General features: G+C 39.8%; 5 protein-coding genes across 5 annotated transcripts; 3 read left to right on the top strand and 2 right to left on the bottom strand.

The window, feature by feature from the left end:
- Positions 1-18,131: 18,131 nt before the first annotated feature.
- LOC134648550 (plasmolipin-like) lies at positions 18,132-21,810 on the top strand. The gene is made up of 5 exons (XM_063503069.1): positions 18,132-18,184; positions 18,504-18,644; positions 19,419-19,589; positions 19,749-19,844; positions 21,670-21,810. Exons 2-5 carry the CDS (start codon positions 18,507-18,509, stop codon positions 21,808-21,810), a joined length of 546 nt encoding a protein of 181 aa, XP_063359139.1. The 5' UTR covers positions 18,132-18,184; positions 18,504-18,506.
- Positions 21,811-25,427: 3,617 nt separating this feature from the next.
- LOC134648549 (CKLF-like MARVEL transmembrane domain-containing protein 4) lies at positions 25,428-27,155 on the bottom strand. Its single transcript, XM_063503067.1, has 3 exons — positions 27,017-27,155; positions 25,826-26,083; positions 25,428-25,582 (listed from the first exon to the last, which is right to left on the bottom strand). Exons 1-3 carry the CDS (start codon positions 27,140-27,142, stop codon positions 25,496-25,498), a joined length of 471 nt encoding a protein of 156 aa, XP_063359137.1. The 5' UTR covers positions 27,143-27,155; the 3' UTR covers positions 25,428-25,495.
- Positions 27,156-32,564: 5,409 nt separating this feature from the next.
- Positions 32,565-49,225, top strand: LOC134648548 (mitochondrial uncoupling protein Bmcp). Its single transcript, XM_063503066.1, has 6 exons — positions 32,565-32,848; positions 33,296-33,443; positions 42,589-42,793; positions 46,527-46,784; positions 48,671-48,760; positions 49,099-49,225. The coding sequence occupies exons 1-6, from the start codon at positions 32,785-32,787 to the stop codon at positions 49,216-49,218; spliced, it is 885 nt and encodes a 294-aa protein (XP_063359136.1). The 5' UTR covers positions 32,565-32,784; the 3' UTR covers positions 49,219-49,225.
- A 6,634-nt stretch (positions 49,226-55,859) lies between these two features.
- LOC134648306 (uncharacterized) lies at positions 55,860-84,822 on the top strand. The gene is made up of 32 exons (XM_063502797.1): positions 55,860-56,005; positions 57,585-57,734; positions 60,580-60,668; positions 60,802-60,894; positions 61,071-61,128; positions 62,944-63,042; positions 63,736-63,901; positions 63,943-64,082; positions 64,384-64,622; positions 66,562-66,675; positions 66,869-66,946; positions 67,325-67,358; positions 71,690-71,794; positions 72,785-72,865; positions 75,388-75,513; positions 75,938-76,012; positions 76,387-76,473; positions 76,788-76,928; positions 78,889-78,960; positions 79,427-79,670; positions 79,827-79,918; positions 79,960-80,184; positions 80,226-80,450; positions 80,492-80,716; positions 80,758-80,982; positions 81,664-81,729; positions 81,815-81,919; positions 82,079-82,178; positions 83,174-83,292; positions 83,697-83,830; positions 84,209-84,346; positions 84,459-84,822. Exons 1-32 carry the CDS (start codon positions 55,868-55,870, stop codon positions 84,814-84,816), a joined length of 4,341 nt encoding a protein of 1,446 aa, XP_063358867.1. The 5' UTR covers positions 55,860-55,867; the 3' UTR covers positions 84,817-84,822.
- Positions 84,823-85,211: 389 nt separating this feature from the next.
- LOC134648305 (beclin 1-associated autophagy-related key regulator) lies at positions 85,212-103,037 on the bottom strand. Its single transcript, XM_063502796.1, has 10 exons — positions 102,801-103,037; positions 101,367-101,600; positions 100,771-100,959; positions 100,064-100,191; positions 99,866-99,940; positions 98,250-98,322; positions 93,435-93,611; positions 92,639-92,750; positions 90,223-90,323; positions 85,212-85,449 (listed from the first exon to the last, which is right to left on the bottom strand). The coding sequence occupies exons 1-10, from the start codon at positions 102,977-102,979 to the stop codon at positions 85,212-85,214; spliced, it is 1,506 nt and encodes a 501-aa protein (XP_063358866.1). The 5' UTR covers positions 102,980-103,037.
- Positions 103,038-124,711: the final 21,674 nt, after the last annotated feature.

Here is a 124,711-nt window from a genome sequence, read left to right as displayed (position 1 = left end):
TAACCTAACCTAACCTAACCTAACCTAACCTAACCTAACCTAACCTAACCTAACCTAACCTAACCTAACCTAACCTAACCTAACCTAACCTAACCTAACCTAACCTAACCTAACCTAACCTAACCTAACCTAACCTAACCTAACCTAACCTAACCTAACCTAACCTAACCTAACCTAACCTAACCTAACCTAACCTAACCTAACCTAACCTAACCTAACCTAACCTAACCTAACCTAACCTAACCTAACCTAACCTAACCTAACCTAACCTAACCTAACCTAACCTAACCTAACCTAACCTAACCTAACCTAACCTAACCTAACCTAACCTAACCTAACCTAACCTAACCTAACCTAACCTAACCTAACCTAACCTAACCTAACCTAACCTAACCTAACCTAACCTAACCTAACCTAACCTAACCTAACCTAACCTAACCTAACCTAACCTAACCTAACCTAACCTAACCTAACCTAACCTAACCTAACCTAACCTAACCTAACCTAACCTAACCTAACCTAACCTAACCTAACCTAACCTAACCTAACCTAACCTAACCTAACCTAACCTAACCTAACCTAACCTAACCTAACCTAACCTAACCTAACCTAACCTAACCTAACCTAACCTAACCTAACCTAACCTAACCTAACCTAACCTAACCTAACCTAACCTAACCTAACCTAACCTAACCTAACCTAACCTAACCTAACCTAACCTAACCTAACCTAACCTAACCTAACCTAACCTAACCTAACCTAACCTAACCTAACCTAACCTAACCTAACCTAACCTAACCTAACCTAACCTAACCTAACCTAACCTAACCTAACCTAACCTAACCTAACCTAACCTAACCTAACCTAACCTAACCTAACCTAACCTAACCTAACCTAACCTAACCTAACCTAACCTAACCTAACCTAACCTAACCTAACCTAACCTAACCTAACCTAACCTAACCTAACCTAACCTAACCTAACCTAACCTAACCTAACCTAACCTAACCTAACCTAACCTAACCTAACCTAACCTAACCTAACCTAACCTAACCTAACCTAACCTAACCTAACCTAACCTAACCTAACCTAACCTAACCTAACCTAACCTAACCTAACCTAACCTAACCTAACCTAACCTAACCTAACCTAACCTAACCTAACCTAACCTAACCTAACCTAACCTAACCTAACCTAACCTAACCTAACCTAACCTAACCTAACCTAACCTAACCTAACCTAACCTAACCTAACCTAACCTAACCTAACCTAACCTAACCTAACCTAACCTAACCTAACCTAACCTAACCTAACCTAACCTAACCTAACCTAACCTAACCTAACCTAACCTAACCTAACCTAACCTAACCTAACCTAACCTAACCTAACCTAACCTAACCTAACCTAACCTAACCTAACCTAACCTAACCTAACCTAACCTAACCTAACCTAACCTAACCTAACCTAACCTAACCTAACCTAACCTAACCTAACCTAACCTAACCTAACCTAACCTAACCTAACCTAACCTAACCTAACCTAACCTAACCTAACCTAACCTAACCTAACCTAACCTAACCTAACCTAACCTAACCTAACCTAACCTAACCTAACCTAACCTAACCTAACCTAACCTAACCTAACCTAACCTAACCTAACCTAACCTAACCTAACCTAACCTAACCTAACCTAACCTAACCTAACCTAACCTAACCTAACCTAACCTAACCTAACCTAACCTAACCTAACCTAACCTAACCTAACCTAACCTAACCTAACCTAACCTAACCTAACCTAACCTAACCTAACCTAACCTAACCTAACCTAACCTAACCTAACCTAACCTAACCTAACCTAACCTAACCTAACCTAACCTAACCTAACCTAACCTAACCTAACCTAACCTAACCTAACCTAACCTAACCTAACCTAACCTAACCTAACCTAACCTAACCTAACCTAACCTAACCTAACCTAACCTAACCTAACCTAACCTAACCTAACCTAACCTAACCTAACCTAACCTAACCTAACCTAACCTAACCTAACCTAACCTAACCTAACCTAACCTAACCTAACCTAACCTAACCTAACCTAACCTAACCTAACTCTAACCTAACCTAACCTAACCTAACCTAACCTAACCTAACCTAACCTAACCTAACCTAACCTAACCTAACCTAACCTAACCTAACCTAACCTAACCTAACCTAACCTAACCTAACCTAACCTAACCTAACCTAACCTAACCTAACCTAACCTAACCTAACCTAACCTAACCTAACCTAACCTAACCTAACCTAACCTAACCTAACCTAACCTAACCTAACCTAACCTAACCTAACCTAACCTAACCTAACCTAACCTAACCTAACCTAACCTAACCTAACCTAACCTAACCTAACCTAACCTAACCTAACCTAACCTAACCTAACCTAACCTAACCTAACCTAACCTAACCTAACCTAACCTAACCTAACCTAACCTAACCTAACCTAACCTAACCTAACCTAACCTAACCTAACCTAACCTAACCTAACCTAACCTAACCTAACCTAACCTAACCTAACCTAACCTAACCTAACCTAACCTAACCTAACCTAACCTAACCTAACCTAACCTAACCTAACCTAACCTAACCTAACCTAACCTAACCTAACCTAACCTAACCTAACCTAACCTAACCTAACCTAACCTAACCTAACCTAACCTAACCTAACCTAACCTAACCTAACCTAACCTAACCTAACCTAACCTAACCTAACCTAACCTAACCTAACCTAACCTAACCTAACCTAACCTAACCTAACCTAACCTAACCTAACCTAACCTAACCTAACCTAACCTAACCTAACCTAACCTAACCTAACCTAACCTAACCTAACCTAACCTAACCTAACCTAACCTAACCTAACCTAACCTAACCTAACCTAACCTAACCTAACCTAACCTAACCTAACCTAACCTAACCTAACCTAACCTAACCTAACCTAACCTAACCTAACCTAACCTAACCTAACCTAACCTAACCTAACCTAACCTAACCTAACCTAACCTAACCTAACCTAACCTAACCTAACCTAACCTAACCTAACCTAACCTAACCTAACCTAACCTAACCTAACCTAACCTAACCTAACCTAACCTAACCTAACCTAACCTAACCTAACCTAACCTAACCTAACCTAACCTAACCTAACCTAACCTAACCTAACCTAACCTAACCTAACCTAACCTAACCTAACCTAACCTAACCTAACCTAACCTAACCTAACCTAACCTAACCTAACCTAACCTAACCTAACCTAACCTAACCTAACCTAACCTAACCTAACCTAACCTAACCTAACCTAACCTAACCTAACCTAACCTAACCTAACCTAACCTAACCTAACCTAACCTAACCTAACCTAACCTAACCTAACCTAACCTAACCTAACCTAACCTAACCTAACCTAACCTAACCTAACCTAACCTAACCTAACCTAACCTAACCTAACCTAACCTAACCTAACCTAACCTAACCTAACCTAACCTAACCTAACCTAACCTAACCTAACCTAACCTAACCTAACCTAACCTAACCTAACCTAACCTAACCTAACCTAACCTAACCTAACCTAACCTAACCTAACCTAACCTAACCTAACCTAACCTAACCTAACCTAACCTAACCTAACCTAACCTAACCTAACCTAACCTAACCTAACCTAACCTAACCTAACCTAACCTAACCTAACCTAACCTAACCTAACCTAACCTAACCTAACCTAACCTAACCTAACCTAACCTAACCTAACCTAACCTAACCTAACCTAACCTAACCTAACCTAACCTAACCTAACCTAACCTAACCTAACCTAACCTAACCTAACCTAACCTAACCTAACCTAACCTAACCTAACCTAACCTAACCTAACCTAACCTAACCTAACCTAACCTAACCTAACCTAACCTAACCTAACCTAACCTAACCTAACCTAACCTAACCTAACCTAACCTAACCTAACCTAACCTAACCTAACCTAACCTAACCTAACCTAACCTAACCTAACCTAACCTAACCTAACCTAACCTAACCTAACCTAACCTAACCTAACCTAACCTAACCTAACCTAACCTAACCTAACCTAACCTAACCTAACCTAACCTAACCTAACCTAACCTAACCTAACCTAACCTAACCTAACCTAACCTAACCTAACCTAACCTAACCTAACCTAACCTAACCTAACCTAACCTAACCTAACCTAACCTAACCTAACCTAACCTAACCTAACCTAACCTAACCTAACCTAACCTAACCTAACCTAACCTAACCTAACCTAACCTAACCTAACCTAACCTAACCTAACCTAACCTAACCTAACCTAACCTAACCTAACCTAACCTAACCTAACCTAACCTAACCTAACCTAACCTAACCTAACCTAACCTAACCTAACCTAACCTAACCTAACCTAACCTAACCTAACCTAACCTAACCTAACCTAACCTAACCTAACCTAACCTAACCTAACCTAACCTAACCTAACCTAACCTAACCTAACCTAACCTAACCTAACCTAACCTAACCTAACCTAACCTAACCTAACCTAACCTAACCTAACCTAACCTAACCTAACCTAACCTAACCTAACCTAACCTAACCTAACCTAACCTAACCTAACCTAACCTAACCTAACCTAACCTAACCTAACCTAACCTAACCTAACCTAACCTAACCTAACCTAACCTAACCTAACCTAACCTAACCTAACCTAACCTAACCTAACCTAACCTAACCTAACCTAACCTAACCTAACCTAACCTAACCTAACCTAACCTAACCTAACCTAACCTAACCTAACCTAACCTAACCTAACCTAACCTAACCTAACCTAACCTAACCTAACCTAACCTAACCTAACCTAACCTAACCTAACCTAACCTAACCTAACCTAACCTAACCTAACCTAACCTAACCTAACCTAACCTAACCTAACCTAACCTAACCTAACCTAACCTAACCTAACCTAACCTAACCTAACCTAACCTAACCTAACCTAACCTAACCTAACCTAACCTAACCTAACCTAACCTAACCTAACCTAACCTAACCTAACCTAACCTAACCTAACCTAACCTAACCTAACCTAACCTAACCTAACCTAACCTAACCTAACCTAACCTAACCTAACCTAACCTAACCTAACCTAACCTAACCTAACCTAACCTAACCTAACCTAACCTAACCTAACCTAACCTAACCTAACCTAACCTAACCTAACCTAACCTAACCTAACCTAACCTAACCTAACCTAACCTAACCTAACCTAACCTAACCTAACCTAACCTAACCTAACCTAACCTAACCTAACCTAACCTAACCTAACCTAACCTAACCTAACCTAACCTAACCTAACCTAACCTAACCTAACCTAACCTAACCTAACCTAACCTAACCTAACCTAACCTAACCTAACCTAACCTAACCTAACCTAACCTAACCTAACCTAACCTAACCTAACCTAACCTAACCTAACCTAACCTAACCTAACCTAACCTAACCTAACCTAACCTAACCTAACCTAACCTAACCTAACCTAACCTAACCTAACCTAACCTAACCTAACCTAACCTAACCTAACCTAACCTAACCTAACCTAACCTAACCTAACCTAACCTAACCTAACCTAACCTAACCTAACCTAACCTAACCTAACCTAACCTAACCTAACCTAACCTAACCTAACCTAACCTAACCTAACCTAACCTAACCTAACCTAACCTAACCTAACCTAACCTAACCTAACCTAACCTAACCTAACCTAACCTAACCTAACCTAACCTAACCTAACCTAACCTAACCTAACCTAACCTAACCTAACCTAACCTAACCTAACCTAACCTAACCTAACCTAACCTAACCTAACCTAACCTAACCTAACCTAACCTAACCTAACCTAACCTAACCTAACCTAACCTAACCTAACCTAACCTAACCTAACCTAACCTAACCTAACCTAACCTAACCTAACCTAACCTAACCTAACCTAACCTAACCTAACCTAACCTAACCTAACCTAACCTAACCTAACCTAACCTAACCTAACCTAACCTAACCTAACCTAACCTAACCTAACCTAACCTAACCTAACCTAACCTAACCTAACCTAACCTAACCTAACCTAACCTAACCTAACCTAACCTAACCTAACCTAACCTAACCTAACCTAACCTAACCTAACCTAACCTAACCTAACCTAACCTAACCTAACCTAACCTAACCTAACCTAACCTAACCTAACCTAACCTAACCTAACCTAACCTAACCTAACCTAACCTAACCTAACCTAACCTAACCTAACCTAACCTAACCTAACCTAACCTAACCTAACCTAACCTAACCTAACCTAACCTAACCTAACCTAACCTAACCTAACCTAACCTAACCTAACCTAACCTAACCTAACCTAACCTAACCTAACCTAACCTAACCTAACCTAACCTAACCTAACCTAACCTAACCTAACCTAACCTAACCTAACCTAACCTAACCTAACCTAACCTAACCTAACCTAACCTAACCTAACCTAACCTAACCTAACCTAACCTAACCTAACCTAACCTAACCTAACCTAACCTAACCTAACCTAACCTAACCTAACCACACACCCGCGCCAGACGTGGTCCGGACCGGTCGAGCTGCGCCGCGCTCCGCCACTTTGCGCCGAATAAATGCGCCATCCGCGTGCGCCGGGGAAACATATAGTTTGAGTGCAGTGCGCGCCACGGTGCGAACTAGGTTGCGCCATTCGAGTGCGCCAGTGACAACTAGGTTGCGCCATTTGAGTGCGCCAGTGACAACTTTTTCTAAGTGTTTTGCGCCGCGGTGCTAACAAACTTGCGCCACTCGCGTGCGCCAGCGAAGAACATCCTGAGCGCTTTGCGCCGCGATACTAACAAATCTGCGCCACTCGAGCGCCACACTGTGCCATTGAGCGCCAAAGTGCGCCATCGTGCTCCAAGTAGCGCCGCTGCGCTCCGAGACGCGCCGTTGCGCCCAAACGCGCCGTTGTGCCGTGTAGCTCCAGGGAGCGCCATCGTGCTCCGAGTCGCTCCGTAGTGCGCCGAGACGCGCCATTGAGCCCAAACGCGCCGTTGTGCCAACGTGCTCCAATTTGCGCCGTTACGCGCCGAGACGCGCCGTTGCGCCAAACTGCAGCAGGGCGCCTTCACACTCCAGAGTGTGCCATCGCGCTCCAAAGTGCGCCATCGGTGGAGCAGAGCGACTACACGACCGACCAAGAATACACGACCGACCTTCACGGAGCCCCGGGCCGCTGCACAGTTCTCCGAAGAGCTACTATAGGTTAGTTTGTAATAAAGCATTAGATTTTTAAGACACTACGGACTGCTCATTTTTAGAACTAAGTTTAACGGCTCTATACATATAGAGAAAAATTGTAATAGCTAATTGACAGAGTCTGAGACTCTCAACACCATATTTAGATTAAGAGATTAGAGTCTGCGACTCTAAGTAAATACAAAAACAGACCTTTCGACCCAACTGGCGAAAACTAATTTTATTTTAATTGTTAATTGTTACCTTATTGTTTATTGTTTTGTTTATTTTGACTAAAAATACATAAAAACCCCCCCTTTACAGGGGTTCAGATAAAAACTATCCATGGCAATGTTTAGAACTCCTATAAAGGGCGCAGATACGGAGATGGAGCCCACAAAGCCGGAAAGGATAAACCCACGCCCATCAGTGAGGAGCAGCATTGGGGAATGGGAGCTGGGCCGGACCTTCCACCTGTCACCAAACCCACAGTCAGCGGAGCCCGCGAGGGCGGACGCGACATCGAAACCAGCTCCCGCGACCCTCCCGGCGCCTGCCATGGGTACAAATAGCACGCAAAAACATTCACAGGCTGGCCCCCCCAAGACCAAAACAGCCTTGTTCCCAAAAACCGCAGAAGCCAGACGACTGTTGGAAACAGCAAAGAGTCAAATGGATAAGTCCGGGAACATAAAAAGAGAAATAAAAGCCTCAGTAAATGAGGTTATAGAGAAACTATACAGGCTGGTGAAGGAAGTGGAACAGGAGAAGAAACGCTTGGAGAAACCGCAGCCCTGTTCTACTGAACAGACCTCCAAACAAAACACACCTCCGACCCCAAGCCCAAAACCTGACCAAGAACTAGACCAACAGATGTGCGCGCAGAATATAAAAGAAAATTCAAATCTGCTGATGGAAAACAACAAGATGATGAAAGACCTAAAGGAAGAGATGAAGAAACAAGGAGAAAAAATTGAAAAAATGTCTGCGATGGGAATAACCTACGCTAGCGAAGCAGAAGCTGTGAAGCAAAAAGAACATATAACAAAAATGGACGAGCTAAAAGAAGCACTAGAGCACCACAGAGAGAGCCTAAAGAGCAACACTTACGCGAGTGCAGTGGCGAGCCGCCCCGACCAAGTGACCCCTGGGCGGCCGACGCTGCACTCGGTAGTGATTTCCTCAGAAGACGACCTCGAAACAGGAGAAGAGGTGCTCGAGAAAGTGCGGAAGGCTATGGACGCAAAAGAAGGATGGATACAGGTAGAAAGAGTGAGGAAGGCAAAAGATAGGAAGATAGTAATGGGATGCAGGACTCAAGAGGAACGGAGAAAGATAAAGGAAAAGCTAGAAGCAGCAGGAGCGCACCTGGTCGTTGAGGAAGTGGAAAATAAAAACCCGCTAATTGTTTTGAGGGATGTGTTATTGATACACAGCGATGAAGACATCTTAAAGGCCCTCAAAAACCAAAACGGGGAGATTTTCCACGATCTCGATGACGAGGAAAGCAAGATGGCTGTAAAATATAGAAGGAGAGCGCGAAACCCCCATACCGGGCATATCGTTCTAAGCGTCTCCCCAAAGGTCTGGAGGAGAGCAACAGAGGGTAATAGAGTGCGAATAGATCTGCAGAGTGTCAGGGTAGAAGACCAGTCCCCCCTGGTGCAGTGCACCCGATGCCTAGGCTACGGGCATGGAAGACGCCTCTGCAAGGAGACAAATGACCTATGTAGCCACTGCGGAGACCCGCACCTCAAGATTGAATGCCCAAACTGGACGCTGAACGAACCACCATCCTGCCAGAACTGCAAAAAGGCGAAGATGGAACGCTGGGACCACAACGCCTTTAGCACAGACTGCCCGGTGAGAAAAAAGTGGGACGCCTTAGCACGGGCCTCAGTAGCGTACTGCTAATGTTAAACAAACGGCCCAAAGCCAAAAAACAACAAAATCAGTATTGGAAATCGACACCGCAAGAAGGGATGGGGAAGACTCATCAGCGAAGTGGACCACTACCAGCACAACCGATTTGATAAAACAAAAGTTTGGATTAAAAACTCAAGAAACACACAGAAAAGCTACACGCTGTATAATATGCCACAAAAACAGACAAATAGCAAGCTGGGGACAGTTTCATGGAAAACTGACCCAGACTTTGAAGCCAGGTTCACATATTTTCCCGTGGTGGCCCACCGAGCTCGCTGAGTTAGGTAAGAGCAATACAAAAGTCTGTAAAATTAAAATATATATTGCTAATGTAACATATAAATAGATAAACAAAGAATGCTTATTAAATATAATGGTTATATTTCCAAATAAGCATACAATGATAGAACTGTAATAGATAAGTATAAAAATAGGCTTAAGACAATTGTAACGCTTGAAAATAATAATCAGAATACTGCTGTAATGCCTCATTCGAATACAAACCTATGACAGAATGTAACATATAGGTATAAGAGTAAGAAAAATGGAAAATAAAAATATTGTTGTTGGCCTTCATTTCCCTTAAAGCACGTCAAATAGCTAGAGTAGCTAGCAAGGACTCCCACCTTGTAAATAATAGATGACGAAGGATGAAAGAAAGATAAAGTATGTAGCATGGAAGTGCGAGAAGCATGATGAGAGAGAACTGGAATGAAAGAGTAGATATACAAAGGCTCCGATCATGTTGGAGGTAGAAGTGGAAAAAAAAAAAAAAAAAAAAAAAAAAAAAAAAAAAAAACCTAACCTAACCTAACCTAACCTAACCTAACCTAACCTAACCTAACCTAACCTAACCTAACCTAACCTAACCTAACCTAACCTAACCTAACCTAACCTAACCTAACCTAACCTAACCTAACCTAACCTAACCTAACCTAACCTAACCTAACCTAACCTAACCTAACCTAACCTAACCTAACCTAACCTAACCTAACCTAACCTAACCTAACCTAACCTAACCTAACCTAACCTAACCTAACCTAACCTAACCTAACCTAACCTAACCTAACCTAACCTAACCTAACCTAACCTAACCTAACCTAACCTAACCTAACCTAACCTAACCTAACCTAACCTAACCTAACCTAACCTAACCTAACCTAACCTAACCTAACCTAACCTAACCTAACCTAACCTAACCTAACCTAACCTAACCTAACCTAACCTAACCTAACCTAACCTAACCTAACCTAACCTAACCTAACCTAACCTAACCTAACCTAACCTAACCTAACCTAACCTAACCTAACCTAACCTAACCTAACCTAACCTAACCTAACCTAACCTAACCTAACCTAACCTAACCTAACCTAACCTAACCTAACCTAACCTAACCTAACCTAACCTAACCTAACCTAACCTAACCTAACTCTGAACCTAACCTAACCTAACTCTGAACCTAACCTAACTCTGAACCAAACCTAACTCTGAACCAAACCTAACTCTGAACCAAACCTAACTCTGAACCAAACCTAACTCTGAACCAAACCTAACTCTGAACCAAACCTAACTCTGAACCAAACCTAACTCTGAACCAAACCTAACTCTGAACCAAACCTAACTCTGAACCAAACCTAACTCTGAACCAAACCTAACTCTGAACCAAACCTAACTCTGAACCAAACCTAACTCTGAACCAAACCTAACTCTGAACCAAACCTAACTCTGAACCAAACCTAACTCTGAACCAAACCTAACTCTGAACCAAACCTAACTCTGAACCAAACCTAACTCTGAACCAAACCTAACTCTGAACCAAACCTAACTCTGAACCAAACCTAACTCTGAACCAAACCTAACTCTGAACCAAACCTAACTCTGAACCAAACCTAACTCTGAACCAAACCTAACTCTGAACCAAACCTAACTCTGAACCAAACCTAACTCTGAACCAAACCTAACTCTGAACCAAACCTAACTCTGAACCAAACCTAACTCTGAACCAAACCTAACTCTGAACCAAACCTAACTCTGAACCAAACCTAACTCTGAACCAAACCTAACTCTGAACCAAACCTAACTCTGAACCAAACCTAACTCTGAACCAAACCTAACTCTGAACCAAACCTAACTCTGAACCAAACCTAACTCTGAACCAAACCTAACTCTGAACCAAACCTAACTCTGAACCAAACCTAACTCTGAACCAAACCTAACTCTGAACCAAACCTAACTCTGAACCAAACCTAACTCTGAACCAAACCTAACTCTGAACCAAACCTAACTCTGAACCAAACCTAACTCTGAACCAAACCTAACTCTGAACCAAACCTAACTCTGAACCAAACCTAACTCTGAACCAAACCTAACTCTGAACCAAACCTAACTCTGAACCAAACCTAACTCCGAACCTTACCTAACCAACCCATCGGTATAACGTGTAGGTGTTTCGTAGGAAAATCTTAACAGCGCGATCTATTTTGAACGTTTTTGTAGAGAAGTGCCATCTACCGGATTTTTTAACCGACGACAAAAAAAAAAAAAAAAAAATCGGAGGAGGTTCTCAAGTCGACGCGTATATTTTTTAATTTATTATTTATGTATGATCACGCATAACGTTTTACAGAGTAGTTCGATTTTATAATTATTTTTTTATTAGAAAGGGCATACCCCGAAGTTGGTCCCATATAAATTTGGAAAAAAAAACAACCTTAAGGGTAGGAAAATAGGGGATGAGTAACAATACCAGTCAAAAATAATCAGCTTTATGGCTATAAATCCCATTTTTGACTGGTGTTGTTATTACTTGGCTTGGCACCGACATCAAACATATCAGTTGGAAACGCATAGACTTCAAAAAGGATAATATTTTATTTCATCCTTTTTGAAGTCGGTATTTTTTTTTAATAGTTTTCTGGGGGCACGGCAGTGCCCCCGCCAAGTCGAGCAAAACAAAGAGGCACGGCCGTACCATCCTTTTCTCGAAGCGATTCAGGCCATTTTCGACGTCCTGTAATTTTGTGCTGGCTGAAGCTGGAACCCTGAATTTTCAGTGACATATAGGGCTAGGGAATGCAAATCGGTTATTTTCGGTTATTTTTTGTATGGAAATAATCGGTTATTAACCGAAATCGCGGCTATTTCCATACAAAAAATAACCGATTTGCATTCCCTATATAGGGCCTAACATACTTTAGATATATTCTCAAAAACATAAAATCAGAACTTGTAGTTTAAGAATTATTGTACGTCAAAGTTCCTTAGTTTCGACACTGACACACTCACTCACTCATGCCCTCATTCACCGATCATCATCCTCGATCTCATACTTCTAGCATACCCACAAGCTTCAAATTTTAAACATAAGTAGTATTCAGCTTATCAAGCCATAGAAAACCTAAAAATATTGCAATATCAGTCACGTTTTAAATATATAAGAACTGCATAAGTAAGTTTGTAATCCCATATAAATATATGCTATTACAAAGTTACTGTTGCAGTTCCTACAAATAGTAGGTAAAGTAAAGGTACACTACGATGTACGATGTGAGTAGAATGAAGATGTGTTTAGTTAAGATAAGATAAGATAAGATAAAAGATAGTTTATTCAAGTAGGCATAATTACAATGCGCTTATGAACGTCAAATAAAGCTAGGTAGACCGGCTCCAACCCTACACCTCTGCCCCGAGAAGATTTAAATCCCCCCTCAATTGGAGGAGGGTATCCCAATATGGGACCGGCAACAAACTCGGCGGGACACATCTTTTCAAAAATAATTACATCTTATAATTAACATGCATTACGAGAAAATAAGGGAAAAAATATAATTTAAATTACTATAGAATTCATGCAATTATACACATAAGGTGTAATAGAAATTTGATTTAGAAAATATACATATGTACATGGAATCATACAAAATCGTAGCTCTTTCAGAAAACATATCAAATTCTTACAAAAGGAAAAGAAAATAAAGTTATTAAAAGAAATGGGAAAACATATTATATAAATCTGATTGATTATTATTAATTACCAACATATAATATTTGATGTGCTTTCCTGCTTACCTGAGCTGTGTCACCTATAACTCTATACATAATACAATGTTTTTAATTGCTACTACTTTTTATTAGTTAGTTTCTGGTTTGGACCATGCATGTTTGTCTGTCAAGTAGTCCTCGACTCTGTAATAAGCTTTTAACATCAATGACTTTTTTAAGTAATTCTTAAGAGCTGGAAAGGGTAATCTTAAAGCATCCTCAGGTAACTTGTTATAAAAATGAATGCATTGCCCAACGAATGACTTTTGTACTTTACGGACACGAAACTTTCTGATAGCAAGCTTATTTCTATTTCTAGTGTTAAAGTTATGGACATCAGAATTCTTAGTGAAGGAGTCTAGATTCTTAATAACATAAATAATACTATCATATATGTATTGGGAAGCTACAGTTAAAATATTAATTTCTTTGAAAAGTTCTCTTAATGATTCACGCGCTCTTAAGTTATATATAGAACGAATGGCTCTCTTTTGTAAGACAAATATAGTCTGTATGTCAGCTGCTTTGCCCCAAACCAGAATACCATATGACATTACACTATGAAAATAACTATAATAAACAAGGCGAGCTGTTTCAACATTAGTCAGTTGTCTAATTCTCCTCACGGCGTAAGCGGCCGAACTTAATTTGTTAGCTAGTGTTCCGATATGAGGACTCCATTGTAGATTTTTGTCCAATGTTAAACCAAGAAACAAAGCTTTATCTACCATCTCTAAGCATTCATTATTCAAAAGTATTTTAGTATCGACTGGTTTAACATTCGGCAAAGAAAATCTAATACATTTGGTTTTCTTAGCATTAAGAAGCAAATTGTTCATAGTAAACCAGTTAAGTACATTAACGAGTGTGCTGTTAATTACACTATAATCGGTAGATTTCCGATCAATCAGTTATGATATGTGTATACATAGTATGGGTATAAGTACCCGAAAAGAAGGACTGCCTACAAAAAGAGATGAGATCCCATCAAAACATTACATGTAAAAAGGTGCAAGTCTCGCAACGCTTTTACTACAAAAAAGTTTTGAGATGTAATGTGAAACCAAGTCGGTTATTTTAATCAGTGCCAGGGGGTGTTAAAACCGTAGCAATAAGATATCTTTAATTTGTAATACATATAATGACTTGGCAATCGCACATAATGCTTTAGTCGTACCGTACTCGTAAATATGTGTAATGCTCAAACTGCAATTAGCGCTAGCGTTATGTTCAATTAGAATTATTTTTAATAGGTGTCATTCATTATTCAGCCGTGCGATGGCTAAACATTAAAAGATTAAAACAAACTTGATAAGTTTAGCCGTTTAGGGGTCATCCATTAATTACGTCACACGTTTAGGGGGTGGGAGGGGGTCAAGAAAATGTGACATGTTGTGACATGGGGGAGGGGGGAGTCATAAACATTGTAATGTCACTTTAACGTCATCAGTAATCGAAAATTAATTGATATTTTTTTATTCGCTGTACAGTTAAATAATGAGATTTTGGATGTAACTTTCGTTGTGTTATAAAATTAGTAATATTTATATATCAAAAATATTTTTTTATTAAAAAAAAAATGCCGAGTTAATATTGCCGATTTCGTTGAAAACAAAATTGCCTAAAATGTGACGTCACACCAGGGGGGGAGGGGTTTGCAAAATGTGACCAAGTGTGACAAGGAGGGGGGAAGGGGTAAAAAAACCTAGAAATTGGTGTGACGTAATTAATGGATGATCCCTTATGATATAAGTTATCGCTAAAAGTCTTAACTTCTTATTTTATTTAAAAGCCTGGCAACCCTTATTTGTGACCGGATTTTCGCAGGCAACCCTATGTCACTGTATTCGCAATAAAATTACCATCATTTTGATGTATAATTCAAGCGTCAGACAGATGAGTGCAATTATCGATAAAAACTCACCTGTTTAAACACGGCAACCACATAACATTTTTTTTATTTTTTTTTTACTGCTTTTTTGCTACTGTCACATGGACGTAAGGTGAAAAATGTATTCACTATTCATTATTTTTTATAATACAATAGTTCTTGGAGTAACGAAACGGCCAAGCCACATATTTTGACTAAGGTGTAGAGTTTGTGAAGTTTGGGCTTGTAGAGTTAGAAGCTTGGCTCTACAAGAGATCTGATAACTTTTTGTCAGTGCGAGCCTTATGGTTTCGTCTTGGCAACATTTTACATGAAAATGTTTTTGGTGGGATTTCACTTCTTTTTGTAAGTTGCTTCCATCCCCTAATTTAAAGGGTTGCGCGTGTGATTTAAGGTACTATTAAAAATCCTGAAATACGTACCTCGGGGCATCTTTTATACAATCTGCTTTTTACTGATTCCCCATACAAACTTCAACCCACCTTTTCCCCTAACGCCCTTTCCCACCCCCTTTTCACTCTTACGGGGTGATTTTGGGGTTGAAAACTATTCAATTCCATTCCCCATTACAAAAACTATCTACATACCAAATTTCAACTAAATCGGTTCAGCGGTTATTGATTTCCCATACAAAATTCCACCCCCCTTTACCCCCCGTAGGGGCAAAAAAATTCAATTTTTTGAATTATTTTGTTGTTTGTGTACTAATACTATAGTCCGTCAACCAAATCTTGTCAGTAGCAATGTAAAGCAAACTAAAGTAGGGCAACACTCAAAGAGCAGTATTGCGCTAAGAATAGCAGCAATGTACATCGAACCAAAAGATTTTTTTTTCCGCTGAGCGCGCCCTGCGTACGTTAATTCAAATTGTCACTCGCGGTTTATTGAAAAAATTTGAAACATGGACGGACAATTTAAAAGCGATGTTAAAACAATGTTAATCAAAATGATGAACAAATTTGAAGATATCAAAAACAACTGCCTATCGTAGTGCATAAGCACTACGATAGGCATATTACAACAAGTGGCATATTATATTGTAAATAACAAATATATGCACTATCTAATTATCTGCATTTTGATATGATTTTATTTTAGTAAACATAGAAGACATAGATAGGGAACAAAGAGAATTTATATTCTCTCTTATTTGTTATTTACAATATAATATGCCACTTGTTAATGTAAATTAGTGTACTCTTCTGGATGAATATGACATACCTGTGTAATTTTTTTGATTGGTATATATTGTACAATAGGATTACATATTAAAAATAAAACAACTGATATTTGGGTGTTTATTTAATTTAAAGGTAAATAAGGTCACTTTAGCTTACACTATAATTCAGGTAATTAATTGAAAAAATATAATGAAGTTACCAATGTTACCGGGTCACTTCAACCAAGCATAATACTCTGTAGTATTATTGCATCTTTGTAAATAGTCACAACTGATTGCTGAAAATATTAGACATGTGGGCCTATGGACGGTTTCCAGGACACAATTTATGGTCTTGTTGGATAGATTTAGGCATACGTTTTAATTTTATTTATGCCTTTTAACCCTAAAACAAAAAAACTGAACATAATCTTAAAAGTTCGAAAGAGTTCTTCCAGTATGTACTTGTCATAACCTCAATTTTTAGTAATGTTTACCATCAACGAGCATGATTGTACATTGTAGGCCCCTGAGCTTTGCTTATTCTTATTTAATGTATTGGTATTTAATGGTGACAGCAGAAATATCTCTTGAAACAGAAACGATTCAGAATGAAAACCAAATGAAAACAAATAAGGTGACGGCTGTCGTTCACGATCCACATTCCACAGATAAAACACAGATGACACGCATTTTGGAATTATTCGAACACAGTGTTGCTAACCCGCGATTTTTCAAATTTGCCGCCTTTTACTACTGACAAGATTTGGTTGACGGACTTTATCTTACATACCAAATTTCAGCTTCCTAGGACTTCAGGAAGTACCCTAGAGGTTTTGATGATCAACAGTGAGTGAGTCAGTGACGAATTTGGGGTTTTTTAGATATGAATAAAATCTTAAGTATAAGAGCTATGCAAGTGAAATTTTTTATGTTTAATAGGTCCACTATTGACATCATATCCCGAAAATTTTGTTTATCTGGTATAATCCAAACCCAAGTTATGAGGGTTCAAAAAAACGACGAAGCGCTTCGAGAAAAGGTAGGTAGTGCTCTTGCGCTTCGCTTTGCTCGTCTTGGCGGGGGCACTACCGTGCCCCCAGATACCATAGTGAATGACGTTTACTTACTGACTGCTGAAAAACATTGCCATATATAGTTTTTTAATTCGCTGTCAAATTATTGCGCTGCAGACTTTCTTTGGTCTTACTCTACTATCAGTAGAAGTGCTGTTTTGTTTTGTGTTACAGAATAAATAACGTTCCGTTTTACTCTATAGAAACTTGCGTAGAATGGAATTTTTACGTCACTTTGACGTTTAATTCAACAAGTGCGTTTTTTTTTCATAGGTATTTTTATTTATTCGGTGTCCTTTTCGCACTCACCGGCAGAGCCGTAACCCAAATGAAATAGCAATAGCATCAATGAAGTAGGGAATAGAATAGTTTATCACAAAGTTATTTAGAACTCACGCATTTGACGCATTCATCTCATTGTTTTATTGATAACAGTGTATAGTATGAATACTGTTCATTTTATCAGTATTTTCGCGATATTCGTAACGATCTAATCTTAAAAACAATAGTACAATTTGGTTTGTTGTGAAAAATGCGCTCACGCCGATCACAAACGATTAGTAAATATAGGTAACGTGAGTCATTGACGTGTGTAACATGTTTTCATAGTTTAGTAATGAGTGCCAAGGTGACGGGTGGTGGGTGAGGACGCGGCGCATCCGCAGTTGATCTCGGCCGCGGGAGCCTACATATTATTAATCTGTGGCGGGAGCTCGCAGGTACTTGTCGAGGAGCGCCACCGAGCAGTACTTGTCGGGATATCGGTGAGTGTCGCTGTTGGTGTCTTATCTGCTTGTTATTGCGAACAATAACATAACGGTGGGAGTGGTTCGGTTGCCTACGGTTCAAGAGAATTGCTCTGCAAATAGTAACAGGAAAACATTACTTAACTGCTGCGATTTACTAATTTCCAAGGTAGGAATTATGTAAATTTGTGGTTTTTAGTCATGAAATTGGTTACTATTGCAATTAATACTAATAGGTAATTACACTAATTACTGAGTCTAAACTGGGTAATACATGAGTCACCAACCATCCAGTTTCTCCCTGATATAAAATGCCCTTCTTTCTAATTGCGAGCAGACCATGGCATACCCGAGCGGGCCTCCGCCGGCGCCTCCGGCGCAGTCGCTGGGCTCCACCAACACTGTGTTCATCACTGAGACGCGCTTCGATCTCTCATACATTGTCACTCCGCCTGGTATCATCAAAGCTGTGCTTGTTGTAAGTTATTAATGCTATTATGGTCAATCTAAACTGATACTGATACGTAAGGTGTACAATCATCTACCGCGGGAAATTATAACAGCACAAAGTGCGTCACTTTTTAAATCAAAACTTAAAAAATGGCTTCTCGAGCAGACATTCTACGACCACAAGGAGCTATTTAATTAATTAATTATTTAAGGTACTTAAACATAATACTGTAGTTACACACTGTAACCTATGTATTTATTTGACATGTAATTTTATATTATCAATAAATTATTATGATTATTATGATTATGATTACTTGTACATACTGATCAAGAAAGTCACTGACGGTTGCTGATGAAAAAAAAAAATTAATCATTTCCTGTCAGTACACTAATGATAACATAAAGTTGTGAATATGACTGACCTTGACATTTGAATGTCAGACAACAATTAGATGAGAAGATAAAGTTGATTATAGCTTTTTGAGCTGGTAATTACAATGAATTTTCACAGCTGAATTTTAAATTACAAAGGCACACATTACAACACTATAAAGTAACAAGGGATTTTATATCATAAGTACTTCAGTTAGCTTAGCCCAGGAGTACTGTGATAGTAGGTATCTCGCCTGTGACCGCACTCTAGTTAATACAGTTAGAAAAAGACGGGTAGTCTATCTTGATGCGCTAGGCCTACTGTGTGTCTTCCAGTTATTTGATCCAAAATCTAACTTTTTTTTGTGCCTGTGGCACCACGTGGCTTAGCTAATGTCAGAATACACAATGTTGGTGTGTTGGTCAGGTGCTGAACCTGCTGTGCTTCATCTGCATCGAGGCGAGCGCGTTCCGGTCGAACGGGCGCGGCGTGTACTTCGTGTTCGTGTCGCTGGTGGGGCTCGCGCTCACCGGCGGCCTGCTGCTCATGTACCTCTACCACCTCGTCGAGAAGTACCACAACTTCAAGTGGCTCAAGGTACACATCCTACGGGTTTCCTTGGTCATTTGTGGCGTTTTCAACTAAAACACATTTTGGCTGTTGATAAGGTTAATTGTAAAAGGCCAATGAAGATGATTATTGTTTTTAGTCAGTAGTGTAATTAACAGCTGAATGTGTGATGTGTACCTACTGCAGGTGGAGATGGTGGGGAGTGCGGTGCTGACGTTCCTGAACCTGATCGCGGCCACGATGGCGGTGGCCTTCGGCAACCCCGCCTACTCCGCTGCAGGGGTGAGTCTACTCAACATTTAAACATTTGTGACAGTCCATATCGAAAGGGAGCTTAATTACGTCGCATGTATAGGTTATATTATGTATGCGTGGGCTTGGTTTCCGCAAACCGACGTCATAAACACCGTACTTCACCAAGAAGCGGATTTTTCAGTACTGCTACTTGACACTAGATGTCGCAACGAACGAAAAGTGTAATACTTAACAGCCTTACTTGCAGCCTGTGGATCAACTGCACAAAGAAAGCTTATAGTGCGCTGCGCGTCCTCTACAATAACGCGTTCAGAATGCTGATGGGGCTGCCGCGGTACTGCAGTGCCATGCCATGATGCGCAAACGCGTCGCGTCCCTGATGCGCCGTGTGCGCGGCAGCGTCAACTGCCTCTTGACCGCGGTGGCAGGGGCGCGTCCCTGATGCGCCGTGTGCGCGGCAGCGTCAACTGCCTCTTGACCGCGGTGGCAGGGGCGCGTCCCTGATGCGCCGTGTGCGCGGCAGCGTCAACTGTCTCTTGACCGCGGTGGCAGGGGCGCGTCCCTGATGCGCCGTGTGCGCGGCAGCGTCAACTGCCTCTTGACCGCGGTGGCAGGGGCGCGTCCCTGATGCGCCGTGTGCGCGGCAGCGTCAACTGTCTCTTGACCGCGGTGGCAGGGGCGCGTCCCTGATGCGCCGTGTGCGCGGCAGCGTCAACTGCCTCTTGACCGCGGTGGCAGGGGCGCGTCCCTGATGCGCCGTGTGCGCGGCAGCGTCAACTGCCTCTTGACCGCGGTGGCAGGGGCGCGTCCCTGATGCGCCGTGTGCGCGGCAGCGTCAACTGCCTCTTGACCGCGGTGGCAGGGGCGCGTCCCTGATGCGCCGTGTGCGCGGCAGCGTCAACTGCCTCTTGACCGCGGTGGCAGGGGCGCGTCCCTGATGCGCCGTGTGCGCGGCAGCGTCAACTGCCTCTTGACCGCGGTGGCAGGGGCGCGTCCCTGATGCGCCGTGTGCGCGGCAGCGTCAACTGCCTCTTGACCGCGGTGGCAGGGGCTCATGACAGCCCGATATTTGGCCACTGGGCGAAGTCTCATGCGCCACATGCGCACTATGACAAATGAGAATGTGGAGAAGAATAATAAATATTTGATAATTGAATTTATAATTTAATTTAATTTATAATTCTTATTTAATTTGTAAAAAATGTAAGTTTGGGATAATGTGCATGTTGATTTATTGTTTGTGTGTTTTGTAAATTTATTTGTGTTGTCTAGTTTTTGTAATATGGATACGCTGTCCGAAATAAACGCATTTTATTTTATTTTATTTATTTATTTAACAGTTTTCAGCCAAAATTATAATCAGATCAACCGGAACTCTATTTTCAACTCCTTCCGTTTGTAATATTAGTTGTAAATAGTTGAGCAATATATGTATGAGTACTTGAGTAGGTAGGTAAGTACCTACATAATAATTGAAGACGTGAGTTCACACTTCACATGTGCATTATAACAACTAGAGATGGTGTTAGGGCAGTGAAGAGGGTAATCTAGTCACGTACCGGCGGCATGCTGGTGTCGCGTCATCGCTACCTACTTCAACTATACTCACTAAATCATTGCGCAATTTGCGCTAACTATATGCATCGTTATCCGTTTTAGTATACTTACACGCCACCATATTAGGTACATACATTACTATTCGGCTACCGCTTTACCAAATCAAATACTGACGGCCGGGTACTCTTAGCTGACCATCGGGGATCTTATACCTCTCGGCAACTAGGTTTACGAAGTGTTCGTCAATATTCGAACCCGTAATATACTCATATAATGAGTCCGATTGTTGTTTCAGTTCTTCGGGTATCTGGCGATGGTGTTGTACGGTGTGGACGCGTTCCTGAAAGCCAAGGCGCTGAAGGCGGGCGAGCTGGCGCAGGGCTCGCGAGTCCACACCAAGCAAACGCACATCACCACGCCGCCCGCGCTGCCCTAAGGACCGCGGTGGACCGGAATTACATTCCACCGGCTTGACTATTCTTTAGCCGGTTGAGTACCTAGTTTCGCAGCGGCTCATGAAGAAAAACCATATTCGTACCGACTTCTCTGCAAATACTTTAGTCGCGTCATTATTGGTTGCGGGGGTCCATACCCCACATATCATCCAACCCGTTAGTGTCGCTGCCACTTGTCCCCCCCCCCCTTGCGGTTGCGACCAACACTCGATCACTGCATGCACATCATAGAAGTCGGATAGAACAGTGTTATAATTAAAACAAAACATCTTTTTGTATTTGTAAGATTATTGTCTAGTTGAGTTAGCTGTGTATTTGTTTAGCCGAGGTTTTCCTTAGGTTAATGGCCGGGACTGTATCGTCACTGAGATTACGAAGGTTTAAAAGAATGACGCGCGTTAAGCCGACCTTTTCACTTTTGAATGGTTTTTCTTTAGGAGCGGTAAGTTGAAATGTTTAGTGGAAGGTATAATATTTATATTAATTCTTAATCAGTTTTAATCATGTAAATGTGTACCTCAAATGTACTTATCTAATTTATGTTAGTGTTAAGCGATGATATTATTAATTTATTATTGTTTGTGATATTCGTTAATAAATCACTAATTACTTACTTGTAAATAACGTAAGTTAAGTTCAAATATTACTACCGTAACATATTTTCATAGGCATTTATTAACTATGAGATTTTAAGAATACAAACCCTCTAAGAATAAAAATTGTATTATACCAGATATCCATTTTTAAATAATGAATTGAAAGTAGTTTTTTTCTTTCTAAATTACAAACGATAATTCCGTTAATGGATCTTCAAAATATACTTACCTACACCTTTTCTTAAGGACCTTATAATTAGTTTGGTACTATATAGGGATCCATCCAACTACTTCTAATGGTCTTCTTAAGTATATGAATGTAAATCCGTCCGTACTTATCATCTTATTAGCTCATGTTTGTGTCAAATATAATGTTAACACTATTGCTACAATCTTAGTAGGCACATTGCACATATTTTACAATATTATTTTAAAGTACCTAATTGGGTACTTTCCTACTAGTCAAATCAGCTTCTTTTTTAGTACTGTCAAAACTATTTGCTAATATGGAATTTGTATGAAAACGTGTGTAGTGACGTCACAGTCAACTCACCTACTTTTTATACTTCCATCCAATTAATTAAATAGAAATTGTGTTTTAAAATAACTGCTATGTTATTCTAATAATTACCTGATGCTTTACTTCGTGCAGTGTGAAAAAAAATATTTTTAAGTAGAGGAAAGTACCCAATTATAACAAGTGTTTATGGGATTGTCTGTTAAAGAGTATGTGGTACTGTTTTGTAATGTTAAGGAATGTTTTACTAAAATATACGTCGTTTTATCACGCTCATATTTTAGCCAAATTTGCTACAGTTCTAAATCTGTTGTAATCTGTTGTACCGCAAAATCTATTTCTCAGCCGTTTTTGTATAAAGTTTTAAATAAGAATACGAGTTGATGAAAAAAATATGAAAATGACCAAATGTCTGAATCAATTTGTCGCATACCTACATTTAAAATAATTATTTGTTATTATAATGTTCACTGTGATGTTATTAAATATAAATAAAAAGCTTTAATCGTGTTAACACTTTTTATTTCAACAAGTGAGGTCCCGCTGATAACTCTATTTAAATACAAATACTCATTAAATACTGTAAACATTTAAATCTTACACAAAAATACTTTAAAAATACATACAAATTGTGTCTTTACCATTTCTCCGCTGATGTCACGATATGGTGACCAACCTGCAGTCTAGTGGTGTTACAACTTAAATATTACAATACAATGTATAGTTCCCGTGACCCGAGACTATATTGACGCATAAAATAGGTCTACATAGGTACCAGGATACATGATTGTGTATCATTAATATCATTATATTCATTATGTTCAGGCAGGCGTAATGCCAGTACCTATACAGCCCGTCTTATTTATAAACTAAACACTGATAAAATACATAAAGTGGTGTATTCCGAGCTGTCCCCGCCGGGCACAGATGGGAAATAGGCGCTGCATACAAATAATTCCCAGTTGTCCTCGCCTCATGTAAGGCGGCAGTCACGTAGCGGAGGGACTAATGGTAATACACCCACGAATTTACTATTTTGTATCGGAATACAGACACTAAAACCAATGTCTTTTAGAGAAAGTAGGTAGGTATTATTGGATCTGAAAAATATTTACTTACCTTTACCTAAGTACAAATAATAAAGAAGTTTTTTTTAATAATATAAGTTTTAAAATTATATTTCTCATGCCAACTGAAAATAGGCGGGCTTTTTATTACTTTGGTACACAAATCGGGTAAAATATTAACGAGAAGTAAGAAAATAGCTATAAGTAGAATATTTAACATGATAGAATAATTGCAAACTTTGAAGGTACCTAAGTTCGCCTTCAAAAATTTTAAATGGCTACAATAATGTTTGGGCTGTGTCTAAATAAATAGGCTTTGCCAAATTATCGAGTGGTCCAGGTTCCAGCGCTCTCTCACTCTCATTAACTCATTAACGAGTTTCTCTCAGTTGGATTTGACTCCACCTGCCATCTAACAACATGAACAATGCTCAAATTAACTAACTTTCATAACAACTTAAAGTAAGTATGTAAATGCCCCAGAAATGTCCAAGAAACATTAAGTTCTAAAAAGCACAATTTTAAATGTAACAACATCAAAGGCACATTTTCTCGAAGCGACGTCATTTATAAAAGTCTAAGTAGGTATACAAAACTACAGTACATGATTACAAGATATATAAATCACAATTATACATTGCTCCAAATAGTTTATAATAAGTATATACGATAAAGATATTGTGTTTTGTGTATATTTTAGCGTGATGTCAGATCATGGCGACGTATAATAAAAGAAAAGTTAATAATGCGAAATATACAACTGCTTAATTAAGAATTTAAACATGACAACACATTAAGAGATTTTAGAATATGGTATGTGCTTTGACTTTAAATATTGTATTGAATAACAATACCTATAAATTAATAAAACACATTTACCAAACACACTATTAAGCCCCTGAGCCGCCATAGTCACGTATCTATTATTATGACAGCGCCTTAAACTAACACAATCATTAATTCATTACAATAAATGCCAAACAATCAGTTATTAGAAATAATTTCTTCATTTAACTTGTAGGCTGTAGAAGGTCTTTGTAAAGTTTGTTACTAATTAAACGTTAAATGATGCATCTTTCTTGTCGATCATTGTAAATAATGTCTTCTCAAACACAGTCCCAACAGGTGGACATTATTTGCATTGATCATTCATAGAATAGAATACTTACATAATTAATTAAAAACTTAAATTAACCCTTAAAAAGTTAGAACTTATAATATTTGAAAAGTATGGCTGAAAGAAAATAAAAGGGTTGTGCTTAAAAATAAGTAAAATAACAAATAAGCCCCAAATTTGCATAACAATACCTGTTACGAAGTGATTTAGTTAATCTCTGCTTGCTGAAATGGTTCAAATATTTATACAACACTCAAAAAAATAAGTACATAGAAATAAAATAAGTTCCAAAATAAAGTGGTAAGCTTATCCTAGATAGTTGTGTGTGTGTGTGTGTGTGTGTGTGTGTGTGTGTGATGTAGTGTTCCCCTACTGCGGCGGCAGGCCGCGCTTCCACGCCTTGTACTTGAGGAAGCCGTCGAAGCCGTATGCGATGATCGCGCAGAACCCGAAGAACTGCAACAAACACGGTACGTACCCTCACTAAAATACCTACCCAAATGTAGGGAGTATAGTAAGTAACACATATTATACAAAGAATTATTCCATATAGGGCTTTGTCATTGTATTGTGTCAACTGGGTGAACCCTTTACCCCAGTAGGTACTCAAGATGTTGAAAAAGACCAATGAGGGTAGTTTTGACATTAATTTGAAAAAATAATAATCTGCAGTTAAAATCATTATAATGTGTGACTCACCCCTACGGCATACCCGCCTTCGCCGATGACCGTGGCAATAATGGCCAGGATAATGTAGATCAACACCACCACACAGCAGTAGAAGAACTCCAGCTTGAGCCACGGCCAGCGGTCGTGCTTCTCCACCACGTGGAAGGAGTACGACAGCAGCAGGAACGTGGTGATCACCATGCAGATCCAGTACAGCAGGTTGTAGGGGATCGATGAGATCCAGATGTTTGACACTTTGATGCAGATGAAACCAATCAGGTTACATAACTGAAAGGAAACAAAATTCATACTAAAAAAAAGTTTAACTCTTACAAACCCTTACCCTTAAGCTGGCAACGGCCGCAGCGTCAGAGTCGCTGCGTCAGTGTCGCAGCGGTAACTGACGCAGAATACACTTACGAGCGGCGCGACTCCGGCGACAGTCGCAGTTGTTATTCCATACGGTGCAGACATGTTGATATATGATGAACCGATCAATTATGAAAATATTATTATTAGAAGAGGGGGATGACGATCTTTTGCTTCGTTTCTTTTATACTTTTATAGTATGGAGCGAAGCCTACCCAACTCTATTTTCAAAAGTCAAAAAGATGAACCTTCTTGATAAATGAAAAATTCAAGAGCTTTTCTCAGTTATTTTATTAATGATACATTAAGAACTTGTTCCAAAAACATCTAGACACTACATGTGATAATAGCGACTGCGCGACAGTGCTTGCGCAGACATACCACAGCCGCTATCACCGAGCGATACTGACGCGGTGGCACTGTCGCTGCCACAGAGACACTGCGCTCGGATGTAAGTTCATACATTTCCATACTGCATAATACTATCGCTCTGTCGCCGCATCAGTATCGCTGTGTTAGTGACGCCAGAGCCGCATTGCTCGGAAGTCTACCTTTAAAAAAGGGAGCCTGAGGTCCACTCAATAAACTACTCCCAAGAATTCTTCTTTACAATGTTTTCATTTACTGAAAAGCAACTGGAAATCATCAAATGATAAATTTTTGTATGTATGCACAGAAGTTCCGAAAAAGTCACTTGTAAAAGCCGAGGTTTGAACCTGCAACCTATGGTTTGAAAGTTACATGCCTTCATTACAAACATAAAGATGTGTTACATAAAGTATGTGTCACAAATAAGTAACAATAACAATGATAACTATGATTATTATAGTTTACTTGATACACTGTACTGACCAGCTGGACTCCCTTGAGTATGCCGGGCAGGGAGGAGATGTACCCGCGGTCAAAGCGCAGCACCTTTTCCGGGGCCGGCGGGGTGGTTGGCTGGCTCTGTGGGTTATTTGCATACACATCGTACATTTTGTGTCACCTGGAACAGAAGTTTGCATACTGTTATAGGTGCAATTAATACATACTCACTTTGTGACACTCCTTACACTCACTTGCAACTCTAGGGGAGTTACGCGCTTTGCCGACCCTACAAGAATACAATGATTTCTCCTTGGTGCTATAATTGATTAATCATTATTTAATGTGTTTATTACTTTTCTTTTAAATATGTGATACTATACTACAGGCAAAAACTGGGGAATTAATTCTTTCATAGGACAAAAGTATGTAGTAAATGAGTGAGCCAATTAAGTGGAATTGATTAAGACCAGTTCGTCGCGTCTAAATATTTCACTTACACTTGCGGCACGCTTTGTGAACAACTAGCACGGTACGGGCACCCCCGGGATCAATTAATTAGCTTCACCAATTCATGAATTAATTAAGCAAATATAATAATAAAGTGTACCACGCTTAACTAAACACCATCTGGCCAACCCACGATGCCTACGAGAGTTTTATGCCAATTCGTTAATATGTGAACAAACCTGTGACTAGGGTTTTCCGGTGGATAAACAAAATAATTGTCTCAATAAGAAAATAAATAGTCCACTATTTAAACGCCTATTCCGAGATTGAGACTAGAACGGTTTGTTGTGATGTTGTCATCATTTGACATTAGTTTGTAAGAAAAGTCAGAAATATGTCATTCATGTTTTCTGCGTTCGGATATTATACCAAATAGTACGACGAGTACGATTTTGTAGCGGCAGTTACCGATATATGAAAATCATGAATCTAGTGTGTAACTGGATCTGGCATGTGGGGTGGGAGAAATGACCGAACGGGATAGTCTTATGTATTTTGCAGTAGGAGTAGCAGCGAAAGCGCTATTATTGTTTGTCCTTGTCACAGTCTCCCTTTTTTTATTCCCCACCGTAAATTTATAGATGGTCAACCAAATCTTGTCCGTAGAAAAAGGCGGCAAATTTGAAAAATGTAGGCGCGAAGGGATACCGTCTCATAGAAAATTAGAATTTCGCGCCTTTTTTTACTAATTTGATTTTTATAATAATTCAATATTATTATGGAATAATAACATCAATAAATTGCTCTGATATACTTGGTCAACCAGATCTTGTCAGTAGAAAAAGGCGGCAAATTTGAAAAATGTAGGCGTGAAGGGATATCGTCTCTCAGAAAATTTGAATTTCGCGCCTTTTTCTACTGACAAGATTTGGTTGACCGTCTATAATTAGCTTAAGATAATTTATAAGTATGTTACGATTCATAAGTGCTTGTTGCTAGGCCTACATGAATAAAGTATATTTTGACTTGATTTGACTTGACTAACAAGATTTGGTTGACCATCTATAGTATGTATTATGGTGGGCAACAAATAAATTCGACCAATCATAGTGTCGCATTGCCTATGTTTTGTCCCTCACGGAGGCACGCGTATACCACTTCTATAGGATCCTACCTTCTATGATGAAAATAAACTTTAGGACAAACAATTTATAGCTGGTCAACCAAATCTTGTCAGTAAAAAAAGGCGCGAAATTCAAATTTTCTATGGGACGATATCCCTTCGCGCCTACATTTTTCAAATTTGCCGCCTTTTTCTACTGTCAAGATCTGGTTGACCAAGTATATAAAAATAGTAGCACAGTTTACAATTACCTTAATTTTAAACTGCTTTCAAGTTTCAAAGTAACAATGTGCGAGAATAAATTGTCTTAAAATTAGAGATGCAACGGATAGTTGTTTGGCCGGATACCGGATACCGGATATCCGGCCTGGACACTGGCCGAATATCCGGTATTCGGCCGCCGCATATTCGGCCGGCGGAACTATACCTATATTTTGAGTTTTGCAGGTAGTGAACGTTCGCGCGGACACATTTCTAGGATCGTAACGGGTTTTAAGTTTTATCATGTCATTACGTAGTAAGTTCGTTTATAGTTACAAGTGCGCGCGCGTATTTTTGTGTAAACAAATAAGTGTATTGTGTGACATTGGTTACGTATTCATTTCTATCTACTGTGTCGTTAGCATTATGATTATGAGCGTGACTGTTTTTTAGATTCCATTTTTTACCCCAATATGTGTTAATTTTACTATCCAGTATCCGGCCGGATAGGCCGGATACCGGATAGTAACCGGATATCCGGTGCATCTCTACTTAAAATCAGAATGTACTTTCTATTTAGTAGTGTTCCACTCAATTTCCACTACTTCCACTTTGGTTCCACTTGTGTAATGGTGTAAATAATGTGAAGCTGTATTAACTCCACTGCTGAAATAAGAGCAGTATATCTGGTACACTTACACTTATGTAAGAGTGAATAAGCGAAAATTATGTTATTTTATTGGAATGCGGACTAATCCATGAAGTTATAATGTTTTAAACTGGAGTGAACTGTCACTTTTTTTGCCATACTAATTTGAACCTTATCACCGAGACAGAAAGTTGTTCGTACCAGACTAGAGAAAACGGTCCACTTGAGATAGAAAAACCCGAGCCCTGTGTCTCACTCGCACATGTTGCCAATGTTAAAAAGATACCACTGTGGTAGAAATCATATCAATATACTACTGAAATTAATTACCTTCTTATACAATTTTAGTGCTATATTCAGATTACAGTTCTGATATATTTTAAGTAATTTGTAAATAATTACTTTGAGTATATAGCCTAAGGAGATGTGATACACGGGCGACCCCCTCCGGCAAAGTACATTGGTCAACTGTTCAAACACGTTATATAAAACTACTTGAAGTCGCTTCACCGCCATTTTGCATCGTTCCGTGTCGCGAGACGTTTCTCTTAAAAAATGGTGACTTGTTCAGTATTATCGTGTAAAAGGTGATCTGATAGCTCAAATTCGCAACAAGATTGCGTTTCCTATCATAAATAAGTATTTATTTAAAGCCCGACCGCCAGCGGCTATTAGGTATAATTACAACAATGGTGTCCTTACCTGCCCGTTGTGTGCACGGGTCTTTCTTAATAAGATCGGCTACGCAAGCCACACGCGGGCACACGAACGTCTTCAGCAGCGGAGTTGAAACAGTCGCCGTGGTCGAAATCGGCCGGGAGTATATATATATAAGTATTTATACTAACTATTGAATGTATATTGAAGTACAATCTCCATTTAAAGAAAAAACCGTTGCGATACATAAACGACAGAAAAATGTAAACATGAATACAGTGGTACGGGGACGAATCGGTCTTAAGGGATGCGACAAAGTCAAAAAAGCGACTCAACATTTGAATGATTGAATGAATCATTCATTCATTCAATCACTGCAGTTTGTTTAATATAGCTGATCAAGCAAATAATGTCAGTAAAAAAAAGGCGCGAAATTCAAATCTATATATATATAAACGTGAAAGACCTGACTGACTGACTTAAATCAACGCCCAGCCCAAACCGCTGGGACTAGAAAGTCCAAATTTGGCAAGTAGGTTTTTTATAAGGTCTAGGGGTCCACAAAGAAAGGATTTTTCAAAATTAATCCCCTAAAGGGATGAAATGGGGGTCCAAAATTAAAAAAAAACTCTCCTGCGCGTGCGAAGCCGTGGGCAAAAGCTAGTTTTCTATAAACCCGGAAAACCCGCGGGCGACAGTTCATTCCACAGTTTAGCTGTGCGTGCGGGCTAAGACACAAAGACACATAAATACAGACAACCATACATACAATCATTTTATTGACTACCTAATATCTTCAATGTACATAATTTTCACTTTTACAATTTTATAATAAATAGTATAAGCCAATTCAGTTCATTCATCAAACTGATTTGACTCATTCTTCAGATGTGACCCATCACTATTATGTTCGTATGTATGCTGCATAGTTATGTGAAAACTCTGTCTGTGTGCGTGTAATTTTTGATGTGTTGAATTTTATTGTAGTGTGCGTTTGTCGCAACAGCAAAATCTGTGTCTATTGAGTTACTTATCTTTTGGTGGTGTGCTGTACGTGTTTACCTTGCCCCCCGCTAAAAGTGGTGAAAAATTTGTTCGAAGAGTTTACGTTATCACATCTCCTTAGGCTATATACTCAAAGAATAATTATGATGTCAATATCTGATATAACTGATTAAACCAAACATGCGCACAACAAATAAAGCATTTAAATTTAACATGGTAGAAATTGTAGTAACTTTGAATATTAATTGGTATCCCAAACTTTTCGTGTATTTTCAAAATACGTAAATGGCACCGCTCAGAGTTTATTCGTAAAATATTTAAAAAAATGGTTAAAAAAGATTGTGTGAGGGGTTGTAGAAGTCAAAGCTATGCTGATTGTGGAATATCTTTTCACAGGTAAGTCACAATTATTCAATTTTACGATAAAAATACAAAACGATATTGTCAAACTCATTAGGGTGACTATGATGTCGGCACGATGTGGATCGATATTGCAGAATTCTTATTACGCACTTAATGTAAAAAAAAGTTAAAATTTAATTCCAAAGTCCTTAATTAAAGGCTTAAACATTACAGACTCATATTTATGTGATTTATACATAATATTTAATTACTGAAACGTTGGTTCAAACTATTTACATATATGTAATCGATTCTATATAGACTGAACACACATTTCCGTCTGTAGACAAAGGCGGCAAATTTGAAAATTTTGTTACAATCACAGATCTACGATGAGTACGATGACGCTTACGCTTAATGAATAGCTGAAGTGTTCAAAAGGGAAGCCATCACGTATATGAACACACCATGAATATGATATTGATAGTGATAGGTATTTTGTTAAAAATAGTGTAAGATGTCGGTTTACATAGTTAAATGTAAGTTTTTATTTCATTGTGTGCTAATATTTGATAATTTTAGTCAATAATCAACATAATTTGGTAAAAAAACCTAAATTGTTACGCTACGCTAGGGCTTGGAACCCTTGGAACGCGAGTCCGACTCGCACTTGGCCGGTTTTTTCCTTTTGAGGTACGGTACGGTATTTGAAAATGTAATCAATTACGACTAAATTAAGTAAGGTTGTGTGAAGCGTTTTACAGAAGAAAAAAAAAACTATATATCCATGCCTTTTCTGGGGCAATTATACTAGCATAGGGAAAAGACAGTATGATTCTCTCTGACTATGCACGAATGAGAAAAGATTTTGGGCAAACTATACATTTAAACTTATCCTAATATCCCACATACATATGACTTATGGTCACCCTAATTAGAACGAGATGCAAGGCTCTGGTTTGACTTCTCATGTGGACACACTTTTTGGCCAGTGTACTCGATCCAGTTTATTCTCTAGGTCCGTGGACTAATCGGACTTTTTATTTTAACGATTTTAACTCAATCGATGACAGCGGGTGACACTCTAGCTAGCTGTCACTGTCACAATCAACAATTAATGATTTAATGTAGTCTATATATGGCGTGCTATGGCGAAACGTGTTGTATCGTACGATACTTCGCGTATTTGTGCGAATTTTAAACTTTAATTCGTGTATGCGGTGTACACTAAATGAACCTTCCATGATTAATATTATACTTCATTGCACCAGCACACACAGTTATAATTCCTATAACTTAGCCGAGTATTTTTAAACCGGACGAAAGTGTTCGCAAAATATTGAATAAACACTTAAATAATTAAAATCGTATTATTGCTTGGATCTAATGGGAGATAGAGATTGGAGGCCGTTCATCTACGGCGGTCTGGCATCGATCGTTGCAGAATTTGGTTAGTAAATTTATACATTTAGCTAAAATTCATATTCTAACCTATGTTTGATTTTCCTATTTCACGATCTTTACTCATGGCTGAGAATAAACAAAGATAAGATAAGGCTAAATAATGGAATTATATTATTGAGTTATAAAGCTCAAAGCTGGGTCGTATAAAATTGAACAAAATAGCTAAATAATAAAATATCCATACCTATCAAACCAAATAATTTCCTTGCTGTGTATAATTCGGTGAATAATCAAATGTCCTGACAATTCATTCAATTATATGAATATTATATAGTATATGGGAAAATTGTTAAACAGATTTATTAGGCCATCAGTAGGTATTAGTAGGTATTATTTTAAATTTAATATAAAACATTTAGTTTACATCAAATCTGATGATTCTTCATATTTATTAGGGGTATATTGTAATTGTAAAAGTGTATTGTTTGTGCAGGAACATTTCCCATCGACACAACAAAGACCCGCCTGCAGATCCAGGGGCAGCAGATTGACTCGCGCCATGTGGAGCTGCGCTACTCGGGCATGGTGGACTGCTTCGTCAAGACCAGTCGCCAGGAGGGCATCAAGGCCCTCTACTGCGGGTGAGTGTCTGTTTTATTTTGGTATTTTTGGTTGCTTTCAAACTTGTTCTTCTTTACTTTGCATGCTTTAGGCTAGGGGTACATATTATTATTATTATGGATACAAACATAACAGAAAAGTTCATGCAACTTTCTTGCTTGCAGTTTATCAATCAATAATGTTGCAGTGAAATTACTACATTGGTTTTTAGCAGACCTTTCAAATTGAAATTGAAATTGAAATCTTTATTGTCATATTGTGTGTTACAATGATCTTAAAATTATGTTAAGGTAGAATCATCACAATCAACCGCGATGCGGAGTACAATATTAATACTAAAACTAATCTTACAGCTAAATACTTATACAAATATCATGCCATTACATGTGATACGAATAAAATTTGGTATATTTGGTGCAATAGGAAGATGACTGAGTTGCCGTTGCCGATTAGATGCAGAAGTTATTATTTAAAGGTTTTTATACCATTTAATGTAAGGTTCACAAATTGACAGTTATTCAGTTGTTAATACATGGCTAAAACTTTGCTAGTCTTCATGTTTGCCTTATTGTGTTTGAACCACAGTTGGAATGCTGGTTGTTATCTTGTTATCATGGTTACGCTCGCCATGGCGGCGGTCAAGGCCTGCTGATAGGCGTGGGGGGTTTAGATATTTAGATATGGCGTTCCCGCGTGCAAAAATATATTACGCTTAAATTAACTTTCCTTGATGGAGGAAAATGTTAACAAGACGAAACTTCGGACTTCTAGCACTGATATTCCACTAATGTATTAGCTATGTGCATGAAAATCGGCGGATTTATAATAAAGAACAAGTGTAGGTCGTAGGTCCTGCAAAACGCCTTTATCAATATCGCATCGATGTAAAATGCCACCGTTTCTGCTTTGTTATCGTAGGTACTTACTTCAGCCCTAGTAGCACGGTAGCATTTTTATCGTTTATCACCTTGTCTGTCACGTTCTAACAAGTATGTAAGTGCGAAAGTGACGGGCATAGTGATAGTCGATAAAAATGGAACCGTGCTGAGCCCGCTGGTCGCATGCCACTAATGATGCATTGATGTATTGTGATTGCATATACCAACATACATTGTACCTACAGTCGACGTCAAAGATATGTTTACCTACTCTTCTGCACCTTACTCCTGTGCAATAAGATAAGAAATGTAATTATCTCTTTGACGTCGACTATACCAGTGTAATAGCTGCGATTCGTCAAATCTTAGTGCAGACCAGGGGTCTCCAAACCCCGGCCCGGGGGTCGAAACCGGCCCGCGACGCGTTCCAATCTGGCCTGCCGACACCCGGACAGGGCGGACAGTCCGGCCCGCGGGAGCTAGGCTCCAGGGGTGCAGCCCTAACAGCAGCGACCCCGGCGCCGACTGTGGCCCGCGCGAAAGTTTCTGAGGCGCAATATGGCCCTCAGGTAAAAAAGTTTGGAGACCGCTGGTGTAGACAAACCTATCACTTATCGGACAATTAACGAGACGATACGGAACGGCATCTCGACGCGATGTCCGCAATTCCGAAAGGGCCCAAGTCTCTTATGCTGTTGTAGAACACAAGTGGCTACTGATAAGAAGCACAATCGCGTGCAGCAGCGTGTCGTTCCTACTTCCGCAACTCTGTGCAACTGCGAAATCACGTGTCGTTAAGATTAAAACTGTGGACACTGCGGTGTTTAATCAAATGTCCTTATAGCGAACTAGCTTCTGCCCGCGGCTTCGTCTGCGACCTGGGTAGAATGATGATTTCTACGAAGAAAGCTATCCTATGTCCTTCCTCGGGACTAAGGGCTCATTTAGACGGTGCGAGAACTCGCATGCGAGTTTCATTACATTGCGTCATTTGATCGGTCGGCTGAATTGATGTACCCTGAATGGTCTGCAATGTATGTAGCTAACTAAAATCGTATACGAATTCGCGCGCCATCTAAATGAGCCCTAAGGGTATCTCCATAGGTACCAAGTTTCATTGACCGAAGCGTAGCGAAGGTCTACGTTTTGACTCGGGCATTTTGCTTTTGTATGTCCGGATGTTCTCCTCTACAGGTCGCAATTCTTAACAGATTTTCGTGAAATTTTGTGACCGAATTCTATGACTAAATAATTTTGTTTTGTCGATCCGGTTTTTGGAAATTTTTCAAAATGGCGGAATCGTGAAAGCTCCCGCCTAAACAAATAGTCGTATCGGTATCATAAGAGTTTTTTCTTTTTGAGATATGTTTATAGATTAAATGGCCAAAAATTCAGAAAATTTGTATCGCTGGTTTTGGCAGTATTTAGATATTTAGTTTTTATTTGAGAATGAGTAGCTAAATTTCGTCAGCTTTAGTAAGAACTATAATGGTGTATTTTGCAAACGTTCGCTTTTTGTTTGCATCGGGAGGTCCCTGGTTCCATCCCCAGTAATTGTATACTGCTACATAACTTTTTAGGGTTCCGTTGCCAAATGGCAAAAAACGGAACCCTTATAGATTCGTCATGTCTGTCTGTCTGTCCGTCTGTCCGTCTGTCCGTCTGTCCGTCTGTCTGTCCGTCCGTATGTCACAGCCACTTTTCTCCGAAACTATAAGAACTATACTGTTGAAACTTGGTAAGTAGATGTATTCTGTGAACCGCATTAAGATTTTCACACAAAAATAGAATAAAAACAATAAATTTTTGGGGTTTCCCATACTTCGAACTGAATCTCAAAAATTTTTTTTTCATCATACCTATACGTGTGGGGTTTGGGGTATCTATGGATAGGTCTTCAAAAATGATATTGAGGTTTCTAATATCATTTTTTTCTAAACTGAATAGTTTGCGCGAGAGACACTTCCAAAGTGGTAAAATGTGTCCCCCCCCCCCCTGTAACTTCTAAAATAAGAGAATGATAAAACTAAAAAAAATATATGATGTACATTACCATGCAAACTTCCACCGAAAATTGGTTTGAACGACTAGATCTCGTAAGTAGTTTTTTTTATACGTCATAAATCGCCTAAATACGGAACCCTTCATGGGCGAGTCCGACTCGCACTTGGCCGCTTTATTGTATTTTTTTATACTTAAATTTCGTATAGTTGTTTTTTATTTTATTTTTTTATTTTAAAAAAACGAAAAATTTCGTATTTTTTATTTATCAAGCGCGGGTTAAGCGTATTCGTTTAATTTTTGTTTGTAGCTTTATGTAGTTTTTAATTTTTTGTTTATGTTACATGTACTATACCTATATTTTAATAAATATTTTTGCCATACATTTATTCAGTTTTAAGCTCTGCTCGCGAGGTCTACAGCTCACAGAGCCACTAGTCTTAATTCAGTGGTTCAAGCGTAAAAAGCTAACAGACAAGCGTTACTTTCGCATTTATAATATTGTTGACAATCCACTGCTTCCAGGTCAACAACGAACCCTTTGCAAACTCTATTACCGCTGCTGTTCCATCTCACAAAAGCATCATTTCGTATCAGGTCACACAAAAATAATTCATCTATTTATACTCCGACATTATATTGAGGCTGTGAATTTATTAGGTAGTAAGTAATAAATTTATTGAGATTTGAGATAACATGTTTTTTAAAGCTACAAACTGACTTTCCTCATATAACAATACCTACTATAGCTGAGTAAACACACTGCAAACTATCCCATCATATGTAATTGTTTTATAGCATTTATCTTATCGCACTAGCAAATGATGAGTCTTCTACGAGACGCCGTTATTATTTACCAACTACTTATGCCTAAGGCGCCTATGTGCATAAATATAAACCAGATAGTGACATACGACGTTTTTGCATTTTGCTTTACTTAGTTTACTTGCGAGGATTATGTACGCGCGGTAACACTACAGGCCTACAGCGGCATGTAATAGGATGATGTAAATGGATAAAGTGTCATTCAATAGAACTTGCGAACTATGTAAACAAAAGTTACTAGTAAATTGACATTCAGTGTCAATTTTAGTATGGCGGTTTGTTTACATAGTTAGCAAGTTCTATTGAATGACACTTTAGTAATCTTATTATTTGTCGATTGTTATTGTCAATCACGACACTCAGCGAGTGCACGTGATAATATGTATACACTCGTAGTTAACTACACTGATCATTTAGTGCGGAGCGCACCGTTGTTTTTGAATGGATAATATATATAAACTATAAAAGATCAATATTACCTACTTGCCGTCAAAGGCGAGGCAAACTGCTTTGTGAATTAGGTAGGCTCGAAGACTTGATGATGATGATGATGACACTTGAAAAGAGAATTTAACAAAGATTTAACAAAGGTTACGACATTTAACGTGTATTAGCAAACCCATCCCTTTCGTCTCTTGTAATCAAAATGCACCGCAGATATGAATGTAAATGAATAAGTAGATAGGTATTGCGATTGCGGTAACAGCGGTTGTCTTATTACCTGCAAATCTGCAATAAGTACTTGTGTACAAACCGGAGCGCCAGAGCAAGTTCTATTCTTTCCCTGGGTAGGTATAAAGTGGTTTAAATTAAAACTTTTTTCTACTCCCGTACTTTTATTTGTCATTTAAAGGGTCGTGCGCACACCTTTAAAACCCTACCTTATAGTTGTCAAGACAAGTCTTTAGTCTATTCCCCAAAAAAGAATTTGTGCTTACACGCAGTATCTTTTTGGCGATTTTACGATACTTCGTGTAATGACCACTTAAAAAATATTGAATGAAATACAGTGTTGCCAACCTTATTTTAAATGTCATCTCTGACAAATAACCATAGACATGTTTTTTTTAAAATTTCATTCATTCATTCATTCTTTTCCCGCCCGTACCCTCCATTTTTGCTACTTCTTGAATTAGAAATATTTGTTAAATTTACAATTTTATTTCGAAGTAAGTGCTAGGTCATAGAAAAAGTATTGTATGCAACGTTGTTTAACTGAGTCAAAAAATACTCGTGGCTTCTTTATTAACCCGTGGAGCGCCCTAAAAAGACACGTGTGCTAGTAACTAGTATAGGAGTTCCATACTACGGTAATTCCGGGGCGCTCCAGGGGTTCAATTTTCGGCTTCGCCTCAAATTGTTATTCAAGCCACTCGCCTTTTTTGACCTCTCTTAAACAACGGTTGCATAAAATACTATAAACCCACGTCGTTTCAACTAATTAAATTAAATTAAATTAAATTAAATATTCCTTTATTTCAGGCCTGTGGCCCATAAAAAGTTGTTAGTAACAATGCCTTAGTCTATGTTAGTATACAAAAAAGTAAAAACGAATAACAATTAAAATAACAACTAAATAAATTAATATATTTTACACAAGCCCGAGCATTGTTTACCTCCATTTGTTATAAATGGGGCAGTCAAACCTATACGCAAACAGTCCCAGGATGCTGTTGCTGCTGCTTCGAACGCGACTGAGCAAGGAGGCCACTTTCTTGCGGATGATGGCGTGGAACCCGTCCGTATGCGCCTCCACGAACATACCTGATGCGCTACAGAACCGGGGCAGCTTCATCAGCATCCTGAAAATGTTGTTGTATTGGATGTACTAATGTGTTGAACTAATGTGTTACAGTCTTCTTCCGTTATGATTTTCGTGAGGATTGTAGAGAATTAATGACGAGGCACACATTGCTTTGCTCTTTAAGTTTCTTTGGAACTGGTATCTTATGTAATATCGTCAGATATTACATAAGTACCTATTCGCTTTATTCGCCTCGACATTAGTGGAAATTTTAAGGGGAAAAAATAGAAGTGAAGAAATGAATGCAGCTCGTCTCGTCTGATGCTTGTGTTTGTCTCTTGATTGCGCCGTTGATTGTGTTCTGCGTAGGTATTTATTGCGAATAATGCGAACGTTTAGTCATTTCAAAGTGTGGTATTTTGGGAACGAGCGACTTTTTCTGCGCCATATGAACGCGCTTGGATCGACGCTGTGTTGGGACTCGAGGTAGACGGTGCATGGCCCATATATTTCCCGTTTTTGGCTCGTTCTCAAATCGGATAGCTGTTTATTTGTAACGTAAATGGGTGATTCTTAAACTGTGTCCAAAAAAATTTTTTTTTTAAAAGGTTTAATTTTTGACATATTGTTAAATACATCAAAAGAACATACAAAAAGCAAAATTTTGATGCATATGGTCAAGCTTAATACCCTCAGGATTGGTAAATAAAATTAGTACATAAACACGGTTGTGACAAAGTGTCCCTCAGTCGTGATATTTCGGCATTTTGGCGGCCAACCCCACTATTTTGATTATAGTTATTATTTGAACATAGCCTAAGTGAATACCATGACTACGACAAACCTAATGACAGCTTATACGTTGAAATCCGTCAAACTATATAGGCCATAGAGCGTGACAAAGAAGTGGATACACATCATACATACATACATACATGCGAAAAACATTTTTCGGCTTTGGCAGTCGGGCAATAATAGCAAATGATCTATAGCTAATGAAAATCCAGCTTCTAAATTAATCAAACGAATTAATAATTTCACGACCACGTGTCTATATGTCACAAACGTGGACTCAAAAGCCCGTGGCGGTGACAGATTTTTGAGGCCACGGTCGTGACAATTTGGAACATGTTCGGTATTATTTAAAAATTACCTTTGAATTTGCAAATGTTAAATAATTAGCTTAATCTTCAATGTATGACGTATATCTTATGTTACAAACTATAACGTGAAACCGGTACTTATTTTTAAATTTCAAACACGGCGGTGACGCGTTAAGGTTGACCATTTTTACAAATTAACACAAATAAACAATTTTTGACAAAACTTCTACCATCAGCCATTTCCAAATCTGACAACAACACAGTGTTGTCGTTCTTAAAATACTTTGAAAAGGCTGCCAGTAGTATAGATAATTTTCTACCGAGTACCGCATGTTTATATTACCACGCGCGGCGGTGACGCGAAAACTGATCACAAAATGTATGTTGTTTAAAATTATATAAGATCGTTATAAATCCATACAATTTTTAAACAGTGTTGTAGAACAAGGATTAGTGTTTTATATTTGATATAAATTATTGCAAAATCACTTCATATTAAAAAAAAAAAAAAAAACAAATATATCAAAATCCGGGGAAGTCACACTACACGGTCCGTGACATTTCGCACTTGTAATCTTTTTTTTATATGTTTCTAATACTCTTTGGACAATACATTTAGGTTGACCTAAAACTAGAGGTAAATTGCTAAGTATATTGATAAAGAGTTTACTTATTTTCACAAAAATACATGCTATTCTTACGTGTTACACAAAAAATGCATAAGAATAAGAATTACCCAAATACGTAATTGGAGGAATGTGGACAAAAACAACTGACTACGCTGGCTCACGCCACGACTAAAGTCATCAAAAGTTGATCTGTATTCTGTATTACAAGTGTTGACTAATTATAATGATAGTTGTGCTTTTACGATAATTACCTCGTTTATTTTCTGTGTAACGGATATTTGTTTGTATGTATTAGCGACGCAACGCCTTATTTTTGTTATGTCCCGACTGTTTTCTTTTAGTCTGACGTCATTTTTGCGTGGGTTTCCTTATCTCTGACCGATGCGCAATCTGATGACTGAAATAAGCCTGTAGTAAATTCTTCTATCGTTTAGATTTGGTCGTTTGTCAATCTAAGTATATTTAGGGTGGAGTGGAAATCTTATCCATGTCGCTAGTAACTACAAATCCGACACCTTATAAAACAAAGTCCCCCGCCGCGTCTGTCTGTCGGTATGTTCACGACAACGAACGAATATTGTCATGCGGCTTTCACTAATTATCAAAAGAGTGATTCTTGAGGAAGTTTTAGGTGTATAATTTGTTAAGGTTTTATGTAACCCGTGCGAAGGGGCCAGTCGCTAGCTATTTATATGTCGGAATCGTGGGCGTATCATACTATCAGGAGCACATCAGGACCTTCAATCATGGATGACGAGCCCTCGTTAATGAAATACGGTATTCAACACACTGTCTTTACTGGATAAGACTGATTACAAATCATAGCACACGTTACACTTCTTATTCAAAGCAAACCAGTGGATTAGACCCAGGAACCGCCACAGACGTCATCTTCTCCCGTTCTTTCTCATCATGTTCTCATCTGAAGATTGATTGACAGCATCACTTCAATTGTTCTGGCTTTCGTTTGTTTTTGACAGCGCACTCTATGACGCCTTGGCGGAACTGCGCCGAACGCCACTCAGGTGTACACCCTAGTTTGCTCTATTTGTCAAAGATTGCGTGATGAAACGCCTCTTCAAGGCGATAGATGGCACAATTCAGCCATTCTCCGACATATATATTTATATATACCAACTAACCAAACTTTTAACGGATTATTTGTTTTTTTCTATTGTCATAATTTGTAAAATGTTTCGTATTTGTTTTTTTTATTATTATAAATGGGCTTACTCATGGCCACAGACTAGCCGAGGCGAAGACGTGGCCTACGATGGAGCGAGCCTGCACAGAAGGTGCCTGTTCACCCTTGATTTGAAGGTTGCCGGGTTATATGAGCTCGGAAATATAGACGCCGGCAAGAAATTCCATTCCTTGGCAGTGCGCATAAGAAAAGAGGAAGCAAAGCGCTTCGTGCGAATTGGTGGAATATCTACCAAGTGAGGAAACCGGCCATGCGTCTAAAAGTCCGATGGTAGAATGGGGACGGTGGACTAAGCTCGTGTAGCTCTTGAGCACACTCCCCGAAGTGCAACCTGTAGGATACCGACAGACTGGCGACTTTCCGCCGATGGGCCAAAGACTGAAGCTTACACGTTAGCTTCTTATCACCAATCATCCTCCTGGCTTTGCGCTCCACTGAATCCAAAGCGGCGAGTTGGTATTTAGCTGAGCCGTCCGGACGCGTCCCACAGGTGGCTGCAATACTCCATACACGATCGGACTTGAGCTTTGTAAAGTGTTAGAAGCTGTCCAGGTGTGAAGTATCGCTTCACCTTATTTAGGACGCCCAGCTTTCTGGTCGCAGTCTGTGCTTTCGACTCAATAAAGGTGCCGAAGTTGAGGACTGGACTCAACTCCACGCCGAGGAGTTCCAGGCTGTCGGTAATAGGTACAGATGCACCTCGGAAAGAAGGAGTCGGGTCGAATGGACTCCGTTTTGTGTAGGTACGAGTATTTATAGTTGTATTTAATGAATTGTTTAGGATATGGCCGGCGGTCCTCCGGCAGGCGACGTACGGCACGATAAAGTTCGGCACGTACTACTCGCTGAAGGCGGCGCTGGCGGCGCGGCGCGCGGACGGCGGCGCGGTCGAGCACCTGCCCACCAACACCTTCTGCGCGGCGCTCGCGGGCGGCTTCTCCAGCGCCATAGCCAACCCCACCGACGTGCTCAAAGTGCGCATGCAGGTGAGTGGTCTAATATAATGTAGGTATCATGTAGGTACTATTAGCTGGAGGTGGAAGGAAACATGTCAGTTGGCAATAATACACATCGAATCACTCGTCGAAGATAGCTGCAACGGTTCGGTACGCAAAAGACTAGAGTATGAAAGTCGGAGGTGCGGGTTGACTTTATCGTTAATATTTTAGGGTCAGTTATAGTGATTGCAAATCCGGACATACTAAACAAAATCCGGATTTTCGGATTATGTTTCGGCTGATATCCGAAGTTCGGAATCCGGATTTTAATGTTTTACTACAAAATTTACGAAAAATTGAGTTACAACCGCATTTCTTGCTTTATTTATACCAAAACATTACTTTTTTTATTGTATTCTACATGTACATACTTATGTATCGTTATATTTCATGTCGGATCATGATCATCATCTTCCTCGCGTTGTCCTGGCATTTGTCACGGCTCATGGGAGCCTGGGGTCCGCTTGGCAACTAATCCAAGTAATTGGCATGGGTACTAGTTTTTACGAAAGCGACTGCCATCTGACCTTCCAACCCAGAGGGTCCCGTAGGCCCGTATTGGGATTAGTCCGGTTTACTCAAGATGTTTTCTTTCACAGAAAAGCGACTGGTAAATATCAAATGATATATTTAATGACGGATATTGTTTAATAAAGTTTTTCTGAAAATACAGATACCTACCAATCAGTAGTATGAATATCGGACTCCAAACGATTTAATTTCAAGTACGTTTGATAGTGTAACAATTTTTTTTCGTCTTTTTTTTATACCACATCGGTGGCAAACAAGCATACGGGCCGCCTGATGGTAAGCAGTCACCGTAGCCGTAGTCGTCTTTTAGGATATCTTCGCTGTCGATCATTTTGTTGGATAAGGGATGGTAGCTATCAATAGTTACAAACAAGTCGGAAGAAACTGTATGTATTATACCTACGCCAGGTGGTGGTATGTAGTCGTAATTTGGCTCAACGTCCAAAGTGAATAACACTTCAAATTTACAATGTGTAAAGTTGAGGCAAAAATATCTCGAAAAGGCATTATTGTTTAATGCCGAAAACATTAGACAACATTTTAGTCACTTAAGTGTCGTTAAAATCCTTCTGGTTCCTCCCGACCGTGTACTCGTATATATAGATAATTAAATTTTAGATTTTGCAGTAACATTCCTTCACTATGCCCATTTTACTTATATATAGGTATGCGTATGATTTTAATACAGGGTGGATTTTCTTTTTGGGTCAGTGAGGGCAGCTACCAGATCCCGTGCTGCTACGAGAAAACGGTCTTAGAAGACCTTCCCTCGATTTCAAATTAATGAAGATTGGCTTTTACAGATTTTGAAAAAAACATACAGGGTGCGAGAAAAGGGTCATTTTTGACAAACTTTTTTTTTTATTCCAATCGATCCCATTTCTATTGAGGATCAAAAGCTTGTATGGAACCAAAAAAAAATTTCCGGCTAGAAAAGCCACAAATCGAGGAAAACTTTTCCCATACAATTTGCATGAAAATGAAAACTTTTATTTTTTACATGCTATTTTTGTATTCCAATCGATTTCATTCCTATCCAGTATCAATAGTTTCCTAGGGGTCAACTTTCGATAATGTACTAAAAAGCCACAAATTAAAACTTTTTCCATACATTTACTATGGAGAAAACGTGAAATTTTATTCACGATTTTCTATCTCGCCCATCAGTCTTACGGCAATGTCTTCATACAGTATTATGATCCTTAAATGTAACAGGACTGATTGGGCAGATAGAAAAATGTGAATTAAATTTCACGTGTTCTTCATAGTAAATGTACGGAAAAAGATTTTTTTAATTTGTGGCTTTTTAGTACATTGCCGTGAGTTGACCCCAAGGAAACTATTGATACTGGATAGGAATGGAATCGATTGACATACAAAAATAGCATGTGAAAAATAAAAGTTTTCATTTTCATACAAATTGTATGGGAAAAGTTTTCCTCGATTTGTGGCTTTTCTAGCCGGAAATTTTTTTTTGGTTCCATACAAGCTTTTGATCCTTAATAGGAATGGGATCGATTGACATCAAAAAAAAGTTTGTCAAAAATGACCTTTTTCTCGCACCCTGTATGTTTTTTTCAAAATCTGTAAAAGCAAATCTTCATTAATTTGAAATCGAGGGAAGGTCTTCTAAGACCGTTTTCTCGTAGCAGCACGGGATCTGGTAGCTGCCCTCACTGACCCAAAAAGAAAATCCATCCTGTATGTTTATCAAATGCAGAGATGTACAAAATGGTTTTAAAAAAGCATTTAAATACAAATTGCAAAATACTTTTCAGATTTACTATTTCAAATGCAAAATACCAAATAGTTTTGCGTTTTGTATTTCAAATGCTAAATGCAAAATAGGTATTTTCAAAATACTTTTTCAAAATAAAATACCTTTTGACTAAATCTCAGATAATTTAATTTATTTTAGGTATTTATCATAAGAAATAGAGACACAATGCCGAGCCGAACAAAAACGTCTAATAACATGGCACCTTATGCATGACATTTTGGTTATATTTATCAGTACGCGTATCAATAAATTCTGTTAGGTATGTTATTAATAATAGTCCATCGGTTCCTCTCTCTGCGGCCCTGACCACCGGCAGCTTGGGCCTTGCCCCGCTGCTGGCGGCACCCTAGGTTAGGTTTTTTATAATGTGTTTATAATATTTTTAATATTGTTTTTGTGGGTTTTTTTATATTTTAATTTTATATACATATTGTAAAAAACCAACCTAAGAAGAGAAATAAATAAAGGAAATAATACTCACTTAAAAAATAATGTAAAAAACTAGACTAACGAAAAGAGAGCCATTTGTCCATGGCTCCATTTTGTGACTTGTGTGGCCATTTATTTCGGTTGATTGTGCATCTAGTTCTTATTTTATTATTATTACACTTTTCTTTTATTAATAACGACTGGACTGGTATTGTTAAAAAGTGCAAAAAAATAAACATCAGTTTTTATTTATTACGCATTTTAACAATACCAGGCTAGCAGGCGCCTCTATCGGTCAAATTCGGCAATACAAGCGTCATTCGTTCATTTCATTTTGTTTGACTGGTAATGTTGGCTGAACTTAATCACAAAGTATTTTGCATTTTGAAATGAATATTAAAAATGCAAAATACATCTCGAAAAGTATTTCAAATAAAATACAAAATGTTTTTTACTAAAAGGCATTTAAATGCAAAATACAAAATAGGTATTTTGCATTTTGTATTTGCATTTTAAATAGAAGTATTTCAAATAAATCGCATCTCTGATCAAATGTCACAAAAAAACCCTCAGTGGTTGCAAGTTGCAAAGCACGTCCGTTGAAGAAAACCACCTTTTCGGCTCGACACTTGTTATTTATATCGCTAATAATGTGTTAAAAATTAAGCGAAAAATGAAAGCTCTTGCTTAAAACGCATATAAATTAATCGATCGTTGGAAAAATATGATTATAATTCGATGTCGGGCTACGGCAGTAAGTTACACTCGTTAAGTTGCAATATTGCATGGCTATACAAAAAACATCCGAAAATCCGGATTTTGTTTAAAAAATCCGGATTTTAAAACGGATCGGAAATCGCCGTGAAAATTCGGATTTTGTAACTTGGGATAATCCGGATCGCAATCACTAGTCAGTTATCGCGGAAGGGTTACCACGCGTCTGGCCGTCAATGTTAACCGGTACCCCGTGTCGCCATGCAGATGGGCTCGGAGAAGCGCGCGCTGGCGCGGTGCTTCTTGGACATGTGGCGGCGCGAGGGCGCGCGCGGGCTGTGGCGCGGCGTCGGGCCCACCAGCCAGCGCGCCGCCGTCATCGCGGCCGTCGAGCTGCCCGTCTACGACGCCTGCAAGAAGCGCTTCCTGCCGGCTCTGGGCGACACCCCCGTCAACCACTTCGCGTCCAGCTTGCTGGCCAGCTTGGGCAGTGCCGTGGCCAGTACGCCGCTGGATGTGATCAGGGTGAGTCTCGACCTGGAAGTCTATACGAAGCTTACCCGTGCGTACGTACGCTCGTATAAAACGCTAGTCTGAAGCCGCCCTTAAGGTTAATGACGCAGTGTCAGATACTTTTACCCGCTTCACTGTTCGAGATAATATACATATAATATAAAAATTAATAAAATTTAAAATCTATAATTTTATATACAAATTTTAATTTAAAACATTACCCTAATCAAAATTTACGATGTAAAACGACTCTGATAATCTCACACTCACACTTGACACTGCATGTCACGCTTTAAAAATAACAAAATATGCAATACATTGCGTCTTAGAATCTATCTAATACCTTTAAACGAGCAATTCTTGTTTATTTATATATTTATTTATATATAATATTTCGGGGATCTCGGAAACGGCTCTAACGATTTCGATGAAATTTGCTATATGGGGGTTTTCGGGGGCGAAAAATCGATCTAACTAGGTCTTATCTCTAGGAAAACGCGCATTTTCGAGTTTTTATATGTTTTCCGAGCGAAGCTCGGTCACCCAGATATTAAACTTTAAAGTGTAATAAAAATCAAAAACATCATCAACTTTTGAAAATGAGTTATTTTCAAAAGTTGCTGAACAAATGTTGGTCAGTTTGAGGAGTACAGAGTACAGTCTACAGTTTAATTTATTGCTCCTGTTACAGGAAACACCCTGTATATAAAAATTAAATTAAATTAAAATTAAAATAATAAAAAAAAATATATAAACAATATAATAAATTATAAATAATATAATTCATGCCACGGTCAGTGAGGGCAGCTACCAGATCCCGTGCTGCTACGAGAAAACAGTCTTAGAAGACCTTGCCTCGATTTCAAATTAATGAAGATTGGCTTTTACAGATTTTGAAAAAAACATACAGGATGCGAGAAAAACGTCATTTTTGACAAACTTTTTTTTTGATGCCAATCGATCCTATTCCTATTCAGGATCAAAAGCTTGTATGGAACCAAAAAAAATTTCCGGCTAGAAAAGCCACAAATCGAGGAAAACTTTTCCCATACAATTTGTATGAAAATGAAAACTTTTATTTTTCACATGCTATTTTTGTATGTCAATCGATTCCATTCCTATCCAGTATCAATAGTTTCCTTGGGGTCAACTCACGGCAATGTACTAAAAAGCCACAAATTAAAAAAATATTTTTCCGTACATTTACTATGAAGAACACGTGAAATTTAATTCACATTTTTCTATCTGCCCAATCAGTCCTGTTACATTTAAGGATCATAATACTGTATGAAGACATTGCCGTAAGACTGATGGGCGAGATAGAAAATCGTGAATAAAATTTCACGTTTTCTCCATAGTAAATGTATGGAAAAAGTTTTAATTTGTGGCTTTTTAGTACATTATCGAAAGTTGACCCCTAGGAAACTATTGATACTGGATAGGAATGAAATCGATTGGAATACAAAAATAGCATGTAAAAAATAAAAGTTTTCATTTTCATGCAAATTGTATGGGAAAAGTTTTCCTCGATTTGTGGCTTTTCTAGCCGGAAATTTTTTTTTGGTTCCATACAAGCTTTTGATCCTCAATAGAAATGGGATCGATTGGCATCAAAAAAAAAGTTTGTCAAAAATGACCCTTTTCTCGCACCCTGTATGTTTTTTTCAAAATCTGTAAAAGCCAATCTTCATTAATTTGAAATCGAGGGAAGGTCTTCTAAGACCGTTTTCTCGTAGCAGCACGGGATCTGGTAGCTGCCCTCACTGACCCAAAAAGAAAATCCACCCTGATATAGGGTGTGTAATGCAATTAAATGTGATTCCTTTTTAACGAATTTCGCGACAGCGAGACATATTATTCATATTATTTCGTCTTAATTGTTCTATTTGGTATTTCAGACGAGAATGATGAACCAAAGAAAAGTGAAAGGCCACGTGAGCAGGCCGGCCGAGAAGATATACACCGGCACCATCGACTGCTTCTTGCGGGTACGCAACTATCTATACTGTTTGGCCCATCTTTAGAGAAAAGGCTTAGGTTGCTGTAAGATCCAATTTCGAAATAGACAATTAAGATTAGTAACACATTCTAATCATTCTATAAATATGAAATATGAATGATCTTTTTACTTTGGACTCGCTTTACTCATTAATAGCTGTGCTGAAACGAAAAAAAGACTCGATCGAAAACCATTATTAAGGGCTAGCAAGCTATAACTGGGAGATTTTTCTTATTATTCTTTGCAATGTTTTTGTTATCATACTTACTTGACTATTGAAGTAAATCCTCCTCATTTTGAAAATGAAATGTTAGTGTTATTGTGCAGACGGTGCGCAGCGAGGGTTTCCCGGCGCTGTACAAGGGGCTGGTGCCGACGTGGCTGCGCATGGGGCCCTGGAACATCATCTTCTTCCTCTGCTACGAGCAGCTCAAGCAGTTCTACTGAACCGTCCCACCACGAGTAATACTTTAGATAGAAGGTAAGGCAGCGGTTGCAAATATGAACATACTTTCATAGTCACAATCTCTTGTTTGTTCTTTTTATGTTATTTGAAGATAAGAGTATATTCGTCCCACCATAAACATTTTTATGTAAAATGTTGCCAAAGCGAGACCAAATAGCTCGCACTGCCAAAAAGTTTTCAGATCTCATATAGAGCCAAGCTTCTAACTCTACAGTGTAGAGGTGTAGAGTCTACACCTTAGTCAAATATGTGGCTTGGCCGTTTTTTATTCAATTAAAATTTAATTTAACAAAATGTATTTTTTTAATTATTTGGTTAAAAAAATAAAATAAAAAAAAAAAAATTTAGTCTGGCTAGCCAAAAATTGTTGACAGATATTTCGTTGTTGTATCACCAATTGTCTATGATTTAAAAAAAAGCTAAAAGTCAGTTGTCAATTTATGTCATTCATTCAAATTGTTTGCGGTTTATGAGGGGTTTATTTTAAACAATTTTAATAATGTCTATACTGAGATTACTGAGTGAGGTCCGCAAACTATTATTTAAGCTCGTAAATAATTACGACAATGTGCGAAGTCGACGTGTAGCTTTGTATAACGAAAAACTGCAATGTTTACAAGTCCTACACAAATGTAAACAAATTAGGAGGTTGATGGTGCTCTATAAATATTGTGATACTTAGCATTTAGCATATTTGGCATAATACTTATGTAATTTTTTTGGCAATGGATTAATATTACGGTATTATCGAGCTAGGTCTTATTTACACTACATTTCTTTTTTCGCCTTGTTACAATGGTATATGGTGAGAAAGTGTTAACATAATTATGTGTTTATCGTTGACTGTACTTTACATAGTGGTAAAAATTATGTGAGCTGACTTTGAGTGCACGTCAACGTATATTTAACTTATATCCTTAGGTACCTTACGTGTGCACAGAAATTCAAAAATGTTTTCTAGTATCAAAACTAATTCCTACTACACAAAGTGTGACCAGCCCAAGATTTTTTGAATTTCCCGCCAAACATTTGTGTAATATTTCAGTAGCCAGACTCTAATGCACTGACCTTTTGAAGGCGTTTGACAAAGTCAATAATGAAATACTCTTGGAAAATCTGGAAATTTATTTTCGGAATATTGATTTATTGTTTGAAGGTCGACAATGTGGAAGGTTGTTTGAAGGAAAACAGGCCGAATGTACAGTCAGCAGCAGAAGTTGCTAAGCGGCGAGGTGTTCAGAATTACCTTGACGCGCTCTTATTCTCTTAACAATATAGTCGCGTCAAGATCATTTTGAACACCTCGCCCGCTTAGCAACTATTGCTGCCGACCGTAGTTATTGGGGGCGTCAGGCGTGTAGTTATCCAATTCGAAATAGGCTTCAGGGGTACCGCAAGGGTCAAAACTGGATCCTCTGATTTTGAATATTTTTTACGTTATTACTGTTTTAATTCCCAAATTAATAAAAGACTAGGTATTTATTTAAATTCTATTATTATTTTTCTTTGGATATTTATACAATACTATTTATTTTTATTTCAATTATGTAATATGTTGTGGCGTTAAATAAATGTATTTTCTTTCGTTCTTTCTTCTTATTTATTGATACTTTATCATACTGTAAAGTTTTTTCTGGCTGAGGAATCACAGCGGGGTCAAGTACCTTTATTGCCTACACTAACAGTCGAGGTATAAATAAATGCTAATTTAATATTAAACAATAATGAAAAAAAAAAACAGTAAAAAGACAAATAAATAACTTATGAACTAAAAACACCTATACAGCATTAATAAAATACAACAATCTTACAGCGAAATCAGTCTTATTTGAATTGAAGTACAACTGTTGTAAAAATAATTTAGTTTCAACAATGTTCCAATTCTCGCAAAGATTTTTTTTTTCGTATAAACTATTATACGTATTGATCATAAAAATGTATCTTTTCAGATGGTACCATCGACACGGCAGCTGTAGAAGCGCTTTCGTCCGCGCCCGAACAAGAAACTCATTAGGAGTGAGGAGGAAACTGGCTCCCTCCACTGCTGACCTACTTTACGTGTAGTATACTGTGTCGTATGTAAGAAAGAAAGAAGAAAGAAAGAAAATAAATTTATTCAGGACGCTTACAATATCGCTTAAATCTATTATTACACTTTATTATACTACGCATAAACGTCACTGAAAAGGTCTCCCCTCAGCTTGGTGTCAAGTTACCTCTAGGTATCTTGACGCTGGTCAACACCTGGTGGAGACCTGTCCAAGAGATCGCGTCAGTACGTAAACTTAACTAACATTATAAACTAAATCGAGATCAGAATAGGAATAACAATATATATATTTTTCAGTTCGACCTATTATATAAAATGTAATTAATATATATAATATCACTTATTTACTTAATACATATGTGTAAGACTAGTTTGAGTTTAGAGTTTACCCCGTGGCTGCATGGACTGAAAAAGAATTAAAACTAAATAAAGATGAGAGTTGGCATTGGCACTTACAAGTGATTTACTCTTTGAGCAGATTTCTGCAAATTTAAAATATACTTTTTGTATTTTATTTTAAAAGACAAAATTGAATGCGAGTTTCGTATGGGCGGCGGTATGTTGTTCCAGCATTTCGTGGCGGAATATCTAAAACTGCCACGAAATGCAGTATGTATAAGGATTACTTGGTACAAATACCGCTACGTCCGTTATGTTGTTAACGTTGTTATATCTCATCGTTTAATACGAAACGGCTTGACAAAGATTAGGTATTCGTTTTCTTCGTAACTGCCAAAAGTTAATTTTTAAGCATGTTGTAAAGTTCCTTATGTTTGAGTGATAATATTTCTCGATACGTTTTTAAAACGACCGGTTCAGGTCTGGTTTAAAACTATCGTTACATAGGTACCGAAACACTACGATTTTACTATAAAGACCAGTCTACTCGTGCAATGATACTTTGATAAAGACATGTACGGCTCGCCCGCGCCGATGGTGAGCAGTTGTCGCAGCGTTGACATTGATGCTTTCACTGCATGTGATAACTGTCTTTACGTTTATTTTATGTATTAGAATACCTATCGAGCTTAGAGTATGAAGTAGTAGCGGGATTGTGTGAGTTATAGTTAGGTAGGTATAGTAAATAGGTAAGGTGCATCGTTGACATATCGCTTGAGATTAAGGTACCTAGTGCCGAACAAATAACCTCAGTGGTTACAACTTTATATTGATATCACTAAGTGATGAAACGGCCGGCCTCGGGAGTCATGGAACACTCGATCCTGGCACTATTTCTCGTTTTTAACCAACTTCAAAATGAAGGTTTCTGAATTTGTCGGGATCTTTGTTTTTTTTTTGTAGGATTTTTATGTTTTGATATTTTCAAGCCACCGGACTGATAAAGAAAGGATACATTTTGTTTAAATATTCCCACAAATAGTACCCAATTCATTTTTGTGTGAAGGAAAACATCGTGAGGAAACCTGCATACATCTGCGAAGAAATTTAAAGGTGTATGTAAAGGCTCCAATCCGCATCGGGCTAGCGTGGGGACTATAGCCCGAGCCCTCTCGCGCAGGAGAGGAGGCCTGCGCCCATCAGTGGGACGTATATAGGCTCAAATTATTATTATTATTATTTTAGTACCCAATTAGGTATGTATGACGTCAGATGACCTGATGATCGTGACAAAAATAAGGAAATTAAATCTTCAATAATTTTAAACACATCACATTTTTTGGGTATTTTCTTCTCGTAACTGGCGCATGTGCCCTCAGAAAGCAGTATTCGGTATATTATGAAGTACAAGTAGAATATTCTACTAATCGGTCACGTAAGTGGTAGAATGAAAGTCGATTCATTTAACAAAAATACTTGTACGCGTGTCGCGCGACGGAGTGTTCGGGCGCCGTGTTGCGTGCCACTGCCACTGGCAATGACAAGTACCTAGGTTTGTTCCTGAGCACGTTTGATGTTTTAGAGGATAGTAATATATCATAATGTGATTTGTATTCTATGCCCACCATTTTATCCATTTAAACCGAAACGGGTTCTAATCCAGACTCTCTTCGGTTTAAAAGGATAATATATGATAACCTAAAGATGTAAAAAAAATGTGAGCGCTTTTGTCCATGAATATCAGTCTTATTTTAGGATGTAACTTTAGATTTGGTGTTTTTTTTTTGTGTAAATGTATGTTGTCGGCTGGTGAAGCTTGCCGAGCTTATAATGTAAGTAGTCAATTTTATAATCTCCATGTAGAATTTTGTGATGTATGTTTCGTTATGTATAAATATGTATATACGTATAAGGTACCAATAAGCCATGTAGTGCTTTCTATCAGTCTCGTAAGATGCGAACTATTGCGTTCACGGGTGATTTCTATTATAAACCTTGAGTGTTTTGAATTAAGGTTCACCGCATGATGATCACAAAATTAAATAGGTGAGTAAATGTGAAACAGATAGGATGGAAACACGATTGAACTCAATTTAGTTTTCCTTTTTTTACATTACTACATTTAAAATGATTATTTTGTATTATTAAGAGTCCTGCCAGCCTATTATGGATAGCTTTATCCATCTTTATCCACGTGATAAAATAACTGTCACTGTTTAACACCGTGGGAAAGAAAGTGACGGACACCGTTTTATCACGCTGTCACGTAGACAAGAACGACCATCAGGTCCGTACAGTACGGATATGATGGTCGTTCTTGTCTACGTGACAGCGTGATAAAACGGTGTCCGTCACTTTCTTTCCCACGGTGTTAAACAGTGACAGTTATTTTATCACGTGGATAAAGATGGATAAAGCTATCCATAATAGGCTGGCTGAGGAGATGAATGTAACGTATTAAATAAAAAATAACAATTAGTAACAGAAACTTTAGAGATGTCACTGTCAGTTGAGGCTGGTTGAGGTGCGGTGAGGGTGAGGGGTGGTTGAGGTCGCATTTCTCATTTCAAGTTCTCTGTTATCCTTTAATGTGTTGCCGTTATTGAACTAGATCACCGTGAAATAGATTGTGTGGAGCCGAATATAGGGACCGTGCGCGATGGAGGGTCTGCCACCTTGTGGCCTCAATCGGAAACATATGAACCGTGCATGAAGAAACTACCACAAAATATACAAGTACAGTCACCACACGGGATTGTTACACCATTTATACTTACGCTATGGAATGTCCAATTTAGCTAGAACCCTAAATGGCGTAACAATCACGGAGCGTGACTGTACATGGGCTGTTGGTTCTTTGGGGGTTTACGGTTTTAAGTGCTTAAATGTTGACGATGTTCTTTATTGTATTGTAATATGCTTCTCGGAAAAATCGAGGCGTGTCCTGGTAGATACCGAACGACCGACTAGTCCGACTACCGAGTGAAGCTAATTAATGAACAGGTTTAAAAACATAAGTCGACGTGTATACGCATTTCACCAATAGGTACCCGAAGAACTTTTAACATCTCATCTCAAAATATTATTTTACAACGGACGCTTTTTAAAAATAAGTGGTTCTCCTTTTGTAAATGATATATGTACACTCGTATAACGGACTATGTACTATTTTGTAGTGTTTTTTATTTGTGTATATTATTGTCGACTCATAATGTACAAAGAATTAGCCAAAATATTGATTTAATAAATTATATACACTGTTAAGCCTTTGTTTTTCTACCTTAATATAATAACTTATAAATATACTTTGCTGCTAGAAAAAAAGGGAGAATAGTTTCAAATAAAAATTTCGAGCGATGCAGGTAGGTTTTAGCTACAGAAGCTTTCGCTAGTTCGGGACATAAAATCAGTAGGTATAAAGAAAGGTCATAACATTGGAAGTCTGTGATGTAATTTAAAGTAAAGTACCTAAAGTCTATTTTTTTATTCGGTAGACTGAAATGACAGTTAATAGTATGAAATGACATTTCATGTTCATACTATTAACTGTCATTTCAGTCTACGGAATAAAAAAACAGACTTTAAGTGTAACCGATATAAATGGTAAGAAATTAAGTTTGTCTTCAATATTGTAAAAAATCGTTCACACGGCTCTAGCCGTCTACGGTAGGGTTGCCAATCGTACTATATTATATAGTATTGTACTATATTTCGGCTCTCTGTACTATATACTTTTGGAAAAATATATATTACGCTAAAATACTATATTTCCGATTAAACGTATATTACACTTATGTACTATATTTTTTTGAAATGTACTACTTATATTTTTGATGCCTTATTCTGGAAAATACTATATTCCACCAAAAAAATGTTGGCAACCCTACTAGACGGCTTTCCGTTTCCGCATCTTATTTGGTGGGATGTCTATTTCACGGGTTCTTTAGAAGTTTCACGTATAAATAACACTTGCACTGCGTGAGCTATCTTTTAATTCTTGCAGACTTATCTGCAGGAAACTTCACCTGTCGGAAGCCCGTGTTGATCGAAGGCAGGAAAGAATATCTTTTCAGTGTTTTTACACATTTATAACTCTTTGGTAGGTACCTACTGAACTTAATAATCAATAACAGAGTTTTAAAAGAACAAATCTGTCAGTGACTGACAAACTGTCAGAAAATCTCCGACCGTCGCGCGTCGCCCATGATGTGAACACCATCAAGTATATACATCGTAACACAATGGAGAACGTAGTGGAATATGAGAAGGAGTGCGTGTGTCGGAGCGGCGGCACGCTCGATGTGCTGAAGGAGGTGCAGCGAGCGTACGAAGTCAGACTAGAGTTGGTGGAGAGGGTCGGGGGAGTGGACACAGTGCAGGTCAGTAGAGGAGGCGAGGAGACACGCTCCATGTGCGGAAGGAGGTGCAGCGAGCGTACGAAGTCAGACTAGAGTTGGTGGAGAGGGTCGGGGGAGTGGACACAGTGCAGGTCAGTAGAGGAGGCGAGGAGACACGCTCCATGTGCGGAAGGAGGTGCAGCGAGCGTACGAAGTCAGACTAGAGTTGGTGGAGAGGGTCGGGGGAGTGGACACAGTGCAGGTCAGTAGAGGAGGCGAGGAGACACGCTCCATGTGCGGAAGGAGGTGCAGCGAGCGTACGAAGTCAGACTAGAGTTGGTGGAGAGGGTCGGGGGAGTGGACACAGTGCAGGTCAGTAGAGGAGGCGAGGAGACGCGCTCCATGTGCGGAAGGAGGTGCAGCGAGCGTACGAAGTCAGACTAGAGTTGGTGGAGAGGGTCGGGGGAGTGGACACAGTGCAGGTCAGTAGAGGAGGCGAGGAGACACGCTCCATGTGCTGAAGGAGGTGCAGCGAGCGTACGAAGTCAGACTAGAGTTGGTGGAGAGGGTCGGGGGAGTGGACACAGTGCAGGTCAGTAGAGGAGGCGAGGAGACGCGCTCCATGTGCGGAAGGAGGTGCAGCGAGCGTACGAAGTCAGACTAGAGTTGGTGGAGAGGGTCGGGGGAGTGGACACAGTGCAGGTCAGTAGAGGAGGCGAGGAGACACGCTCCATGTGCTGAAGGAGGTGCAGCGAGCGTACGAAGTCAGACTAGAGTTGGTGGAGAGGGTCGGGGGAGTGGACAAAGTGCAGGTCAGTAGAGGAGGTGAGGAGACACGCTCCATGTGCGGAAGGAGGTGCAGCGTACGTGCGTATGAAGACAGACTAGGTGTGTGCTTCAATAGAAGCTGGTACAAGCTAGCTTTAGGAGTAGCGTTCAGGCATCGCTGACCGTGTAGTCGACGGGTTTGCCACCGAATCACATTGGGCCTCGACCAAGATCAGGGTGACCTTGGACCGATGGAAGCTTGGTTGATTACCGTGTTGATTCTGAAACAGTTCCAAATTTGGTCTTCATTATATCTTTATCTAGATCTACACCATATCACATATAGGTATTACTCTAAGTCTGTGCGGAAAGAGAATAGTCGTGGAATGTATGAGGCCCAATACATTCCATGACTCTTCTCTTTCCGCACAGACTCTATGAACCATTTTTCTTCTCGCTTACCTACCTAATTGATACCTAGACGGAACGAAAACTCGCATACATAAATTTTTCGCGTACAGTATTGCTATACCTACTGTGGAATTTGGATAGGATTCATCCCATAAGGTAGAGAAGAAAGAAAGCAAGGTAGAGAAGATAACATAACTATGCGAATTCACGCACCTCCTTTACGAATCTTACCGCGCGGGTGAGCGGGGTTTACGAAAAATAGTATGAGCAACAATAACTGCAGCGGATGCGTGCGACGGAGTTTACCTACAATGGATCCCGCGTGCGTGCGCCCGCTCTGCGTGCACTCGCGTGCGTGCGCCCGCTCCGTGTACTCGCCCACGCTAGCATACTTTACGCCCTAAGTTTCTCTATTGACAGGCTATCTTTCGTGGTTTAATTAACGTGTGTTATTATGCAGATGCAGGCGCGAGTGTTGCGGTCGTGGGTGAGCGACCTGGTGGCACAGAACGCGCTCCTGGTGCGGGCGGTTGAGGAGTTAGAGCGAGAAACCACGAGCCGGGCCGAGACCGAGCGGCGGAGGCACGCTGAGGTAAGTGTGTAGGGGAGTCACCTGCTCCCTCTGGGCCAGAATACCCTATAAATTTAATACCCTTGTACCGTGTAGGCCGATTGTAGCCACCTGGGGGCGCATAATGCTCAGAAGCTGTTAAGCTTTTCATGTTGGTATTGCGCTTTAACAGTACCTACTAGTGCAACGTAGCTTCAGCGGACGTTTTTATACCACAATTCACAATTCATATTGCGGCAGGTGCAGCGCTACTCATACATATCTACTAGCTTAGTTGCACAGTTTAATTTTAAATCAGGTGACTCAACACTCAACAGCACAATAGCCAAGCTGCTAGGCTTTGTAGGTGTGCTATGTGGTGTCCTCTTTTTTTTATCTACTTATTTAAAACAAGCCTTTATCAAAAAGACATGTCGGCTCCGTTGGGCCTCTATATTTAATAAAGAATTTCAACGAGTGTTGAAACGAGTGTGAGTCCGGACACATTCCATTAGAAAGTGATGTATATCCTCGACAGAGTCGCAAATATCGCAGTTGGGCGACTCTGCTTTCCTCATCAGATGAGCAAACATATTTAATGGAATGGGACCGGACCGAAGCCTGTAAGCACGTACAATTTTGTGGTGGTGTCCTCATCAAGCGAATAAAAGGATTATATCTTTTCTTTCGCCAACTTTTATAAGCAGTCTAACCATGTTCACAGCAGAATCTCAGATAGGTACCTAAGTTCAAATTAGGTTAAATAGTCAACTTTGTAGGATAGTTCTGATTTAAAACATCGATGATAAATAACGAACATGCGTAAAGGTTTGAAAACTTCCTCGTCGCGCAATTAACTGAGGACATAAACAAATCAAATCCACTTTATCAACGTGAACGCGAGATATTGTGACTGTGGAAAGTGTGGTCTGTTTGAAGCGCCAGCGTTCCGCAGATAGAGTGCGAGCTGCGCGCCGAGACGGCGGTGCTGCGGCGGCGCCTGGCGCGCAAGGACTCGGACCTGCGCGGGCTCGTCGAGCTGCTGCGCCGGCTCAGGGAGCTCGACGTGTGCACACTAGACGGAATACACTTCTTCGAGGTCTCACACAGTGATATTTTCGGCTCTGACGGGTGGTGAGTTACTGTAACTATGACTATAGCTAAACCTGCTCATCTTGTATCTAGCCAGTTGTTGGGAGTGACCACCCACTGCACGCACGACGGGATACACTTCTTCAAGGTTACACACAGGGTGTTGGTGGTAAGTTACTTGTAACGGTTGTTATAGTAAAGTAAACATTGTTGCTCATTGAATGCTTGCGAGAGTGAGCCATCTGTACGTCCGACGGCAAACACACAGACTTTCGTCTCCGATATCTCGTAAGTTAATTTCCCTATAGTAGTTTATGCAACAGTGATATAATAAGGGTTCTTAAAATTCAAGGGTCGAAGTTACAAAACGAGACGTAGTCGAGTGAGTGAGTGAGTTATTATTGAGTTGTTACCTCTTTCAATCAAGATGATCGGAACTTGTATCTTTAAAAAAAATAAAGCAGTTGTATTATACTCTGCTAGCAGTCATCTTATGAGCCTATAGACAAAGCATTCAAATGACATTGCTTTAGATATCACTGTCAGTCATTTAATTGACACATTTAAGTGCTGGAGTAGAAAAAATAAATTATGACTGTTTTGTTATGTCACATTTGTCCGGTACTATTATAGTTCTTAACATGACCTTTACTTATTTTAAGTTGAATCTATGAATGTACTAGTATTTAAGCATAAATTGGATAATTACCATTGTATGAATCAAATGAGCATAAGATTTAAACGAATGAAATGAATTAAAAACCTTTAAACCTGTTTCTAAATTTATGCCATAACTCAGGCTTTTCCAAACTCTCATGCTCATGTAGTTGGCCCTCGGCAACGAATCAGAAGGGTCAAAGACGATATAAATCGGACCGCCAAACGGTAGCGCAATATCCGAAGGCCTGGCAAAGTTGACATACACCCTTGGGTCGTAACTAATGTCCTCGGTGTGAAGGCTAGTCTATCAACTGACGGAGAGTTTGTCCACAGGCTGTCGCTCCGGAGGGGCGACGGCGGCGGCGACTCGGGCTCCGGAGACGACCCGCCGAGCGGGCCGCTGCAGCTCAAGCGTTTTTAATTACCCGTTACCTATGTTTTTGAACCTATTTATTTTGGTATTTATGTATTATATCTTTTATTAAGACAAAGTGTTTATTTTTATCTGCAATCCAAACTATCCAAAAAGAAGTCTGAGAACCTTTCAAGTAGAATGTGCGCGTATATTAAATTGTGTATCTAGGCATCTCGATACGTATAATTTACATTAGGCAGGCAAAGCTCAATATAGAAAAAAGGAATTTGGACCCGGTAAAGCTAAATGTATGTGTAATATAACCTGATATGGCGCAGTCGGTAGGATCGGGGGTAAGATGTTTTGGTGCTGATGAATTTTCAACAAATAGTTTTAGGCTCGCTCCCTTTAAATCAACCGTTGATTATTCTTGGAACAAAAACTGACAATATAATTATTTTAATTCATTTGCTCAGTTTGTGCACGTGCTCAGTGTCCTATGTGATTGCTGTATCAGAAAGTAGGTAAATGAATGTAGCGTAAGCGTGTACCATAAATAAAGATGTGGTTTGAAATTGACGCACGGCGTATAGTGGGGTTACATAATTATCATCAACAATTATGCGCGGAGAGCATGTGCCTCATCACTCTCATCGGTGAGATTCAGATTTAGTACCCACTGTGAACATGGTTAGTCAATATGTATTGATAGTAAGTAAGTAGATTCAAAAATCTTTCGCAATGACATAATTATAAAGTAACCTAACATTTTTTTTACAGAGCTACAATGGCACGGAAAGACAGAATAAGAACCTCGAGTTGTCATTAGTCAAAGAATCGCTACAGAACGAAGTAACAGCGAAAGACAGGTAACTATAGTGTGTGCTCTTGAGTTCGTTCGGCTGATAGACAACATGCAAATGTCGCAAACTAATTTGGCAAGTTTACAAGGACTTGCGGTGTACTCCATAAGATGTAACAACTTCAACTGTTTAATATCAGGGAGATGAAACGTTTGAAGAAGGAGCTGCAGCAGCACGAGCAGCCCGCGGCGGCGGCGGCGGCGGCGGCCGGGGCGAGGGGAGGGGGAACGCCGTTAGTATTGATCATTACTGTAGTTGGTTAGTATGTTTATTCAACTCTGTCCTGGCGGAATAGATGTTCGACCAGCTTAGTTACTCTTTTTACACCGTAAAATTTAATGGTAATGAGAATATAAGTATGCTTTCTTGCTTTCGAACCTAAATAGAATACCTATTTAATTATTTCAGCAATGTTCAAATGAAAGATGCCGAGGTGATGGCTGGCATGTGCTGCACGGGAGCCGAGGTAAGATTAGTTTATTATCGGTTGATTAGTTAGTAGATCGGAGTCGAGGAAAAGTCATTCTTTAATTTTTTTATTACTATTAATCTATATTAACTATTTATCAAACACGCTGGGTACGCTGACAGATGTCATCTCCATACAATTTAACCTTAAAACGCGAAATCTCCCAAAATATTATTGAGTTGACACCTGTCACCGTACCCTTCGTGTTTGAAAACCGAGTCAGGGGGGTGTCACTCCGCAGTTTAGGTACATTTGGCCGGCGCGCCCATCGGACAGGCGTATGGCTGTGGGCTGCCGCTCGGCTCGCACGATAGTCCTGTCACGTGGCGCTCGCGCAAAATTGAAAATACACAATGGCTTCGAAACTTACTTCCGTGAGAATCAGACATACTATCTCCGGATAAAAAATGTATGTTTACATAATCAACGTCTGTAATTCCTACATATTTATCTTAAAAATAATAAATCAGTGGGTATAGGTATAAAACTTGTCAAGTGATAACCCCGTGCCGACATTCACAACTCGGTCATAAAACTGCGGCGCGCAAAGGAGATTCACGGTTCGTGCGCGGTTATAAGTTTCAATTTTGCTTGCAGGCGGCGATATAGGTGTAATTTTATACCTAAATCTGACTTTTGTGAAGGAGTGAATTTTCTGTACGGTAGTACTATTAGTTATTCTGTGACCGAGTGCCGCGGCCACGACGGGAACTAGATATTGCGAGCACACACTGACTGTGCCATTTACCTACATTGCTCTCCACACATTTATATAAGAATAAGCCCCCAACATTGGTCCAAACATTAATCTATCTTCAGTTTACTGCATGTTTAGCTAAATCTCAGACAATTGCCACCAAAAACAGCCGCGACCTTAAGGTGCACTAAGTTCGGAGTTTCAAAAATTTATTAGCGCTTTTTTGGATCACAATACGACTCCTTTAATTTATTTAGCAATCTTGAGGCCTTTCTCGAAGGACTTCAGCGATTCGAATCCTGAGTTTTTGTCTTTCGCACGATAGAAAAAAAACCGGCCAAGTGCGAGTCGGACTCGCGCACGGAGGGTTCCGCACCATCAACAAAAAATAGAGCAAAACGAGCAAAAAAATAACCAAAAAAACGGTCACCCATCCAAGTACTGACCCCGCCCGACGTTGCTTAACTTCGGTCAAAAATCACGTTTGTTGTATGGGAGCCCCACTTAAATCTTTATTTTATTCTGTTTTTAGTATTTGTTGTTATAGCGGCAACAGAAATACATCATCTGTGAAAATTTCAACTGTCTAGCTATCACGGTTCGTGAGATACAGCCTGGTGACAGACGGACGGACGGACGGACGGACAGCGAAGTCTTAGTAATAGGGTCCCGTTTTTTACCCTTTGGGTACGGAACCCTAAAAAATCACGAATATAGGTCTAAAATAATTATAATAAATTTTGCACAAGAACTAAAAATATGAACAATATTATGCTTGAGGGAACTCTGCGATTGCTTTTTTTTAATTATTAAAACGTATAAAAATTTTAAATTAAAAAAGACGAAATCCGCGCTCCCGGGCACGCACTTCCATCTCGCTCACGGTTACGCTCAGTGAGAGTGACAGAAGAACATGATCTCACTGGGCCTTAAGCAAAAATCGATTAATCTTAAACGCGCTCACACGCGATAATATCTCCTATTAGGTATATGTTTGAATGCAATTAACGGGAACGTTGTTCGGCAGTGTAGTGGGGGCGGGGGCCTGGTACCACTCCACAGACTTGAATGTTTACTTAAAGTGGATGAAACCGTAGCTAGGTATAATTTGTCAGTGCGGCGACCTGGTGCCGGTGCAGGACATCGAGGAGCTGGTGCGCGAGGAGGCCGACAAGTATCGCGAGCGCATTCGCAACATGGAGATCAGCCTGCAGGTTTATACTTTTACATTTAGAAAGATTTTCTACATACGTACTGAGGCGCTGCTGAAGCGCATCTTCTAGCGCGCAGATTTTGGAAACATTTGTTATACCTACTAAAGGTCATCCTGGCATATTCACTTCCCAACCACAGTTTGTTTCATGAAGTACTTAATACTTAGATTAGATGTTATACCTTACTAATAGGTACCTACGTCGCGTTTATCGGTGTCGTGTTATAATTCGTTTTGGTCTTCGTTTGGCTCTTTTTTAAGAAGAGAGCTAGGGAAAAATTGCCTTATGAATAAAGTGCCTCTGGATAGGAAAAAGATGACTGACCTTACTGGGGTCATAACTGCAATAACTGCTATAAGTAGCTTTTCTCACGGTATCTGCTGCTTCTAGAACTCATGGCATACCTATGTAAAGGGGCCCACAGATTACCAGTTCGCCGGCCGATATCAGCCTGTCAGTTGTTCGGAACATCAACTCATATTTTGCGTTTAACTGACATCTAGGCCGATATCGTCCGGGGAACTGGTAATCTGTGGGCCCCTTAACTTTTCTCATCGCACTACTCCTTCAAGTAGTACCTATTCATGGGTAAATTATGCATGACGCTGCTTTCTAAAAGTAGCGTATTTGCTGCTAGAAGTCGTTCGGCTCTCAATGTAGCCGAGGTTGTAACCGTGCCGTTCCCGTCCGTAGTCGAGCGGCGTGAAGCTGCGCGCCGTGCACAAGCTCAACCTCGGGCTGATCGAGGAGCTGAGCTCGCTGCGGCGGCTGGTCGTGGCCATCGACGTGGAGCGCCGAGATGCCCGGGTGAAGCTCGATCTGCAGAGGACCATCGTGAAGCAGATGGTGCGACAGCTGCGTCAGGCCAAGGCTCAGGTAGGTATTGTACCCTGGCTGCAGTCGGGATCGAGGAGCTGAGCTCGCTGCGGCGGCCGGTCGTGGCCATCGACGTGGAGCGCCGCGTTGACGGGGTCAAGCTCGCCTTTCAGAGGACCATCGTGAAGCAGATGGTGCGACATCTGCGTCAGGCAACAGCTCAGGTACTGTATCATTACTTCCGTCACTATAGATAATAGACAAGAGGGAAGCGTCCAGGATCGAGCCCTATCCTGCCAATTTCTCCTTCGTCTCGGTATGTAGGTGCCACCATACACAACTTAAAAAAATAATAATTAAAATCTATTTATTTCGCTAAAAAACCACTTCACCGCTTTATCTTCAAAAACCACAATCGTTCTAGTTCCACAGTCTGCAGGCACGTAATGATGAAATTAATTGCCAATCATTGCAACCGAAACTTATAAACACCATCAGTATTCCTTAATCGATTTTCTTCCACAGTTGAAGAAGAAAGAGCTCGACTACTCCATCAAGTCGGACTTCGTGAGCGGAGACAACTTCGGCCAACCGATGTCGCTCGCGTCGCTCCCCGCGCCCTGCACCCGGCAGCCGCGGCCGCGGCGGCGCGCCGTGCCCCCTCCCCCTCCCGCCGGCGACCCGCGCCCCCGCACCGACCAGCTCGACTCCAGCGGAGACTTTCGCCCCTTTCACGAGGACATGCTGTCACGAAAGTCTAACTAGTTTGTTCCTGGATACATGATTTTGAGTTTTACTGGTGTTTTCTTGATTGGAATTTAAAATTTTCTGTGCCAGGTCAGTGGGTTTGTGTTTAGTCGTAGATTTATTGTATAGAATGTTTGGACCGATGTTGATTACCTACACCATAAAACATTTTCTTGATTCGCTGCAGCTCATAATTTGTCTGTACCGGTGTACCGATATCATGATCAGTCTCAGTCTCTCTCATTTGTTGTAGCATGTTTGTGTGTGCGCCTGCGTCGTGACGTCGACGCCGAACGGCACCATAGAGCTGCCAGACGAGTCGCAAATTTCAATAATACCACCTCGGGTAATTCAGTCAGTCCATCCATGTGTTCTCGACACTAACTTACATCAATTTCATACATTTATTGCACTAGCTATACCTATATAGAGTGGCTACCTTAATTAAAAATTTAATATCGACTAGGAAAGTTATTTCCAGATAAAATCTCCTATAACGATATCAGACGATGATTCAGAAGTTAACGCGGGGTTACTTGCATGTGACTGCGATGACCAGGCGGCTGCCGCCAACGTCCACGAACAGACCACGTTGAGGCTCGACACCCCAGACCACACACAAACTCGACTCAATCAAAGTCCTAACCCAACACTAGATTCCAGTACCAGAAATCAAAGTGGACATCCGCTTGTTACGGGCAACAATCCTCTCAATCAATGTGAAAATGTAATACCAGACAATAGTCCCAGGAACGTAAGTAGGAATGCTCAGGATGACTCCAGTTCAAGTCTGAATCGAAGCGGAAGTCAGGGATATGAACGTAGACCTAAGAGACAAAACCTTTCATCGAGTCATATTCCTCGGTGCCAAAATAGATATATTATACCGACTTCTAGTACAAGTATTCTAGAAACTTTACATCCTGGATCAAATAAAAGTGCACGAATTCAAAACAGAAATGCAACAGCTGAATCTAGGCCCAAGGGTCTAAATAAAAACTTAGAGGCTAACTCAAGGCAAGCTTCTTTCAACCAAAGTGATGTACAAATGCCGGAACACAGCACTAAAACTCCAAATAAAATGAGTGAAAATCCAAATGATCAAAGTCAAAGTTCCGAGGAACCGAGCCAAACCAAACCAACTAGGGGGAATCAAGATTTGGAGTACATTCGGACAAAAGCAGAAAGCGACAAAGTAAATACAGACCGATGCCAGTGTAAATGTCCTTGTAAAGACCAAAAAACATACCTTCGCCTGGATCGTTTTGCAGCAGAAAACTTAAGTATATCTGAAAAGAATGAGGAAATAATCTGCCAAGAATGCCAATGTACTTGCAATTGTGAGACAAAAACCTGTGATAGGTCTACTGGCTCAGATAGTCCACTCAAATACAGGAGATCAGAACAGTTAATGAAAAAAAACTTGCAGCCATCAGAAAACGACAAGAATTTAAATGTACAAGAAAGTCAATGTCCCTGTATAAAGATAATACCAACTCCAGGAAAATGCCTAAGCACATGTCCCTGTAAAAAAATACAATTATGGGATCAATCGATGGTAACACATAGTCAACGAGATAGACACTCAATACAAGAGTCGAATATGTCAGGTATAAGACACGTTCGTTTCCGTCCTGTCGACGACACTAGACTGTGTGACACTTTGACCTCATCGGAGAACAATCGCTGGTTCATCACCCCAGAGGGGATTATGAGGGGGTTGGAAGCATTACGACAGACTTTTATAGATTATACAAGCACTATGCTCAACAAAACAGCGGAGAACCAACCTAGTACTTCGAATCATGAAGACCCGCGTTTACAGACAGATGTAGAAGACGGTTTTCCAACGATTAATCCATTCGGTTCAAATATACACGTACATAATTTCAAAAAGAGTGTCAGCATACTACGACGGAATAGTAGGTGTGACTATTGCAATCGAATCGAGGGTAGCCAAGAAAAAGAGACAGGTGGCCATCATCAGAGGGAGCAGGGAGTACAGAGACCTGAGAGGGCTGACAGAAGCCAAAGCGATGAGATGTTCGAGGTGGAGATTGCTGCTCCTATGTAAGTTGGTGATTGATATAGTCTCAAAATAGACATTATTAAACGTTTAATTACCGCATATTTACCAAAACAAGATCATACTAATACAAGACAATATAATATATATACTATTGCCAAAAGTTAAGTTAGCAAGCAATAGTTATATGCAGTTCTTTAATGTGCAAAAATCTTTATAAAACATTATCATTTTCAGACCAGGTACCAGCACTATGCGAGATAACTTCGATGTGGCGGACAGGTCATGCGAAACCTTAGATGATGCTCGAAGAATGTAAGTTACTCTACATCAGTCCTCCTTAACCTTTTTGTGATAACTTGATAAGGGATCACTGGAATTAAATATTTTTCTACCAGAGACCACCTGCTATTTAGAAGTTTATGTGTGTCTGTTTATAAATTCGTTGACCACTACTGGATGCTCCCGAGAGCCATCAGTGGTCCTTGGATCATCGGTTAAGAACCACTGCTATTCATGGTACTAACAGCACCGCTCAAAATCAACCTTATGTGTTTGCAATAAGGTTTACAAATTGATGGTTCACAGAGTAGACAACGGTCCAAAAATATATAAGAGTAAGGAGTGAGTATAACAGGTGTGTACAATGCCGAATTATAAATGCCGAGTAAATTGATTTCAGTTTTGTTACAGAGGGATGAAGTTGCAGAATAATGAGCCCGTGCAGGTAAATTCAAAGCACCTACGTATGTACTCATAAAATATTTTATATGTGGGGACACGGTAGTGCCCCCGCCAAGACGAGCGCGAGGGCACTAATACCTACTTTTTCTCGAAGCGATTCGACGTTTTTTTGAACCCTCATAATTTGGGTTTAGTAGATTATACCAGATAAACAAAATGGGTTAGTATCAATTCGTCTAAAAAGCAGCTGGTCTAAGTAGCAACTGGTCTAAAAAGCAGCTGGTCTAAACAGCAAATTGTCTAAAACGCACCTGGCACCTAGTCTAAAACGCTTCTCGCCTAAATCGCAACTGGTCTAAAAATACCTCTCGTCTAAAACGCTATCCGTCAATAATGCAACTAGTCTACAACCTTCTTCGTCTAAATCTCATCCCGTCAATAAATAATGTGGTATAAACACAAATTGTGTCGTTCTCAAGCAAAAGGTACCACATTGTGGCTTGCCATAAGGACAGTCAGGTAGGTTACTAGGTTATTCGTATAAAGGTACGAGCAAATTTCGTCAGTATGGGAAAAAAAAAGATTGTATGACAATACTAATATTTTTAACCTTTTCGCCGTGCCACCATTGCCAAGAACAGCGGTTCTCAATCTTTTTTTTTGACGGAACCCTTTTGGAAAGCGAAATACTTGATAACGTTGCATGCAAGTTGCAGTCCGTCTGAACCGGCCCGACGACTGTAGATTTTATTGATATTTAAAGAAAAACCGATTTCGTCACTGACTCGCTCACTCACTGATGATCATCAATATTCTTAGGGTACTTCCTGAAGTCCTAGTAAGCTGAAATTCAGCAATGTAAGCTAGTACTAGTACACAAACAACAATAAAATTCTAAAACTTGGAACTTTTACCTCACAAACCCTTAAACTACGGGATGGAAGTTTGTCGTTAACGTCGAGGTAAACAGGACTACAGTTTGAATATTCTCTTTATTTCCACGGCATCGCTCGCAGCAAAATGGACCTAACGTCTAAGAAAAGCGAAGTCACTTATCGCCTTTTCCCGTCGTCGCAGGCCAAAATTAGTAGTCCATCTAACGATGCATTTCTCAATCCGACATAGCTGGGATGGTGTTGTGAAACGGCGAGCCCCTCGTGGCGCGGGGACATATTTTTAACTGCGACACAAGCGATGGGCGAAATATGCGTTAAGAGCCAACAGGAGTGGTCATTTCTCCATACAAACGTACTCGACTGTTTCCTCCGTGGGTTTTGAAGCTAGAGCAATGATTTTTTCAACACAGATTAATATTGTCAATATCTGTGTCGGACCGTTTTGCTTTTTTTGATATTTTTGTTTTTTAAGGCGCTAGAGCCCTTCAAAAATGACCAAAATGGCCTAATTGACTATGCCGCAATGAGAGGCGAGCTATTCAAAACTGATATCAATTAGTCAAAAAATCAAAACGGTCCGACACAGATAATGTCATAATCATTTAGATTTCCAAATTTGGTTACGATTGGTTAAGTTTTGGAGGAGGAAACAGTCGAGTACGAAACCTCGATTTTTGAGATTTTTACGCAGGATTTTTCGCCTTGTCCTTATCGCACTAGTTTTAGGAGCCGCTTCCGTTAGCGAGACGGGTATATTTACCTAAAATATTTAAATCTTAGCTCCTGTTGGCTCTTAAGCTAATGAAGTCCCCGTGGACTTCAACTAATCCCGTGATTAGTTAGACTACTACATAGTTAGTCAAATCTTGCAAGTATAATTTGACTCACTTCCCGACTTCCAATGAAGCTGAAAATTTGCATACACATGTAAGTCGGGTGACAATGCAATATTATGGTACCATCGAGCTGATCTGATGATGGAGACAGGAGGTGGCCATAGGAACTCTGTGATGAAACAACGCAACCTAATTGTGGTGTCTCGATGAGACGCTGAGATACGCGTCGTACTCGTGAACGGGTGCTGTTTGTGGAGACGGGTCTGTTTAAGCTAACACGAATATATTTAGTAACTTTATTTTTTAATTTAATTGCAGTGAGACGCCTCATTCGGTTCTCGTATGTTTTTTTTCTCGTAATGTGTTAATCATACAGGATTCTGACTCTTGGAGACCCTATACATCTCTAAGGATAATTTGATAAACTATGTTATTTTTTAGTTCTGACACTTAGAGACATTTACACCTCTAAATAAGTTTAAATTTTTTTTTCCATGTATCTGTTTTGTTTTTATTTTAATATTATTATTATAGTTTTTTTATGTAATTCGACATTAAGAGACCTTATACATCTCTAAGTAATTGTATTACGTTAGTTTGATTTGGTAGTTGTAGTTGTATTTAATAATTGTTGATGTATTATTATTATTATTATTTTGCTTGTATGTAAATTCAATGTTGACGTGTAAAAGTGCCCTTGTGGCCTATTTGCTGAATAAATGTTGAAGTTGAAGTAACTATTAGTTGTCTGTCGTAAGAAAAGTACAGTCAGCGATAAAAGCTTACCAAAAATTAAATTTTTGCCAAAAACTTATTTTGGTTTTCCATAAGTACCATCCGCATGTCTAAACTTCCTGAACACTGTATTAAAAGTTAGCTGAAAATCGATATATCTGCCCTATTATTGTCACCTTCACGGATATCGGCGTGTTATAAAATCACTGTTTTGTCTTAGGGCCCCTTGTCCTGTAGGCGCTATTTTCCATGTCTTGCGCCATCTCCCTAATGGTCGGCGTGTCGAAACGCGGCGGAAGCCGCGACACGCGCTTTGTTACCAAACACTAATGAATGCACAGGACAGGATGTCTTCCACGACGATTTCGTCAGCTTTTCTTCCGCGTTTTCGTTCTCGGCTATTTGACATCGTTGAAAAACGTGTTACGAACGGGCTAGGGTCCCTACCCTTCTTAACTGAGAGTCATCTAAAAGGGTCCAGAGTCAAAGTCTACATTCATACCTGGAGTATTAAATAGTTTAAGCCCTGCACTTTCATAAGGTAGTGGCGTTTTAGCCCTATGGAGTAAAACCTATGATAGGTTAACGCAACATAATATGTACCATCAGCCCGGAGTCGAAACCGGTGAACATAGATAATACTAAGTTCCTAAAACAGCATCCTCGTTCCATAAAAGGCAGGTCTGCTTGCAATATCGGGCTAATAAAATATAATTCTTTTGATGTACCAAAGAGCTTCTCATCATAAGCCTCAGTAAAGTTGTTTACAGTCCAGTTTGAAGTCTCCGTTAATTATGATTCGTCTCGAGTAGATCTAATATCGGAGTTCCTGCTACGATGCGTCAGGTTCTGTGCCTCTCTCATCCCTTTGATGTTCTAACTGCAACACATTTGGCCATTGATCGATTTTAACTCGTTGGACATAAGGCTTAGAAATGGTCTAATATTTAACGATATTTTCACGTAGAATAGAACAGTTATAAATAGTGGCTTTTATTTACAGTTACTTTCGACTAGCGCATATATTTTGACAGAAATTGAATGAATGGGTTTGTGTATCGAGTTTATTATTCAACAGGTACTTAAAGTACCAATTTCAAACAGGTACTTAAAAGTTCTACCAGTTTTTGTCGTTTTGTCTGGAACCTTTATAAACAAAGGGCAGAAAGAGGCATTTTTATCGTGTTCGTTTTTTATGACATAAGTAGGAGTAAAAACGAGCAGACGAATCTCCTGATGGTAAGCGATTACCGTCAGGGATACCCGCAACACCAGGGGGGTTGACCAGTGCGCTTTGTTTTATCGCCTGCCTATTAGGATAAATGCATAACGATGGAAACGTAACGTCATATTCTTCTTCTTCTTTGTTTATATGTCTTGAGTTGTATCTGAAACCAGACAGTCTACCTAAGCTCCCTATCCCATATTACTTTTAGAACATTCACAGCTTGCTAGTTCGTAATCGTACGTAATCAAACGTGACTCACCCGATTCCCAGAACGAATCTAGGTATCCTGGCCAAACCATAGCCAATTAGGTCACGATTTTACTCGAGTCGGGCCGCAACCGGCCCGCTTACGCCACCAAATGCCTATTTACAGGTCGACAGAAATACGCGCAAACTTAGCGCTGCAGTTGGATGCGCTCGCGGCGGCGTTCCAAAATTAAACCGAATTGGAACTGGCTGGAAACAAAAGACGGTTGAAATTGAAGTTCTAAAGATGAGCGCTACGTTTGTATTTAGAATATTTCCGCTTGCGCTCTAGAGTTTTCAAATGTTAACGGTTAGAAAGTGAAGCTGAGTTTGGTTCTAAAGCAAAGTTGGTGTTGTTTTGAGTGGAGGTGGTCGTGGGCTCGGCAGTGCGTTTCGCGGACGGCGCGGCGTGTGTGGTGTGTGACGTGTTGAGTCGTGTGATGAGTACGTGTGCGTGTTTATGTTGATTGTTGTGATGATGACGATGATGTTCAATGGGCTGGTGTGTGTGGATTCAGACAATAGTGACTTTACTAAAGTGAGTGCCATCGATTAAGGATTCTATTTCTGTGGAATAATTGACTGAAAATTAAACAGAGATACTAACTCACGCCGAGTTCTTATGGTGGATATAAATTCCTAGCAACATTAAATATTTAAAATCCAATTCTTATAATTTATCATTGTAAAATTAAGTATAAAATTTGAGTAATATTTTGTATCGTAGTTTTGTAGTAATCTAAACGTTTTGTTTTAAAACTCGCAGCCTCGCAGGTGCTCTGCATCGGGCATGTTTGTGACAGCTCGCACGGATGGTTTTCAGACTATATTACGTAAAAATATAGTCTCATTACTAAGTCGTGTGAGGTGTAGTCCCAACAGCATTCTAAGAGAAATTGCTGATAGGTATGATTGTCCGATGCTAAAGCATTGGACCGAGCAGATCAAAGGTGTAGCGCAATTTGTAGTGTAGGTGCCTGCTATGCTGTAGTAGTGTAGGTAGGTATCTATATTATAAATTAGCCGAACATAAATGTATATAATGTAAAAATACTAACACTAGATTAAAATATTTGCTTGTATTACTAACACTCTATGGATACTTTTGTTTGTCCGAAATAAATAAATTATTATTATTATATTATTAAAGGGTAATCTTGTTTTTTACAAGGTACCTACTCTTTTCATTGCTGTTTATTGTATTTGCTTAATTAAAATAAATCTAGTGAAACGAGAATACTGCGATTACCAAATGAAAGTATAGGCTTCGGAAAATGCATATTTGTAGAATATTTAGTGGCATATTCTTTGGCAAACCAATATTTTAGTGAGAAACGTGGCGCGAAATTTAGATTTTGTATAGGAGATTGAACTTTCACGTCTAAATTGGACACCTTTCCCAAGTAGGTAGTAGGCTGTAGGTACACATAATTGGTTTACTAGATTGTACATAAACGATTGATGACGAGGTGTACTTACGTAGTCTGTGAGTGAGCATGGAGTGACCGTTAACCCGGCTGGCCCGCAGGACAGCGGCGGCGGCGGGTCGAGCTGCGCGGGCGCCTGCGAGCGCTACTACCGCGACAAGCTCATCGCCACCCTACAGATTGTAAGTATGATGTGTACAGTGAATGTATGTAGTTACATAATAGGTACTTAGTGCCGAATAAATAAACGGGTCTCCAGTGTCGCGGGCCTTTAATACACCGTTTACACTTGGCCGCTGCGTGAACAACTAGGGTAGGAGTAGCGCAACGTTATCATAAATAGTACCATAGTACATACGATCCGATGATTGTTAGTTTACAATTTACTTAATCCACCTAAAACAAAACAAAATATAGAAATCGTTGACTGATTAATATAGTTTCACTCATTGCCATGCACACAAGCTGTAATTTTAAACTAAAACGCCAAAAACTCATGTATTTTGCAAGTGTTTTACTTGTTTCGTTTATAAACTTTAGAAGGAACAGTAGCTTAAGTATGCTTCCATAAAAACATACCTACCAAATTGTCACCTACTAGGTATATTGACAACTCATAAAAACACTTCTATTTTGGGCTGCGAATGGAACAAGTTCCTTCTTGACAGCCGGATGTCATTTGTAAAATTTATCCCGACAAGAAACTGTGTTTTTTGTGTAACTCGGTTCATTAAACTTTTAAACCCCGTATAACTCACCAAAGAAAGATTTTCGATATGTCTTAATCAAAAACATTAACGCACTATAAGGTTAAATAAAATACTAATACATAGTAAGTAGTTAAATTGCTTTACACGGGTAAAAAGACACAGTAAAACTTAAAGAGGTGGTATCTACTGTTCTCCAAAATTATGCTTGTCTGTATTAGGTACCGTGGAATGGGGTTACTTTGATCTATTTCAAAATTAATATTTATTTATCTCCTCGAATTTGGAATCTAAAAATAAATTTAAAAAATGACAATATCGGTTTTTGCTCCTCTATCGATTTCACCAATAATATTTTTTTTAAATACTAATGTGTCCTTTGAAAAAAAAAATCTAAAGTAAGTGATCAACTTTAAACTTAATTTGGGGTTACTTTGATACCCCCCTTTTTTTCGACGGAATTCGATAGTAACCCCTATAGGGACTAAAACTTCAAAACATTACAAAAAAATCCGTTCGCAGGTTTAGGATTTATAAGGATTTTATTGCCTTTGGGGTTACTTTGACAAAGAGAAAAATGGTTAGCTTAGAAAAAATCAAGTTTATTGCAAAACAGTCTCATATTTTACTTATTTAAGGTAAGGAGCATAATTGGACAATATAAACCTATCAAAATGTATTAACAATACGATGATGTACGGATGCTTGGCGTATCGACGGCCTGCCTTCGACCACTTCTGTCACAGCCCGGTTTAAAACTTTTTCAGCTTAGTTCCTATATGCTTAGGCATTATTCTAAAACAATAATACAAAAATCTGTTAAAAAAACCTTCGATATCTAAATAATAAAAAAAACTATATGTCGTCAAAGTAAACCCTTATAGGCGATCAATGACACCCCATGCCTCAAAAACCGAGATACTAAAATGGCCGCCATGATTATGATTTGCAACAAGAATCGATGTTATAGGCCGATACATGCCTGATTCAATGGATTACATCAAATTTATGTATTTGCTATATATATATAGAACATTGTACATTAGAAGTTATACAGGCTATTAAAAGTACACAAATTTTAATTTTTTTCCCATCGATCGACATGCTTGTGATCTCACGGACACAAATCACTAACTGACAGTAACGTTACTAACGTTCAATCTTGCCAACCGTAAAAAAACCGGCCAAGTGCGAGTCGGACTCGCGCACAGAGGGTTCCGCACCATCAACAAAAAATAGAGCAAAACAAGCAAAAAAACGGTCACCCATCCAAGTACTGACCCCGCCCGACGTTGCTTAACTTCGGTCAAAAATCACGTTTGTTGTATGGGAGCCCCAATTAAATCTTTATTTTATTCTGTTTTTAGTATTTGTTGTTATAGCGGCAACAGAAATACATCATCTGTGAAAATTTCAACTGTCTAGCTATCACGGTTCGTGAGATACAGCCTGGTGACAGATGGACGGACGGACGGACGGACAGCGGAGTCTTAGTAATAGGGTCCCGTTTTTACCCTTTGGGTACGGAACCCTAAAAAAACAATCCACAGGGTGCGTTCAGAAAGCGTAATATTCGAGTTTGAACACGAAGTAAAGTTTTTATCAAAGTAAACCGAGGATTCAAAGTAACCCCATTCCACGGTAAGCTTATTTCTACGTATCTGTCTTAAAACCCAATCGTTTTGTTTGGGACCTATTCAAATTTAAAACCTTGTTTATAAAATAGCTAGCGCCAAAATTAGAATTTAACGAGTATTTATTGTCCTTTTCAAAATAGTCAGGGATTCGATCGGAAGGCTTAAATCTCTCTGAACAAACTTTATAAATAGGTCCATTAACTGATTTCATTTCCATTAACCCCTCATAAATTAGACTCCGACCAAACCAAGTTTGCACTGACTTGTCAGTGACGATGCATAAGCGCCATTCTTGACGGAGCACTTGGCATGAAAACTTAGCCTAGGCTGAGTCCAATGACCTATAATTGTAATGTGTAGTTGGAGAACAAGGAGGAGACGATTCGCGTGCAGGGCTGCAGCCTGGGCGTCGCGGAGGGCCGCATCGCCGAGCTGACCGCGCGCGCGCGCCAGCTGCGCCGGGAGCTGGACCACAAGGCGCAGGAGGTCTGCCTATATGAGTACCTACCTACTTGATCTTTAGGCACACTCAACCATTTAATTTCCTACCCATTTTGTACCTACCTTGTCGCAGTGACAATAGTATGAGGTCTCTAGCGACTTTCATATTGATTGTCACTGTGACCTGTGACAAGGTACGAAATGGGTCGGATATTAAATTCTTTGACTGGTTAGTTTTGTAATTTTTCATTCGTTTTATTCTTCATTTTCATTGATTTCTATTGTTGGTATATTTAATTTTGATTTCTTTGTAATGTAATATGGGCGACAAAGTCTGAAAAAAAAAATTGTAGCACCAAACACAAATTAGACTCAATTTTTGCAGACAGGCATTTAACTAGGTACCTATAGCTCTTTCTCTCTGGTGACTGGGTAATGGGTATCGATGTTAAGCAAACATGTTGTTTAGTTGAGCCAGCTGCGGCAGGTCGCAGAGAGCTGCCGGCCGGACAAGAGCGATGTAAGCATCGGCGCCGAAATTAAGGTCAGACATTTTTATCTTACATCCTGGGTAACACGAACTAATATCTTCCTGGATCTCTTAGCTTTTGTTTTGTTTTTATAATTTCGAGGGCTGGGCTTACTTACTAAAAGTTTAAACTCAGTAGGTATTCTTTTTATTTAACCTTTTTAAAGGACTTTGGAATCCAGGTGGATATTGCAGTTATTACACCCATAGCCTTAAGCAAAGCCCTGAGTATTAAAAGAACGAAAAAACCTAATTCTTTTAAAATAAACTAGCGAGTAAAATATCAACAAATTATATAAAAATAAAATGAAAACACAAAAGTGAATAATGAAAGTAAAACGGTTTAAAAAGTGATACGTGGTGTTTGTGATGTGCGAGTGGTGTTGTAGGGTGTGGAGGGGCAGAGGCGGCTGGTGCAGACCCTGGAAGACAACCTGGCGGTCGTCACCGACCTGTACCGCGAATGTTTTTACGAAGTGAGTCTATTCCCAATAACAGTTACACCATCGTCATAATCATTATCATAATAATTTATTTATTGCATACATGTACAACATAATAAGTAACTACAAAGTACCTAACATACAAGTATGTGAAACATGAACCCACACAGGGTTCAAAGGGACCAAACCACTCTTACATTGCATTGAACTACATAGTATTATTTAAAGATCATGACATTAAATTAACTCGAACGCTAGGCATTAGAAAAAAATGTATATTTTCATCTAAAAATACCAAATCTCTTATCTCATACGAAAGTGTGATCAATTTTTTCCTGTTCTTATAGGCGGCCAAGCAAGAAGAGCTGATAGACATGCTCAGGAAGTCGTATTTGGACGTCCGGTTGATGGAGAAGGCCAAGACGGACAAAATCACGAAGCTGCATAATATTATCAACACGCAGAAGAGGTCCATCGAACAATGCCAAGTAAATGCAGTCCAATAAATAGGACAAATAGAAAGTCTGAAATTAAAGTTATAAGGTTAGGTTAGGTTAGCACAGCAACAATGCTAAATATATAATTAAAATTTAGGAAGCAGCTGCGGTGATTCTATTAAACAGCTAAAACTAAAACTAAAACAAAAAAAACCGGCCAAGTGCGAGTCGGACTCGCGCACGGAGGGTTCCGCACCATCAACAAAAAAATAGAGCGAGAAAATCGTGTTTGTTGTATGGGAGCCCCCCTTAAATATTCTAATTTATTTTTAGTATTTGTTGTTATAACGGCAACAGAGATACATACCTACATCATTTGTGAAAATTTCAACTGTCTAGCTATCGCAGTTCATGAGATACAGCCTTGTGACAGACGGACGGACGGACGGACAGCGAAGTCTTAGTAGTCCCGTTTTTAGGGTTCCGTAGCCAAATGGCAAAAAACGGAACCCTTATGGATTCGTCATGTCTGTCTGTCTGTCCGTCTGTCTGTCCGTCCGTATGACACAGCCACTTTTTTCCGAAACTATAAGAACTATACTGTTGAAACTTGGTAAGTAGATGTGTTCTGTGAACCGCATTAAGATTCTCATACAAACATAGAAAAAAAACAATAAATTTTGGGGGTTCCCCATACTTAGAACTGAAACTCAAAAATTTTTTTTTCATCAAACCCATACGTGTGGGGTATCTATGGATAGGTCTCCAAAAATGATATTGAGGTTTCTAATATCATTTTTTTCTAAACTGAATAGTTTGCGCGAGAGATACTTCCAAAGTGGTAAAATGTGTCCCCCCCCCCTGTAACTTTTAAAATAAGAGAATGATAAAACTAAAAAAAATATATGATGTACATTACCATGCAAACTTCCACCGAAAATTGGTTTGAACGAAATCTAGTAAGTAGTTTTTTTTAATACGTCAAAATCCCCTAAATACGGAACCCTTCATGGGCGAGTCCGACTCGCACTTGGCCGCTTTTTTTACCCTTTGGGTACGGAACCCTAAAAATAACCTTCATCTGGGAGAGAGGAAATAAGAGATTTATCTGAAAAAATGCGACAGGCGGACAAAAACGCGTGTCATTAGGATACAATTTAAAACCGCAAAAATACTCATATGTTCTAGTCATGCCATGGTATAATAATATACTCCGCCTGGTACTCTCTTCCGAGATTCGCGAATGACCTAACTGTCACTTGCCTACGTCATCATGCTGTTTACAGGTTCTCAAACTTTAAAATGTGGGAGAATTTTAACCAACGGTGAAAATTATTTTAACGGCATTAATTTTAAGTTATTCATGTAGAAACATAGTAAAATAAAACAAATCTATACTGCCCTTTTCACTCCTACTCTTACAGTTCCGAATAGAACAGCCAACCATTTTCATAACAAAACATTAATTACCAAGCTTACGACGTGAAAAGTTTGGAAAACACTGCGACTGCTGACACTGAGCGAGAAGGAAATAACAATTAACACGCGTTCGACAAGGATGACGGTCAGGGACAACATGGCGGATTGTCAAATGTGACAGCGCATCCTGTGTTGCCAGTAGTGTAAACAGAATTACCCGAACGTCTGACATTTCTTTCGTGAATCGGAAGATATTGCTAACGAATAATTAAAAATGACGTGTTATTGTAAAATTTAAGATAAAATACATCTAAATGAAAATTATAAAATTATAAAGAAATATTTTAACTTATTAACCATAGATATAATGTACCCATGTAACATGTTATGTTGAAATAAAGTGGCAATGTTATTGTGACGTAGGCAAGTGACACTCTGGGAAGAGAAGACCATGTTTTATTAGACCATGAGTCATACCTAATAATTATTATAAAAAAAGTTAAATCTAACGAACCTTTGCATATTTATATCAGTATATTGTTAAGTCAAAATAATTGTATTTTTTTCTGTATACGTATTGTTATGTTTTCAGGACGTGGTGCTGGAGGTGGAGAGCCTCAAGTCAGAGATCTCCAGCTTCCTGAACAGCTCCAACAACGACTCGGTACCTACTGCTGCACACTTCTAGCATCTAACGGTGTCATACCTACTAACACTACAATTACAACATATTTGTTCATTCTTTTCTATATATTTTTGTATCAAAAAAATTGTATTAACCTTGTAATGTCGTACCTACTGCTTATAGCCTCGTACGACCAAGCGACCTAAAAAAGGGGACATGATCTTGAAAAATTTTACATTTATGTTCCACTCGCCTTTTTCAATCTTGAGTCCTTTTAAAGTACATAATTACACAGTTTGACTAAGTCCCGCGTAAGCTCAATAAAATAAGGCTTGTGTTATATGAATGCTTAATAGGTCTTTCGAGGTAGGCAAAAATATGCATGTTAATTAGAAATTGCTGTTCGCCGAAACTGTAGACGCTCGATGCCCTTTATGTAGAACAATTTATATACGTGCATGTGTGTCAAAATAAAGCGATTTTTTTGTAAGTTGTTTTATTGTAGGGCATGTGGGAGCGAGGGTCGGAGAGCCCAGATGTCGGGGAGGAGCTCGCAGACATCCTGGACCAGCTGCGGCAGCTGCAACACATGCTTACTGTATGTTCGTGTGTCTGTGTGCTGTGTGTGTGTTATTGTAGGGCATGTGGGGCGAGGGTCGGAGAGCCCAGGTGTCGGGGAGGAGCTCGCAGACATCCTGGACCAGCTGCGGCAGCTGCAACACATGCTTACTGTATGTTCGTGTGTCTGTGTGCTGTGTGTGTGTTATTGTAGGGCATGTGGGGCGAGGGTCGGAGAGCCCAGGTGTCGGGGAGGAGCTCGCAGACATCCTGGACCAGCTGCGGCAGCTGCAACACATGCTTACTGTATGTTCGTGTGTCTGTGTGCTGTGTGTGTGTTATTGTAGGGCATGTGGGGCGAGGGTCGGAGAGCCCAGATGTCGGGGAGGAGCTCGCAGACATCCTGGACCAGCTGCGGCAGCTGCAACACATGCTTACTGTATGTTCGTGTGTCTGTGTGCTGTGTGTGTGTTATTGTAGGGCATGTGGGGCGAGGGTCGGAGAGCCCAGGTGTCGGGGAGGAGCTCGCAGACATCCTGGACCAGCTGCGGCAGCTGCAACACATGCTTACTGTATGTTCGTGTGTCTGTGTGCTGTGTGTGTGTTATTGTAGGGCATGTGGGGCGAGGGTCGGAGAGCCCAGGTGTCGGGGAGGAGCTCGCAGACATCCTGGACCAGCTGCGGCAGCTGCAACACATGCTTACTGTATGTTCGTGTGTCTGTGTGCTGTGTGTGTGTTATTGTAGGGCATGTGGGGCGAGGGTCGGAGAGCCCAGGTGTCGGGGAGGAGCTCGCAGACATCCTGGACCAGCTGCGGCAGCTGCAACACATGCTTACTGTATGTTCGTGTGTCTGTGTGCTGTGTGTGTGTTATTGTAGGGCATGTGGGGCGAGGGTCGGAGAGCCCAGGTGTCGGGGAGGAGCTCGCAGACATCCTGGACCAGCTGCGGCAGCTGCAACACATGCTTACTGTATGTTCGTGTGTCTGTGTGCTGTGTGTGTGTTATTGTAGGGCATGTGGGGCGAGGGTCGGAGAGCCCAGATGTCGGGGAGGAGCTCGCAGACATCCTGGACCAGCTGCGGCAGCTGCAACACATGCTTACTGTATGTTCGTGTGTCTGTGTGCTGTGTGTGTGTTATTGTAGGGCATGTGGGGCGAGGGTCGGAGAGCCCAGGTGTCGGGGAGGAGCTCGCAGACATCCTGGACCAGCTGCGGCAGCTGCAACACATGCTTACTGTATGTTCGTGTGTCTGTGTGCTGTGTGTGTGTTATTGTAGGGCATGTGGGGCGAGGGTCGGAGAGCCCAGATGTCGGGGAGGAGCTCGCAGACATCCTGGACCAGCTGCGGCAGCTGCAACACATGCTTACTGTATGTTCGTGTGTCTGTGTGCTGTGTGTGTGTTATTGTAGGGCATGTGGGGCGAGGGTCGGAGAGCCCGGGTGTCGGGGAGGAGCTCGCAGACATCCTGGACCAGCTGCGGCAGCTGCAACACATGCTTACTGTATGTTCGTGTGTCTGTGTGCTGTGTGTGTTTTTTGATTGGTCAAATTGTGCCTGCCGAGGCCCGACTTCTTATTAGAACAATTATAAACTGTGTTTCTATATCCCTGATACTATAATACAGTTCTAATGGTCAATCTATCTTCTTCTTCTTCCTCTCGTTGTCCCGGCATTTTAGCCATGGCTCATGGGAGCCTGGGGTCCGCTTGGCAACTAATCCCAGGAATTGGCGTAGGCACTAGTTTTTACGAAAGCGACTGCCATCTGACCTTCCAAATCAGAGGGTAAACTAGGCCTTATTGGGATTAGCCCGGTTTCCTTACGATGTTTTCCTTCACCGAAAAGCGACTGGTAAATATCAAATGATATTTCGTCCATAAGTTTCGAAAAACTCATTGGTACGAGCCGGGGTTTGAACCCGCGACCTCCGGATTGCAAGTCGCACGCTCTTATCGCTAGGCCACCAGCGCTTTTTTTGGCCAATCTATCTTGTTTTGTTCAAAACTCAGAGTTCGATTGGGCTGATTGAATAATAAACTGGCCAAACTAACTGTAATTTTAGCATCTGCGATCTTAAATCGATGATAAAAACACAAAATCATACGAAGCGAAAATCTAGAATGCTGAATGAAATGAAAATGTTATATTATGCAATACCTACCTTATACTTTGTTGTTTACAGACTGATTGTACGTGCGGTCTACAGGAAGAAAACTCGTCGTTGAAAGAAAGAAACATAACTTTAGAGGTAGGTAACATTGTGAATATAATAACTTTATTGTCAATAGACACTTTTGATGTTGTGATTTAATAATTTTCGATTGCTATTTTAGGCTGAGCTAGAGCAAGTTAGGCAAAGAAATAAAGAGCTGGAGGAGTCCTTGCGGCATATACTGAGTCAACGGCGTGAAGAACAAATAAAAGAAAAGGAACAAGAGGTAAGATGCAGGTTTTAACAATATTGCATTCAAAATGTTTTGTACTTTACATACAACTTCTGGATAATCAATTCATATCTATGTTTTTTATATAAATTACCTTATTTGACTAAGTTTCATAAGTTGAATAAGACAATTTATTACGATTCATCGATACAGACTGAGGAAGCGGTGAAGAAGTTGGCCGAGGTGGAAAATACTTGTAAAGAACGAGGCGAAGCTTGCGAGACCCTCAAGAGGCAGTTACAACAGGCACGAGGTAATTAGAATCTAACGTACCTATATTTAATTACACAAACGGGTCTACCGCGATATAATTTCATTATTTTTACCTTTAATTCCGACGTTTCGTCGTGACGACGTGGTCACGGAAAGACTGACGTCCCAACTAATGTCAACGGAGATATTAATAAAACACCACTAAACTACCCGAAATTAGTTAATAGAAATGTTCGGGGTAGACAAAGAAATTGCAGCTACCCGTCAAAGTTTAATGTTTATTGTCCACGGCACGACACGCAACACTCACAGTATCCGCACACTGGTCCGAAGATATATCCGCTGGTTTCAACGTTTGAATCACTGGTCCCCAAGTAGACGATAATTTGCACCCGTCCTCTCGATTGAATTTTTTAGGATGTATTTTAATTTCAATCGCCTCTCTCACGATCTGCGGATAATAGTGTCGCTCGTTGGAGAGGACTTTGGGTTTATGTAGCTCAATCTAGTGATTCATTCCTGTTGTCAGCAAGTGCTCAGCTATTGCGGATTTGTTTACATGGCGATTTTTAACAGCCGCTATTTCAATCGAGAGGACGGGTACAAATTATCGTCTACTTGGGGACCAGTGATTCAAATGTTGAAACCAGCGGATATATCTTCGGACCAGTGTGCGGATACTGTGAGTGTTGCGTGTCGTGCCGTGGACAATAAACATTAAACTTTGACGGGTAGCTGCAATTTCTTTGTCTACCCCGAACATTTTTATTAACTAATTTCGGGTAGTTTAGTGGTGTTTTATTAATATCTCCGTTGACATTTGTTGGAACGTCAGTCTTTCCGTGACCACAGCTGGTGCAACTCAGCTGAAACGTCGGAATTAAAGGTAAAAACAATGAAATTATATCGCGGTAGACCCGTTTGTGTAATTAACGTACCTATTTAGTAAACGACAACCAATTTTTATTTTATTTTAAAAGTATGTAATGTATTGTTGAGTGTATTATAAAACGATAATATTGTTGTTGACTGCAGTATTGCTGGATGATAAGACAGCAGAGCTGGTGGAGGCACAGACGACGAGCGCCGCGAAGGACGTTACCATCAGGGGCCTCCAACAAAACCTAGAGCACTCTGAGAAACTTGTCCAAGAGGTACGCCGCGATTGTAGAAATATAGATACTATACCATATAACGATCTTATTTAAATATTGAGCATTAAAGTGGTTACCGTAAAACCTCCCAACCATAGTCCACAGCAAGTGCAAAAGGAAATTAAGCACCTATCAATACCAATGTTCCTTTTGGTTTACTCCGAGTTTTTTCTTCCATTTATATTATAAACATACCTTGCCTTAGACCCTTAGAACTACAAAAAATACCTGAACGAAAAAATATATAACTGTATTTTTTTACGTTCGTTTTGGACTGGAGCTTTGGACTATAGTTGGGAGGTTTTAGGGTATGTGTTTTATCGAGAAAATAGTAAACTTGCAGTTTGTGTTGAATCGGAAAAAGTCCCCTCTGAAAATCATTAAAATCTCGTTTTTATTTTCAGGGATTGAAGAAATTATCGGAAGTAGGTCAGTCGCGGTCGGAGTTACTGCTGGAGAGTCAGGCCAGGATCTCGGAGCTGGAGCGGCGGCTGAAGCTGTCCGCGCGGCGCTGCGGGGACCTGGAGGCCGGGCGCAGGTCACTCACTCATTATTAATATACTGGTGGATTTCATTTTATCTATATCCTGAACGTTAGAGATAGGTAATATAGAAGCTAATTGCGATGCTACCGATGAAATCACGACCATCAACAGTGAAAACTCGAAGAGCCTTGGCTTCATTGAATTAGGAGGGTTTTTGGTCGTAATAAATATACATGTACACTGCACACTTGTTATCATTCAACACAAACATCCACCTTACATGGCGACCCTGCCACATCGGTTCTTGCCATAAGTGAATAACAGTCAAAATGACAAGCAGATTTTTTTTTCGCGATAATTTTCATGGTTTTAATGCGGTCGGGCACTGGTTGGTGTCGTGGTATAAAAATTGTTTTTTTGTGTGTTTACAGAGAGCGGGAGCGCTCAACGTTAGAACTACAAGCGTGTCTAGAGGAAGCACACGCTAGAGGAGCGAGGCTATGTGAAGAGTCGCGGCGCGTGACTGCCGGCATCCGGCAGTGGATGAGGGAGAAGAAACAACAGACCAGGTACCTACCGTAAAATCGATGTCCGAAAACCTAGAAAACGATTCAAATGAAAACTAGTTGATAAATCGGCAGAAATTTTATATTATCCCAATTTTTGCGTGGTTAATTTCAGAGAACAACAAGACAAAATTAAAATGCAGAAATTTCGAATTCGGGAATTGGAACGTTGTGTTCGAACGCGACAAAACAACAATCTCACGAGCCAGAGCGACACAGAACCAAGTAGCAGCGTATCACAATGTGAAAGCGGGACGTATCGCCGCGGACTCAGGCCTATGTGTAGGAGCGAGATAAACGCGCCTAGCGGCTCCCTAGCGGGCTGTGTAGCGCGGGACGAGACAGCAAGTTGTTCCAAGTGCGTGTCGAATAGGCAACAGGAGAGTGGAAGCGAGATGGCAAGCTGTTCACGGGCTCCCGTGCCGCCGATAAGAAAGAAGAGGCAGCAGTCTTGCAATGACCTTGTAAGATGATTTTGATATTTTTATAAGTTCTAGTTACAAGACAGTTCCAAATCCGGTACTTCCAAAAGTTTATTCCGGTATATTCAGCAGTCCATTGTAATTCGAACCCATAATAATTTGATCGGACTCGTCGATCTCCAACGGATCTCCGGACCAAAAATAAAAAAGAAAATCGGTTACGGGGGTAACCGGAAGGACCGGCGTATTTCATGCAAAATATATTAAAACGATAGGGTTATAAAATCGGATTAATCGTCAACAATATATAACGACTCGGGGCGTGCGGTTCCCAAACAGATCGCAGTCGGGTCGCGGCCCGTCACGCACCGGCCGTTAATGAGGGATTTCGGTACTTCGATTTCATTTCATGCGATACATTCCAGAACTGTCCCACCTCGAGAGCGTCACGCGACCGCTTCCAGCCCGCCAGCCACCCGGACGTCCGATGGACCCGCGTGTACGGTCGGCCGCCGCGGCAGGTGGCGGCCGGCCGCGCGGAGTACGGTCGGCCGCGGCCGGGGACGGCGGTCACCACGGACGAGGTGCTGGAGCGCGTGGAGCACTTGCACTCCGCGCTGCTCGACGGGCAGCGGCGCTGGCGCAGGCATCGACGGTGATACAAGTTTAATAACTACATAATAGCTGCATAATTCTTATCTTTATAAATTACATTACCCCGATACCGTTCGAAAAATGGGCTCCTCGCCTTCCGATCGTATTGACCTTTTCGACGCCACGTCGAACACATAGGCTGTCACTCGGACGCCACGTCACCGAAGTGTCAAACCGGAAGTTGAACCCTATGTATATGCACGTAAAGTCTATTTTTTTATTCGGTAGACTGAAATGACAGTTAATAGTATGAACATGAAATGTCATTTCATACTATTAACTGTCATTTCAGTCTACCGAATAAAAAAATAGACTTTAGGTCGATTTTGCTCTGTGGTCGGTGACGGATTAATCCGTCGTCGGCGTTGGGGCTGCGGTGCGGATATATCCGGTCGAAAAGGTTAATTTAATAGATCGACAGGGGGGTGCCCGGTGGGGCGGGCGTACCTACACAGTGATTACAAATATTAAATGCCTTAACACACACTCCAGTATATACGAGGCCGCCCTTTAGAAGGAGAGACGTGTACCGATACCGAATAGAATGGCGGATACCGTTCGAGGAAGGGGCCCGAGGATAGGCCCCTTAGGGTCGGTTGCACCAAACTGTTCGTATCGTTAGAGTTCGCTAAATGTTTATGTATGGAAAGTTTCATAGTAAAGCGCCGGGGCGCGCGGGCTGACGTTGATCAGTCTGTCAAATGGGGCTGGTGCAACTGGCCCTTAGGGGGTTAGGGATTGTTAACTTTAAAGTTAAAAGCGAATGGTGTAATTTTTATTGAATGCGTGACCAACGTTACCATAATAATAATGTACCTATAGTTACCGATATTGTACAAGACTTACCTTTTCGGATGCATTTATTTTTAGTACTTACTACTTACTTGCGGTTGATATGATCTATTTATTGTATATTACTCTTATATCGGTCATAATTTGACACGACGAATGGTTCGGTGGTATTTAATAAAACGTTTGACGTATGTATAAAAATGGAATTGACAGGTTTGAGTTCAATATTTAAATTATGACCAATGTAATAGTCGAGGAGCAGTGAAAAGATTATCTAGACAGATAAATACGTCATGCAGCCGTGTGGTATTCGTTTGCTAGTCGTATTAGGTTGTACTTTATTTATTAACTATTGTATTTATTTGTAACGAAGACTGTTTTGTTAATGGTGAATTAAAACAATTAGATTTACAAAAACGTTTTATTTTCATTCAAAATAATTCACAAAACTTTATACAAAATAATCTATGTACATAACATTAGGACATGAATACATAATATTCAGAATTAGAGAAAGTGACAGCAGTTTAAAAAAAAAACAAATTTTGTAATTTTGTTGTACCTAAATATATTTTTGAAAGGGTTTGTAGAACCATGAAAAATATATTTAAACTCATAAAAAACATTAAAGGAACTCTCGCAAACGCCAAATTACTCTCAGTAATTCTGAATATGAATTTATTCAACGTATAAGGCTGATATTTGCTTGGCATTCATTCATTTTCATGTTTTTTAATTAGCTGGGTTCCTGAGTCCTTTACAAAGGACAAATTAAAAAAATACATTTTTCATTTATATTACTGGCGGCCTAGCATAAGTTGCGTTGTCGCGCGCGAATCCATACTGGAAGTCGCGCTAGATGTATGGAGTCGCGCGTGAGAACGCAACTCAACTCTGATGTGATATGGTTCCAAATTTGAAACAATATCAGGTTCCTTTTTTGTCGATTTGTGTCAAATCATCACTGTGACAATGACAATAAATGTATTGAAATGAAAAGTCACAAAAGTGACTTGTTAGTGTCACAATGTAAGAGTCAATGGGAATCGAGTTTGGAGTAATTATGTTTTTATACACAGTTACAGACTTTACAGAGGCTTATTCGATCCGTTTCCGATATGATACTGATGTGCCAGTGTTAAAAGTGACGTTCCTGGTTGAAAAAAATGACACTTGACAATGACAGATCAGGGGGTACACTACATAATTCCGAAATATTTTATGCCGAATTTTAGAATATCGAATTTTATTATTCCGTTTTTTAAATGTCGAGCATTCAATCAAAATTCCGACTGTCGTAATTACGAACGATGAAAATCACGAAACTGTATATTTCCGAATAGCAAAAAAGACGATTTTTTTAAATTCCGAACCACATAATTCCGAATATAAAAATTCCGATAGTGATAAACACCGAATTTAACATTTACTAATTTTGAAATCACGAATTCCGAAATGCCACTATTCCGAAAATTTGAATTCCGATTCCACGTGACTCCTATTTTAAATAACCCCATTTTTTTAATTCCGAATTTATCGATTTGTGCTCCGCATCTGCTCCGGCGCTACGGGCAAAGCAGCCCTTTCGCCGTTGCGTATCAACGCGCAGGCACAATACATGCTCGCCTCAGCCGCTTCGGCTCACATTGTGCTCTGCGCTTTGCTACGGCGGGCGAGGGCTGCTTCCCCTCCGCGCCTCCGGCTTTACACTCTAGGGGTAGGACAGACAAGACCACGTGGATAGTGGGGTGCTCCGATTCGGATTTTGGTTAGTTAGACCGGCGTGTCTCACTCCGCGATTTCGTCGCTTTGCTACAGGTAGCTAAAAGTACATCCGTTCGGCCCCAATTTTGGGGAAAGCCATAAGCCGCGCGTGGCGCTGTCGCCACCTAGCGGCCATATCTGTGCTGATCGTAACAGACGCGTTTTATTAGAGAGTGAGTCTTCTGTACCTAAAGTCTATTTTTTTATTCGGTAGACTAAAATGACATTTCATAGTATGAAATGACATTTTATGTTCATACTATGAACTGTCATTTCAGTCTACCGAATAAAAAAATAGACTTTAGTACTACTTTAGTATTATTTATTCTGTGGTTAGACTTAAAAAAGTGCGTTTAAGTTTTATTTTGAAAATTACGAATTTCATTATTCCGAGTTTACAAAAGATCGAATTACTGAATACCGAATGACTTTATTTCCGATCGGTCAATGATTTTTTGGAATAGACAAATTGGAAAAAAATATTTTCGGTTTTTTTCTAAATCGGACTTTAAGCTTTCGTCCATATGAAAATCGGATTTTAAGTACCGTAAAATGGGGCTATTCGGTACTTTTTTTTTATACCACATCGGTGGTAAACAAGCATACGGGCCGCCTGATGGTAAGCAGTCACCGTAGCCTATGGACGCCTGCAACTCCAGAGGTGTTACATGCGCGTTGCCGACCTTTTTAAAAACCTGTACACTCCTTTTTTAGAGTAAAACCTCAATAACTCCATATTTTATTTAAAAAAATATTTTTTATATATTTTTAATGGATAAAACGCATCTTTCTCCATTATTGCATGTACTACGCATGTTTGAATTGTTAACACAGAGCGAGTAATGATTTTTTAAAGAGGTGTTTTCAAATATTTCCTGGTTGGGGCTATATGGAAATCGATGCGTCTCTCACTGGTTTTTACTGAATTATTAAGCTTGTGTTGTTTTAAACGTGACTGTGCCTATTTGATACGCTTTAGAATCGACCGCCTAAGGAAATAAAAACAGGGTAACCACAATTTTCTAATAAATTTCGGGACAAAAAAAATCACAAACTTATACACACTAAACAAGATTTCTGAAAATCTATTTTTTGCTGTAAAATACCTTTTATTTAACTATATTCACATGTATATGTACCCAAAATTTGCGCCTTTAAAATTACATAAAACTAACGTTTTTAACAGCAGTTAATCAATAAAAAATAAATCGGAGATAATCCGAATATATACTTTAGTCAAATCAAGATGGAATATTTTCCTTTTCCTGTCTCTAAATCTTTATGAAAAAGTTACCAAAGTGTATCTGGTAAATCTATATGGTTCTTAAATAATAACAGGCATGAATAGCAGTATCGATAACAGTCCTATCGTTCGCAAATTAACTTTTTGTTATAGTCCACAAAAAACATATGAAACGTAACTAATGTCTCTTAAGTACATGACATGTAGGGTAGATTTTGGTCCTAGGGCATCTATGAAGTATATCTTTATTTTACAGCATTATCCCGTTAAAAATAAAGCATGGACAACCTACCTTCATAGAAATGTTTACAAGGTGGGTATTTGGTACTTGAAACTAATTAGTAATTAACCCCAAAAATCGTCTTAAAAAGCCCCACTTCATAAAATCGACAAAATTGAATGCAAAATAAAGGCCTAAAATTATGTCATATAGCATAAAATAATCCCAAGAATATGTACTACATATTAGGTAGGTACATTTAAAGAAGCTTTAACCTACCAAGAACCAAAATCTGAATAGAAGTAGGACGACGTTATAACGCATTGATTTTCCAACAATACACACAAAAATTATTTTCAGCACGTGTGTGAGTCCTCGGCGTCATTGTGGCCATTAACCAACACTACATTAGTAGTCAGGCGAAGATCGACGTTTCTACCAGGGCTATGAAAGAAAATATGGGTTCAAAACTTATAATTTTTTTTTTCAAATAGCCCGTGGTTCTCAATTATCCCCATTTTACGGTATTCGGAAATAACATAGTTCGATATTACGGACATATAAAAAACCGGGATTATGAAAATCGAGGTTATGAAAGTCGGAAAAACATATTTCGGAATATTTGGGCGTTCCCCAGATGGGGAAGTATTTTGTAATAGTTTTTGGTACTTATTCGGAATGAAAAAGAAAATCCTTACATTGTTTGTTTGACCTTAAGGTTACAAAATGGGAGCGTTGGGTCGGGTAGTGTGTGTGTGTGTGTGTGTGTGTGTGCGTGTGTCACTTGGTCCAGCCGCGCCACACGGAGGCGAGCGAGGCGGCGGCCGACGTCACCAGTGACGCGGCGGGCGGCGCGGGGGGAGAGCGCCCGCACACCTCCGGCTCCTACAAGTTATAACAACTAGAGATGCACCGGATATCCGGTTACTATCCGGTATCCGGCCTATCCGGCCGTTATTTTAGTATCCGGCCGGATACCGGATAGTGACCTACTATCCGGCCGGATACCGGATAGTCAAATTAACACATTTTGGGGTAAAAAATGGAATCTAAAAAACAGTCACGGTCATAATGCTAACGACACAGTAGATAGAAATGAATACGTAACCAATGTCACACAATACCTGGCAATTTCAACTGGCACTTATCCGAAGCTTTGGAAGATAACAAGAGTGCGGCCTATTCCAAAGACTAGCGACACCGCTGATGTTGAAAACTATAGGCCTATAGCTGTACTTCCCACATTGGCAAAATTATTCGAGTCGATAGTGCATAAAATATTAGCAACACAATTGAAACCGCATTTGAGTGATGCTCAGCATGGCTTTAGAGCAAATCGCTCGGTCGACACCAACCTGTTAACTCTAACGGCTACTATCTCCGAGCATCTTGATAGGGGCACCCAGGTCGACGTTCTATACTTCGATTTCAGAAAAGCTTTCGATCGAGTGGATAACGACATACTTATGAGAAAGTTAAATGACTTAGGCTTCTCGCCAAGGTTGCTTGCTTTCTTCGCTAGTTATTTGCGCGATCGTCAGCAGTACGTTCGTTATGGGTGTTTCGTCTCGGTTCCTTATCATACCAGGTCTGGGGTCAGTCAGGGGTCGATACTTGGTCCGCTTTTATTTGGACTCATGATTGATGACTTGGAATCTGTCGTCAAGCATGCTCAATGTTTGTTATACGCTGATGATTTGAAGCTTGTGTATGGGGTAAAGAGTAGAGCGGATTGTGTCTCTCTTCAAGAGGATATTATCTCAGTTACTAACTGGAGTATAGCCAATAAGCTGCTTTTTAATACATCAAAGTGCTCTGTGTGCACGTTTAGCCGTTCTGCAACCCCTTTACTTGAGCAGTATACGTTGGGAACTGAAGTGATCGCCAGGGTCTTTTCCGTAAAGGATCTTGGCGTGACCTTTGATGAACGCCTGAGCTTTCACGAGCATATTCGTACACTAGCGGATAGTTCTTTTAAGAGACTAGGCTTTGTGATCCGCAGTGTTAAGGACTTCTGGGACATTGGAGCCATAGGGATGATTTACAGCGCATTGGTCAGAAGTAAGCTTGAGGCCTCGGCAATCATCTGGCACCCGTACGAGCCCACTTATGCCTTGCTTCTGGAGAAGATCCAAAAGGCATTCCTAAGATTCTTTTTTAAAAAAAGATTTGGGTATTATCCTTTTATGTATCCAACAAAATATTTACTCGGGTGCCTCGGATATAATTCTTTAGAGGTAAGGCGCAACAACAAATTGCTGACCACTGCTTGTCGCATTCTGCGCGGTGAGTCCGACTGTCCGGAGCTTGTGGCTCGAGTCTTACGGCTGTACGTCTCAGACTTGCCAAAAGTCACTTTGAGACCGCGAGCGCGGCCACTGCTGGCAGTGCCGGCGGCGCGCACGGTCTCGCATAGGAATTCGCCGCTCTTTCGTGCGCTGACGCTGCTCAATGCGCTCCTGACATCGGCACCTGAATGTGACTTGTTTGCTTGGAGATGGGCGACTGTATGCCGTGAATGTCTAAGGTTCTGCGAGTTGATGGATGACAGGCTGTCTAGTACTTGTGTTTAATTTATTATCTGTTAAATGTTTTATGTGTTTGTATACCTACTGGGTATTTTGTAATGTTTTAATTTCTCGGTGTATTGGCTTGTCTGTAATGCCGTGTAAATATATTGTTAAATAAATAAATAAATAAATAAATACACTTATTTGTTTACACAAAAATACGCGCGCGCACTTCTAACTATAAACGAACTTACTACGTAATGACATGATAAAACTCGTTACGATCCTAGAAATGTGTCCGCGCGAACGTTCACTACGAAACAGGTCGAAACCTGCACGACGCGCACCTGCAAAACTCAAAATATAGGTATAGTTCCGCCGGCCGATTATCCGGCGGCCGGATAATCGGCCGGCGGATAATCGGCCGGTGTCCAGGCCGGATATCCGGTATCCGGCCAATCAACTATCCGTTGCATCTCTAATAAGTAATAACAACCTAATATACAGTGTGGAAAGGTAAGTCGGGCCCTGGAGGGAAACTACCTTAAATCCTTAAGCTGGCTCATTCTACTTGAAGGAGACGTTCCTTTATTTTTAAAAAGAAACAAAACTGCATTCGAAGATTTTCTAAAACTCGCTTGCCTCGCCCGGGACCGACTAGGGGGGTAAATGTGGAGACGGAGCTGGTACCTCTTGGTCGGGCCAGTGCAGGTGCTCGGGCGGGTCGGGCTCGTCGGGCAGCTCGAGCGCCTCCCACGCCGCGCTATCTATTACTAAGTGCTCACTCGTCCACGCTTCCACTCTGCAAACACATTAGGGGGATATGAGTATAGGAATCACTTTGATATCCATACCAATATTATACATGCGAAAGTGTGTCCGTCCGTCTGTCCGTTACCTCTTCACGCTTAAACCGATGAACCGATTTTGTTGAAATTTGGTATAGAGATAGTTTGAGGCCCGGGGAAGGACGTAGGGTAGTTTTTGTCTCAGAAGTCATCCTTTAGGCGGGTGAAAAGGGGGGTGGAAGTTTGTGCGGGGAATCGATGAAAAGCAGATTGGATAAAAAATAAGCAACCTAAATTACTAAATCCACGCAAACGAAGTCGCGGGCAAAAGCTAGTATTGTATATCTCGAAATAACGATCCGGGCGATATCGCTTGGCGCTTAAGCTGAGCACGTATTTGTTTTTCACAAACGCATTAAAGTTATTTGCACAAAAGTAAACGTGATGTTTTTTTCATATGGATATCTCAGATACGACGAGTTTCAAATAAATATACCCGCAATACTATTATATTTTATATAAAAGGTCTCCGTAAATAGGTACGATATTCCATAAAACGAGACAAAAAGAGTATAGTATGTACGAGTACTGATGGAAAGTTATCGGGAGCGGGAGTTATGTAACGCTGTACTTTTTAAACACGAGTGAGGTAGGAAATGAAAATGATTCAAATGTATGAAGTCGTAAAGTGTACCTACCGGCCTAGGCCGGGGTCGTCGGCGGCGGCGGCGGCGGCGAGCGCGTGCAGCGCCGACAGCTGCGGCGGCGGCGGCGGCGCCACGCCGGCGCGCACGCACAGCGCCGCCGCGCATGCACATAGCCGGAATATGCGCGCCTGCAGGCCGGCCGAGGTCACGCGCCAGTTGGAATACTCGCTGGAGGGATGTCACCAACAGATCAGTTCAATTTGTCGAAAATACAAGTGTTATCGTCATGTTTAACTCTGCACCGACTTTGGTATACCTAGGTACCTACTTATGTACAAAATGTGAAAAAGCAACAATAAATGTTACGTTTTCATAGAAATTTGACGTTTATGGTGGCACCTAAAGGTATTCAATAGAACTTGCTAACTATGTAAACAGATATTAGTAAACGATATTATGACGGCGTGCCCTGAGCCTGAATATATTATGTTCGCAGATGACACGTGCATAATTTTAAAACTAATATAGTAATTAATAACATTGCCAAATGGTTCTCGTCTGACGGCATGCTTCTTAATATTGAAAAAACAAATATTATGCATTTTCAACTTCGTAAAACTGGTATATGTCCACTAGATATAGTCGTAAACAATGTAAAACTCCCCCAGGTTGAGCAAGCAGAATATCTGGGTTTTACTATAGATTCGGGACAAGAGTGCTACTGGTATGGATCCCAGTGCACGAGGGATTCATAGGCAATGAAAATGCAGATGAACTTGCCAGAGCCGGATCTGTAAGTAACCTTACAGGTCCGGAACCATTTGTGGGGCACTCACACAGAACAGGGAACCATCACAACGGCTATTAAAAACCATACCAAGACCAAACGTCAGGAAGAATGGGACAGTCTGACGGGTCTAAAGCATGCAAAGCTCTTTATGCAAGCAGTAGACTCCGGCTGGAGAAACTTAGCAAAAGACAACTCCAAATCATAACGGGGGTGTTTACAGGCCATTACGGGGTCAAAGGAATTCTGGCCAAGATAGGACACTCTGACAACATCGATTGTCGTATGTGTGGCGAAGAGGAAGAGATAGTGAACCACTTAATGTGTGAATGTCACGCCCTAGCCAGACAAAGAATGCAGGACTTTGGAGCAGGATATCTGGAACCAAAGGACTTTAAAACGCTACCCATGAGCTCCATCATCCGACACATGGATATGGTGGGAAAAGCTCTTGAGTAGTTGACGGATCTTCTCTAGGGGGTAATTGCACAAAAGATCCCTATGGGTCGAAGTGTATCCGCAAGGGCCCCCGAAAACAATAAGATAAGATAAGATAGACTCGGGACTAACCTGGACCCCATATAGATGTGGTCTCTGACAGGCTAGCGTCAGCGTGCTTCGCCCTTGGCAGACTCGCGCCATTCCTAACGCCTCAAAACCTCAGAATAGCATACTATGGGTACTTCCACTCAATTTTAACTCAAGGTGTAGAACTATGGGCTGACGCCCCCCTAGGAAACTATTGATACTGGATAGGAATGGAATCGATTGGCATAGAAAAATAGCATGTGAAAAATAAAAGTTTTCATTTTCATACAAATTGTATGGGAAAAGTTTTCCTCGATGTGTGGCTTTTCTAGCCGGATTTTTTTTGGTTCCATACAAGCTTTTGATTTTCAATAGGAATGGGATCGATTGGCATCAAAAAAAAAGTATGTCAAAAATGACCTTTTTCTCGCACCCTGTATGTTTTTTCCAAAATCTGTGAAAGCCAATCTTCATTAATTTGAAATCGAGGGAAGGTCTTCTAAGATCGTTTTCTCGTAGTAGCACGGGATCTGGTAGCTGCCCTCACTGACCCAAAAAGAAAATCCACCCTGTATACAACAAGTGGGCAGAACCACGGCCGCAACACGCGCGGCGAGCACCTTCTGCTGGTCCCGCGCTGCCGACTGGCCAAGGCGCGGAAATCACTCGGTGTCATGGGTGTAAAAATTTATAACACACTTCCGAAAGAGGTCATTAACTCGGCTAGTGAGGCAATATTTGTAAGTAAACTTAAGAAAATGTTAATTGGTTTAACTTGTTGCACTATAAGTGAATTTATGTTGAGAACTGACGAACTGAACTCAATGTAAAAATGTAATTACTTAATAATTCCATCTAGTGATAAATTGATAATAATTATATATATATCAATCAATATCTCAATCTCAATCTCACAAAAGTTACTAGTAAATTGACGTTCAGTGTCAATTTTAGTATGGCGGTTTGTTTACATAGTTATAGTTCGTTTTTTTAGCATTAGAAAGAACTTGAAAGAAGGTAAGCGATTTTGACATGTCTTTTAATTGAAAAAACACTTAAAAATCAATAACTATTACTTATGAAAGCAGAAGACTATAAAAGATCGTATTAGATTCATAATTGTTACATATTTACCGTAACTTATTTTTGAAATGTGTTTTTCAATTAAAAGACACATAATAGTACATTATTGTCGAGGTTCGGAAGTAGCTACTTGCAGGCTGAGGATTCGTTTTAAACGGACGACCTTGGGAGTCCGTTTAATTGAATCCGAAGCCAGCAAGTAGCCTTCCAGCCGAGTCATATATAGTGCTTTTCTCAAAAATGGTGCAAGAAATAGAAATATTTTACAGAACTTACAGAAGCAACGTTCTAATTTTCCATTAATTTTCACAGAAAAAAATACAACCATTAAAAAAATTCGCTTGCCGCCTTTAAAAAAAAAAGAAGTGTATTTTTCTGCTGAAACTACGCCAACCTATTTGAGATACCTAAATAGTCGCGGTACCAACATTAAGCCTGTAACAGACTATCGCACCGCACCGCGACCTTGGAGCGTCGCACCCATAAGTGAGAGCGAGAAAGAGATATCTATTTCTCGCTCTCACCTATGGGTGCGACGCTCCAAGGTCGCCGTGCCGTGCGATAGTCTATTATAGGCTTTATAATAATAAGTGCTGATCATCTGTTTGGCTGTTTAAGGGACCTAAGCCTTCATTTGATATGGCCATTTGAAGTTTTAAAAAGTTTGGAACTCGTTAAATAATGGAATTTGTATGCGACATTGCAGTCCCGAAATCGAGACTGCAATGTTTTTAACTTTTTAATTTTTTGAATGACCATAAACTACGCACTTCGCGACCTATTTTTTAACCGGTAACGTCGACTTTGCCGTCCATTTTTGAGAAAAGATTGTTTACCTTATTTCTAATGCTAAAAAAGCGGCCAAGTGCGAGTCGGACTCGCCCATGAAGGGTTCCGTATTTAGGGGATTTATGACGTATTAAAAAAAACTACTTACTAGATCTCGTTCAAACCAATTTTCGGTGGAAGTTTGCATGGTAATGTACATCATATATTTTTTTTTGTTTTATCATTCTCTTATTTTAGAAGTTACAGGGGGGGGGGGACACATTTTACACTTTGGAAGTGTCTCTCGTGCAAACTATTCAGTTTAGAAAAAAATTATATTAGAAACCTCAATATCACTTTTGAAGACCTATCCATAGGTACCCCACACGTATGGGTTTGATGAAAAAACAATTTTTGAGTTTCAGTTCTAAGTATGGGGAACCCCCAAAATTTATTGTTTTTTTTTTTCTATTTTTGTGTGAAAATCTTAATGCGGTTCACAGAATACATCTACTTACCAAGTTTCAACAGTATAGTTCTTATAGTTTCGGAAAAAAGTGGCTGTGACATACGGGCGGACAGACAGACGGACAGACGGACGGACAGACAGACGGACAGACGGACGGACAGACAGACAGACAGACATGACGAATCTATAAGGGTTCCGTTTTTTGCCATTTGGCTACGGAACCCTAAAAAACGAACTATAGCAAGGCTGCAGAGTCAGCTTGGTTTCACTTTAAAGCTGTGTCTATTTACTTGTCTATAATTAACAAACAAGAAAATAGTCGTTTTAACATTCAATTTAATTTTAAAACACATCTAATAAAATAACAATAATTTGCAAATCGGGAAATAATTTCTAACAAAAATAATATTAAAACCTTTTTTTTCATCTTCCTGGATCCCAAAAAGACCTTTATAAAGATAAATAATTATTTTATTTTTATTTTTAAATTTAATAAATACATTGCAGTGAGACGCCTCATTCGGTTCTCGTATGTTTCTTTTCTCTTAATGAATGTGTTAATCATACAGGATTCTGACTCTTGGAGACCCTATACATCTCTAAGGATAATTTGATAAACTATGTTATCTTTTAGTTCTGACACTTGGAGACATTTACGCCTCTAAATATGTTTACATTTTTTTTTCCATGTATCTGTTTTGTTTTTATTTTAATATTATTATGATAGTTTTTTTTTTATGTAATTCGACATTAAGAGACCTTATACATCTCTAAGTAATTGTATTACATTAGTTTGATTTGGTAGGTGCAGTTGTATTTTATAATTGTTGATGTATTATTATTATTTTTTTGCTTGTATGTATTCAATGTTGACGTGTAAAAGTGCCCTTGTGGCCTATTTGCTGAATAAATGTTGAAGTTTTGAAGTTTGAAGTTTTTTCGAAACGTGGAATGTATGGAGCTCAATACATTCCACGACTCTTCTCTTTCCGAACATACTCTATAGTTCTTACTTTTTTTATTTTTAAATGCATTTTCAGCCATAATCGACAACAATCTAAACTCATAACATTTATAGACCCCAGAAAAGCGTGGTTCAAATATTTTCACAGCTAGAATTGCATCATGGAATTCCGAATCTTTTTGCCGCCCGCTGGTCGTCCCAAAGGTTGTCGCAAATTTGACGCTAATGCAATAATCAACATTCAAAACATTCGATTGTAATAAATACCTGAGCGTGAGCGAGTGCGGCAGCCGCGCGTCCAGGGTCCACGCCGACAACGCCACGAGCTGCGCCGCCAGACCTGCGCCACATCATGAACATAGGAGTTTGATATTGGCTGAATGCAACAGATGTCCCAGACGGCGCTTTACTTATTAGGTATGTTTAGTTACAATTTCCAAAAATAGTCTTGTGGCGCTAGCACGATAGTGAACGTTAAACTCGGGCGATTAGTAAAATAGTTGTTCAGTATTTATAGTAGAGGAGGTGTCTCACCTAGCGCTGCCACCGTGCGATGTAGAGGGTTATAGTAGAGGAGGTGTCTCACCTAGCGCTGCCACCGTGCGATGTAGAGGGTTATAGTAGAGGTGTCTCACCTAGCGCTGCCACCGTGCGATGTAGAGGGTTATAGTAGAGGAGGTGTCTCACCTAGCGCTGCCACCGTGCGATGTAGAGGGTTATAGTAGAGGAGGTGTCTCACCTAGCGCTGCCACCGTGCGATGTAGAGGGTTATAGTAGAGGAGGTGTCTCACCTAGCGCTGCCACCGTGCGATGTAGAGGGTTATAGTAGAGGAGGTGTCTCACCTAGCGCTGCCACCGTGCGATGTAGAGGGTTATAGTAGAGGAGGTGTCTCACCTAGCGCTGCCACCGTGCGATGTAGAGGGTTATAGTAGAGGAGGTGTCTCACCTAGCGCTGCCACCGTGCGATGTAGAGGGTTATAGCAGAGGAGGTGTCTCACCTAGCGCTGCCACCGTGCGATGTAGAGGGTTATAGTAGAGGAGGTGTCTCACCTAGCGCTGCCACCGTGCGATGTAGAGGGTTATAGTAGAGGAGGTGTCTCACCTAGCGCTGCCACCGTGCGATGTAGAGGGTTATAGTAGAGGAGGTGTCTCACCTAGCGCTGCCACCGTGCGATGTAGAGGGTTATAGTAGAGGAGGTGTCTCACCTAGCGCTGCCACCGTGCGATGTAGAGGGTTATAGTAGAGGAGGTATCTCACCTAGCGCTGCCACCGTGCGATGTAGAGGGTTATAGTAGAGGAGGTGTCTCACCTAGCGCTGCCACCGTGCGATGTAGAGGGTTATAGTAGAGGAGGTGTCTCACCTAGCGCTGCCACCGTGCGATGTAGAGGGTTATAGTAGAGGAGGTGTCTCACCTAGCGCTGCCACCGTGCGATGTAGAGGGTTATAGTAGAGGAGGTGTCTCACCTAGCGCTGCCACCGTGCGATGTAGAGGGTTATAGTAGAGGAGGTGTCTCACCTAGCGCTGCCACCGTGCGATGTAGAGGGTTATAGTAGAGGAGGTGTCTCACCTAGCGCTGCCACCGTGCGATGTAGAGGGTTATAGTAGAGGAGGTGTCTCACCTAGCGCTGCCACCGTGCGATGTAGAGGGTTATAGTAGAGGAGGTGTCTCACCTAGCGCTGCCACCGTGCGATGTAGAGGGTTATAGTAGAGGAGGTGTCTCACCTAGCGCTGCCACCGTGCGATGTAGAGGGTTATAGTAGAGGAGGTGTCTCACCTAGCGCTGCCACCGTGCGATGTAGAGGGTTATAGTAGAGGAGGTGTCTCACCTAGCGCTGCCACCGTGCGATGTAGAGGGTTATAGTAGAGGAGGTGTCTCACCTAGCGCTGCCACCGTGCGATGTAGAGGGTTGTCCGCCGGCTCCGCCGTCAATGACGCTTCTTTGTTCTGTTTCGCTGCAAAGTCATTTAAAATAAATATTACAGCGGATGATATTATACAATTTCAAACATATGTTGACAAAAATTATGAATTGTGTTTGATAATTATTATTGTACGCCCCGGTTGTACAAACTCACCCCAGGTGATCACATGCGAGTGGTCGCCGTCCGCGCACAGCCAGGGCGACACGATGTGTAATTGTGTGCGCGTCGGAGGCTCTTCTTCCGGCTCTCCGCCCAAGAACTCCATGTCTTCTATACTGTCACTGTAAAGGGTGGCATTCTGAATCCCTAACAACGTTTGTCCTAAAGTCACTTGCCCTAACTAGTTTGTCCTAATGGGCACATGCCCTAACGATCAATTGTCATAACGATTATTTTCCGTAATGTAAGGTTCTGAAAAATGGTTAGATTTTAGAACTTGCTGCCACAAAAGTGGGTTAGGTTAGGGTTAGAACTGCGACCCTCGCAAAAAAGAAAATATGCTTAATAACATTAGGATAAGTAATCAATAATTAGGGAAACCAAAATTAGGGTTTTTAGTGTTAGGACAACTGATCATTATGACAAACAATATTAGGGAATGCAAAGATAGGAAAAAAGACTTTAGGGATTCAGATATAGATCCCACTGTAAATACACAAAAACCAAACGGGTATAGCGACGAATTTACACAAATCTATATAGACCTACAGACCACTGTACTGACTGTACGTATATTTTCTGACTGTACTTATGCTGATGCCACTCTCCCGCTGTAGTGCTTGCATTTTGGCGAGCCCGGATTGAACCTAAAAGACTCCCGTAGGTCAGCCTTTAGGGAGGAGTCTAAACTGTATCCTTACCTGGTGTCCAAACTGATGTAGACGGGGAATATATATTTGTGAAGCTGGCGCACCCTTTCCCTCCGCAGCGCCGCCAGGGCTGCGGTGTTGTCTGCGCACGCGCCGTGCCTCGTGTGGAGCTCCAGCCTCTGCGCCGCCGCGTGCGCCGCCAGGTGCGACACGCGCTTCTGGTAGCGGGGGAGCTTTAACCTTCAGATAGAAAAACACGATTGATTTTGTACTAACCAGATACATCTGCCAGCAACATTTCTGTTTCAATAAAAGGAAAAAGTTTTTTGCTAAAATTTAATTTTTGGTACAAGGTTATATCGCTGACTGTACTTTTCTTTTCACAGGCAACTAATACTCATCTAGACAATTCTAACAACCCCAAACACAATTAATTTGTGCCGTTTTATCACAGAGTTCCCATGGCCACCTACTCATCAGCTCCTTGTAATCATAATATGACATTGTCATCCAATTTACATATGTAGGCTAAATTTCAGCTCAATCAAATAATGGGAAGTGGATTTAGCCAAGTCGAACTTCTGCATGCCAAACATGTTTACAAATTGAAAGCATTGATTTAGTCACTGCATATAAGACCTACATACCTTAACTCATTGTTAAGTTGTGTGAGCTCCGTCAGCTGTTTCCTCTTCTCGTCCAGCCCGTTCCTCCGCTGCTCGATGGCGAGCCGCAGCAGATCCAGCTTGTCTCGTGACTGCTTGGCCTCCGTTATTAGGCTGTCCTTCTTCAACTTGCCCGCCATCAGCTTCTCGCAGCGGTCGAGGATGTGCTTCCTGTTGGCTTTCAGACGTAACAACTTGCCTTGTTTCTCTGAGAATCTGGAAATATAAAACTGGTGGTACAATACTAGAGCTTGAGGAATAGAATGAAGTAAGCATCAGGCTTAAAATCGGGTGCTTTATTCAGTAAAATGTCAAAGTGAGCAAGTCACATGAGTGACAAAAAACAAGTGAGTCTAAACGGTAAAATTATTCAATGTTAGTAATAGTATGTCTCACAACAGTTTAAATTCGATACTGAATAGTTTGATATTCATCATCAACATACAAAAAGTGATCATGATTTCTATTTTGTAATAGTTTGTTAGATTGCATTTCAAAGGCAATGGGCATTTTCTAAAATAAATATTGAAAACCCGATTCTCACAGATCCTAGTGTTTTTCGGTTCTTTCAACTCAGAATCACTAGCATATTTAATCCTGATGATAAAAAAAAATGTCCCAAAAATTTGTATGAAAATTGTACATTCCACTATGTCACATCCATACAAGTGAAAATTTTCTCATAATAAAACGTGACGTGATGGAATGGACATTTTGGGACATCTTTTTTTAATGGAAGGGTGGAGAGTGCTGACGATTCTGAGTAGAATGAGCCCAAGAATGTCCAGATTTGAAAGAATCAGCCAGCCTATTATGGATAGCTTTATCCATCTTTATCCACGTGATAAAATAACTGTCACTGTTTAACACCGTGGGAAAGAAAGTGACGGACACCGTTTTATCACGCTGTCACATAGACAAGAACGACCATCATATCCGTACTGGTTTTCAATATTTATTTTAGAAAAAGCCCAATAGCATTCATAACTGAATAAGACGTTAAAAACTTAGTATATTTATATATCAAAGCATTTTTGGGCAGATGCTAGGACAGTCGTGTAATATGTTAAGCAAATCAACATCCCTTCTCTCAGAGTGCCAACTTTCTACAGAAATGATTGGTCAATGCATGGTAAATGATTATAATTGATCCAAAAAACATCCCAGCAACATGTACAGGCCGAAAATAACTAGTTAAATTCATAAGTTGCTAATTTTTCGTCGTAAATCGCACTACGCAGTTGCAGGGACCCAAAAACCTTCATAAAAACCGATCATACTTTCGCCGACATATGGATCAAGATTTCAAGAAATTTCCACAGAAATCTAGACTTGACAAAATGGTAGGTATATAAACAGTGTTGTTCAATTAATGAGTCATCAGAAATAAACATAAATCATGTAAAATATAGCTACCTGTCTGCATAAGGCATCGATGAATGTACGAAGTTGCCCGCCCGAATGCAATCCGGGCAGAAGAAGTTTTTCTTCACCGTATAACATAGTAGGCACTTTGTGTAATGTCCTTCACTCTCCGTGGACGATATTCGAAAGTCTCTTGGGGCTTCACTTTCTGTGAAATAACTTAAAGCCATAGTTTTTTGCTTCTACGATGTACGCTTATTGTTTGAGAAAATTGACGAACTGTCAACAGTGACAGTGTCAAGTTGTCAACTAGACATGTCAATTATCAGCTGCGAAGCGTTCCGTTTTACGCTAGCAAACGACCGTTTGAGTAGACGCGTTTTATAGATGGCCAAGCAAATCTTGTCAGTAGTAAAAGGCGCAAAATTGAAATTTTCTATGGGAAGATATGCCTTGGCGCCTACATTTTTCAAATTTAGAGTATAATTTGAATAAAGTTGTATTATATTTTTCACCTCAGCAGTTCGAACAAGGGTACTTTGCTACTTAAAAACAGTGAGCAAAATCGCATTTTGCTCACTGTTTTAAAAAAAAATCTAAATCTAAATCTAAATGTATAAGCACTCTTTGTCCCTGTATTAGCTGTATACCTCTAAAATCTCAATGTCCTCAATAGAAAGGCAATGAAAACGGGTTACTTTGTATCGAATACCTATTCAGTGTAATGTTCCAATATTTCAGACCTTGTTACTCGAAACTTACACGCCCTAGCATAAGTAGACTAAAACCCTTTGAAAAACAATTCCAACAAGTTTGTCCCAGCCATTAATAGACAAAATCGTGCAACTTGAACTGCATAATGAAGAAAAGGCATTGCTCAGTCTCATTTAAAACGTGACACAACACCAAATAACCTGAAACATGTAGACTTTATCACATTAATGTTAAAGTATACATTCCAAACAAGTTTAAAAGAAAGATAAGTGTTAGAGCATGTTGATCCTAGCGGAGCGCCGCCGAAAAGGCCGTTTGAACGTTCGCCAGCATTGGCTTATCTTTTATACCATCGCCAACTTACTGAAAACAGCGGCGAAAACTCCAAACTACTTCCACCAAACACATTTCCACTGTATCTAGTGTACGAGCGACTCCAGCGACCGCAAATGTAAGTTGGTCAGGGTATCCTTTACATTTTCGAGTCCGCTCGGCACACGGTGTTTGCTGGAAGAATTTACGGTCGTCTGACGTTTGAGAATTGAGAAAATGGAGAAATATCGTCAACACGGCTTTTAGGTTTTAGTTATTTAATGTTTATTGCTCTTTCGTTATTTGGAGACCAATGATTTGGAATTGATGATTAGGTTTTTCACGGTTGTCACCTTGTCACTGTTTTCACTTCCTAGCAATAGTTGCGCATTGATATGTACATAAAAGCGGCCAAGTGCGAGTCGGACTCGCCCATGAAGGGTTCCGTATTTAGGCGATTTATGACGTATAAAAAAAAACTACTTACTAGATCTCGTTCAAACCAATTTTCGGTGGAAGTTTACATGGTAATGTACATCATATATTTTTTTTAGTTTTATCATTCTCTTATTTTAGAAGTTACAGGGGGGGGGACACACATTTTACCACTTTGGAAGTGTCTCTCGCGCAAACTATTCAGTTTAGAAAAAAATGATATTAGAAACCTCAATATCATTTTTGAAGACCTATCCATAGATACCCCACACGTATGGGTTTGATGAAAAAAAAATTTTTGAGTTTCAGTTCGAAGTATGGGGAACCCCAAAACTTTATTGTTTTTTTTCTATTTTTGTGTGAAAATCTTAATGCGGTTCACAGAATACATCTACTTACCAAGTTTCAACAGTATAGTTCTTATAGTTTCGGAGAAAAGTGGCTGTGACATACGGACGGACAGACAGACGGACAGACAGACGGACAGACAGACAGACATGACGAATCTATAAGGGTTCCGTTTTTTGCCATTTGGCTACGGAACCCTAATAACGAAGCGCACCAAAACCTACCCGACGACCCCGACGTCAAGCCTAGTGCAGAACATAGTGAACATAATGTTCAAGTACCTACTCGTACATAGGTGCGCATAGGCATTATTAATTGAAACTTAATGTAATGAGACTGACGTAAGTATAACACGTAAGTTTAAAAACTTCGTACCTACTACAAAACGTTCTAAAAATAAATTAAAGGGCATTTAGAACCGTTATTCAAAGACTTTCGAAAAAGGAGATACGATAGCTTTTATACTTTTTATCAATCATCAATGATGATTCATCATCATCATTCCACGCAGACGAAATTGCGGGCAGAAGTTAGTATATATATATATACTAGTACTTACCTTTAAAACAACGATAGCCTTTGACCCACCCAGTTGTAGTTTCAAAGCAAGCGTAACAAAGACTCATCCAGAATGTAATATCCGGCGCATTTCGGGAAACATTAAATTACCTACCTACGCCCAAGCAGATAAGGAAAAAGGATATAAAGATGACGGTGGAAATGATAACGGGAATTATTAGACTTTTATGGTTTCGCTGTACTTAATTAGCGCTCTCAGGGGATTAGAGGAGAGTCAAATGGTGCTTTGTCATGATCTATCTACACCTACACCACACATTACATAACATGTTTTAGGTTGGATTTCCTAGAGACGAAAATGAATTATTAAGTTGGCTGCGTTTTAAACCACTGTTTCTCAGTAACAAAGAAACAGTTGTTACATTAAACAACGCTCAGATAATTTAATTTCAGTTCGATCTTGCCTCGAGAACCACAGAGAGGCACTTTGGACTTCGAACTTTTGGATCTTTATTTGATCACTCGCAGTGTAACCAACAAGTAATACGGGCGAGATGCACTGAGTAAAGTCAAATCATGTTCGGATTTTAAAATCGGGAATGGCGGAAGGCGCCGTCCGGCGGCACGCCGGAGCCGGATAAATCCGGTCGTTAATTTATTCAGTGCGGTTGCGGCCGCAGCCTGATTTCCCAGACGTCTTCCCGGCCCGGCCCGGACTGAGGATTGTAGATCTAGAAACGTCTGGACGCACTAAAATCTTCGGTGGAGTATCTATAATGGAATCAATAAGTATAAAAACGAAATACGTTGCAAGTGATACGACTCAAATTTGAACAAGTAACAACACATTGCAGTGTCAACTATAAATGTTCTTCCACATACAAGACAATACATAAAACATCCGTTCGTAGTGCTGTGTTTCACGGAATTTTTTAAAAAACAACATTTCTTTATACACAGACTTTAAAAATCATCATCATCGTATCAGCCTTTTATCGCCCACTGCTGAACAGGCCTCTATTCTTTAAAAATATTACCTACAACGGAACTCTCTCGTATTTTAATTCGAAGATTGCTCGACATGTTCTTGTTTCGCTCCATCGGCTCCATAACGACTCGTCGGTCTAGGTCTGTGTGGATCCGCCAATGCATGCTCCCGTTGAACTACTCGTTATGGAGACATGCAAGTAATCTTCGACTGATAAAGGTAAACGTATCTTATCAATTTCAATTTGCTTTAAAAAAAACAATTTCATTTATACGTAAATTACCAACTTTTATATTTAATACATCCGTTAATAATTATTTGAAGGAGTTTCTATGCAGTGTAGCTCTGTGTCCAAGTAGTAGATAATGCTCCTTGCAACTGCGATGCGAGCGCCGCGTGAGTGTCCTGATGCGATTACTGCTCACTCCACTGATTACGGATACCTATATATGACGATTTGAAGGGATTCCGCGCGGATGTTGCACAAGTGCATAGTAATTCGGGAATGTTCCGGATACAAAAAAATGATGATTACTGTAAAATCACGTAACGTAAATAACGTTCAGAAGCTACCAACTAGGGTCCGAAACGAATTTGATTCTTCGTTCAGACATGACTATTATTAAATTTGAAAGTCATAGTCAAAACCCCAAATATACTTTTATAAATGGAAGAAAAACTCAGGCATCACCAAAAAGAGTGTAGACATTAGTATTGATAGGTACTTCATTACGTATTGAACTGTGTGTGGTCCAGTCCAAAGTTGAAGTAGGTAAAGTAAAGTAAAGTAAAGTAAAGTAAATTCTTTATTTGCATTAAATGTGGTTAACAGGCGAGCAGGCCAGGTGTGGTTAATGTGGTAATGGACTATAGCTTAGGTAGTTTTACGGAAAATATCGGATACATAGTAAATAACTTACAAAGTAAATTTAAAAACTAAGCTTAAAAATAAACTATAGTAATTAACTAATTAGGGAATGTTCCTGGACCGGTTATTTTTAATGTAATAAAACTAAGGAACCTCAAAAATTTAAGCTTCAAAATACTTAAATAGACGACTTTTGTTTTTCTACGTATGCGACTTAATGTTAATTTTGTCTAATGTTCAGGCACTTATCTCAACAATGAATGCACTCAATGAAGTGTTAGTGTGGGCTGCAGCGATGCTTCCAGGTCAGTGCGTGATGCAATTACTGCCAGTTAATGCACTCGGGTAGGTTGCGCCGTCGAACGACTTCTTTATGGGACAGGTACTTTAATCGTCCTTAACAGCCTATTGATAAACTGCATTTTCGTCTGTGAATATGGTCCATTATAAATAATGATTCGTTTTTGATAACGAAACATGTTAAGCTTATGAAACGAATACTTACTTTACTGTTCCTTATGTTGTTGAACATGGATTGATAATACTTAATGCATTTCGCTTTTAAAAGAGCGTACCTACTCCCATCTTAGATGCCGGCAATGCACTTACAGCCCCTCTTGTGTTGCGGGTGTCCATGGGCAGCGGTAATTGCTTCCCATCAGGCGATTCGACTGCTGCCTCCTATATCATTAAAAATCTTATACATGGCTAAGTATATCTCATACTTACTTATTTTTACGCCTATATACGCAGTATTTTTGCTACGTAGCGAAAAAAACATGTTAGTCTACGATCTAGAGCTATGTAACATGGCAGTGATGAGGTGACCCAGGATATAAAAGACAATATAAGAGTTTAACACAGTCGAAATAAGGTTGTTTTGGGTGATTCTGATATGTAGGTTGTTCGTGTTGAAAATTACCTGCTCACTCGAAGCCCTTTTTAACCATAACCAATGACGAGTAGACTTTTATTCAGTGTCACCGGCTTAGACTTCATAGAATAGGCTCTTGGTGTGGTGACACGTGTGCGATACTCTTGAAGACAGCACAGTGAACTGACGCTCTGTACGGGATGTCGTATAATCGACGTGGGCGGTAATGGAGCACGCAGATTTCCCCTGGGACCCTACGGCTGATAATTTTGGCTCAAGATTATGTATCCGCAAATTAAATGTTTGGCTTCCGTCTTGGATGACACACTTTGAAACCATAAATAGACATAATTATCAGGTTTAGCGTAACAATTAAGGAAAACCTAGGTAGTTTGTATATTAATATTGATTTGTATCCTATAGGTATATTGTTTTACGTGTAAAAAAGAGTTCCCTAACTGACAGAATAACGTTAATTGACTACGAACCTTGAACACACAATCGCAGCAAACACGCAGATTTAACCGCACATTTAATTTCCCAGTTTACCCGCCGCGCCGCAGCACGTGACCCGCCATGAATCAAATGGCGGGAATGAAAAATTAATTAGAAACAAAAAAACAAAATGCCACCAGCGTTCTTAATGCCGGGAATACATGGAATTGGAAGATAATTAGATTAAAATAACATAGAGGCAAATAAAATTGTGCCTCAATAGTAGATTTTTAACCAAGGGATAAAATGGTGCCTTTCATCCGAGTTGAACACTACTTTTTATTTCGAATAGGAGGAAAGTAAAATACATGTGCATTAAAAAAACACGCCTAAGTATAAACTTCAGTACCTAGTATTTCTTGAGTTTCTTTACTCTGTATTTCTGTATTTCTGGTACTTTCAATTAACAATTTAGGTAAAAATATCGTTATATATTTATGAAATGGGGAGTTCATTATCAGAATGGAAATTGTACAACAAATCCATTTAAAAAAAATCAATTGCTTATCTTAAAAAAAGAAAAAACGTAAGTAACTTAGGTAGGTACTCTAGTCTAGAGCAGAAACGTATCATTTTCTGCGCATATTTTAGAACAATAACGACACACTTTCAGAGCATGAGATGAAAAATAAAATGAAATAAATATAACTAATAGTTTATTTGTAAAGGGGCCCACTGATTACCAGTCCGCCGGACGATATCGGCCTGTCAGTTGTTCGGAGCTGTCAACTTTTTGTTCTAACTGACAAGCCGTTATCGTCCGGCGGCGGACTGTTAATCAGTCCGCCGCCGGGGGCCGGGGGCCCCTTAAGCAATGAAAAAGAACTATATCAATCACTGTCTTTCACCTGTTAGTGTTTGATCCTTTCGCATTTTCTCAAAGGTTAGCTGGAAGAGATCCCTTTTTGGGATAACTTCGCCTTTGTACATAACATTTTTATTTTTGTTTTGTTTTTGTCCGTTTTATGTAAACCTGTTTATGTGCAATAAAGTGACATACATACATACATACTACCTACTTTACGCATTACAATAATAATTTGTTGTATTTTCATTTCCAATATTTCTATATCGTACAAGTAGACGGATTTAATTAATGCTCAATAAATCGCAATGTTTAAAATAATGTCAAATTGTAATGCTCACTGCCTCACTCGAGAGTCAAACTCACGGTAGGTACCTACCGCTCTACAAACTGAAGATCTTTAAATAACTCGACTATTCTACTCGTAGTCGGCCCTAGCTAACTCTGCAGGCTTTATGTTGTTCATTGTGGCACCCCCACACTTCGTCTCGAGGTTATTGCGACTTTCATTAACCTGTCATTTTGACATTTCATTTTGTTAGACAGATACACAGGGGTTCGTAATAAGATATTTATGATTAAAGCATAAATTGTATCCTTAGGCAGACACTAACAACTAGTTACGAAAGCATCCAGTTACATGTAGGTACCTACCCCCGCCTTAAAGTAGCGACCAAATTTGCCGCGCAAATAAAAATAAAATGAGGTGGCTCGTTATCCGACACACGGTAATCCAATCTAGCTGATTCGCACTGACCCCTTTTGCGTCCTAGGGACGTAATACAACGTGAAGCAAGGAAACATTGCCGGGATGCGGAATGCAATATTGTTTGTCACATGCTTTATAGTAAAATAATCTAGAGACAGAGATAAACCCACTGCTATATGTTTCATCTTTGTGTATTAAAATAGACTCATCGGTGGTCACATCGAGATACTATAAGTACCTAATAAATCCGTACTTTATCAACTCATTATTATCTCGATATATTGTGTAATTACGAGCCATCAGACTGAAACACATAATTCTTGGCATGAAACCGATATTACAAGATTTACAAGCACATAATCATATTGTCGCAAACGAAGCTGGGCGCATCACTGGGCGTGGGCTCCGTATTTATTTTGCACGAGATATCAACGAATAAGTATAGCTTGTGGACTGTGCCAATTTAATGCAATGTGTAGGGTGGTTCCGGGCCGAATGCAAATATGTAAGGTCAGGTAAGGATACGTTATACATGGAATTTGATGGACGTCACATTTATAATGCTTAATGAAAACGATGATTAAAATATTAAACTTAGGCTGCGTACGTATGTACCTAAATAAATATTATTTATAGTGCTAGCTGTGGATATATTAACAATGCTAATGTCATAAGGTAAATTGTGATTGCTTACTTCTATTAAAAACTACCTATTCAAAACAATGCAGCTAATAAGCAACGTAACATTATGTTTATCTAACTTAAAATATGGAAAAGGTAAACTCTACAAGCCGACAGATAAAATAGCTAATATAAACAAGATATTCTATTAATATCCCTATAACGTTAGAGATGTAGGTGAGATTTTGACAGGATTTTGACTCTTGGAGACCCTATACATCTCTAAGGATAATTTGATTAACTACTATATATTGTAATCTTTTAGTTATGATGACACTTAGAGACATTTACATCTCTAAATAATTTTAGATTATAGTTTTGTATCTTTGTGTTCTTTTTTTCAATACTATTGTTATAGCGTTTTTTTTTGTAATTCGACATTTAGAGACTTTATACATCTCTATGTACTTTAGTTTGATTTTATATTTGCGGCTTAGAAAGTTGTATTTTATCATTGTAGATGTGTTTTTTTTTGCTGTATGTAAATTCCATGTTGACGTGTAAAAGTGCCCTTGTGGCCTATTTGCTGAATAAATGTTGATGTTTGATGTTTGTTTGATGAGAATCAGAAAAGTTATTTCTGAGAAATGAACTCATAAACCCCACAGCGCCCAAACTAATTCACGTGTCGCATACGTCTCCCTTATTACACAAGTCCTCACGCCGGATTCAATTTATCCCGACAATATCAGGGATCTTTACTACACACATCCGCGCCATCCGCGCCGAGTAGGAGGTACCTGAAGCGCGGATGGTTCAATGCGAGCACGAAGGTCGTATCTCACACGCCGCGAACATCAACACATCCGACGGAACGACGGACTTCCTACGACTTCGCCAAATGTACGCATACTTGCATTGATCTGCACGCACCTGCGACCTTGTCTCGTTCACAATAAGGTTGGTTTCGATTTGGCGCGGCGATATCAAGATGGCCGCGACACGCGCGCCGCCATTGCGTTTTTACGCGTTTCTTGAGTTATTTTATTGGGTCTTTTCTAATGCGCTCCGGAATACGCACGTTCCGATGAAATATTACTAGCGCGTTGAATGTGGTTTTAAATCTGAATAATACCGCTTTGAAATTAGTATTCGTTATTTATTTAACAGGTAGTTTCAGTGTAAAATATAGACTGGATAACAATGGGATTTGGTCAAAACCGCTGTATGGCAGCGAGGTGTTTTATTTTAATTAACGTTGTGTAACTTCCGCGAGCTAGTTTCACCACATAATACTTTAATGCAGCTACGTGGGTTTTAGGTGCTCATAACTATTCATTTTTCTTAGTGAAACTCATTTTTATCTACCGAAAAGCTAGAGGAAAATGGTGGTTGATTTTATTATTTTACTTAGATTTATGTTCACGGCTAGGTAGGTAGTTATACAAAGCAAATATCTTTAATAAACAATTTACTTTATGATGAAAATTTACATAAGCTACAAAAGCACTGCAAAGAATGCCAAAAAAATATGTTATGAATCATAACGATTTCTAATATGTTGTGAATATTTCTAATAGGTTTACGCGTAATAGAGATGCTCAAAATCTCAAGTGTTTCACGAAACTGAGAACCTTAATTATTTTACTTCTGTGGACCATAGAGACTGTGGTTGGTATATGTATGTACCTATACATACATATAGAGTTGGACCACTTTTAGTTTTCATGCTGTGCTAGGCAGAGTAGGTATCTATCATCAGGAGTTTGAGTCTGTGCGGAAGGAAAGAGAAAAGTCGTGGAATGTATGGGGCCCAATACATACTCTACAGTAAACAATGATTCGGATTCGGATACATCATTACCAAACTTAAATGGAGCTGGGCGGGACATGTTGCCAGGCAGAGTGATGGCAGGTGGGCCAAAATGTTAACGGAGTGGTGGCCGCTTACAGACGAAAGGAGTGCCTGGCGTCCGTTGGGTCGTTGGGTAGACGATATTCGGAAGATTGCGGGTCACTTTTGGATGAGATTGGCTCAGGACCGGGATAAGTGGCGTACTCGAAGAGAGGCCTATGCTCAGCAGAAACAATGATTACACCCTGAGTTGCGTGTGTTATCCGTACTTGGTACATAGACTAAAATGTGGATCGCAAACCAAGATGCTATAATTTATATATCGTAAACTTTAGTCCGAAGAGTATAAGGTAAACGTACGAGTGCTCGACATGCTAGTGCCCAATAGATGACACCCTGCTGTCACCTCTATTGACAATGACTTAAGTTTCAAGATGACATGTACTGGGACCGCGTCGAGCACCAGTACGTTTACCTTAGGAGGTATAAGTAACTAAACAGTCACAAGGATTAGGTAGGTATTTAAATTCCACACCATATATTCTTTTTAACCGTAAAAGCGGTCTCGCAAAACGCTACGCCACAGATAAACTTAATTAAAAACTAAAAACGGTGCAATTTTTATACCACACTCGCAATTTGAGCACCAACGTGAAAGAACAAAGTGGCGGAAAGTGACGAAAAACGAAATGCAATTAAATATCGCCTGAGCTTTTGGAACTGCAATTCATATGATAATTCAAAGAACCGCATATTCTACTATTGTTTTTGAGGATTTTAAACCATAATTATTGTAACTTAGAAATAATTTTGGATAGTATCACCGGCAAGAATATTACTTTGTCAAAGTTAGTAGACACATTACCGTTGCGAGATAGAATTTGAGTAACACAGGTGAAGAGATTAAATTCATTTGAAATAAATTATTTGCTTTTGAAATAATGCTAGTTTAAAAACTGTTTAAAGACATGATTAGCTTTGAAAGGCATCGTTTCTAGATTTTCAAATTTAAATGTATAAAACCGTCACGTTTTATAGACACCGGCCGACAACGCACAGCCTAAACCACTGCAGGTATATAAGGCCTTATAATGTGTAACATACAGGATGTTTGAAATGTTCTTGTATCTTCTATCATATTTCGAAATAAATCCTCTAATATGAAACATAAACTGTCGGGTATTATTAGCGATCCGCAATTCGAGCGATATTTCACACTGTCAGCAAAAACCCGCTCCCAAGCGCCGACGAAGCCTCCTAATTGAATCAAAACAAATTAGTGCCGGCGCCACGCCGCGAGCGTATCGCCTATTTTTGATGTTTCTCATAACTTCGGCTTAAAATTTAATGTTACGTTTAAGTGTAAGACTTATTTTTAGATGAGCTTCCACATAGTTATTAACGTGCCTAGATGTAATCCAGTTCTTTGAGATATTTGGGTGGATCAACTTTTTGTTGCTGTCCCGTCAGCCACGTGTTCACAGTAGTTCATGCCTAGTTCAGTTTGTTAGAATAAATGTTATACTTATGTAAATACATATACCTATTACGTTCTACTAATATGCTAAGTACTCATTATGTGACCAATGGAAAGGGTATATGTACAATCATACATACATCCTATCGTAATCAGCTTATTGAATGGGATTCAATAAGGCCCGCAGCGTGTGCCCAGCCGAGCCGGACAAACACTGGGCGCAAACAGCGCGCACAAATATTAGGAGATAACTGGAGTGTTGACCGGTTCAGACGGGAGTCAATACGGGGAGGGAAAGGAAATATGGACTTGTATATTTTATAATACTGCTATGAAAATGGCATATCTTTTTACAGAAAATATAAAATATATCTTCTTTAATAGTAATTATAGAAATTGAATCTTTGCAGACAAATCCTCCGTTTTTCTATGTTACTTCGTTATTCTTGAAAAAATAATAACGAAGTTGTAGTAATTGAAAAAGAAGAGTCCACTGGTAGACAAGGACTTTCCCCGCAGATCTCCACAACGACCGGTTGTGCGATGTCGACATCTAAAGTCTAAAGTTCTTCTTTATTTGCGTTTATCGATTCTTTACTCCCCTCTCTTTAACTCGTCCCTACGCAAAAATAATTCTGTGAGAATTGATACGAGATATGTATGTGTATTTTACTCAGCTTGTATGACATACTAGGTTGTATATCTCATGCTAGGTACTCGTGGCCACAATGACTATACTTAGTATTCAGTATTCAGTATATTTATTGCATCTTCATGTTGTTTTTTACAAGGTGTTAAGGTATTTCATTTCTGGATCAAACATGAACACTGTTAGGGCATAGCAATCTTATAACTATATCTTATATCTAATAATTTACATGATACTACTATTCTTGAATAAAATAAAAAAAAATTAACATATAACATTAAAATTTGGTGCAAATAATATTAATTTGATTAAAAGTTTAATAAGTAATTACCTATTAAGTAAGACATTAAACACTCAACTGAACTGCTTGTTTGGTTCGTATCGATAAACAACAGCGCATTAGCTAAATTACTTGTCATGCGAGTACTGGCACGCTAATACGTGAGAGTTACTAGTGCGGTTTTGGCCAAATACTTTTTTTTAAACCGCGACGCAAAAATAAAAATTTAACTTATATAACTTCTATTTTGTAACTTTGGTCATCTTTGGTGTACCAATTCATTTCTTAAAACAATTGTTTGTATTTCATCACTTACATAACAATAAAATATATATTTTTTGACATTTTTATGTGTTAAAATAGCAATTTTCATTTAAACAGAACAAACATAAAAATTTAAATATATTTAAAAATTACAAAGTATTCAGAGACATTATAATCTTATACCTTTAAACGAGCAATTCTTGTTTGTTTATTTATTTATCTCTGAAAAGGCTCTAACGATTTCGATGAAATTTGGTATATGGGGGTTTTCGGACTTTTCGGGGGCGAAAAGTCGATCTAGCTAGGTCTTATCTCTGGGAAAACGCTAATTTTTGAGATTTAATATGTTCTCCCAGATATTAACATTTACTTACTAAACTAAGTAGGAGGTCGATTCTAATTTCACAATTTGTTATGGTTTTGAACTGGTATTGATTTGACCTTGACGTTCGTCTTGGTGGTTGGCCAACATCTGATGTACGACTTTCACTTCATTTCGCAAGCATCAATCAGCGTGAGCGATAAATCTGAATCGAGCTCCATGTGTTCTACGGAAACTAGTAAATTTGTGGTGTTGGTATGGAAAAAGCTATTACTTAGTGCTAACCCTTAGTTAGTAACATACCTACGGAAAAACCCAAATCTCGATTCCGTGTTTCACACCATCTGTCTCAACCAATGCTTACAAATGCACGCCGGGACTCGAACCCGGGAAATTAGGATGCGATGCCTTCCCATTCTCGAGAGGTGTTTCATCAAAGTCGATTTGCAAAGTGATCGGGTGCGGCTATAGTAAAGATAAGCTTTTATAAAACGACTTAAGAAAAAAAGCTTTATTATTAGGCGTAAACTTAACTAACTCCTTTATCGATTTACCATCGTCCTGTTAAATAAAACATGTAGAACTTATTGCAAAAGCATATAATCTTCACCGCTTAAAATAGATGGTTGGCAGTCCTCAACTGTGCGTTTCTCAAGGAACTTCCTACCTCGCTTTGCTATACTGCAACTGTGGGCCCGATTCGGATTTTGAACTAGACATCTATTAGATGTCTATTAGACATCACCAAGACGACAACGATATTTTTAAGATCTAGCCTGTCAAATTTGACATTTGCGCGATTCTGGAGATACTCTTGAACGATTTCCACAAGATATTATTACCATATTTTAACGTAAAAGTGACATTTGTTGCCGGAACTGAGCTGCAAAAGTTAACTAGTTGAAATCTAAACTACAACGTATCTAGTACATATCGTATCGTTCTCTAGTCTAGAACGGATCTTGTTTTCCGCATACCGCGGTGTGCAATGAACTGTTGCCCGCGGAATTGTCAGACAGATACGACCTTCAAATCTTCAATAAAAAAGAGTACTCCTATCATAAACACCGAGTATTTGCTTCACCATCAGACTTCTCTGCGAAGCGATTCTTGTTCTTGTTCCCCCTGCATCTTCTAACATATAGTTGTTACTCGTAGTAGTAAATATACCTGCATTTTTTGTCTTAAATTCTTACTCTTGGTTCACGCGTAGCACCGCTACGAAAGCTACGCCGTAGCTCGTAGCAGATTACAATACTAATCGCGTCCGGAAACACCAACATTGATCGTAAGTTTGAAAGCATAATAATACAGTACAATACACAGCTGTTACGATACCCACTTCCCGCTCCGCTTTCCCACCCGCTCGCCGCTCCGCTCGCCGCTCCGCTCCGCTGTGCCCTCTCCCGTAAAGGGCCCGGCCACATGTCAGCGGTGCGGCGCCGCCGCCGCCGCGCGGCGCGGCACCGCAGAAATCTGCGGCACCGCAAACCGCTCTGCGGCGACGCCCGCCGCAACGCAAAATTTTGCGATGCCGCGCTGCGGCGCCGCAAAGCGGTGCGCGGCGCCGCGCGCGGTGCCGCAAAGCGGCGAGTTTCGCCGCGCGCGGTGCCGCCAAGCAGCGTGCGGCGCCGCGTGCGATGCCACGCTGCATAGTAAAGAATAAAATTCGACTACCAGTTGTTTAATCAGACATAGATCCTTTCACACGTGTTCTACTCTTGCTGTTGTTATAGCGATAGCGGTTCGCCAAAAAACGCTGCAAATGGTGTTAAAGGTATGAAAATGGGTACGATTGATCTGTAGGACATTTGAAACAATTTGACCCGAAGCACCAACAAATAAAAAAACGAGAGCAGTTATGACGTCATCTTTTTTTTGTATGAAATTTAAAAAAAAATTGTTTAGAAACCTATCGTGTGTAGTATTAAACGAAAGGGCTTTCTGAGCTGATTCCAAAAATATATCACGTCATTACATATGAGTCATTGTTTTTTAATTATAATAAAAATATTTTTCAAAACATACCAAGTTTGGGTTTCTCCAGATACAATACCGTTGAAATTTTTTTGTTAAATATACCTCAAATTATACCTAATATCCTCATATCTATATCTATTTATTCATTGTATTTGTTTAGTTGTGTAAAAGTAGGTACCTACTTTGTTTTGTAATTATAACATGATATTGCACCGCCTACAAGTTATCTGATTTGCCCGAAGGTTGACTGGTAGAGAATGCATTTTAGCATTAAGTCCGCCTTTTGTACGTTTGTATTTTCATTTGTGCAATAAAGATTAAATAAATAAATAAATATCTAATTCTAATAAAGCAATTTTGAAAATATTTACATTTAGTATATTTGTTTTAATTTTTTTCTATTCCCTACCTTTATTTGTCATTTAAAAGGTCGTACACACACATTTAAACCCCTATGTTATAGTTGTCAAGACAAGTCTTTAGTCTATTCCCCAAAAAAGTATTTGTGCATACACGCAGTATCTTTTTGGTACTTTTATGATACTTCGTGTAATTACCACTTAAAAAATATTGTATGAAATACATTGTTGCCAACCTAATTTTAATTGTCATCTCTGACAGATGAGTACTAAGTGCATTGCTGCCAATTTACTAAATATTCATGAGGTTCTATAGTAGAAACAATAAAATTCCTTCAGAAGTCAGAAACGCGCATGTGACACCCGTAATATAGCAAGATCCATAGACTACGAACACCGCTTAGCGTTGCTTGTTAGTCTCCATAGGCTACTGTGGCCAAAGCCAGAAAAAAAAACTATCCAAAATTGTAATTTAACTAAGAGCAAGTACCAGGGCCTCATGAGTTACTACGGCCATACATACGGCCGTGGGGCGCGGGGCGCGGTGGCCGGGTCGCGTATCTTAGCTGTATACTTTTGGTTTGTTTACCTACATATATGTCCTATATGATTCCACTTGTTTAAAGTATTATTTTTGTTGAATGAAAAACATTTGTTAAATTTACAATTTTTTTTCAAAATTTACAATTTAATTGAGAGATTCGTAGATCACACTTTGTAAAATTGAAAAAAAAAAAAAAAAATACTTCATGTAATTATTTTCAAAATTGGTTTCTTAGGGTTAGATATGAGGATATTAGGTATAATTTGAGGTATATTTTACAAAAAAATATTGAACGGTATTGTATCTGGAGAAAACCAAACTTGGTATGTTTTGAAAATTATTTTTATTATAATTAAAAAAAATGACTGAAATGTAATGATATGATATTTTGGAATCGGCTCAGAAAGCCCTTTCGTTTAATACCACACACGATAGGTTTCAAAACAGTTTTTTTTAAATTCCATACAAAAAAAAGATAACTCATCTCGTTTTTTTTATTTAATGGTGCTTCGGGTCAAATTGTTTCAAATGTCCTAAATATCAATCGTACCGATTTTCATACCTTTGACATCATTTGCAACATTTTACTGAATTTCTCGGTGTACTGCCAGCGCTATTAAGAAGGCGCAGAAATAAAAAAACAATTGGAAAGAAAATTTTGGGTGAACCCATATCTTCGTATAATGAATGAAGATGCAAATCATTTCAAAAGAAAATACCGGCGCGGCACCGCAGAAATCTGCGGCGCCGCACGCCGCTCGGCGGCACCGCGCGCGGCGAAACTCACCGCTTTGCGGCACCGCGCGCGGCGCCGCGCACCGCTTTGCGGCGTCGCAGCGCGGCACCGCAAAATTTTGCGTTGCGGCGGGCGTCGCCGCAGAGCGGTTTGCGGTGCCGCAGATTTCTGCGGTGCCGCGCCGCGCGGCGGCGGCGGCGCCGCACCGCTGACATGTGGCCGGGCCCAAAAGTCCGAGCACTTTATCACCATCAGGGCGACGCCATTCGTCTCCGATCCGAAGATAAAACACAAACTCCACACCTACACACAGCTGTTATAACACGAGACTCCAACTAAGGACATTTACGTACAAAAACATCGCTAAAGATTTTATACGTACAGTAAAACTTTGTATACCCGAACCCCGAACTAATTGGGACTGAGACTGGTTCGGATGAACAAATTGTGGGTTTTTGGAATGAGATCAAACAAAACGTTTAGGTACGTCAAGGAGTAAGGCTTACGTTGTTATGTTATTTATGGCATGAATTCAAAGTCCGTTTATTCACTTGCGACTGTAGTAAAGTAATAACAATTCTCTATTGCAGCACGTGGTAGTATGTACACTATGTACTAAAGATATCTCAGCAAAAGGGAAAAGTTATCTGAACGGAGTCTTTGCCCGCTATTCTGTTATCGAACAGATGGATTTAGATACTTAGTTTTCATGACAGTTCAATATGTCCTATTTTCCTCTGACTGTGCATTTTGTTTCCAAAATCCATTTTTATTTTAAACCAGATGAGTTTCATAAATACTCTTTGCTTGACAACTGGCAGGGTAGAAAATAGTTGATATGAGAAAAATGTTAAGGCTTTTAATTTAACTACCCTCTCTAAATTTTAAAAGCTACAATAATTATTTAATTGATTTTTTATCCCTTTTTGACCAATACATATCACAGTCAAAATAACAGATTAAGATTAATTGGGACTTATTGAGACGTAGCGATTTTATGAATAAACCTATTAAGGCTTATTTGAATACCTGTGTGTGTGTGTGTTTAGCAGTGTATGGCCTTTTTGACCATGGAGTTGCAAAACTAAGGCCTCAAAATAATTGCCATTGTGTGCCAGCGGCGTACAGATAGACAGACAGACAAACAAACAGACAGCGGAAGCTTAGTAAAGTATCGTTGGTCATCCCGTACAGTACCCTAAAAAGGTAGTTGGCAACTCAACCTTGTTTTTCCACTCGTTGCCATGATGACGCTCTCTTGGGTCACTTTTAGAATCCTAGTTTTATTCTATTTAAATTAAACAGACATGCATTTTTGTGGTAGTTATAGGCTTTCCACAATAGGCCATTTACCTACTGAGTACGTTAGTCGAACATGGCTCAACAGTTCCTCAAACAAACTATGCTACAATTGTCCCCTGGCTGACGGAACTGGATAACAACAGGATATAGTTGATTCACTCAAATATTAATTAGAACACCTCAATATATGTTACCTGGATTTTATTCAGCGTTACAAAGCTAGGGCGTGAATAATTGGTGCGGCGCGTTGTCTCCGTTTTTGTTGAGCGGCGGACAGACGGCGGATGCTAATTAGACGCTCGTTAACACATCGTTATCAAGGTCGAGTACGTATGCTGACGATGTGGGACAATGTCGCTGGTAGAAGGTAAAGCGGAAAAAAATACTTATTTAGCTCCCTGCCGCGGTTTTCTCCAGGGACTTACAGTATGGGGTTCTTAAAAAAAAGATTGTAGCCTCAGGTCTTTAAGAGGAAAGGCGACGGCCGCTTCTCCATTCTTCTCTTTGATATTATGGAAATTATTTTTACATAATAATAATATTTCAGCCTAAATACGTTCCACTGCTGGGCACAGGCCTCCTCTAATGGCAATTTTTACGTAAAGCTAATATGCCCCTACGTTTTGCCAATACCCCTGGAGTCGCCAGTGTCCATAGGCTAGTGTGCCCGCTTACCATCAGACAGGCCGTATGCTTGTTTGCCACCGACGCGGTATAAAAAAACCATGCTTCGTACCGTAAAACGGGGAAACTTCAATTCAATGCTATGATTGATTCTTCTCGTCTTTGGTTTTGCCTCAGTGGAAAGGCAGTAATATTAGGCTTGAATCATTTAATAGGCGGTGTGCCTCCAGCTTTACACCGGTGCAACAAATGCAGGTAGTTTGCGTGCACGAGAATAAACATGTTGTCGCGTCGTTATTGCTGGAGCGTCGAAAACTACACCGAGCTTACCCTGCGTAGCGCCAATAGGTTATAACACACAGGGGGGATTCGGAACTCAATATAATCATGATCTAATACTAAATTATAATTACCATCGGCTTCGTCCTTACGTAGTCCCGACTTTTTGCCATGACTCATAGGAACCTAGGGTCCACTTGACAACTAATCGAATTAGCGTAAACCTAGGTACCTAGTTTTTACAAAAGCGAGACTGCCTTCTGACTTTCCAACCCAGAGGGTAAACTAGGCCTGAATGGGTTTAGTTGGGTTTTCCCACGATGTTTACTTTTACCGAAAAGCAACTGGTAAATATCAAATGATATATCGTACATAAGTTTCGAAAAACTTAAATATTGGTACGAGCCTGGGTATAAACCGCACCCTCCGGATTGAAAGTCGCTCGATTTATTTTGCAAATTGGTAATAAGACGCATTGACCTCGACCCTTAAGATGAAATTTAAATTTATTTTCAATACCTCCACGCATTTCGGAATAAAGCTCTATTACATACGCCTTTAATTTTCCAAACACACCACATACATAGATATAAAAAAGGGTTTAAGTCCCTTTTTAGGGTTCCGTAGCCAAATGGCAAAAAACGGAACCCTTATGGATTCGTCATGTCTGTCTGTCTGTCCGTCTGTCTGTCCGTCCGTATGTCACAGCCACTTTTTTCCGAAACTATAAGAACTATACTGTTGAAACTTGGTAAGTAGATGTATTCTGTGAACCGCATTAAGATTTTCATACAAAAATAGAAAAAAAAACAATAAATTTTGGGGGTTCCCCATACTTAGAACTGAAAGTCAAAAAATTTTTTGTCATCAACCTATCCATAGATACCCCACACGTATGGGTGGGGTATCTATGGATAGGTCTTCAAAAATGATATTGAGGTTTCTAATATCATTTTTTTCTAAACTGAATAGTTTGCGCGAGAGACACTTCCAAGTGGTAAAATGTGTGTCCCCCCCCCCCTGTAACTTCTAAAATAAGAGAATGATAAAACTAAAAAAAATATATGATGTACATTACCATGCAAACTTCCACCGAAAATTGGTTTAAACGATATCTAGTAAGTAGTTTTTTTTAATACGTCATAAATCGCCTAAATACGGAACCCTTCATGGGCGAATCCGACTCGCACTTGGCCGCTTTTTATGGAAATGTCATATAACTTTTCTCACTAAAACCCTGGGATATTAGAGGTGCTATTTACGTATGGAAACTTTTAGCGCTGGCTGTCACAATGTAATGAAATATGGGGGTTGGAAGTGTTTTGGGTCGCGATTCGTTGTTTGCGCTGGGGTTTACAAGCACAACAAACTGCAGTGCCCGGAGGACGGCACGGCACGGGGAGTTTGTGTGGAGATTGCTGTGCTTTGAAGTTGGATTTTACACAGAAATTTAAATAAACACGTGTTTAACTATAAGGTAGATTCAGAACGGTACATCCACACCGGAATTGACTTTTGTGGATTAACAGTGCGCAACACACGGTAACATTAGGCGAGTAACCTAGCTTAACAATGTTTTCTTTACGTAACATTGTGTGATCAATGCACGTGTCTCAATAACAGAAAACGATACCAATCATAATCTTAAAAGTAGAGGTAACACGTTAAAACGGCCAGCCTTATCTTTAAACTGCAATCTCTTTTGGACAACATGATGAATGATATTTCATAACATTCGAAAGCTCATTGCGACATTCACATCTCGTAGAAACAATTCCGACCTCACTTCTTTGAGAAAGTGCGAAGATCCAAATTATATTTAAATCCCCATCAAAAAGCGCCGGATTGCCCTGCCTCGTCGCCCCCGGCCACACATAAACTTCTCCCATAATCTGATCCAAAGACAATATCCAAGAAAAACTTACGGAGCTTTTTATGAAAGCTCGTCTCAGCCGGGGGCCGGAGGCGGGGGCGGGGGCGGGGGCGGCCCGGAAACTATCAATTTATGTCGCTTTTTGTTGGCGCTCCCGCTTTTTGCTGCGCGCAGATAAATATGGCCGGAGTGTCGCGCTGGTGGCGCGGGCGCGGCGAGGTGTTGAACACACCAGTGTATCGTGACCCTTTGATCCGGCTAGATCCTCATAAATACCTATACTTTGCTTCTTAGTGTTTAAGATAAAGCGCTGCAGCAGTAGGGTTACTGCAGTTGCAACCCGAACGTAACCTTTAGTCTAGCGACGTAGCGACAAGCGATCATCCCTACCTAATATATTTATACTATAACTGCGAAAGTAAAGTTAGACCAAGATAAGTCTGCAATGATTTCAATATGGTTTGGAGATAGTTTGAAGCCCGAGGTGATAGTTTTTATCATTCATCATAATCATAATTTATACGATTTCCACGCAGACGAAGTTGCGAACACAAACTAGTATTAATATATTGGTTTACCTGAGCTAGTATCTCGCTCGACAGCTCATTACTATTACGACACTGTTCTTGCAGTGCGAGCTTTGTTAGTGCAGTGAAGATTCATTTTAAGGTGAATTAATAAGGTAATCTTACAGCTTACAGACTTAGGGAGCTTAGAGCCTGGTGAGTCGGCTATGCGGGCTTTTTTTACTAGCCTTTAATGTATCCCACTGCTGGGCATAGGTTTCCCTTCTTTCCCGCAATTTAGTCCTATCCAATGCACACTCCTGCCACACTTCATAAAATGTGTCAAGGTCGTCCCGCCATCTCCGTTTTGGTCTTCCTCTGCCCCGAGATCCCTCCTGTGGGACCTAGTTTGTGGCTTGTTTGGTCCAGCGCTCCGGGTGCATTCCGCTGACGTGCCCTGCCCAGACCCACCTTTAGCTTGGCGGCCTTCATACACATCCACAATGCCGTTATGCGGGCTATGCATACATTTTATTTAAGCATCTTGGTTCCTAGTCCTGCCCATGTTCTAACAAAAGAACAATTTATTTGTCGTTCCTGGTCAGGAATCACAAATTTGGAACAAGAGTGTCCATAATTGAGAACCCTAAAGTACCTGATAAATGGCAGGGCGAGATCAGCTTCTGTCTTCTTAAATTGCATAATATACCTACCACAGATCCACGGATACCAATTTCTATTTAGCTGGCTGTGTACCTATGACGCTATTTTGAACAAATTTATCAGATCAATTACGTAACAAGTCGTTAAATTTGAATCGGGCTCCTAATCACAACGCTGTGAAGCAATAGCTAACCGCCGCTCAACTATAAGCTAAGCTCTCATTACTCATACAATGGCGTCGTTATGCAATATGAACAGCCGCTGAATGACCAGAAATGAGAACTAATACAGGAGCCATCGTCGATCGTTTTTAATCAGGGTTGTCACCGGAATAGTTTACATATTTATGTTGAATCGGTGGAAAATAAACATACACCGTAAATGCGAAAGTAATTTTACTGTGTGTCTTTTACTTCGTCAAGCTGAGCCGATTTAAATGAAATTTGGTATGGGTATAATTTGAGTTCCGGGGAATAAGAGCCAGTAGAAGTTTTGTATGTATGTATCTATTATCTTTGTATTGTTACGTTGATTTTAAGTGTCATGTAATTTAAGCATGCC

The sequence above is a fragment of the Cydia amplana genome, chromosome 5, assembly GCF_948474715.1.
Source record: "Cydia amplana chromosome 5, ilCydAmpl1.1, whole genome shotgun sequence".
In the NCBI taxonomy this organism is placed as follows: Eukaryota; Metazoa; Arthropoda; class Insecta; order Lepidoptera; family Tortricidae; genus Cydia; species Cydia amplana.
This window is presented reverse-complemented; position numbering and strand designations above follow the sequence as displayed.

Coding starts and splice junctions, on each gene's coding strand:
- LOC134648550 (XM_063503069.1), top strand. CDS start 18,507: ATGGCATACCCGAGCGGGCCTCCGCCGGCGCCTCCGGCGCAGTCGCTG. Junction 18,645..19,418: donor TCATCAAAGCTGTGCTTGTT/GTAAGTTATTAA, acceptor TGTGTTGGTCAG/GTGCTGAACCTGCTGTGCTT. Junction 19,845..21,669: donor CCGCCTACTCCGCTGCAGGG/GTGAGTCTACTC, acceptor TTGTTGTTTCAG/TTCTTCGGGTATCTGGCGAT.
- LOC134648549 (XM_063503067.1), bottom strand. CDS start 27,142: ATGTACGATGTGTATGCAAATAACCCACAGAGCCAGCCAACCACCCCG. Junction 26,084..27,016: donor TACTCAAGGGAGTCCAGCTG/GTCAGTACAGTG, acceptor GTTTCCTTTCAG/TTATGTAACCTGATTGGTTT. Junction 25,583..25,825: donor AAGGCGGGTATGCCGTAGGG/GTGAGTCACACA, acceptor TGTTTGTTGCAG/TTCTTCGGGTTCTGCGCGAT.
- LOC134648306 (XM_063502797.1), top strand. CDS start 55,868: ATGGAGAACGTAGTGGAATATGAGAAGGAGTGCGTGTGTCGGAGCGGC. Junction 72,866..75,387: donor TCATCGCCACCCTACAGATT/GTAAGTATGATG, acceptor TGTAATGTGTAG/TTGGAGAACAAGGAGGAGAC. Junction 80,717..80,757: donor AGCTGCAACACATGCTTACT/GTATGTTCGTGT, acceptor GTGTTATTGTAG/GGCATGTGGGGCGAGGGTCG.
- LOC134648305 (XM_063502796.1), bottom strand. CDS start 102,979: ATGGCTTTAAGTTATTTCACAGAAAGTGAAGCCCCAAGAGACTTTCGA. Junction 101,601..102,800: donor TCGATGCCTTATGCAGACAG/GTAGCTATATTT, acceptor TTATATTTCCAG/ATTCTCAGAGAAACAAGGCA. Junction 98,323..99,865: donor TCGCACGGTGGCAGCGCTAG/GTGAGACACCTC, acceptor GATGTGGCGCAG/GTCTGGCGGCGCAGCTCGTG.
- LOC134648548 (XM_063503066.1), top strand. CDS start 32,785: ATGGGAGATAGAGATTGGAGGCCGTTCATCTACGGCGGTCTGGCATCG. Junction 32,849..33,295: donor ATCGATCGTTGCAGAATTTG/GTTAGTAAATTT, acceptor TTGTTTGTGCAG/GAACATTTCCCATCGACACA. Junction 42,794..46,526: donor TGCTCAAAGTGCGCATGCAG/GTGAGTGGTCTA, acceptor GTCGCCATGCAG/ATGGGCTCGGAGAAGCGCGC.